The sequence below is a fragment of the Pinus tabuliformis genome, chromosome 5_1 (genome assembly GCF_031772625.1).
Source record: "Pinus tabuliformis cultivar Carrire ecotype Pingquan chromosome 5_1, CPIR1, whole genome shotgun sequence".
NCBI classification, from domain to species: domain Eukaryota; kingdom Viridiplantae; phylum Streptophyta; class Pinopsida; order Pinales; family Pinaceae; genus Pinus; species Pinus tabuliformis.
In genome coordinates this window covers 573,814,052-573,958,230 of record NC_142305.1, presented here as the reverse complement: position 1 = coordinate 573,958,230, position 144,179 = coordinate 573,814,052, and the positions used below count along the sequence as shown (strand labels likewise).

Genomic DNA, 144,179 nt, shown 5'->3' with positions numbered 1-144,179 from the left:
GAGGTGGCTCGAGCACAGGTCCAACGAAGCAACCGTTTGCCACAAAACTAAGGTCGAATGTGGACTTGAAGGGGTTTTGACAATGAGGGAACGTAAGCAGGGAAGACTGTTTTGTTAATATACATACATATATTAGGCATAACGGTGGTTGTTGTATGTGTGTATGTATGTATGTATGTATATATATATATATATATATATATATATGTTGAAATAACTCTGCCACCATCTTTCTCTCAACCTTAAGCATTATTACAAGGAGTTAGGACAATGCTCGTTATGGGGTAATTGTTAATTTTCCTCTCGTTAAAAAAATGCAAAGATATGCATCGCACTCAAGGGTGACAAGAAGGTTTGTGATGGAATTAACTATGGTGGCCCAAATGATGCATTTGGAAGTGATCTGAAACCATACCTTTACAAGAAAATTTTCAAACATCGTGTTGAAGAGGTTTTATTTGACCACCAGATTCGACTCTTCAAAAGAATATCAAGCCTCAAGGGAAGATCAAGAATGGGCACGATGTAATAGAAGTTCAGATTCGACGATTACAGTTAAACTATAGCACAACATGGAATGACTTCAGACCTTCAAGGCCTTGCTTGTCTATATAGTGGTAGCCTTGTTTTTCTGAGTGAGTTAGTCGTATTGTTTAGCTAAGGCCGATAACCTCATCTATGTGTTGAGGGATACTCATGTATAAAAAGCGGATATCTCCCTTCTTAACGAGTTATCGTTTTGTTGGCAAACCCTTTGGAGTATGAGCATGAGGAAACGGATAGTGATGAGCAGGCCTACTTGGCAGGACCCGATGTAAGTGAAGGCTAGCGTGACACCTCCCAATCAAACCTGTCGCGCAAGAGGAGGGAATTGGGTGTATCGCATCTCTATTTTCGACCAAGGGGAGCATTGTTAAGCTTTTTATGTTAGCCCAAAAACTGGAACTGAGTCTGTTTCATAGATTTAATACAATCGGTAATAACCAGCTACCGTTGTTTGGAGGCGTGTATAATGAATTCATGCCCTGTAGAGACCTCAGCTTGTTGTCAATGGACCATCCCGAAGATGAAGTTCTATACAAATAAAACACATCATCTATTGGTTCAAAGACTCCCCATGTTCTCAAATTGTCGAGCTGTCTTGACTAAAGCATAGCACCGGTTAGCTTTCACGATCGACTTATGATTACCAGATGGTACATCATCAATTTTATAGCAGGGAAAATCTCACGGTAGACCCAGAGGAATGCATCATGTGCTGATGACTGCATCGCCATGGCAGGTTGAGACTTCGGCTTGAGCATCGCAACAGTTGGGCAAGTTGCGAAGTCGCAGGAGATGATGCTCAGATACGAAGCTCTAAACGTGACATGCAACCATGCTGCTTCTCTGAGTCGCAAGATTACAATTTCGGAGCCTTAAACAAGTGCTATAAGTGCAACCTCACTCTAGATGCGACTGTGCGACTAATGGTCGCTAAGTCGCACTCAAAGACCTCAAGTGGGTAGCCAAGAAATGCAACTTGCATTGTGTTGCGACCTAGCAACCTCCAAGGGGGTCGCACTGCCTACCAAGTCGTTGAGTCGCATTACAACCCCTCAAAATTCGCGAAGTCATGTCTTAAAATCTCAGCAATGCGACCTAGTTACAGTGTTACTGAGTGACCTCCATAAGTCGTGTTTCCAAGCTACAACCCAGCTTTCCAGAAGAGATGTAGGGTGCGACCAAAGTAGTAACCATCGTATTGTATAAAGAGGTCCATTGTATTGTATGAGGTGTTATTGGTTGCATATGATAACTTAAAGTGACTGAGGTCTCATAATGAAAAGGACATGATTTATATTACTACAAAAGCAGTGACGGTGGGAAGAAAACTCATCAATATGTTTTGAGCCATGTATAGTGCCATGAAATTCAAGATGTTGTGGAAGGCATTAAGAGAAGCTCATAATTTCCCATGTAAATCACACTCCACAATGTGACTTGGATTGGGTCACATCGTCACTCTTCACCAAGATCACCATGACAACTCGCAAGTCGCAATACAATGCCCCATACAAGCATAAGGTGTGCAACTTTCAGCGAGTTGGGACCATGTGATCTGGATTCAAGAATCTTTGTTCTTCCTAAGTCGCAATCATGTGTGACAGATTTTCAACCTCCTTCCAGATCACAAAGTCAGATTGCAGGTCTCACATATGTCAACTGAAGATGTGACCCACCTCCCACCTATGACCTCCTCATAAAATCTACGACCTAAGGACGAGCTCACTGCTAAAACACACAGTGTTAAGCAATATGCTAGGATACATCCCGGAGAACATATTAAGATGATGATACAAAGAATGATGAAAGCCATTATAAAGCACCATGGAAGGCTGATTTGTTTTGATGACAATATATCAAGGGCCATGAATTCTTGCCTATTATTATTGTTCATATTTTCTACTTGCCTTATTTAAGTAAATTCACATTGATAATTAATCAATGGTTGTATGTTCTTGCAGGGTTAAGTTTGCGAGCATTTTGTTGACATAACGAAGATACCATCCAATTTCTAAGCATTATGCCAGATGACATTACATGACATAAAGATGCATTCAATGCTCATTATCTGGATGATAGCTCAGAGAAAAAACCTAAATGGCAAGAGGATACCTCTGATAGTAGTAGAGGACGAGTCTCAAAGTTAGAAATAAGGAAGCAAGATGTTGGTCCATGTAAAAGAATTACATTTTATCATGAAGCTTTCTTGGCTAAGGTTCTCCTCCAGCAAGCCAGATGGTCCCTTGCAAGCTTCAAGAACCCATCAATAACCCTAAGACACATCACCATAGGATTGATGTATGCGAGCGAAGTATAGTGGAAACAGAACTAGCTGGTTAAAGGACCAGGCATCTACATCATTGGGATATATGGGAAACAAGCATTCTAGGGCTTCCAACGACCCTCTACATCCCTCTCCTCTCTCCCTTTCATCATAATGTAAATTTCACCCACCATTATATCAGTCACTATGTTGGGACTGATGTGGGAATGTAAAAATCGTTCTTGGCTTGAGAAAGAAGTAGGCAAACTCAAGAGTCATGGAGGTATCTGAAGGGGCACAAGGGAAGGTTAAGGGTCATGGTAGGTGAACAATCACCTCATCTCTATAAATGTTTCCCTAGGCCTCATTATAATGGACTTTAGCACTTGAGTTGAGGCCAAGATAGATAGTGGATTCATGCTTGAGAGCGAGGACCACTGAGCTCTTGGTAGCTAGTAGAGTGGACCTCCAATGGGTTTAGGATTTTTGCATCGAGCACCGGTATGAACAGCCCATGTTCCACTATTGGGTATTGACCAATTGCATGTTATGTATTTGAAGTTGCAGCAATATCAATAAGATGTTTTCTTTTACCTTTTGCACTGATTCCCATGCTTATTCATGGTGGTTGTATTAGTTGTCTGGTACCTCACCATATTTGTATGTGTGCTTTCAATATGCAAGATGTTATATACTAATACATAGTGGTTGCATCTATGTTTCGCTTTCGAATCTGTGTTTACTTGTTCCTTTCCATGTCGGTGACCTATTGTGAACGACTTCGCAATTGACCTCCGGCATGTTCCTGTTTATTATGTCTGATAGGCTTTTAGCTCACTAATCCCTCTCATCATTTATCTCTTCTTATTGTTGTTGTGACTTGTTTGCACCTCTTTCTGTAATTTGTCAATCTTGGGTTGATTTTGTTTCACTGCCTGAGCACTTCATTCTTTCCCCACTCTGGCACCTTCTCATTTGATAACTAAGAGCAGAAAACATTCATGGTGGCAGTCGAGCCCACATACCGGATGGGGCTCCTATCCCAAACGGTGTGAGGTCTAATTGGGACTTCACACTGGGGAGACCCCTTAGTCGTTGGCGATACATTTTGGTTCGTCAACAAATTGGCGCTAGAAGGAGGGCCGGTGACAAGCTGAGCCCTTAGAAACGGCAGTTTAGTCTCATATTTGTTAATGGCTCCGACCAAAATTTTCCTCGCGGGGTGTTTATCTAGTTTGTCTATTTTTCAATTTTCAATCCCCCGGGAGCATCTCCATCACTTGTCTCACTTAAAGTTTGATGGTCAGGATGGAACAACCATCATCTAACACATTTCTAATTTCCTCGAGTTTTGTGAATCTTTTGAGATCGATGATGAAGGGTTTTCTTCTATATTCTTTTTCCTCACCCTTGAAGGTCGTGCCAAGCAATGGTGCCACACGTTGCCAACAACGCCCATTCATTTGTTCGAACAACTCATCGGTAAGCTCCAACAACCAATTGACAAGTATGATTTTCAAGATGTGTTAAAGAGGATAAATGAGCTTAGGATGAAACCTGAAGAATCTTTAGAGGATTTTGCTTTCATATTTGTGCATCTTTGTTTTGAATTTCCTGAAAGCGATGTCAACTGGGTGTATTTGAATATAAAATTTTCAACGATTGGTTCTCATTTCTTTAAAACATTTTCAATTAGAGACAAGTCTTGTTTCGCATGAGTATCATCATAATTTGTAGATTACAAAGTGTCCAGATGCTACCCGTAATCTAGTCTTGCCTATCTCTCTGAGTCTGGAGCAACCTGAGTTGTTTTATAAATCTCTAAGAAGTGATGTTATTGTCATGATTGTTATGTTGGTCATGGTTTGTAGGATGTCTTTGTAAATACTACATCGAGCTATGTTATAAAGCTCCATCGTCGGTATGTTTTGTTTCTAGTGGTTTGCTAGTCATAGGTGTCATTGAACACCGAGGACGGTGTTCCCCCAAGGGGGAGGGGTTTGTAACAACCCTTGCTTGATTTTCCATGTAAATAAACATAATACCAAGGTCATGGGACACGTATTCCAAGATGAATGTTGGGCAGAACATACTGATGGGTATCACTAATGCTTAATTAATGGCTATGGAAATTGGCAAAGGAAAAGTGGCATTATTTGGCATTTTATTTATGAAATAAAGGAAAATAAGAGAAAAGGGATGTGAAGAGACATTGATGCATGAGAGGGAAATTGAAGGAAAAATGAAGGAAAATGAAGAAAATAGATGCCTCAATGATAAAAAGGTTTCTGAGGATGAGTTACTAGCTTTTTGTCAGTTTAGTGTGGGAGCTTTCTCCCATTCTCCCATTCTCTCATACTCTTACACACTTAGAGTATTCTTGGAGCACTTTAGCATACATTGGAGTTGGAGAAAGAAGGAAAGTGCAAGGGAACAAGTGGATCAACAAATACAACTGGATTACTTTGCAACTAACAGGTTGCATGTGTGATTTCCTTGTTGATTTGTGGATGCATGGTATATGCATGTGATTTTTTGGTTATATGTTGTCATTGGAATGGAGATTTATTTGGATTGATAATTTTTTTAGCCTTTCCTTGCCATTTCCTCGACAGCCATGGTGTTGTGGGTTTTCCACTTGATTGTTTTATTATTGGTGCTCATAATTCCTTATGGCTATGGGTTGGAACAAACACTCTGGAAACCTTGGAACAACTTGGATTGAGTTACTAGTCTTGGAGCTTAGGTTGGGACAAACACTCTAGAGCCCTTGGTGGGTTGAGTTACTAGTCCCTAGAGTTGGGTTGGAAAAACGTTCTGGAGCCCTGGAAGGTTGTGAGTTGAGTTACTAGTTCATGGATCCTTAGACAACTTAGGTAGAAATTGATCTGGTTAGTGTTAATGATGTCCGACCGTGGAGGTGGAATCACTATGGTTGAGGGTTGAGGTGGTTTGGCCTCTAGAAGCCCTCGTTTGGTTTTGTTTTAGTTTAATCCATGATATCCCATATTCATGCTTGGAATATGGTGTAGGGGTGATTGGCTGAAAGAGAGATTTGGTTCAACCCAATCTATGGTCGGGTGGTAAGTGGAAGTCCCTAACTTGGTTGGTTTTTTCATATATTAATAAGAGTTATTCTTCGCTTATGATTCATGTATATTTGTAGCGGTCATGTTAGTGATATTATGACTAAGTTTCCATGGTTCCTATGCTGGTTATTTACTGGTTATTTGTTGGTTACATAATGTATGTTATTTATGGCCGTTGTCACGAATGGTTTATCTATTGATTGGTTGATGAATGTATGGACTAATAAGTGGTGTTGCAACTATGAGGAGAGGGCATAGGACCTTCTTGGTATTTCTCAGGTGAATCTTCTACTATTATGATAAGATATGCATTCATGACATGTAGCTTACATGTTTACCAGGTGACAAAATGTCTCATATATTCTAGCCAGTCTAGGTCAAGTTTCTGACTCAATTTTGAATGTTTAACTTTGTTGTCATGTCTATTATGATTCTGGAAAGTCTCAGACAGTTTTGGGTAGTGGTTTGGAGGCTGGCCTGGAATTGTGGCTTAGATATTGGAACCGCACCCTCTAAGCTCAGAAAATTGGGTCACAACTGCATGGAGGTAGTGTTGTGCACGTAGTTGGAGGCCTTCAATTGCACCGAGGCCTTGTCATACATGCGGTCGAGAGCCTAGGTCAGTGAAAAGGAACCTCAACTCAGGGTTTGGTCACCTAGGGTGGATCTTTGGCCCTTGAGCGTCCTATAGCCCTGAGGGATGTTGTGAGTTTTCAATCGGTGGTTAGTTTGTAGGCCCTACTTACTTAACTAGAGTTGGGAGATCAAGTCATGTTATAGTAAATCTTCATCTCATGTTTACCCTGGTAGGCCAGTGAAATTGGGAAAATGTGGGAGGGGCACTTATAGTGATGGGCTATGTTACCCACGTCGCCAAATTTATTGAGCCACACCCAGTGAGATTTTATTATTATTATTATTTATAATTATTACATATAAATATTGATAATGAACTACTATTTTAAAAGTATTTTTTATTTAATTTTTAAAAAAATTTCAACTATATATATATATATATATATATATATATATATTTTTTTTTTTTTTTCTTGGAATGTTATTGTTATGGATTAGTTTTGGGTAATTATTATTAAATATAATTTTTAAAATCTATATATTTAATTTAATTTTTTTAGAACTAGTAAAATTAGTTAGAAATCAAATTTTATAAATAGTTTTTTATTTAAACTTCTTAAAAATATAATTTTGTTTAAATTTAAGACGAATGAAAATAATTCATTATAATATCAGATAAAGGAAAAAGTTTTATAAATACATTTATTTATAATAACATATATATATATATATATATATATATATATAGAGAGAGATATATATAAGTACACAACAAAAAGTATTACCCTTTAGGGTATTCAACGACAACCCCCAAAATGGACACCAAAAGGAGTCAAGGGACACCCCATCCCCAAAAGGGACCCCATCCCTAAAAGAATGGGCGGTTGTTTGTAGGCTTGAACACCATCAAGGTTTCCCTGAGGAGCCCCTCAAGTTAGGTAAGCCTTCTCGCTGGAGGAGCCCCTCAAGTTAGGTCAGGCTTTTTACAACTGTTGAGCCCCCTCAAGTTAGGTAAGCCCATCAGTAAGATGCGGCCCCTCAAAGGAGGTCAGCCCTCAGGTACACCGATCCTGGTCGCACCCTCTATCCCACCGATGTCTGCTGACATGAGTGGTACCATTCTTATTAGGCAATGCGGTGTGCCTCCCTAACATCAACTCAACTTTGACCCTCACACGTCGAGGGTCAAGGTTCCCTAACCAGGTAGTGGTTCACCATCAATTATATTTAGATTAATAGCCTAGATTATATATATATATATATAGAGTCAAGGCTCACAATGATTTGAATATAAAAAGAATTTTTTAATTAATATTATTTATAGGATTAATAACTAAATTTATTTAATTTAATAAATTTTAATTTACTACTCCATAAATTAAATAAAAGTTTGAAGATAGATTAATATATATATTTATTTCATTTATATATATATATATCCAAAAAAATGATTAATAGTTTAACTAAATTATAATAAATAAAATGAATAGTAAAAGACCAAGGTAAAAGTTTTATAAATAAATTTATTTATAATAACTTAAAAATATATATTTAGATTAATAACCTAAATGATATGTTAAATATTGAGTCAACGCTCAAAATAATTTTAATATAAAAATATTTTTTAATTAATATTATTTATTTAACTATTAATCCTATAAATAATATTAATTAAAAAATACTCTTATTAAAATCCATGATTCGATACTTTTACATTTGTATTATAATACTTTTATTATTAAAATCATGAACCTTGATTCAATACTTTAATAAGGTTCATGATTTTAATAAGAAAAGTATTATAATACAGATGTAAAAATATTGAATCAAGGTTCATGATTTTAATAAGAGTATTTTTTAATTAATATTATTTATAGGATTAATAGTTAAATAAATAATATTAATTAAAAAATATTTTTATATTAAAATCATCTTAGCTTTCACTCAATATTTACTTACTATATATATAATTTAGGTTATTATTTTAAATATATATTTTTAGGTTATTATAAATAAATTTATTTATAAAACTTTCTCTTTTGTCATCTATTATTCATTTTACTTATTTTAATTTAGTTAAACTATTAACCATTTAGTAATATTTATCTTTTTGGAAATTTTTTATTTATTAAAAATGAAATATATATATATTTTCCAATTTTGACTAAATTAAAATTTATTAAATTAAATAATTTTAGCTATTAATTCTATAAATAATATTGCTCAATGCTTACTCTCTCTATATATAATCTAAGCTATTAATCTAAATATATATATATACTTTTAGGTTATTATAAATAAATTTATTTAGAAAACTTTCTCCTTTGTCCGTTGCTACCATTCAATCTGTTTATTATAATTTAGCTAAACTATTAACCATTTAATAATTTTTATGTTTTTATGGAAATTCTTCTATTTATTAAAAATGAAATTAATAAAATAAATAAATATATTAATCTATCTTCAAACTTTGACTTAATTTAAAATTTAAATTTCTATACTTAATTTCAAAAGTTTTTATTGTCAATAATAATTGTCATTGGGTTTTTCGGTCTAATTTCTCTAAAATCAAGGAGGAATTTATTGAAATCACAGACTTGATGGGTAACCTTGCACAATTGAAGTGCCTTTAGGGTTTTTCAGGTGTTGAATCCATATATGACCTTAAAATTTGTTGACCCTCCATCCCTTGACAATTCATAAGTTGATAAGCTATCATGGACAGGGAAAACCTCTACACAATTTATATCCGAAAGTCTCAAGCAATATGAATAACTATGGAACTCTCAGCGCTCAAATTTCATTTATATTTAAAATCAAGTTGATATCTAATATTTCAAATAAATTAAATAATTATATATTTTTTAAATGTGTGTGATGATGTTAATGATGACGATTAATATCTATTAATATCATAAATAGTTTAAAGTATTTTTTATTATTCTTGTATTTCATGGTGTTTTGGAATTGTCTATTGCTTTGTGCTAACAATTTTTATTTTTATTTTATTTATTTATTTATTTATTTATTAAATTAAGGTTGAACATCTCATTTATATTATATTAATAATTGAAAATTAAAACATTATTATAATTAAAACATTTCAATGCTATGGCATTCAAAAATAATAAATACAAAATTAAGTTGAACTTACATTAACTCATTTTCCTTCATTTGACTAGCAATCATTTTGGAGAGAAGTTGCTTACACTATGTGGGGCTTTCAACTTAATTATTTGCAATGGTCTAGATAGATGGAAAAGGTCTGGGAACTTCACTTTCAACACATACAATGGATACAATGGGGCAAGTGTCGTTGACTATGTGATGTGTTTAGAAAGCTTGATAGAAAAAATAAACGAAGTTAGTATTAGAGAGCATATTTGGGACTTAAAATCATACCATAACCCAATTTATATAAGGTTATCATGGTTAGAAGAAAGGAAGCATAGGAGGGAAACCCAATGCTCTTGACAATCACTATCAAGGGGCAAAATTCTTCTAACACAAGAAAATTATACTATTTTCAAGACAATGTTAGAGAGATTAATTCGGAAGGAGAAAACCGGTTTCAAAAGCTTCAACAGTCATGAGTTAACAAATATAATTAAAAGTTGTAACATCCCTAAAATAACTCATGGTAAAATAAAAACAAAAAAGTTACGAATCAGTTATGAAAACTAATTCTTGATAAGGATGAGAAAAGAAAGGAGAGAACCAGGAATTGGAAGGAGCTTGGGGGTCATGTCTTAAGAGCTGCCATTGATTATTAGTGGGAAGAGCTCTGCTTGTTGTCTCCAATCTTCCATGCTCTTCTTTAACCTCCCTTGCCGTTTGGCAGACTCCCAATAAAAGTCAAGTCGCACAACTATATAAGTATATAGCTTCTCCAGAGTTACAAAAAGCAAATCTTGATATAACTTGTATCATATATGCTCGATTATTCATATTGGCAGAGTAGTTCTTCGCTGCAGCCGAATCATCGCCACCATTATGTTCCATGTTCAAATCTCTGCGCCGTCGTTCAATCATGTCGACCACACTCAGAAAGTGCTGCCGAGAGCCGGAGGCTCTGCCATACTCCTTAGACGTCTGGGAGTCCAAACGCTCTTTCAATGGAATTTGTGAAGAAACGGATCTGTTTCAGCATTTGCCACTGTTGGATAAAACCATAGCAGAAAATCAAGAACTTATTGTTTTAGGCTACATTGCCTTCACTGTTGGACGCTCAATCCCATGAAAAGATAAGTAACTTGCTCGCTTTCTTGAAGAAAAATATGTGTATGTTTTATTTGGGTATCTTCTTGAAGGATTTTTTTTACCAAATATAGATAATATATGCATAATAGTATGCAAAGAGGAATGAGAAAAATGAGTGGACTTAAAAGCTAAGGAAAATATGTAGTTTTTCTTATAAAGAAAATATGTAGTTCCTCTTAGAAAGACTACATGTGAGTCTTGTGTGTGAAACACTGGGTCACTTGTCATTTTCTTGAACAAAATCCTTGCTAAATAGTCAAAATATAGCTAAAATATCTTCTTGAGAAAAGATGGTGAGGCATATAAACTTCCTGAGATCATAGTGTGAAAAGTGGCCAAGTTTTCTTGAATTAAAATATGTATTTTTATTTAATAAAAGTTTCTTGAAAAAGGATATATGCTAATTGCATTGTGATACTAGCTAATTTCTAAGTTTCTAGTGAAATAATTATGCATTACATGCATGATAGAAATAACTAAAGATGTGATTCTAGGCACATAGATATTCATTTCTAATTTTCCTGAAGAAAGAGTATGTTTTATATACACATAAATATAGTTTCATCTTAAAAAAAAAAGTGTGCATACTTCATGTATGAAAATGAAGGCTTTTATGAGAGATCTCTTGAGACAAAAATAGAGTTTCCTATTCTTAAAAGACATATGAATAGTGTTCATATCATATCAAGAATCCTTACTTGTTTCATGAAAAGATTATGTGCATTGAAGTAAAAGTAATTGTGTTAGGAAAAACACATGTTGCATGCACATAAGGGTGGCTATTGTGACTTTGGAAATATGATTTTGTGTGTACACAGAGAATGTGACTATGTTAACTATCTTGAAAATAATAATCTCTTGAAAAGATTGTCTTGTTAGATGAGTTGTGTCGATTTCTTGATTTTGGTGCATAAAAGGGTAAGTTAACCATGTTATTGTATCTTGATTTTTATGCATAAAGATGGATATCGATAATAATTTCTCGAAAAGGAAGCATGAGAAACCTTCATATAGGGAGATAGAGAAATGAGTTTATAATGACTTCCTAAGAAAGAATTATGAAATTGTTTACATGAAATGTTGATAGAATTCTAGAAAAGGAAATATGTGTTGCATACATTAAAGGAGGGCTCTTATGATAAGCTATTGGATGCACAAAGTATAATCAATGTGTTATAGAGATATATTCTTTGTATGGATTGAAGAACTATTGAGTCATTCTCTTTAGGAAAATGATATGAGATTACTTTTATGCTAACATAATTATTATCTTAGTTTCTTATTGAATGAGGTGTGTATGCACACGAGATTTATGTTAGCTATCATTAGAAAGGATATATATTCGCATGCGGGAAAAGACTACAGGTTGTGTGAGATTGCTTTATAAATTTTCATGCATCAAAAGTAATAGCTACAAGACTATATCTTTTGATAAAGTTTATGTAAATTTTCATGTAAGAAGATTATAACTGATGTTTTGGTTAGTCCCTTCAAAGGAATGCCTTAGCGTTTTGTCCTCTAAGAATATGTGCTTATGCGAAGGGAAATGCTAGTTAATATGATTATTTATAAATGTAATCATGATGTCAATGTTGATAATGATAACATGGGCAGGTAAAGTTGGATTACTTGCGCAAGGCATAGATTATATTTAACGTTGTGGCAGGAAAAGGATTAATGGTCCATGCAGATGAGTATGAGTTGCAGGATTGTACATTACCAGAACAATCATGCCACAAGGAATGTTGCATGTGGGGGTATGTAAGTAAAGGGTTTTATGGAAAATGTATTAGCTTTTAGCTAGTTACGTGACAACTTAATGATAATTCATTGTAATGATTTTATAACAATGGTTAAGGGATGGAATCCCTTATAAGCCATTGAGTGAGGGGTGAAAACCATCACGAGCATTTAATAATAAGATTAAATGTTTGCTGGTTTTCACCCTACGGGGTTTCTGGGATATATCAGTGTTCAATGGTGTGATTGACTTTTGTGTCAGTTTGATGATGTTGAATCCTTGATGATGATGATTCTTTATTTGATGTGATAATCATAATGTCCAAGTATGTGATTAGTTAATATGGTTAAGAAAATCATGAAATGGATGCAAGGTTCATGAGACAGTTTATGTTAATATACTACGACAGTGGTTGTCAATGGTTATGCAACTTACTGTCCTCTATTGCATTTTACTTTATGCATTAATGAACATTATATCTAATGGTTAATGAGGAATGTGGAGTTGTGATTTGGATAATTACTTGTGGGTAATTTGTATAAAAAAATTCTAACTCCCTGCTTTTACATGTGAGGTTACTGGGGTATGTTACAAAAGTACACTTGAGAAGTGCAAAAGAGAAAAAAATAGGAAATTAGAATCAAATTGTTTTCCTGTAAATGCTTGGTTTGATGAGGAATGCAAAATGGCAAGGAAAAACTTGAAAAAGGCAGGAAAGGAGAAGACGAATGTAAAGTTATATAAGCAGATACGAAAAAGGAAAAAAGATGAGTTCATGCAAACAAGGAGAGAAGAATTAATATATTTAAGCAAGAATAATCCAAAGCTTTTCTGGCAGCAACTGCAACCAAGGAAGAAGCAAACTGAAAATAATATTACAGCCAATCAATGGTTTGAATATGCAAGGCTACTCTATGAGAAAGAATTTGAGGTGGAGCCCCCCCTAGGATCAACACAAATTCAAAGCTCTTCACGTTACAGGAGGTGGAGAATGGAATTAAGAAGCTGAAAATAGGAAAGGCAAAGGACTTGGTTGAACTTCAAGCAGAGTATCTAAAATGGGGAATGAACACTCTTGCACCGCACACCATGGAAATATTCAACAACATCATTCAACAAGGATTTCCAAGAGTCTGGACAACTCGCCTAGCAATACCCCTTTTTAAAAGTGGAGACATTAATAATCCATCCAACTATAAAACAATTATGATCAATCCTTTGTTTGCAAAGCTTTTCGACAGCATGGTAGAAGACATAATTAGTAAGTGGGAAGAAGTAAAATAATAGAGGGCAAGAGGACAAGCGGGTTTTAAGCCCAAACATTCTACAGTGGATCACGGTATCACATTGAGATACATTGTTGAAAAGGTTTGGGAGGACAAAGAAGAAGTATTTTGTTGCTTTGTTGACTTCAAAAAAACATTTGACACAGTCCCTAGGGCTAAGTTGTGGCCTAGAATGGAAGAGCTTGAAATTCCTGTGCATTATAGAGCTGCTGTCCATAGACTTTATGAAGAAGTGAAAGTCAAAATTAGAGATGGGTAGAAAGAAGAAATATTACATTGAGGAATTCAACCCTACGTCTCATCTACAACAAAAAGAGTTCATTGGAGCTAGCATTTCAAGGAGGGAAAAGGTTCTTATTGCTCAATTAAGGACCAACTCACATCAACTCAGTGTGAAACATGACGGTGGAAAAGACCTAAAGAAGCTTGGGAAGAACGAGTGTGTACATTTTGCACCTCTGCCACTATGGAATTGGAAAAACATTTCATTTTGGAATGTGATGCATTCAAAGACATCAGAGAAAGTTATAAGAACATGTTAGCATCGGTTTCTTGGCATTGTCTTTTTAGCCAGGGGATTGTTGGAAGGTTGGGTTACCTCATCATCAATTTGAATTGGAAAATGATTGAATTGCAAAAAGGGAAAACATGGAACTAATGGTCTCATAGACCTTAAAATATCATTTAATGAAACATTTTTTCCGTTATATTTTACATTGTTTTAAATTAATATATAATTATTTATTATATTATATTTTTAATTATTTATTATTTATAATTAATATATATATATAAATATTATTCAAAGATATTTTTCATTTAAAAATGGCCATAACAATATTTATATTGTCACCCTGAATCCAAGATTAAAAGCCATTTTTTTCTATGTGGTTTATAGTCTCAAATGTCCACATAATATTCAGAATATTGTCACCCTGAATCCAAGATTAAAAGCCATTTTTTTCTATGTGGTTTATAGTCTCAAATGTCCACATAATATTCAGAATATTTGTACCAAGCAGATCCAGAGAAGAGATCACATTGTACCAATCACATCCACCCCAAAGGATCACTTTGTTGTACACTCAACCAAGAAGCTTGACCCCTAGAGCGTTGAGAGAATTGAATCCCTGACCTCTCAATTGCAAAGATACTTTAATTAATGAAAAAAGCTCAACCTCTTAGAACTGAATTAATCATCATATATTTATATTAATGTTCATATACATAAATGTTATAATTTAATTTTTTATTATTAATTATTTAATCCCAATTTAAATTTATATATTTGATTTAGATTAATTAAATTTTTCAAAAACTTAATTTTAAATTTTCAAAAAATCCAAAAAAAATTATATTATTTTGAATTTTAATAATTTTCTTTTTCATTCAGTAATTCGATTAATAATGAAAATCAATTTTAAATTTGATCTTGTTTTTATTAAAATTTTATAATAATTTAATTTATTTTATTTTATATTTAAATAATTTAACATTAAAAAAAATGTAAAACATTTATATTTTACCAATTACATAAGTCAAATTTACTATTATGAAAAACCTGTACCCAATTTAAAAAAAACAAAAAAACCTATGCCAAATTTAAAAATAGAAAAGAAAAACCAAAAAATTACCCAACCACAATGGTCAAAAACCACGTGTTAAAAGAGGTTGGTTAGAAAATCCAAAACATCTGACTCATTGAGAACCACATTACATTTGGCGTTTTCCTGTACCCAACAACGGACTTTTTCAATTACACGCGGCACCACAGTAGCGGCCAAGATAGCTGCACCTCAGCTTCATACGATATCGGGATTAAAACAATTGACTGCACCGAAGTTTCCGCGTTTTCAAGATTTCATGGTCTTAAATTTCTCTCTCGTCGCTGCGGCGGGCGGTTTTCATACATGTCTATTTTCTAATGTTTTCCCCACATTAAAATCAGCGGAGCCAAAAGGTACGGAGACTGTATATGGGAAAGTAGCCAAGGTGGCAAGGAGATGGTATATGGGAAAGTACAGAGGTGGTGAATGTGAAATCACTTTTTTATATGATATGTTTTTTTAGTTTTGTTGACATATGCGAAAGAAGTCAAAAGAAAGTACGGAGATTGTATATATAAAGGAGTTAAAGTAGTATGGAGATGGTATATGGAAAAGTACAGAAGTGGTGAAATTACTGTTTTATATGATATGTCTTTTTAGTCTTGTTGACATTAAAATAATTTTTTTTTTCCATCTGAAAAGCAATTCATAATTGTTCATATGCATATAAATTTGTTGCAACTAGGTTTAAAACAAGGAACTTTAGTTGCTCGATCACTGGGAGAGGACCGGCAACGGGGCTCGACCATCGCCCCCTACCCAATAAGTAAATTGAAACTTTAGTTGCTCGACCACCGAGAGAGGACCGGAGCGACGGAGTCACTCACTATTCCGATGGTGAAAAAGTTTACCAGCCAAATGAATTGTAGTTTACAGGCAGCCTATTTAAAATCATTTTCGTTTACCGGCCAAATGAATTATAGTATACAGGCAGCCTATTTAAAATCATTTTCTTTTATAGACAGCATCGTTGACTATGGTTTTCAAGTATCATTTGAAATTCTCAGCCATAGGATAGTATTGGAAATACAAATTTCCTAAAATTAAATTGTGTTCTGTTTAGGCTAATACCTAAACAAAACTCTCCCTAAAAATACCATAAAGCTTAGGTGCACCATTCTCAGAATTTTAGAGAATAATTTGGCAATTCAATGCTGCCATGGATAATCACAGATTTCTTAAAGTGCAATAAGCATAACTTGTTCTATGTCATTTTTCTTACCATGTTTCTGGGTTAAGATCTCTGAAATCTAACTTTTTTTTTCCTTGTTACAGTTGTCTTGACCTTATTGTTACTCAGGGCTTTCATTGACAGAGCCCGTCCTCATGAAATTATTTCTCAGTGAAAACTGCATCAATCACAGTGCTTAAAGTCTAGCTGTCACAGAATGTTTTCATTCTAAAGCCTTGACTTTGATGGGCATAACTGTTCATATTTTTCCAGGAAATGGACTCCCCAATTGATACCAGTTCCTAAATCTCCACTAGTTTTCCTGATTCAACCCCATCTGCCCATTACAAGGAACATAAACATGGAAGATGATGATGTGTTTTTTACATTCTTTAAAATGGAATATTTTCAGAAACAGAGATAGTAATCTTTTTTTAAGTTCATCTCATGCATTATATATTGGCAGACAACAAAGCAGCTACAAAAACTACTGATTTCAGGGAGAGGGAAATACCATGGAAAATGGAAAAATGGCGTTTTTGAACTGTTAAGAATGGTTTTTTAACCCATAGGTACAAAGCTTGAAGGGAATAATAAGCATTTTATTCTACCAAGATATATCTGGAAGGGAATAATAAGTATTTTATGCTACCAAGATATATCTTAAGGGAATAATAAGTATTTTATTCTACCAAGATATTTTATTAATAGGCATAATAGATATTCCATTCAACTTGATATTTTAATTCAAAAAGTAGTTTATATTATTGTAAGTTGACTATATACATATTCTATTTCATTAATATTGTATTATAAATTTTGAACTATTCTGGCATAATAAATATTATTATTCTGGAATTTTTTAATTATTGTGGTGATAAGATATTCTATTCATTTTAATATTTTTATTAATTTTTTTTATAAATGTTGTAACCTATCTAAATAAATATTCTATCTAACTTGATTTTTTATAAATATTGGATTATTTTGGAATACTAAATATTATATTCAACTTGGTTTTTTATTTAAATTAAAATATGTTTTTATTCAACTTAATATTTTATAGAGAATCTTTTAAAATTTAATAAACTAAATAATATAATACATTACCTAAACTAAATAAATATAATATATTACTTTTAAAATTTAGTCAACTTCACATTATAATATTTTTATATGGAAAAAAATATGATAATTTATAAAAATATATAAGTTAAATAAATATAAACATTGCAATATTTTTATATTGAAAATATATGTATAATAAAGTTATAATGATAAATATATCATAATAACTTTTTAATTTAAAAATAACTTAAACTATTTGTAATTTGTATTTTTCTTAATTAACTTATAGATTGCACTGACACAAAGAAACGATGATATTGTTGAGTCAATTATGTCTTACTTGAATTACCTTCTTATTCAAGAGACTATGAAATATTTACATTATAATACACTGTTTTAATCACTAAATCATTTACACTGTAATTTCATGCTTAATCAATATAATGATTCCTCCATAGTAAACTAACTATTTATGATTTTCGCGCGTGCTGCTCTGATCCGCGGAGCCGAGATTAGGTTTGCCGCCGCCAAAGTTCTTGGACGCAGCCATGAGCGGACCTGGGGGTGGGGAGTCCGCTCCCACCCCTCCATTATCCTCCGCAGATGCATTCAGAAGACTGTTAACGCAGAAAGGGAAGAAGCAACAGCACATTGAGGTGCCGAAATTCATAAAAAAGCTCGATGAAATACCAGAGATAGCACTTCCAGAGGAACAACCGATTAAAATTGCTCTTGCGTTGTCTGACAGAGGCCTGGTAGGGCAGTTTATGGGCCGATGGCCGTCCACTAAAACCACGGACGATTGGATTCAGCGAAACTGGAGACCACAGCTGGAAAACAATGTGATTTGTTATGCTGTAGGACGAGGCTATTTCATCTTTGAACTTACCACCAAAGAAGACCGCGACCTGGTATTCAGAAACGGGCCGTATTTTATGGGAAATCAGGGGCTGTATCTCAACAAATGGAGTCCTGATTTTGACCCATCCGTCGATGTCCCCAAGGAGGCGCCGGTCTGGGTTCGTTTACCCAATCTCCCTCTTCACTGTTGGAGCTATCAATCGCTGCAGAAGATTGGTAATGGGTTGGGTCGATTCATTGACAAAGCTGATCACAAGGGCCAATATACATGTGCTAGAATCTGCGTGGAAGTTGACTTGGAAGCCGGGCTACCAGAAGGGATCAAACTCAAAGTTGGAGAATGGCAGCACTACCAGAAGTTGGACTACGAGCAGCTGCCTTTCAAATGTCGAACCTGTCATGAGCATGGACACTTCCAGAGAAACTGCCCAAAAGCTTCAACAGGGAACACAGTTGAAGAAGAAGGATGGAAAGAAATCAGAAAGGGAAAGGCTGTTCCAAAGCCTCCGGGACAGAACATCTCCGCTCCAACGAGGAAGCCTCACTTCAACCCAAAAACCGCTGCTGCTTCTAAAGATGGATCCCCCTCTGGAGAAAAGGTGGATGATAAGGAGACCCAAGAGGAAACCGAAAATAAGGAGAAACAAGGGAATGTAAATGAAGTAGAACCATCAGTCCCCCCACCCGAGGAGTGTCAGAGGGGAAATGAAGGCAATGAAGAACACATTAGTCTAGCCTCAGACTCTGAGGGAGAATCAGAAGAGAGAGATTCTGAAACTGACAACTCGTTAGTCACTCCAATCAAGACGACTAGAGGGCGGAAATCCAAGAAGAAACAGAGAGAGGAAGAAACTTACAAAGATGTCCTCCAAGGCTCCCAAAAAACTCTCAAATCAATGATGAATACCAGATCTGGGCGCAAGAGTAACAAGGCTCCAATAGGAGCCTCATCTCCCCATAAAAGTAAATAATGAAATACGTCTCCTGGAATTGCAGAGGTTTAGGTAGCAGGTCGAAAGAGGAAGCCCTGAAAGATATAGTGAGAATATACTCGCTTGAAATCCTCCTCATCCAGGAGACAAAGCTGGAGGATCTTTCTCTCCTCCAATCTAGTAAAGCTTTTTGGAAAAAAGGCCATGGAAGAGCGGTTAGTGCAAGAGGCGCCTCTGGTGGAATAGCCACCTTCTGGAACAGCGCCATTTATGACTTTATTCAAGAAAAAAGCAGCCCTCACTGGCTCTTCACTTAGCTACTCCACAAGGATTCAGGTCAGCAAGTAAGTATGTTTAATGTTTATGCTCCTGTTTTGCCAAGCGAGAAAAAAATCTGCTGGAATTCGCTTCATTCATTTCTTTTAGAGCAAAATCCCGAGAATATCATCATTGCAGGTGACCTGAATGTCACCCTTGCTCTTGATGAGAAAAAGGGAGGCTCCATTGTCAGGGATCCTGCCAGAGAATGGGTTGAAGACATAATGCTGGGCTGGGACCTGGAGGATATTAAACCTTCTTCAGGTAAATTCACTTGGTCCAATAAAAGAATAGCCCCCAATCACATTGCTGCCCGGTTGGATAGATTCCTTGTCCACTCTTCTTTCCTAACCTGCGGCCTTAAGGCATCCTCTAAAATTCTCCCAAATCTCACCTCTGATCATAAGCCCATTCTTCTCGAGCTTTCCCTAGATTGCAATCTTGGCCCCATCCCTTTTCGGTTCAGCCCTCTGTGGATCCAGCAAGAAGGCTTTCAAGAGGTGGTCTCCGACTCTTGGAATAGGCCCGTTCATGGTTCTCCATTCTTTGTCTGGGAAGAGAAAATCAGGGTTCTAAAAAGAAATCTTAAAGATTGGGCTAAAAGACGGCAATCCCCCACAGCCAAAAGAAAAGGAAACCTAAATAGGCTTGCTGCTCATCAACTAGATATGGAGCACAGTCCTGTTTCTCAAAGCCTGCTACTAAAAGAAGTCGAGCTCCAAAAAGAGGTTCATAGATCTAGCAGGGAGGAGGAAGAATTTTGGCGACAGAAGTCTAGGAACCTTTGGCTGAAATCTGGAGATAAGAACACCGGCTTCTTTCATAAGCAAGCGGAAGCCCGAAAGAACTTCAAATCAGTCTCAGAGATTCATTACCAAAATACTATGATTAAGGATTTCGAAGGCATCAAGAGAGCTGCATATTCCTTCTACCAAGATCTTTATTCGGCTCCTGAAGAACCAACTATTGATCTCCATTCCTATCCGATCGATTTAATCCCCAAATGTGTCAAGGATTCGGACAACGCCATGCTGACAGCTCCGATCAGTATGGAAGAGCTAGAGGAGGTGCTGAACAACATGGAGCCTGATAAAGCCCCAGGCCCAGATGGGTTCTCTGACAGGTTCCTTTTGACTTGCTGGTCAACAATTAAAAAAGATCTTTTGAGGATGGTCAGAAAATCCCAGAATTGTGTAAAGATAGGCGGTGGCATCAACTCAGCCTTTCTCGCCTTGATCCCAAAAGAGAAAGGCGCCACTGATTTCAGTAGATTTAGGCCAATATCCTTGTGCAATTCCAGTTATAAGTTGGTGTCCAAAATAATAGCCAACAGGCTGAAAAACATTTTGCCTGACATCATCCCTGAAAATCAAGGCGGATTCATAAAAGGAAGAAAGATTTTGGATAACATTGTGCTGGTCCAAGAAGCAGTTCACTCTAGTTGCCAAAGAAAGGAGAAAGGTATGGTGATTAAGCTCGACTTGGCTAACGCATTCGATAGGGTGAGACACGAATTTCTGTTTTCTGTGATGAAGAAGCTAGGCTTCTCAACAAACTTCATAAACTGGGTGAAAGCCTGTATTGCCTCGCCTTGGATTGCGCCTTTGGTCAACGGCCGTTCTTCTGACTTCTTCCAAGCTTCTAGGGGCCTGAGACAGGGATGCCCTTTGTCTCCGCTCCTATATGCAGTCCAGGCCTCGGTGCTTAGTTTCCAATTAGATCATAACCATCAAAATCAAACTCTGCCTGGCCTCAGAACTACTCACAAGGTGAAAGACATTAATCATGCCCAATTCGCCGACGACACTTTGCTGCTTGGAGGAGCCAGCATGATCTCTGCCAGACACTTCAAGAGGGAACTGGACATTTACAGGTTGATCTCGGGCAGCAAAATCAACTATCGAAAATGCTCTATCTATGGCTGGAACTGTTCGACCAAAGAGCTGTCTGACATAGCAAGACTTTTAGAAATGGATGGAATTCGAAACTGGGAGTCATTTAAATACCTCGGGATTCCAATCTTCAAATCTAAGCCTAAAGTTGCTCACTGGCTGCCTCTGCTTGATAAGATAAAGAATAGAATCCAAGCTTGGGGTGCCTCTTGGCTGAACAATGCAGGGAAAGTCATCCTTTTGAAATCGGTCCTAATAAGTATGCCTCTATTCCAAAACTCTATTCTCCTTGCCCCAAAAACCTTTCTCAGTAAGCTAGATAGCCTGTTGAGAAGATTTCTGTGGGAAGGTGGGAATAACAATGATAGAAGGATCCATTTAGTGAGCTGGGAAACTCTCAAGCGACCATTTCTGGAAGGAGGCCTCCATCTGCGCAACTTGGCTGCCCAAAATCTTGCTTTGGGATCCAAGATTCTGTGGAATTTAGTCTCTGGAAACACTAGCTGGAGTAAAAGAGTTATTTGGAAGAAATACTTCCAAGGGCAGCGCTTGAGATGCCTGGATAAGCCTCCAAGAATGCTAAAAGGTTCACCAATATTCAATCTTTGCAATGCTGCTAGGGAGCAATTCAGCCAACACCTTTATTGGATCCCTGGTAATGGAAGGAAAATCAAAATCTGGGATGATTCGATCTTGGGTGACCAGCCATTGAATCATGTGGATGGTCTTGCAAACATCAAAGATTGGCTTCAGTCTTGCAATCTGCACACATTGTGGGACATCTCGAATTGGAAGGAAGCTCCTGATAGAACCTGGGATGGTTGGAATCTGGGGGAGGTCCCCATAATGCTGCAGGGGGAAGCCTCTTTACTTCTAGATATGCTCCAAGGTAAATCTCCTTCAAAGGCCACTGCTAAAGACAAAAGAGGCTGGGGATCCATCTCTGGCCATTATACTGTTTCCGAAGGTTATAAAAGAACTATGGCTGTCCCACATGCTCCTCCAAATCCAGCCCAATGGAAATTTATATGGGATTTCCCAGCTCTTCCAAAAATCGACTTCTTCTGTTGGACCGCTGCCCACCAAAGCATTCTTACCAGAGATAACTTGAGAAGAAGAGGGATGGAAGGACCTTCCAGATGTCCACTCTGTCGGTCTGATGAAGAAACTATCAGTCATCTGTTGCTGCTTTGCCCCTTCGCTCAAGAAGTCTGGAGGGGAGTTATGCTGTTAGAGCCAACTAACCTTGATCTTCCAGATAACATCCCTGCCCTGTTCAGAACCTGGGCCAGCTTATCTCCCTTCTGCCTTAAAAATAAAAGTCTTCTTAAAACCAGCTGGATGTGGATCCCTAAATTTATTTGTTGGAAACTTTGGTTGGAAAGGAACAACAGAATTTTTCGAGAAGAAAGTTGCACTGCAATAAGAGTTATCTCAAAAATAAAAGCTTTGCTGGGCGAGGCATTGGAAGCCAATACTTCATCAAGGAACGAAATGAGTCTGCTCAAAGAAGAGGAGAAATGGTTCAAAGAATTGGTTCCAAATCTGAAGGAAAGGCCCTTTCATCCTGTTTCCTTACATGCCGACTGGGAGATTAGACTGGAAGAACAAGAGTTCATCAAGTGGAGATCGGCCCTGGAAGATCACTGTTTATTCTTCGATGGGGCCTCTAAAGGAAACCCTGGGGTTGCTGGCAGTGGTGGAGTTCTAATGAGTCCTGGAGGTTTTCCGGAGCTGAGATTTCATTGGGGTCTGGGAACTGAAACCAACAACAGAGCGGAGGCTCTAGCATTATGGCAGGGGCTGACACTGGCGATTAAAAGAAATATACTTTCTCTCTCAGTCTTTGGAGATTCAAGACTTATCATCCAGGCCATGCTTCGCCCTAAGACCTCCCACCAGGTTCAGTTAGCCACCATCATCAGAAAAATCAGACTATTGCTGCCCAAATTCAATAAAATCTCCTTCTTCCATATCTTAAGAAATCTCAATTCCCAAGCTGATACAGAGGCCAATCTCGGTGCCCTATGTTCTCGGAGATCCTTGGTGGTTAACTCAACAGAATCTTCTTGTTTCATTCCTTAAAATTCCTGTTGTTCGATCCTCCTATCCTCCTTGAATTAAGGGCTTCCTATTCCCCCTCTTTCCTGCTCCTCGGGACCTCTGTTCAAGTAATCCGACAATTCAAGCCTGATATCAGTCTTCGTTTATTGACCTCTGTTTTCTGTTTGCTCCTGCTTCACAAGAGCCCTCAAAGGAACCTCAAGGGCGCATCCCAGTTTCAGTTGGATCTTCTCCACGCTCTCTATCCTGAAGGTTTGGTTCAGCATAATCAGAGCCTATCACTTCCGGAAAGCAGCAATAGCGGTTCTACCCAAATCTTGCGTTGGGGCTTCCAGCTGATGAAGCATTCTCCCCAAATCGCGGTCAATCAGGTTCCTATGCCAATGACGCCTTTTGGATCAGCAATTTAAAGATCCGCAGGAAGATCAATAGCATCGATGTTCTGTGGCACAGTAAGCTCAAGCTCCGTTTGAAGTCCTATGGCATTGTGCGTTCTACAGCCAATACTAAGCGACCCTATGTCAAAGTCGACGTTGCTTACTTCTCCGTCTCAAAACACCGGTTGGACCAGCAAATCTCCGGATTAGAAGCGATCAATCTCTGCACCGCTAAGAACTCCCCAGTTCTCTGTCTATGAATCTTCAGAATTGTAAAAGCACGCGGTAGCTTGTTTACCGCCCAAATAAATCTAATCGTTATTGTCCAAAAAAAAAAAACTATTTATGATTGTTTTATTTTTGGATTTTTAACTTATGAATATGTTGGTAAGAATTTCATTAACTTTTTTGAATTAAAATATACAAATATGTGGATTTGAACCAATTATCTATCACAAGAAGTGCTTTAACAATGTTCCTTATTATCATAAATAAGTGCTTGAAAATATATTTTTTAATAATAATAAGAATACAAATATGTGGATTTGAACCAGTGATCTATCACAAGAAGTGCTTTAACAATGTTCCTTATTATCATAAATAAATGCTTGAAAATGTATTTTTTAATAATACTAAGAATTCAATTTTTCTTTTCTCTGTATTGTGTGGTTAATTGTTCATGGAAACATTGCCTTAACAATGATATCTATCCAGAATCTAGCATCATTAATATCTTAATCTTTGAAGATCTCTTTCTACATTGCATAAGCTCAAAAGAAACCAAACAAGAATTAACATATGTCTTGTAGATGTAAGATAAGTACTAGCAAGAAAGGAGCACAGTTATTCAACCACTTTTGAAGTTGCAAAGAAGCCCATGATTCGTAACTTAGAAAAATTCTCAGACAAAGTTAAAATATATAATATTGTAGATATAAGATACTTAGTTCTAAATATTGAGGTATTCATACACTATATATATAAAAATATATAGTGTATATACACTATATACAAAAGTTAGACAGTCAAGGAAAACCCCAATTAGTCATTCACTGGACCTCCCTAGTCAGAAAGAACAACATTGAATTCACATTCAATGATTTTGTGGATCAATTTTTGCATATGGAAGCCAATTTGTTAAGCGATGATGCAGAACCAAGAATACATTCATAGATCAACATAATTTTGCACCTAAGTGACCAAACCAAGCAAGGAGACCGGTATTTATACCAGAGTTATACAGAGATCAAGATATATGGGTGTGAATTTCCCCCTCATAAACTCCCTAAGCTTTTTCCGATTCACATTTTCGCCTTAGAATTTATTAGCCAAATGATCAACATGGACGAGCTACACTTCCTGGTAGCCAAGAAAAAGGCACAATTCAAGATAAAAACACAAATTGGTCCCTTCACATGCAATGCAAGATCAACAGGACAAGAAGAAGATGCCATTTTGAAGCAAATGAACTTCAAGCACAGTTTTACATGGTCCTATGACCCTTTGGTATAATTTCTAAGTTGAGGGTAGAACAAAGGTATGCTCCTTATGCCCATACTTCCAGACAAGAGATAGACAAATCCATGAACCAAGAAGAATGGCATGAGAATACATTACAGGAGTTCAAAGAGTAGGTGTTGTCAACTTCACAGATACCAGTACCATAGGAAAAGGTTGAAAAAAGACCAATGGAAACCATTTCCCCTTCAGTGATAGAGATTTCAGCAAAGGATTTCATAGTGTACAATAAGAGGCAGAAGACCATGGATGTAGGAGAGACACAACAACAGAGTACAAAACAAGAACAACCTATTATTTTAATAGGCTCAAATATACCTTTAGTGTCAAATAGAGAGGAGACCATTCCTATATATCCGATGACCTCACTAACAATAGATACACATGTTTCATCGCCAATAGGAGACATGGGACAGAGAAAGAAAGATCAGAATATTTTTTCCATCTACAAAGAAATCAAAGCAAAAAATCAAGCACTCAAGGCTACTACATTTTCATAGTTTTGGAAGCAAACAACCACCACCCAGCATAGGCTTCTTTCAGCCTTTGATACTAAGAAGAGAAAAATGCAAGTTGCTTTCCTGGAGCCCAAAGTTTCTCAGCCTCAATCAACAAATGACTACAAGAAATCAATTTTTTCTTTTGATACAGATATGATCCATCCTATAGACCAAATGGACTTCCATAAACATTCTGATGAGATGCTTTACAACACTTTCACCAATTCAGTTGTGGTTGCAGCTAAGCTCCAAGTATCTGTAAACAACATTCAATAACAGTTAAAACTGGAAAGGATTTCTTCTCTGGCCAAAGACACAAAGATAAAGTCTTTGGAAGATATGATCATTAAATTGGGATATGGTCCCAACAATATAACAATAGCTAAAGAGATTATAAAGAATAAAAATACAGATATAGCAGCATTGAGAAAATAGCTTAAGCTCCCCTCCACTGAAGATCCACAGACTAAGGAGCATGGAGAACAGGAAAAGAAAAAAGAGAATCTGTTCAAAATTATTATTGAACAGAACAATCAAATTGCTAAGATGGAGAAAGAAATGGAGATACTCCTAAAAGAAAAAGAACAACAATATGTTTCAGTGTAGGCCATTCCTTTGGCTGTGATTCCAGTGACAGGTACATCGACAATAGAGGCATCAACATCAGCAATAGCAGTTACAACAACAGAAGAACAGTCCAGCAACACACCATTAGACTTAGCCAAATCAATGGAAAACATGTCCATTAAAGACCATGAAATTGAGAAGTTGACTGCAAAAATGAACAATTTGCAACAAAAAATTAAAGTGGATATTGTCTATCTGGCAGAGTTATAGAAAACACACAAGCTCACACAAAGGATAGAATATCTAGAAAACCAATCCATTATGGCTGACACCATGGCACAAGCTAAAGAGAACATATGGCTGGAGATAAATGAGGCCATCACAAAGATATGGCCATCCATTGAGATCATCTTTGAACAAAATGAATTGGTGCAGAAATCAAAGAGACTCTTAACAGATGTGAAAAGGGACCTTGGCACCAGACCCAGTGATGCCACTGCTCTGATAAGGTTTTTAAATTCAAAATCCAGAGAAGAATTGGAAGAGCTAGATATAGAGGACATAACAGACACCATCCTGGAAGTGAGAAAGGTTCTCACTAAGAGAAACTTGATGTTGCAATTAGAGAGTAAATGCAATGGTCTGGAGACTATTATACAAAGGTTTCATAAGAAATTTAATATATTGCATCAGAAAGGTCTCCCTGGTCTAGAAGGGATGGGAGATACATTGGTCAAGCTTGAAGATTATCAGCAGAAATTGTGCTCTATTGCCAGAGACAAGTCAAAATTTGATAAGGTTAAGGGTACAATTACAGGAAAAGCGTTCATGGAAGACCTCAGTTATGACCTGCTAATTAAACATGAAATCAATCATTTGTTTCTTGGCAAGAATACCTTCAAAAAATACATAGAGGTAGATGAGACTTGTCGGAAGTTAATTAAGTTTAAACTTCCAGGTGAGGAGAAATGGACCAAATGGTTTGAGTTCCTAGAGTAAATAGTCATCGAGCCTCCAGAAGGAAATCAAAAGCAAAGCCTCTATTTTTCAAATCTAGTCATCACCAACAACCTAGGAAAATAGTGCCAGCAACTCCAGCAGTGTCAAATTTCCTAGATTTAAGTTCTATTTTTGTAATAAGTTTGAAATATCTTTCCGAGCAATTCTAGATATTTTCCAAAGAAGATATTTTGTAATAATTTTTATAAATACTTCAAATTTCGAAGTATCACTGTACGGATGAGTACTGAGAAAGACTACCATTTTACTGTAAAGTTGATCATTGAGATTAAGTGACCATTTTCATTAATACAAGAAATTTGTTCCAGGATTCATGTGTCATATATATTGGTGAAGTGCTTCTTACTGTTATTTTGTTACTTCTCTGTTTTCATGTGTGTTTCTTTCCTCTATTGTTTTAAAGAGAATTAATTTCAGAATTTGTTTCATAACACTTTGTCCTGGCTTAAAACAATATCAATGTTTTCCATGAAAGTTTGTTCTTCCTCCTCCATTTCACAAACTACAAAGATCCAATAGTATGCCTACCTTTCCCTGTTTCACTTAAGCTTAATTATTTTTGTAGGTGATCATTTTAAACCCTTCTGAATCCATTTCCCAATGGCCTTACTTTGTTGTTCCAGAAAAACCAATTCAAAAACAAAACTCTGAACTTTCACATCTAGCCTAAAATCCCAAATCAAACAAAGCTAAATCTGATAGAGAGATCCCTCTCTGAGTTTAGAAGGGCTAGCTTCTAAACTTAAAAGTGGTTTTGTGGTTACCTTTGCAATTTCTTTCACAACCTTAAGAAATTATGGAAAGCTAACACAATCAATGAGCTACCTCAAAGCCACAATTGTCTATGCATACAATTAAGGTTGTCGTGTAACCAAACCAGTTGACTGCAACCACTTACAAACAAAATGCCACAGGGATGCCACTTGGACATTCAAATAACTCACTTAAGCCAAGTTCGTGTTCTTCGATCATGATGGTCAATGAAGGCTTGTTGATATGCCACCTAGACTTGTTCATATGTAGGTTCCATTCACATTCAAAATCCATATTCCTGATTAAATAAGATTTGCAAATAGAGCCTTGTCAAAATACCAACATGGAGCTGATGAAGATGATTTACCAATATGCTTCAATCTGAATAAACTAGTAGTATAATATGAACTCGTCAAAATGATTGCCCATAGAACATCCTGTAGTATAGCAGAGTCATGGAAGATTATATACAACCCTATAAGTTAGTAGCCCACACCTTTTATTCAAATCACACTATATATATATATATATATATATATACTACAATCTTATGCAAGCCACACACATAAGTTACTATTCAATACCCTTAGTTATTCATTTATCAACAGAAAAGACAAAGTTTGAGAATATATGCAAATATACATGTATGAGGAATAGATAAGGCAAGTATGGAGTAGAAATTATAAGCTTCTTAGGCCAAAAATAAAGATGTTACTGGCAAAATTGTTGTTAAAAGAGGAACTCATCAGGCCTCAACACAATAAGTTCAACAAGGAAGACGAAGGGGATGAATCTCTACAGGGAGAAGAGCCTAAAATGATATAGATATTACCAATGTTCCTTTTAAATACCTGCAATTGAGCCTGAAACTCCCAAAATATACTAGACACCATTAGATTGAAAGTACAAAAGACAAGTGCATACCAACTATTAGCCACTATCCTCATGCGCAAAGAGATGTCTCACGCATGACATCATAATTATTCACCTTCGAAAATGATTAATGTGAAAATTAAGAGTATGCTAACAAACCATGCTAGTCTTCCAAGTACAAAGAGATTAACAACTCGATGATACTAAAAATACTAAGAAAGATTTGTAATTAAATCAAACACAAACAACATAACCAATGAAATGGTAACACAAGTATGACAAATAAATAAACCAACACAATATCATAGGGCATCGATGCCATGTCCCTCTCCTCTGAGAGAGACAATGGCCTCGTGATCCCATCTTATTTTGAGCATTCCATTAAAAGATCACTCACACATTCCTAATCAAAAATAAAACAATAATATTTTGTAAGGCAGTGATTGAGTTGTTGTGAAAACCATTTCTTAAGCGTAATATATAACGTGTGGAATAAACTAAAAAAATTCCCACAATATTATTGTAATGTTAGGAGAAGAGATACTCAATGTAGAGCACCAAATATGGCGTTGCATAAAACGAAGAAAAGTTTTTAAAAATATAAATTATAAAATGTTTAATCAATTTTAAGGAAAGTTATTGTATACTTTGAGATGTATTGTTATTTGAGATTATCTTTTTTAAGTGTATACGAGGAAAGGTAAGCGTATTTATATGGTATTTTTAAAAAGTATTTAATATTTATTTTAGTGTGAAGATTAAATTTTATTAATAGTATTTTTTATGTTTTTTATTTATTTCTCATTTGTGTATAGAGATATATAGATAGAGGTATATTATAAAGTTTAGTTTGAGGGAAATGTGTAATTTTTTTTGTATTTAATTTAGAGTTGAAAAATTTCTTAAAAAAATAAATTATTCACTAAATAAAAAAATAAAAATAGTTATAAATAATTTATTCTTAGCTATAAATTAAATGTTTATAACATAATTTTTTATCCATTTTTCATTTAAAAAGAAATAAAATAATTAAAAATAGACGAAATTTTATATCATCACTTTCAAATAAAAGAAAAATGTATATTATCTTTTAAAAATATGTCAATATAAACTTTTAATATCATATTAACCTTCAATTAAATATTTAAATATATATAATATAAATATTAATACATTATAAGTTTAATAAAATATTAACCTTCAATAAAATATTTAAATATATATAATACAAATATTAATACATTATTCATATATATAAGCAAGTCAAAATCAATAAAATATCACATTTGTCGGCCAGTGCTATATTGGGTACATTGCTCTTTCCATGGAAAATACATTACTATATTTAAAATATTAAATTTATTTAAAAATGTTTGCATTGCAAGCGTTTCAAATAATTAATATATATATATATATATATATTTATATAATTTTACAAAAATGTCAAAATCAATAATGTGTCACATCCGTCAGCCAGTGCTATCGTGATTTCTCACGATTACTTATTGTACGCGGCATTACTTTTTCCATGGAGCAATTTGGTCAATACTCAACACTCACGTGAAAGTCAATACAAATGGATGGTTAATGAATTTCGTAACGTTTAATCTCATTCAAAGCCACAATACATTTTTCAATTTCCTACCTCTTGTTAAAGTTTATCCAGGTGTATATAACTTTACTTCTTGTTAAAGTTTATCCAGGTGTATATAACTTCTTTGAATTGAACATTTGATTTCAAAATATATTTAAATATTAAATTTATTTAAATTATATAATTTATATGATATTAATTATTATATTGAGAAGTATTTTATAGTTTAATTTGGAATAATATTTTAGTGGTATAAATATTTGTTTATAGTTATTTAATTAAAAATGATATAAAATTTAATATGAAGAGATGTTGTAGTGGTGTAAATAAATGTAAATATTTAAATATTACCTTAATTTAATAAAAGTTAAAAATAATAAAATTCAGTTTATTATATATTGTAATTTTGTTTTTATTAATAAAATTAAAAATATTTGTTTACATAAAAGAAAATCATTATATACGTATCACATTAAAATATAACATATAAATAATAGCTATAAATTAAGATCCATTTTATCATATAAATTAAAATAATGATATCATAAACATATTTAAATTTAATTGATAAGCACATAAAAACTTAGTACTTACAATAAACTCGCAATATAACAAGATTCTTAACCATGGATATTCACCCCATGTATATAGGCTTTGTTACAATACCATGCACTAATACTATGACTTATCAATACCACATGCACACACAAAATATTTTATTATTAATTTAATTTAATTTATTAATTTTTTTAATTAGATCTAAAAGTAAAAAAAAAATATTATAATTATTTTTTAGCTATATCTAAATGCTCTATCCTCATTATTATTAAAAATATTATGTGATATTGCATAGAGATTAAATCAAGGTCTTAATAAAATTAAAAAAGAGAATACTTGTATATATAGAGATGTGAAATTTATATAGTATAGATAATATTATTAAGAATCAATGTAGATCCATCTTAATGAAAGATCTACTAAGCGATGAGAGGAATCAAATCTCTCGAGGTGCAAATTTTTCTTCAAGTTTTGCACTCAAAAAGATGTTTGTATCTTGAGATATTTGATCCCTCTCGATGCTTGGTAGATCTGGAGTAAATATATATACACTCCAGATCTACCAAGTGCCAAGAGGGATCAAATCTCTCAAGATGCAAACATATCTTTGAGTGCAAAACTTGAGGAAAGGTTTGACATCGAGAATAACTAGTAAATAATATTAGCAATTTTTTTTAAGTAATGATTATGAGTTTTATATTGATGCAGTGCGGTGTAAAGGCGAGATTCTTTTACATAGTGGACTATATCTTCTACATTTATATTCAAGATAAACCAAAAAAGACTGGCTCTAATACTCCTCTATCTACATTCCACTGTTTTGAACAAATTATCCTTATATGTTATCCAAAAAACTCCTAAGACTATTATGAATTAACAAAACATAGTTTATAATAGCGGTAGAAACTACTCACCGGGATTCACCCCTAGATCAGGGGTGTCTTTAGGTCCATGAATTACAAGTCCTGACAATGAGGTTCAAGTAGAATCTTCTTTAGATATCCCCGATTGTGGATCTGAGTTTAAATCCCACTACACCCTAACGTCTTCAAATTCTTTGTTGCTCTCCTCGGTTGATTCTAATTCAGATAAAAGGGCCAAATTTCCCATCTTGGAATTCAACAAGTCAGTCGTCACCTGCAACCTTACCATTTTAGCCTCCAACAAATTGAGCTTCTCATTGACCAAATAAAAACGTGTTTGTGATTCGGTTAAGATCATTTCTCCCTGCCTAGAAATTAAACTAATAATAAACTCCATGGAAGTTGATGGTTGGGCTAAGTAGTAATTACTATTCTTGCTCTTGGCACTCTGGTGATTCTCCATTAGAAATATTGCGACATTGTCTTTTGAATCACCCAAACAGATTGAAAAAAATGTGGGCCACTCTACTATACCTGGATCATGCCTCCTCTTATACCCATGCAATGTTGCCTTCCCCAATTCAGTTGTCCTCCCTTCGCCTTTAATGTCGCATTGCTTCCCATTCAAGCATTAGGCACAGAAATCCAAAACCATAATTTCCTTCCTATAATTTGTGCCTAGATCCATTAATACCTACAAGCTCAAGTTTGTTTCCTGAATATCAATTGTGGAGCTACTAATTCTCCACCTCCACTCAAATTTATTACCATTTAGAAATGTTATACATCTGTCCACTAACAGATCTTGAAAGACATGAGTACCCTAGATGAGGATACAGTTCCAATTCTCTACATATAAAATGGGCCACCGAAACATTAAGGAAGTGAAAGTGTATATTGTTACATCGACAAATGCTCTGATAGAGGGACAACAAATGTCCCATCACTTAATTCATTTTGTGGCTTCGACTACAAACTCCATTTTCATGCTTTTCATGGTAAGGTTTTTTGAATGGGCTTTCCTCATCCAAGATCAGCTCTCCTTCATCCAATGTGGCACCTTTTTTTGCTAACGAATCTGCCACTGGATTGATATGTATTTTAATATGATAAAATTCGACACTATCAGATTTGGCAATTTGAAAACTTAACCTATATAAAATGGGTATTAGAATATATTATGGGTTCTTGTTTAGCTTGATCGCTTGCTGGATAACAATCATCGAGTCATCGAAGATAGAAAGATGGCAGATTTCCCTTGAAATTGCCAAGTCTAATCCTTTCCATAATGCTAAATGTTTGGTCTATTTATTGGTTGAAGTTCTTAGTCCCTAAGCATACTGGATCTCTCTTTCTTTGTCGAGGCAAAAAATAACCCCTCCTGCTCCAGACTCCCCAATATTAGCAAAATATTAAACATAACAATATTACATATAAAATCTTGAATAACATTATTTTCTAAAAATTCTCAAGGAAGATGACAATGCAGTGAGCTACTTTCCTAGTCTAGGATAAAATTAGAAAACAATCAAGAGTTTTGAAAGCATATCCTTAAAGAAGACTCTCAAGAATAAACAAAATTTTATTGCATGACAGACTACATTATATGGATCATGAAATACACCTAGAGAAACTATGGTGTCTAGAGAGGCTGCCAAATTTAGGTCTTGTAGGGGAGTAAGGGGAGGATAGACTGAGTTCACCAAGGAGGCTAAAGACGAAGCAGGATGAAATTCCAATTGTTGAAGCACATCCCACTTGTTTCTCAAGCAATTAATTTCGTCATTTTGTTGTTGACTCAAGTGTCGATGCTCAATCAAAATCTCCATTGTTGATGTTAATTCTGTTATCATCTTGTCCATGTGTAATTAGAGAGCAATGACTTGATCCTGAAGCTTGGTTGTTGTACCATCAAAGACAGACGAGACCAACCTTCAATACTCTTACAGGTGAGTTATACCAAAGATTGGAGGAGATCCTACCCCTATGCCTATCAATTTGTGCGCTTAGAGCATTCCACAAGTGCTAAATCATGAATAACTCTTCAGTTTACCAAATGTCATTGTTGAAGCAATCATGGGCTATAAAAATAGATGCCCATGTGAGTGGGAGGTCCAAATTCTGAGCACACTTTAATTCCCATGTTGCGTTATTCGAGCTAGGGTATTTTCACACCATTGTCACACAGATGAAGAGAAACATCCCTACTGCAGTCATGATGGAGAATTTAAATCCTAGCTACATATCTCGTGCTCGATCCCCAAGCTCCTAGGTTCATAGAATGAAATAGAGATATGCCACAAGCTTAGAAGCCCCCACATGGAGAGATATTTGGCTCTAGACCTACAATAAATCTCATTGTGCATCATTCGAGCCAATGTACATTCCTTTAGGTTTCACGCAAGTGAAGAAGATCTCCTCTATAACATTTATGATGAGGGATTTAAACCTAATATTTAGGCCATATATGGAAGACCTCCCTACTGTGAACTCTCAATCTCTTATTTATAAAGGCCACCAAATCCACATCTCATAGTACAAGTGTTACCTAATTGGGTGGAATTGGTTGGAACCATTAGCCCACATAGTTCCAAAGGAGGTATGGCCACTTTATTTTCTAATGAGCTTGCCAATGTGTTGGGAACTCAAAAGATGTTGAATAAATGATATTCAGAAATGGAAAATAAGATAACTAGAATTTTCAAATACCAAATAATATCATTGGAATCAATATTAAACGTATTAAGAATCTTCTAGTATCTCATTCTTCTTGTTAACATCTCATTTCTATATATTCCTGCACATCAAAGTCCACTAATAGGTGTTATTTGTCTTTATTCTTTGCTTATCCTACACGTCAAATCTCATATAATAAAATTAATATTTATTATTTTTATATATTTAAGATCAAAGGTCATTAATCATTAAAATTCAATATTTAGAACCATTTTCCAAGGATAATATGAAATATAGTAATAAGGATAAACCCATCCGTTCGTCCTCAGTCAAATGTTAATAAAATAAATATTTGTTATTTTTATATACTTAATTTAATATTTAGAACCAATTTTCAAGTTGAATGAAATACTATAATAAGGATTAACCCACGCGTTACTCTTTGATCAAATGTTAATAAAATAAATTAATAATGCACGTTGCCTTTGATTGAGTTGACTATAATGATCCATAAACATTAAAAGGTGAAGGAAGGAGAATGCCGGTATGAAAGAGAAAATATAAAAGTAACCATCGGTAACTTTTGTTTTCCTGGTTAAAACTTTTAATTGTTATTATATAAATAGATAAAAATTATTTGTATTTATTTATTATTTTTTTAAATAAAATTTATTTTGATTTAGTTAGATTTTTATAAATTTAATTGAGTCTATGAAAAATATATATAATATTCTTTTTATTTATAATTATTAAATTGTTGTAGATGCTACAATACCATTTAAATTTTTGGGCATATTCAAAAAAATTGGGTACCCCATCACTCACCCTGAGCTTTTAGGGTTTTTGATAAGACTCCAATCGGTTGCTCTCTCAACAACCTTGTCTATCCAACCCCTTTGGTGCGCTCACTCACGTTTCATGCATCACATTGACGCATCATGTTTTATCTCAGATATGGGCCTCAGAATCACATTAGGGTTTCGAAGGTCAATGGCTTCATTAATGCGTTAAGATTCTCTTATGATTTTAAAACTCATCTTCGCATGATACACATCGTGATCAGTGGATGTCCTATATTTGAACAAACATGCGTTCAAGGTGGCTTCCCGTAAGAGTGACAATATTAGGGTTTGGGAGAAACCCTAGATTGTCAGAGGAGTGATTCCCTCCCTATTGTCACCATATCCGCATGCCTCTAGTGATGCGCTCCCATCGACATCACATGGCATCATCGTGGGAGTCATAACAACACTCTTTCCCCAGGCCCTTGGCAGATCCTTCACCTCAGCATGTGCGGGTTTGTGGGAATTATATCTTTCCCTTGCATCCTTATAACTTTGGAATATGTGATTGAAGGTCCAACCCTGATCTGAACCAGTACTCACTCTCAGATGTGTATTAACAAGATATTTCTAAGCGTTTATCCTATGAGTAGGAAATTACCTTGGACCTCATATAATACCATGACCGCTTGTAATTACTAAGCCCATTAAGATGCTTGAATGTTGAACTGATTTCCAAGTGAAAGCATAATTCACTCAACCGTACAATGTATGGCTCCTTAATTTGGGATACTTGGGATGCATGTTCCTTTAATGAGTTATTTCCATTATTTTCATTAATTTCCATGCTTCCACGTGCAAATATATACATGTGTATGTTGTTTGGGTAAAGTGATTGGTTTGTTTCACCTTCTCTGCAGGGATCAAGGAGAGGTGGCTCGAGCACAGGTCCAACAAAGCAACCGTTTGCCACAAAACTAATGTCGAATGCGGGCTTGAAGGGTTTTGACAATGAGGGAACGTAAGCAGGGAAGACTATTTTGTTAATATACATACATATATTAGGCATAACGGTGGTTGTTGTATGTGTGTGTATATATATATATATATATATATATATATATATATATATATATATATATATATATATGTTGAAATAACTCCGCCACCATCTTTCTCTCAACCTTAAGCATTATTACAAGGAGTTAGGACAACGCTCGTTATGGGGTAATTGTTAATTTTCCTCTCGTTAAAAAAATGCAAAGATATGCATCGCACTCAAGGGTGACAAGAAGGTTTGTGATGGAATTAACTATGGTGGCCCAAATGATGCATTTGGAAGTGATCTGAAACCATACCTTTAAAAGAAAATTTTCAAACATCGCGTTGAAGAGGTTTTGTTTGACCACCAGATTCGACTCTTCAAAAGAATATTAAGCCTCAAGGGAAGATCAAGAATGGGCACGATGTAATAGAAGTTCAGATTCGACGATTACAGTTAAACTATAGCACAACATGGAATGACTTCAGACCTTCAAGGCCTTGCTTGTCTATATAGTGGTAGCCTTTTTTTTCTGAGTGAGTTAGTCATATTGTTTAGCTAAGGCTGATAACCTCATCTATGTGTCGAGGGATACTCATGTATAAAAAGCGAATATCTCCCTTCTTAATGAGTTACCGTTTTGTTGGCAAACCCTTTGGGGTATGAGCATGAGGAAACGCATAGTGATGAGAAGGTCTACTTGGCAGGACCCGATGTAAGTGAAGGCTAGCGTGACACCTCCCAATCAAACCTGTCGCGCAGGAGGAGGGAATTGGGTGTACCGCATCTCTATTTTCGACCAAGGGTAGCATTGTTAAGCTTGTTATGTTAGCCCAAAAACTGGAACTGAGTCTGTTTCACAGATTTAATACAATCGGTAATAACCAACTACCGTTGTTTGGAGTTGTGTATAATGAATTCATGCCCCGTAGAGACCTCAGCTTGTTGTCAATGGACCATCCCGAAGACGAAGTTCTATACAAATAAAACACATCATCTATTGGTTCAAAGACTCCCCACGTTCTCAAATTGTCGAGCTGTCTTGACTAAAGCATAGCACCGGTTAGCTTTCACGATCGACTTATGATTACCAGATGGTACATCATCAATTTTATAGCAGGGAAAATCTCACGGTAGACCCAGAGGAATGCATCATGCGCTGATGACTACATCGCCATGGCAGGTTGAGACTTCGGCTTGACCATCGCAACAGCTGGGCAAGTCGCGAAGTCGCAGGAGATGATGCTCAGATACGAAGCTCTAAACATGACCTGCAACCATGCTGCTTCTCTGAGTCGCAAGATTGCAATTTCGGAGCCTTAAACAAGTACTAGAAGTGCAAACTCACTCTAGATGCGACTGTGCGACTAATGGTCGCTAAGTCGCACTCAAGGACCTCAAGTGGGTAGCCAAGAAATGCAACCTGCATTGCGTTGCGACCTAGAAAACTCCAAGGGGGTCGCACTGCCTACCAAGTCGTTGAGTCGCATTACAACCCCTCAAAATTCGTGAAGTCATGTCTTAAAATCTCAGCAGTGCGACCTAGTTACCGTGTTACTGAGTGACCTCCATAAGTCGTGTTTCCAAGCTACAACCCAGCTTTCCAGAAGAGATGTAGGGTGCGACCAAAGTAGTAACCATCGTATTGTATAAAGAGGTCCATTGTATTGTATGAGGTGTTTATTGGTTGCATATGATAAATTAAAGTGGCTGAGGTCTCATAATGAAAAGGACATGATTTATATTACTACAAAAGCAGTGATGGTGGGAAGAAAACTCATCAATATGTTTTGAGCCATGTATAGTGCTATGAAATTCAAGATGTTGTGGAAGGCATTAAGAGAAGCTCGTAATTTCCCATGTAAATCACACTCCACAATGTGACTTGGATTGGGTCACATCGTCACTCTTCACCAAGATCACCATGACAACTCGCAAGTCGCAATACAATGCCCCATACGAGCACAAGATGTGCAACTTTCAGCGAGTTGGGACCATGCGATCTGGATTCAGGAATCTTTGTTCTTCCTAAGTCGCAATCATGTGTGACAAATTTTCAACCTCCTTCCAGATCACAAAGTCGCATTGCAGGTCTCACATATGTCAACTGAAGATGTGACCCACCTCCCACCTATGACCTCCTCATAAAATCTACGACCTAAGGACGATCTCACTGCTAAAACACACAGTGTCAAGCAATATGCTAGGATACATCCTGGAGAACATATTAAGATGATGATACAAAGAATTATGAAAGCCATTATAAAGCACCATGGAAGACCGATTTGTTTTGATGACAATATATCAAGGGCCATGAATTCTTGCCTATTATTATTGTTTATATTTTCTACTTGTCTTATTTAAGTAAATTCATATTGATAATTAATCAATGGTTGTATGTTCTTGCAGGGTTAAGTTCGCGAGCATTTTGTTGACATAACGAAGATACCATCCAATTTCTAAGCATTATGCCAGATGACATTGCATGACATAAAGATGCATTCAATGCTCATTATGTGGATGATATCTTAGAGAAACAACCTAAATGGCAAGAGAATACCTTTGATAGTAGTAGAGGACGAGTCTCAAAGTTAGAAAGAAGGAAGCAAGATGTTGGTCCATGTAAAAGAATTAAATTTTATCATGAAGCTTTCCTGGCTAAGGTTCTCCTCCAGCAAGCCAGATGGTCCCTTGCAAGCTTCAAGAACCCATCAATAACCCCAAGACACATCACCATAGGATTGATATATGCGAGCGAAGTATAGTGGAAAGAGAACTAGCTAGTTCAAGGACTAGGCATCTGCATCATTGGGATATATGGGAAACAAGCATTTTAGGGCTTCCAATGATCCTCTACATCCCTCCCCTCTCTCCCTTTCATCATAATGTAAATTTCACCCACCATTATATCAGCCACTATGTTGGGACTGATGTGGGAATGTAAAAATCGTTCTTGGCTTGAGAAAGAAGTAGGCAAACTCAAGAGTCATGGAGGTATCTAAAGGGGCACAAGGGAAGGTTAAGGGTCATGGTAGGTGAACAATCACCTCATCTCTATAAATGTTTCCCTAGGCCTCATTACAATGGACTTTAGCACTTGAGTTGAGGCCAAGATAGATAGTGGATTCATGCTTAAGAGCGAGGACCACTGAGCTCTTGGTAGCTAGTAGAGTGGACCTCCAGTGGGTTTAGGGTTTTTGCATCGAGCACCGGTATGAACAACCTATGTTCCACTATTGGGTATTGACCAATTGCATGTTATGTATTTGAAGTTGCAACAATATCAATAAGATGTTTTCTTTTACCTTTTGCACTGATTCCCATGCTTATTCATGGTGGTTGTATTAGTTGTCTGGTACCTCACCATATTTGTATGTGTGCTTTCATATACGCAAGATGTTATGTACTAATACATAGTGGTTGCATGTATGTTTCGCTTTCGAATCTGTGTTTACTTGTTCCTTTCCATGTCGGTGACCTATTGTGAACTACTTCACAATTGACCTCCGGCATGTTCCTGTTTATTATGTCTGATGGGGTTTTAGCTCACTAATCCCTCTCATCATTTATCTCTTCTTATTGTTGTTGTGACTTGTTTGCACCTCTTTCTGTAATTTGTCAATCTTGGGCTGATTTTGTTTCACTGCCCGAGCACTTCATTCTTTCCCCACTCTAGAACCTTCTCATTTGATAACCAAGAGCAGAAAACATTCATGGTGGCAGTCGAGCCCACATACCGGATGGGGCTCCTATCCCAAACGGTGTGAGGTCTAATTGGGACTTCACACTGGGAGACCCCTTAGTCATTGGCGATACATTTTGGCTCGTCAACAAATTGCGCTATAAGGAGGGCCGGTGACAAGTTGAGCCCTTGGAACCTACAGTTTAGTCTCATATTTGTTAATGGCTCCGACAAAAATTTTCCTCCCGGGGTGTTTATCTAGTTTGTCTATTTTTTAATTTTCAATCCCCCGGGAGCATCTCCATCACTTGTCTCACTTAAATTTTGATGGTCAGGATGGAACAACCATCAACTAACACATTTCTAATTTCCTCGAGTTTTGTGAATCTTTTGAGATCGATGATGAAGGGTTTTCTTGTATATTATTTTTCCTCACCCTTGAAGGTCGTGCCAAGCAATGGTGCCACACGTTGCCAATGACGCCCATTCATTTGTTCGAACAACTCATCGGTAAGCTCCAACAACCAATTGACAAGTATGATTTTCAAGATGTGTTAAAGAGGATAAATGAGCTTAGGATGAAACCTGAAGAATCTTTAGAGGATTTTGCTTTCATATTTGTGCATCTTTGTTTTGAATTTCCTGAAAGCAATGTCGACTGGGTGTATTTGAATATAAAATTTTCAACGATTGGTTCTCGTTTCTTTACAACATTTTCAATTAGAGACAAGTCTTGTTTCGCATGAGTATCATCATAATTTGTAGATTACAAAGTGTCCAGATGCTACCCGTAATCTGATCTTGCCTATCTCTCTAAGTCTGGAGCAACTTGAGTTGTTTTATAAATCCCTAAGAAGCGATGTTATTGTCATGATTGTTATGTTGGTCATGGTTTGTAGGATGTCTTTGTAAATACTACATTGAGCTATGTTATAAAGCTCCATCGTCAGTATGTTTTGTTTCTAGTGGTTTGCTAGTCATAGGTGTCATTGAACACCGAGGACGGTGTTCCCGCAATGGGGAGGGGTTTGTAACAGCCCTTGGTTGATTTTCCATGTAAATAAACGTAATACCAAGGTCATGGGACACGTATTCCAAGATGAATGTTGGGTAGAACATAGTGATGGGTATCACTAATGCTTAATTAATGGCTATGGAAATTGGAAAAGGAAAAGTGCCATTATTTGGCATTTTATTTATGAAATAAAGGAAAATAAGAGAAAAGGAATGTGAAGAGACATTGATGCATGAGAGGGAAATTGAAGGAAAAATGAAGGAAAATGAAGAAAATAGATGCCTCAATGATAAAAAGGTTTTTGAGGATCAGTTACTAGCTTTTTGTCAGTTTAGTGTGGGAGCTTTCTCCCATTCTCCCATTCTCTCATACTCTTACACACTTAGAGTATTCTTGGAGCACTTTAGCATACATTGGATTTGGAGAAAGAAGGAAAGTGCAAGGGAACAAGTGGATCAACAACTACAACTGGATTGCTTTGCAGGTAACAGGTTGCATGTGTGATTTCCTTGTTGATTTGTGGATGCATGGTATATGCATGTGATTTTTTGGTTATATGTTGTCATTGGAATGGAGATTTATTTGGATTGATAATTTTTTAGCCTTTCCTTGCCATTTCCTCGATAGCCATGGTGTTGTGGGTTTTCCACTTGATTGTTTTATGATTGGTGCTCATAATTCCTTATGGATATGGGTTGGAACAATTACACTCTGGAAATCCTGGAACAACGTGGATTGAGTTACTAGTCTTGGAGCTTAGGTTGGGACAAACACTTTAGAGCCCTTAGTGGGTTGAGTTACTAGTCCCTAGAGTTGGGTTGGAAAAACGTTTTGGAGCCCTGGAAGGTTGTTGGTTGAGTTACTAGTTCATGGATCCTTAGACAATTTGGGTAGAAACTGATCTGGTTAGTGTTAATGATGTCCGACCGTGGAGGTGGAATCACTATGGTTGAGGGTTGAGGTGGTTTGCCCTCTAGAAGCCCTCGTTTGGTTTTGTTTTAGTTTAATCCATGATATCCCAAATTCATGCTTGGAATATGGTGTAGGGGTGATTGGCTGAAAGAGAGATTTGGTTCAACACAATCTATGGTCGGGTGGTAAGTGGAAGTCCCTAACTTGGTTGGTTTTTTCATATATTAATAAGAGTTATTCTTCTCTTATGATTCATGTATATTTGTAGCGGTCATGTTAGTGATATTATGACTAAGTTGCCATGGTTCCTATGCTGGTTATTTACTGGTTATTTGTTGGTTACATAATGTATGTTATTTATGGCCGTTGTCACGAATGGTTTATCTATTGATTGGTTGATGAATGTATGGACTAATAAGTGGTGTTGCAACTATGAGGAGAGGGCATAGGACCTTCTTGGTATTTGTCAGGTGAATCTTCTACTATTATGATAAGATATGCATTCATGACATGTAGCTTACATGTTTACCATGTGACAAAATGTCTCATATATTCTAGCCAGTCTAGGTCAAGTTTCTGACTCAATTTTGAATTTTTAACTTTGTTGTCATGTCTATTATGATTCTGGAAAGTCTCAGGCAGTTTTGGGTAGTGGTTTGGAGGCTGACCTGGAATTGTGGCTTAGATCTTGGAACCGCACCCTCTAAACTCGAAAAATTGGGTCACAACTGCATGGAGGTAGTGTTGTGCACGTAGTTAGAGGCCTTCAATTGCACCGAGGCCTTGTCATACATGCGGTTGAGAGCCTAGGTCAGTGAAAAGGAACCTCAACTCAGGGTTTGGTCACCTAGGGTGGATCTTTGGCCCTTGAGCGTCCTGTAGCCCTGAGGGATGTTGTGAGTTTTCAATCGGTGGTTAGTTTGTAGGCCCTACTTACTTAACTAGAGTTGGGAGATCAGGTCATGTCATAGTAAATCTTCATCTCATGTTTACCCTGGTAGGCCAGTGAAATTGGGAAAATGTGGGAGGGGCACTTATAGTGATGGGCTATGTTACCCGCGTCGCCAAATTTATTGAGCCACACCCATTGAGATTTTATTATTATTATTATTATTAATTATTACATACAAATATTGATAATGAACTACTATTTTTAAATTATTTTTTATATAATTTATTTAATTTTTTCAATAATATATATATATATATATATATATATATATATATATATATATTTCTTGGAATGTTATTGTTATGGATTAGTTTTGAGTAATTATTATTAAATATAATTTTTTAAAGCTATATATTTAATTTTTTTTTTTTAAACTAGTAAAATTAGTCAGAAATCAAATTTTATAAATAATTTTTATTTAAAATTTTTAACAATATAATTTTGTTTAAATTTAAGACCAATGAAAATAATTCATTATAATATCAGATAAAGGAGAAAGTTTTATAAATACATTTATTTATAATAACATATATATATATATATATATATATATATATATATATATATATAAATAAAAGTACACAGCAAAAAGTGTTACCCTTTAGGGTATTCAACGACAACCCCCAAAAGGGACACCAAAAGGAGTCAAGGGACACCCCATCCCCAAATATATATATATATATATATATATATATATATATATATATATATATATATATATATATATAAGTACACAGCAAAAAGTGTTACCCTTTAGGGTATTCAACGACAACCCCCAAAAGGGACACCAAAAGGAGTCCAGGGACACCCCATCCCCAAAAGTGACCCCATCCCTAAAAGAATGGGTGGTTGTTTGTAGGCTTGAACACCATCAAGGTTTCCCTCAGGAGCCCTCAAGTTAGGTAAGCCTTCTCGCTGGAGGAGCCCCTCAAGTTAGGTCAGGGTTTTTACAACTATTGAGCCCCCTCAAGTTAGGTAAGTCCATCAGTAAGATGCGGTCCCTCAAAGGAGGTTAGCCCTCAGGTACACCGATCCTGGTCGCACCCTCTAGCCCGCCGATGTCTGCTGACATGAGTGGTACCATTCTTATTAGGCAATGCGGTGCGCCTCCCTAACATCAACTCAACTTTGACCCTCACGCGTCGAGGGTCAAGGTTCCCTAACTAAGTAGTGGTTCACCATTAATTATATTTAGATTAATAGCCTAGATTATATATATATATATATATATATATATATATATATATAGTCAAGGCTCACGATGATTTGAATATAAAAAGAATTTTTTAATTAATATTATTTATAGGATTAATAACTAAGTTTATTTAATTTAATAAATTTTAATTTAATACTCCATAAATTAAGTCAAAGTTTGAAGATAGATTAATATATATATTTATTTCATTTAAAAAAAAAATCTAAAAAAAAATTAAATATTATTAATTGGTTAATAGTTTAACTAAATTATAATAAATAGAATGAATAGTAAAAGACAAAGGTGAAAGTTTTATAAATAAATTTATTTATAATAACTTAAAAATATATATTTAGATTAATAACCTAAATTTTATATACATATTAAATATTGAGTCAAGGCTCAGAATAATTTTAATATAAGAATATTTTTTAACTAATATTATTTATTTAACTATTAATCCTGTAAATAATATTAATTAAAAAATACTCTTATTAAAATCCATGATTCAATACTTTTACATCTGTATTATAATACTTTTATTATTAAAATCATGAACCTTGATTCAATACTTTAATAAGGTTCATGATTTTAATAAGAGTATTTTTTAATTAATATTATTTATAGGATTAATAGTTAAATAAATAATATTAATTAAAAAATATTCTTATATTAAAATCACTTTTAGCCTTGACTCAATATTTACTTACTCTATATAATATATATATATATATATATATATTTACTTATATATAATTTAGGTTATTATTTTAAATATATATTTTTAGGTTATTATTATAAATAAATTTATTTATAAAACTTTCTTTTTTTTCTTTATTATTCATTTTACTTATATTAATTTAGTTAAACTATTAACCATTTAATAATATTTAAATTTTTGGAGATTTTTCATTTATTAAAAATGAAATATATATATATATTTTCCAATTTTGACTAAATTAAAATTTATTAAATTAAATAATTTTAGCTATTAATTCTATAAATAATATTGCTCAATGCTTACTCTCTCTCTATATATAATCTAAGTTATTAATCTAAATATATATATACTTTTTAGGTTATTATAAATAAATTTATTTAGAAAACTTTCTCCTTTGTCCACTACCATTCAGTCGGTTTATTATAATTTAGCTAAACTATTAACCATTTAATAATTTTTATGTTTTTCTGGAAATTCTTCTATTTATTAAAAATGAAATTAATAAAATAAATAAATATATTAATCTATCTTCAAACTTTGACTTAATTTAAAATTTAAATTTCTATACTTAATTTCAAAAGTTTTTACTGGTCAATAATAATTGTCATTGGGTTTTTCGGTCTAATTTCTCTAAAATCAAGGAAGAATTTATTGAAATCACAGACTTGATGAGTAACCTTGCACAATCAAAGTGGAATGCACATTCTTATTTTTCATCTAATTTTTCATTTATTCGGATATACATTTATTTGACCTTAAAATTTGTTGACCCTCCATCCCTTGACAATTCATAAGTTGATAAGCTATCATGGACAAGGAAAACCTCTACACAATTTATATCCGAAAGTCTCAAGCAATATGAATAACTATGGAACTCTCAGTGCTCAAATTTCATTTATATTTAAAATCAAGTTGATATCTAATATTTCAGATAAATTAAATAATTATATATATTTTTAAATGTGTGTGATGATGTTAATGATGACGGTTAATATCATAATTAGTTTAAAGTATTTTTTATTATTCTTGTATTCCACGGTGTTTTGGAATTGTCTATTGCTCTATGCTAACAATTTTTAAATTTTTTTTTTATCTTTTAAATTAAGGTTGAACATCTCCTTTATATTATATTAATAATTGAAAATAAAAACATTATTATAATTAAAACATTTCAATGCTATGGCATTCAAAAATAATAAATACAAAATGAAACTGAACTTACATTAACTCATTTTCCTTCATTTGACTAGCAATCATTTTGGAGAGAAGTTGCTTACACTATGTGGGGCTTTCAACTTAATTATTTGCAATGGTCTAGATAGATGGAAAAGGTCTGGGAACTTTACTTGCAACACATACAATGGATACAATGGGGCAAGTGTCGTTGACTATGTGATGTGTTCAGAAAGCTTGATAGAAAAAATAGACGAAGTTAGTATTGGAGAGCATATTTGGGAATTAAAATCAGACCATAACCCAATTTATATAAGGTTATCGTGGTTAGAAGAAAGGCAGCATAGGAGGAAAACCCAATGCTCTTGACAATCACTATCAAGGGGCAAAATTCTTCTAACACAAGAAAATTGTACTATTTTCAAGACAATGTTAGAGAGATTAATTCTGAAGGAGAAAACTGGTTTCAAAAGCTTCAATAGTCATGAGTTAACAAAAATAATTAATAGTTGTAACATCCCTAAAATAACTCATGGTAAAATAAAAATAAAAAAGTTACGAATCAGTTATGAAAACTAATTCTTGATAAGGATGAGAAAAGAAAGGAGAGAACCGGGAATTGGAAGGAGCTTGGGGGTCACGTCTTAAGAGTTGCCATGATTATTAGTGGGAAGAGCTCTGCTTGCCGTCTCCAATCTTCCATGCTCTTCTTTAACCTCCCTTGCCGTTTGGCAGACTCCCAATAAAAGTCAGGTTGCACAGCTATATAAGTATATAGCTTCCCCAGAGTTACAAAAAGCCAATCTTGATATAACTTGTATCATATCTGCTCGGTTATTCATATTGGCAGAGTAGTTCTTTGCTGCAGCCGAATTATCACCACCATTATGTTCCATGTTCAAATCTCTGGGCCGTCATTCAATCATGTCGGCCACACTCAGAAAGCACTGCCGAGTGCTGGAGGCTCTGCCATACTCCTCAGATGTCTGGGAGTCCAAACGCTCTTTCAATGGCATTTGTGAAGAAACGGATCTGGTTCAACATTTTCCACTGTTGGATAAAATCGTAGCAGAAAATCAAGAACTTATTGTTTTAGGCTACATTTCCTTCACTGTTGGACGCTCAATCCATGAAAAGATAAGTAACTTGCTCGCTTTCTTGAAGAAAAATATGTGTATGTTTTATTTGGGTATCTTCTTGAAGGATTTTTTTTTACCAAATATAGATAATATATGCATAATAGTATGCAAAGAGAAATGAGAAAAATATGTAGTTTTTCTTATAAAGAAAATATGTAGTTCCTCTTAGAAAGACTACATGTGAGTCTTGTGTGTGAAACGCTGGGTCACTTGTCATTTTCTTGAACAAAATCCTTGCTAAATAGACAAAATATAGCTAAAATATCTTCTTGAGAAAAGATGGTGAGGCATATAAACTTCCTGAGGTCATAGTGTGAAAAGTGGCCAATTTTTCTTGAATTAAAATATGCATTTTTATTTAATAAAAGTTTCTTGAAAAAGGATATATGCTAATTGCGTTGTGATACTAGCTAATTTCTAAGTTTCTAGTGAAATAATTATGCATTACATGCATGATAGAAATAACTAAAGATGTGCTTCTAGGCACATAGATATTCATTTCTAATTTTCTTGAAGAAAGAGTATGTTTTATATACACATAAATATAGTTTCATCTTAAAAAAAAAGTGTGCATACTTCATGTATGAAAATGAAGGCTTTTATGAGAGATCTCTTGAAACAAAAATAGTGTTTCCTATTCTTAAAAGACATATGAATAGTGTTCATATCATATCAAGAATCCTTACTTGTTTCATGAAAAGATTATGTGCATTGAAGTAAAAGTAATTGTGTTAGGAAAAACACATGTTGCCTACACATAAGGGTGGCTATTGTGACTTTGGAAATATGATTTTGTGTGTACACAGAGAATGTGACTATGTTAACTTTCTTGAAAATAATAATCTCTTGAAAAGATTGTCTTGTTAGATGAGTTGTGTCGATTTCTTGATTTTGGTGCATAAAAGGGTAAGTTAACCTTGTTATTGTATCTTGATTTTTATGCATAAAGATGGATATCGATAATAATTTCTCGAAAAGGAAGCATGAGAAACCTTCATATAGGGAGATAGAGAAATGAGGTTATAATGACTTCCTAAGAAAGAATTATGAAATTGTTTACATGAAATGTTGATAGAATTGTAGAAAAGGGAATATGTGTTGCATACATTAAAGGAGGGCTCTTATGATAAGCTATTGGATGCACAAAGTATAGTCAATGTGTTATAGAGATATATTCTTTGTATGGATTGAAGAACTATTGAGTCATTCTCTTTAGGAAAATGATATGAGATTACTTTTATGCTAACATAATTATTATCTTAGTTTCTTATTGAATGAGGTGTGTATGCACACGAGATTTATGTTAGCTATCATTAGAAAGGATATATATTCGCATGCGGGAAAAGACTACAGGTTGTGTGAGATTGCTTTATATATTTGCATGCATCAAAAGTAATAGCTACAAGACTAGATCTTTTGATAAAGTTTATGTAAATTTTCATGTAAGAAGATTATAACTGATGTTTTGGTTAGTCCCTTCAAAGGAATGCCTTAGAATTTTGTCCTCTAAGAATATGTGCTTATGCGAAGGGAAATGCTAGTTAATATGATTATTTATAAATGTAATCATGATGTCAATGTTGATAATGATAACATGGGCAGGTAAAGTTGGATTACTTGCGCAAGGCATAGATTATATTTAACGTTGTGGCAGGAAAATGATTAATGGTCCATGCAGATGAGTACGAGTTGCAGGATTGTACATTACTAGAACAATCATGCCACAAGGAATGTTGCATGTGGCGGTATGTAAGTAAAGGGTTTTATGGAAAATGTATTAGCTTTTAGCTAGTTATGTGACAACTTAATGATAATTCATTGTAATGATTTTATAACAATGGTTAAGGGATGGAATCCCTTATAAGCCATTGAGTGAGGGGTGAAAACCCTCACGAGCATTTAATAATAAGATTAAACGTTTGCTGGTTTTCACCCTACGGGGTTTCCGGGGTATATCAGTGTTCATTGGTGTGATTGCCTTTTGTGTCAGTTTGATGATGTTGAGTCCTTGATGATGATGGTTGTTTATTTGATGTGATAATCCTAATGTCCAAGTATGTGATTAATTAATATGGTTAAGGAAATCATGAAATGGGTGCAAGGTTCATGAGACAGTTTATGATAATATACTACAACAGTGGTTGTCAATGGTTATGCAACTTACTGTCCTCTATTGCATTTTACTTTATGCATTAATGAACATTATATCTAAAGGATAATGAGGAATGTGGAGTTGTGATTTGGATAATTAATTGATGGTAATTTGTATAAAAAAATTCTAACTCCCTGCTTTTACATGTGAGGTTACCGGGGTATGTTACAAAAGTACACTTGAGAAGTACAAAAGAGCAAAAAATAGGAAATTAGAATCAAATTGTTTTCCTGTAAATGCTTGGTTTGATGAGGAATGCAAAATGGCAAGGAGAAACTTGAAAAAGGCAGGAAAGGAGAAGACGAATGTAAAGTTATATAAGCAGATACGAAAAAGGAGAAAAGATGAGTTCATACAAACAAGGAGAGAAGAGTTAATATATTTAAGCAAGAATAATCCAAAGCTTTTCTGGCAGCAACTGCAACCAAGGAAGAAGCAAACTGAAAATAATATTACAGCCAATCAATGGTTTGAATATGCAAGGCAAATCTATGAGAAAGAATTTGAGGTGGAGCCCCCCCTAGGATCAACACAAATTCAAAGCTCTTCACGTTACAGGAGGTGGAGAATGGAATTAAGAAGCTGAAAATAGGAAAGGCAAAGGACTTGGTTGAACTTCAAGCAGAGTATCTAAAATGGGGAATGAACACTCTTGCACCGCACACCATGGAAATATTCAACAACATCATTCAACAAGGATTTCCAAGAGTCTGGACAACTCACCTAGCAATACCCCTTTTTAAAAGTGGAGACATTAATAATCCATCCAACTATAAAACAATTATGATCAATCCATTGTTTGCAAAGCTTTTCGAAAACATGGTAGAAGACATAATTAGTAAGTGGGAAGAAGTAAAATAATAGAGGGCAAGAGGACAAGCAGGTTTTAAGCTCAAACATTCTACAGTGGATCATGGTATCACATTGAGATACATTGTTGAAAAGGTTTGGGAGGACAAAGAAGAAGTATTTTGTTGCTTTGTTGACTTCAAAAAAACATTTGACACAGTCCCTAGGGCTAAGTTGTGGCCTAGAATGGAAGAGCTTGAAATTTCTGTGCATTATATAGCTGTTGTCCATAGACTTTATGAAGAAGTGAAAGTCAAAATTAGAGATGGGTAGAAAGAAGAAATATTACATTGAGGAATTCAACCCTACGTCTCATCTACAACAAAAAGAGTTCATTGGAGCTAGCATTTCAAGGAGGGCAAAGGTTCTTATTGCTCAATTAAGGACCAACTCACATCAACTTTAGTGTGAAACATGACGGTGGAAAAGACCTAAAGAAGCTTGGGAAGAATGAGTGTGTATATTTTACACCTCTGCCACTGTGGAATTGGAAAAACATTTCATTTTGGAATGTGATGCATTCAAAGACATCAGAGAAAGTTATAAGAACATGTTAGCATCGGTTTAATGGCATTGTCTTTTTAGCCAGGGGATTGTTGGAAGGTTGGGTTACCTCATCATCAATTTGAATTGGAAAATGATTGAATTGCAAAAAGGGAAAACATGGAACTAATGGTCTCATAGACCTTAAAATATCATTTAATGAAACATTTTTTCTGTTATATTTTACATTGTTTTAAATTAATATATATATATTTATTATATTATATTTTTAATTTTTATATTATTTATAACTAATATATATAAATATTAATCAAAGATATTTTTCATTTAAAAATGGCCATAACAATATTTATATTGTCACCCTGAATCCAACATTAAAAGCCATTTTTTTCTATGTGGTTTATAGACTCAAATGTCTACATAATATTCAGAATATTTGTACCAAGTAGTCCACCAGAAGAGATCACATTGTACCAATCACATCCACCCCAAAGGATCACTTTGTTGTCCACTCAACCACGAAACTTGACCCCTAGAGTGTTGAGAGAATTGAACCCCTGACCTCTCAATTACAAATATACTTTAATTAATGAAGAAGGCTCAACCTCTAAGAACTAAATTAATCATCATATATTTATATTAATGTTCATATACATAAATGCTATAATTTAATTTTTTATAATTATTTATTTAATCCAAATTTAAATTTATATATTTCATTTAGATTAATTAAATTTTTCAAAAACTTAATTTTAAATTTTCAAAAAATCCAAAAAAAATATATTATTTTAACTTTTAATAATTTTCTTTTTCATTCACTAATTTGATTAATACTGAAAATTAATTTTAAATTTGATCTTCTTTTTATTACAATTTTATAATAATTTATTTTATTTAAAATATATTTATATTTAAATAATTTAACATTAAAAAAATATGTAAAACATTTATTTTTTACCAATTACATGAGTCAAATTACTATTATGAAAAACCTGTAACCATTTAAAAAAAACCTCTGCCAAATTTAAAAATAGAAAAGAAAAACCAAAAAATTACCCAACCACAAGGGTCAAAAACCACGTGTTAAAAGAGGTTGGTTAGAAAATCCAAAACATCTGACTCATTGAGAACCACATTACAATTTGGCGTTTTCCTGTACCCAACAACGGACTTTTTCAATTACACGCGGCACCACAGTAGCGGCCAAGATAGCTGCACCTCAGCTTCATACGATATCGGGATTAAAACAATTGACTGCACCGAAGTTTCCGCGTTTTCAAGATTTCATGGTCTTAAATTTCTGCCTCGTCGCTGCGGCGGGCGGTTTTCATACGTGTCCATTTTCTAATGTTTTCCACACATTAAAATCAGCGGAGCCCAAAGGTACGGAGACTCTATATGGGAAAGTAGCCACGGTGGTAAGGAGCTGGTATATGGGAAAGTACATAGGTGGTGAATGTGAAATCATTGTTTTATATGATATGTTTTTTTAGTTTTGTTGACATATGCGAAAGAAGTCAAAAGAAAGTAAGGAGATTGTATATATAAAGGAGTTAAAGTAGTATGGAGATGGTATATGGAAAAGTACAGAAGTGGTGAAATTACTGTTTTATATGATATGTTTTTTTAGTCTTGTTGACATTAAAATAATTTTTTTTTTTTTTTTTTTTTTTTTTCATCTGAAAAGCAATTCATAATTGTTCATATGCATATAAATTTGTTGCAACTAGGTTTAAAACAAGGAACTTTAGTTGCTCGATCACTGGGAGAGGACCGGCGGGCTCGACCATCGCCCCCTACCCAATAAGTAAATTGAAACTTTAGTTGCTCTACCACCGAGAGAGGACCGGAGCGACGGAGTCACTCACTATTCCGATGATGAAAAAGTTTACCAGCCAAATGAATTGTAGTTTACAGGCCGCCTATTTAAAATCATTTTCTTTTATAATCATTTTCGTTTACTGGCCAAATGAATTATAGTATACAGGCAGCCTATTTAAAATCATTTTCTTTTATAATCATTTTCTTTTATAGACAGCATCGTTGACTATGGTTTTCAAGTATCATTTGAAATTCTCAGCCATAGGATAGTATTGGAAATACAAATTTCCTAAAATTAAATTGTGTTCTGTTTACGCTAATACCTAAACAAAACTCTCCCTAAAAATACCATAAAGCTTAGGTGCACCATTCTCAGAATTTTAGAGAATAATTTGGGAATTCACTGCTGCCATGGATAATCACAGATTTCTTAAGGTGCAATAAGCATAACTTGTTCTATGTCATTTTTCTTACCATGTTTCTGGGTTAAGATCTCTGAAATCTAACTTTTTTTTCCTTGTTACAGTTGTCTTGACCTTATTGTTACTCAGGGCTTTCATTGACAGAGCCCTTCCTCATGAAAATTAAACATAAAAGAACACTTATTTCTCAGTGAAAACTGCATCAATCACAGTGCTTAAAGTCTAGCTGTCACAGAATGTTTTCATTCTAAAGCCTTTGACTTTGTTTGGCATAACTGTTCATATTTTTCCAAGAAATGGACTCCCCGATTGATACCAGTTCCTAAATCTCCACTAGTTTTCCTGATTCAACCCCATCTGCCCATTACAAGGAACATAAACATGGAAGATGATGATGTGTTTTTTACATTCTTTAAAATGGAATATTTTCAGAAACAGAGATAGTGATTACTTTTTTTTTAGTTCATCTCATGCATTATATATTGGCAGACAACAAAGCAGTTACAAAAACTACTGATTTCAGGGAGAGGGAACTACCATGGAAAAATGGCGTTTTTGAACTCTTAAGAATGGTTTTTTAACCCACAGGTACAAATCTTAAAGGGGATAATAAGTATTTTATTCTACCAAGATATAGCTGGAAGGGAATAATAAGTATTTTATGCTACCAAGATATATCTGGAAGGGAATAATAAGTATTTTATTCTACCAAGATATTTTATTAATAGGCATAATAGATATTTCATTCAACTTGATATTTTAATTCAAAAAGTAGTTTATATTATTGTAAGTTGACTATATACATATTCTATTTCATTGATATTGTATTATAAATTTTGAACTATTCTGGCATAATAAATATTATTATTCCGGAATTTTTGAATTATTTTGGTGATAAGATATTCTATTCAATTTAATATTTTTATTAATTTTTTTATAAATGTTGTAAGCTATCTAAATAAATATTCTATCTAACTTGATTTTATTATAAATATTGGATTATTTTGGAATACTAAATATTCTATTCAACTTGGTTTTTTATTTAAATTAAAATAGTGTTTTTATTCAACTTAATATTTTATAGAGAATCTTTTAAAATTTAATAAACTAAATAATATAATACATTACCTAAACTAAATAAATATCATATATTACTTTTAAAATTTAGTCAACTTCACATTATAATATTTTTATATGGAAAAAAATATGATAATTTATAAAAATACATAAGTTAAATAAATATAAACATATGTATAATAAAGTTATAATGATAAATATATCATAAAAAATAGTATTTAACTTAAAAAGTTATTTTACTTTTTAATTAAAAAAATAACTTAAACTATTTGTAATTTGTATTTTTCTTTATTAACTTATAGATTGCATTGACACAAAGAAATGATGATATTGTTGAGTCAATTATGTCTTACTTGAATTACCTTCTTATTCAAGAGACTATGAAATATTTACTCTTTCTTCTTCTTCTTCTTTTTTTTTTTTAAGAAAGAAAAGCACATATATTATATTGAGGCAATATATACATCATACTCTGATGGATTTCATGAAGAAGACCACATCAGAGAGTCTAATAGCTGAGAGGCCTATCAGAATGAGGCCTATCAGAATAGAACATGAAGCTACAGATAGGAAACATAAAAGCTACAAATAGGAAACATAATAAAAACTGGAATCACCAGCGTCGCCACCATTGTCATTATAATATACTGTTTTAATCACTGAATCATTTGTACCGTAATTTCATGCTTAATCAATATAATGATTCCTCCATAGTAAACTAACTATTTATGATTGTTTTATTTTTGGATTTTTAACTTATGAATATGTTGGTAAGAATTTCATTCACGTTTTTGAATTAAAATATACAAATATGTGGATTTGAACCAGTAATCTATCACAAGAAGTGCTTTAACAATGTTCCTTATTATTATAAATAAGTGCTTGAAAATGTATATTTTAATAATAATAAGAATACAAATATGTGGATTTGGACCAGCAATCTATCACAAGAAGTGCTTTAACAATGTTCCTTATTATCATAAATAAATACTTGAAAATGTATTTTTTAATAATAGTAAGAATTCAATTTTTCTTTTCTCTGTATTGTGTGGTTAATTGTTCATGGAAACATTGCCTTAACAATGATATCTATCCAGAATCTAGCATCATTAATATCTTAATCTTTGAAGATCTCTTTCTACAGTGCATAAGCTCAAAAGAAACCAAACAAGAATTAACATATGTCTTGTAGATGTAAAGATAAGTACTAGCAAGAAAGGAGCATCGTTATTCAACCACTTTTGAAGTTGTAAAGAAGCCCATGATTCATAACTTACAAAAATTCTCAGACAAAGTTAAAATATATAATATTGTAGATATAAGATACTTAGTTCTAAATATTGAGGTATTCATACACTATATATATAAAAATATACATTTCATTCCATTTCATGATCTCACTTTATCCATCTTCAAACTATGTTCTAAAGCTCTCTATATCCCTAAATATGAATAAATATCTCTCACAGGATCATACTTCACCAAAAGAGCAAGATTAATATATGAGCATATGAATTTGACTTTTTTTCAAAGGGTGGGAAAACCTATCATAATTTAGTGGTCAAACCAGTGGTGAGGACAAACTCTCTTATCCGCTAATGGAGGTTTACTCATCACTCTTATTCAAGGAAAACCACGCCACTTAGAATAACCTGCTGGCGGTCCGTAAGAGGGTAGGCTTTCAGTCGGCTTTCAGTCCTACTAGATGCCTGTGGGTCTTGGGCCATTAACATGTTTCCTTACTTTCGAGGGGTAGGCTTTCAGTCCTACTAGATGCCTGTGGGTCTTGGGCCATTAACCTGTTTCCTTACTTTCGAGGAAGACGATCTCTTAGCCAAACATAACCAGTTTTAGGCATACTCCAGGCCCACATATGAATTTGACTTGTTCATTTAGTTAATTTTTTTTCAATTTTTTTTAATGTATATTACCTAACATGAATGTGAGAAAATCTCTTTCATACTCAACCAAGTTGATATAATGAAAATTATTATAATATTAAATTATTAATTTAATTTATTTTATAAAAACAATTATGTTCATAGATTTTGGATAGATGATTTTTTAGACACTCTTTGATGTGAAATCACAGATTCAATTCCCCATCTAATTAGGATTATATACTAAATATGATAAAAATATAATCGTAACAAATTTAAAAAGATTTATATAAAATTAAACCCATTAAAAATGTGTGATTTCTTTTTTATCCTGACAACCCCTTCCTAATCTAATTTTAAACCTCGTTTATTAAAATGTTTATTTCAAAGAAAATTTATATGAAATTAAACGCATTGAAAATGTGTGATTTCTTTTTTATCATGACAACCCCGTCCTACTCTAATTTTAAACATCATTTATTAAAATTTTTATTTTTAGTTTGCACAACGAATTGTACACGAAAACACTGGCAGCAGATGAGTTATCCAATCGTTGGGAGTGTATTCACTCAATTTCTGTCTCTGATAGTCCTTTTAAAGCTTGTTTTTAATTGTTCGAAGTAGAGGCGTTTTCTTTAGATGGCTTTAGGATTTTCATGTTGCTCCTTTAATTATTAACAGTGAAGGAATTCTCATTGGATGGCTGAGAGAAGGAATCTTCATAGAATGGCTCACGGAATTTTCAAGTAAAGACTTTCATATATGTGTTGAAAGTCGAATCTGAATTTACTGGATTGTATTTTCATCGAAACAACAGATTTAATTAAATTGGGTAAATATTCTCAGCTACTAAATCTGACTTAATTGGCTTAAACCGTGACCAGTCTACTATTACTGTCAGACCACAGCTGTTTTATCAAACAAATCAGCTCAATTGGCCGTGTGAAACTCCCAACGATGAAATCTGACTTCATTGGCTTAAACCGTCGCTAACTTTCTGCGACCGTTAGCCCGCAACTGAGCCAATAACAGTTGCGGATGGCTTTCTTAACAAAATTAATAAATAAATGAGGGGCACTTTTGTCAGGAGAATTTCTACTTCCAAGTACCAATAATACAAATTTCCAATATCCTAAGTTGATCATCCACTGGTCTTCAGAAACACGCGGCATCATCACCGCCGCCGAGAGTGCTTCCCGCAATCTTCCCACGACTTTGAGAAAAAGGGCCATTGACCCGACATTTTTCAAATCCTGTGAGCTCTTTTTTGTTTACTTTTTTAATCTTCTGTCTGGTAGTGAAAATTCATGATCATTCCTCGGACGAGTTTCGTTCTAACATTCTATAATTTTTAATATTTTGAAGCGTTCGAAGACTTAGCTTCCAGGCTTCTTAACGCTCTAAACGTTTCCAGAAGACGGTACACCTACCCAGACGCTTTCAAAAGAGGTGGCTGAATTCAGCCATGATCAAGAACTCGGTTCACAGCACACAAAAGTCACCCAGTGAGGAGAAAAAGCCGAAGCCCTGCACGTTAAGGTGGGTTTGGATGCAGAACTGTCATCTATGTTTACTTGGGTATCAATTCAAAGGCATGCTTCGGTATTCATTTTATGTGTAGGTTGAGAACTGGGTCGACTCGGTTGGCAGAGTACAACCACCTGGTCAGTCTAGAGGCCGAACGGATTGCTTATTTTTTTTTTAAGGTCGTTTGCTGTTGTGGACATCTCCGTTGACTCTATTTTGCATTGTGGTGAGTTGGTTGAAATTCTCTGGCATGCGCTGTTATTGGGAATTAGTGTTTATCCTTTCTTTGTCTCGCCTAAATTTTTTCTTGAGATGAGTTATATTGAGCTGTTTGGGCTAAAACCTCATTAAAACTCTCTGGTATATACCCAAAAACATCTGAGTATATGTGTTAATGCGTGAGTTCACCATTCTCCGAATTCCTTCGTATGTTGAACGTTAGAGGTAAGGAAGGTAAGTGCAGTGGCTAGTCTGAGAAATTCAATCTGTGGGTTGCTCTGTCCTTGAATTTCAATTTGTGGGGTGAGGATTCCAGCTGACATACTTCCAATATTTTGAGTAATGGTCTGTTATATGTTAACATTTTTCTGAAATTACATGTTCAGGATGTTGAAGATAGCAACCTACACCTTGAAATTAAATGGGCAAGGGCGGTCAGTATGAAAGGGGCATGTAGTTCAATGGTAAAGCGGTCTGACAGGGCTTATGGGGACAGGTCCTAGGGCATAATTTCCTTTACAGATGGACGATTGAGGCCCCAGTTCCCCATGCCTCGTGATTGTCGTTTGGTTTTCCCTGGTTTGCGCGTGCAAGGAGTCCACATGAACTCTGCTTGTATGTTCTCACTAATTTCACCATACTGGCTTTATCTGTTGTTCAGGGCCATCTTTATTTTGATTATGAGTGGCTCAAGCTGAAAGCCTAAATTGTCTTGTTTCGACGGTCTCGGGTGGCTCAATGTGCTTTGCAAATGATACTCTTGCTTCCATCCAATTTCCTTGTGCTTAATAGATTCCCTGTAAAATCCTCATATTACACTGGAATGCTTTCTTGAGATTTACAGTAGACTAGCAGAATGGAAGTCATTTGTAAACTCTGTTATATTCAATTTCTAGGAAGAGTTAGCTAACTTCAATTTGCACACTTGCACAGGAGATTTCCAGTTTTCCTTGAATAGTGTATCCGCATGATGTTTGTGCTCAAACATGTACAGGAAGTTGAGGATTAATATGTCAGTAGATTGAAATTACCCTTACATAATAGGTGTTTAACCTAGTGCTGTAATTGGAGTAACCATAGCTTGCCCGTTATCTTAATGGCTCTCTTAGATTGTTTTTTTCCTCTGACACGCAAAACATTTCCCATGTCAAATAAATTTAAGGTTGCTGCATGTTTTCCACATCCTATCTCTGCCTAGTCTTTACCATCTCTATGCTCAGGTTTGATTGAATATGTTCTCATATGTAGCAAGAAATTCAATATAATCTCTTCCCATTGTCACAGTGAACTCCAAAAATGATTACAGCACCAGTGATCTATCCCATACTATGGTATTTATCCACCAACCTTTAATACTAGAGGGTATGAAGAGTTAGGTCTCAGCACTAAATCTGAGACACAACATTTAATGTGAAATAGAAATCTGGAAGAAGGGAGCTGCCAAGTTTGAAATGTTAGGATTGGTGGGAACAAACGGGCATCTCTGATTGGATCATGTACAAACTAAAGTGCACTAAAATTTGTCAAGAAGATGTTCTATTTGCAAATGGTGCAAAACTCATACATTACACACTGATATTGTGGCAGCCAAAGATAACAAGGGGGGAAAACAAAACTTTATTCAATATCCAGGGCAGTTAATAGAATTGTCAAAAAGCACCGGACAGTGAAACTTATTGAGCATTTTCAGGGCTTCCCAGCTTTCACTGTTGGTTGTATAGTCACTCAATGGTTAACCCACTGTGGTTGTGCACATGGAATTTACAGACTGATTTATGACCATCGAAGGCATTACCACAAAATATAGTGGAATGGGTAAGGAATTGAGAGAGAGCTTTTGAGATCGAATTTATGACCACTGTAAATGCCACTTAAAGACTATCCCAGGTAAGCCAAAGGCCTTCATGTACATTTTAATAATTTTTTGTTGGCACACATTGAATTCATGATAGTGCAGTCTCTGCCTAACAAAAATGTCAAAATGCACAAAGGGGTATTGCTAGTAATCTGAATGTTTAGTATTACACATACTGCTTAACTTCACAGCATGAACTCAAAACAAAATAATGTCACCAAATATGTTTGATTTTGAATTACACTCTTCCCAATGGGCCTGCTTTTGCTGTGAACAATGACCCATACCACATTCTATCCATTGTCATCAGTACTTGTAGCTGTGACTTCTGACTCTGAATTTTATGAATCCTATGCCAGTTCACCCGATAACTCATAGCAGGCATGATAAACCATTTTCTCAAAATGCTTTAGGGGAAAGAAAGAAAGAACTTGTATTAATGCCCACAAATGACGAAAGTAGGTCATTGGGACTTGACACTACAACTGGGAGAATAGAAAAGAACCAGGGTAGAAAGAACCCTAGGGACTGAAAATGTAGCTGAATACTAAGATGCTAAAACGATGTCAACAAAGATGCTAAAACAATGTAAACATTGTAGAATAGTAATAGTGGGTGAACCCAAACTATAGGACCCATGTACATGTACAAGTTTCCTTCAAGGAAAAATGAATACCAATGCAGGAAACCAAGAGAAGAGATCAGTGCTGTCAGCATATTTTTATCAATGCTTGAAGTGGATGCCAAGGGATCAACTATGTCATTATCCACCACTCTGATATGACCAACACAGGTTCTAATATCCATAGGATAATGCCCAACACTGAGAGGGGTGAAGGCTAGGCTAGGAAATCCTCGGAGGAGGCGGGGTGCCTCCCCAACATTCTCCCCTAACATCCAAGGCTGGTGAAGATCCAAAAATAGCAAGGAAGCTGGTAATGCTCACCAATCCCCTTGTCTCGGGACATTGGCAAAGGGAACTAGATGGTCCTTGTTGTTGGATAAAAGCAGATCCACGATGCTTGGAATGGAGGCCGAGGTACTCTAATAATAGCACATTGAGAAGAACACTGTCTCACTTACTTGTCTCTGACTGTTTGTGGAATGATAGCATCTTAAGTGCAAATAATACCCGTAAAGTCCAGCAAGGGCTAAAAGGAGGAGTTTATCAGCCTAGTAGCCCTAGGGTTGGGCCTGTAGATCTCCTGCAAAGTTCTATGCTTAATGGTGACAGTCCCTCTGAGGAAGAGAGCTAAGCCTCTCTGATCAGAATAGCAGAAGAAGGTGGATAGGGAACCTCCAAAGTATCTATACGAATAGTGGTATCTCCCCCAAATAGACAAATAGAAGCACCATGTGCTTCATCCGTTTTATACTTTCCTCAGAAGAACGAGAGTAAAATATAGTGATTTGATTAAAGTTTTATATCTCGGCCAGTGGATTGAGGATTATTGCTGCCATCCTCAGAGATAAAATGGGCTGCAAGCTCACCTCATTTGGAATCTGAATCATGCTATGTGCTTCGAAGAAGTATGGCAAGCAGCTATTTTCAATTCATATCCTTTTCAATTAAAAGTCAACCAAACTCCTTTATGTCAGTTTCCATAAAATATATTTGCTTAGTTAATGCCATATACATTCTCTGCAATCTTGTCACATAGTGAATATGCTACTGGCATGTTTATTTGTGGACTTAAAACCGTAAAGAATATTGGATAGCTGGTCATTTACCATATCCGTATTAAGTTTAACATTGTATTCTTCTGTTAATCTGCTCCACATAAGCCATTCTGTCACCACAAGTTGCAGTCCTCATTGCATTTTCTTGCCAACGGTATAACCTCAATTTTTCTTTCTTCCTCTTGCATTTTGCTTATTCATTGTACCATCTTTTATATTGTTTTCCTGCAATGTTTCTAACTGTAAATTTTTCTGTGGCTTGATTAATACCAACAGTAGATTCTGCTGTGGCTGGCATTCCACGTGTTTTCTTGCTAAACTAATAATGTTGTTTCTTGGATCTGTCTTTGAAAGAAGCTGCTTGTTTTCCTTTTTTACAATAATTGTCTTGACATTATTTTCATTCTGAACTTTCTTTGAAAGAACTCACTCTTCACTTTGTGAAAATCACTTATTTATTAGTGATAACCTGAAAATCCTTATTCCTGAATCCTAACTACTGCAAGAATCACAGTGCGTAAATTCTAGCTGTCACAAGATGTGTTCTTGAGCCCTTAACCTTGTTTCCATTGTTCGTGATTTGTAAAATATGGACTTCCCAATTGATACCCAATCCGCTCTGGTTTTCCTAGCTGACCTGAATTTTTTTAAGATGTCATCTGCCAACTTCAAGGTCTGTGAACCTGGCTAATGACATGTATCATATTTGATCTTTGGTTAGACATTCCGATTTGCAATTTTTTTCAAAAATGCATCATACATTTCATCATAGTAATATACATATATATCAAAAGTACCACACCCAGGTGCCAATATACATGCTGGCTTGCTTTTTTTTTTTTTTTTCTGTTTATGGAAAATTTTTAAATGCTTCCTATGTTCTTTGGGTAGGAACATTTTCAGATACAAAGTTCTTACTTTAAATTGATGTCAAACTTTATACAGGCTGGTAGCAAAAGAGCTATTTTTAGACTAGAGATATATAGACGGACATAAATTTTCATTGCACTGAGAGTAGCGAGGTAGCATGAGGAAGCTGTGTAATCTCCATTCCTAATGCTGACGTGACATTGGGTGTAAGTCGTATAACAGCATAATATGAATGTGATGTGGAGCATCCATGCGTATAAATCAGATTATAAAAAAATAAAAATAAATCCTTAGTGTAAGAAAAGAATACCAAATATTAATTAACACACACACTAGTATAGATCCATCCTCGCTTGGGATCTGTTAAGCATAAAGAGATTTGCATCTCAATCTGTTTTCAATCTTCCTGGTGCTTAATAGATCCAGAGTTAAGATCTAGTTTGGCAAATAAAAGGGAACTGAATTCTACAAAACGCACTGAAGATGGATGGACAGTTTAGTGCTTACAAGAGGAATTAGTGTACAAGAGATAAAAGGTTGGGCCAACTAGCAACTCAAACTTATGTATAACCTAATGCAAAACATACTTAATAAAGGGAAATGGGCCTCATTATGACAAGATCTCAACATGCTATGGCTTCCCAATTCTCCTCTTAGTAATCCACGTCACATTTCACACCAGAAAGCTGTCTAGAACAGTGTTGCTGTTGAACAATTCTGGATTGCATCGGATGAAGCTACATGAAGAGGATATTCATCCCTTCTGTCAGAAGAGGCTTCATATATGCTGGTTTAAGTACGTGTTTCCTGAATTGCTAGTTCCTTAGCCTCCTTGTTCTCTTTTTCTCAGAATTAAATTGAATGTTTCTAGTATCATTGGTAACGAAGTGGCTAGACCTTTTTTAGTCTATGCTTGAGGCTGTAAACTTTTATTGGGCTAGCGCAGTTAACTAATAGCAGCATTTCAATCTCAAGAGAATCTACAGCTTTATGGAAAATACAAAATCTGGCTACTTGCTAGGGGATGTTTGAAGGGGAGCTTACCAACACACATACATACATATTTATATTTATACACACTAGTATGAATCCATGTCAAGTAATTGACTTGATGCATCTTTCTCTCTCTCATTCATATATATATATATATATATATATTTCATTGTGTTGATTTTGAAATCTGCAAAGCAACCTGTGGGCCCAATAGTGTCATTCTCTGCAGGCTGATGGGGCTCATCCTGCAGGGCCTTACAAATATTATACTGGATGAACAGATTAATGTTAAAGTTATCGTTTCCTCTTAAGTAATTATTTGTATAGATTTGACAAATGATTTATCTTACTGTAACATCTTCATGAACTGCAGGTTACTAAAACTACTCTGAAAGTTTAATAGGAGTGTCACAGAGGCAGATTATGTTCTGGATATCCCTTTTGAGATTCGTTTTGTCACTGAGAGCTCAGACACTTTTAAACTGATCATACTGGTGAATTCAGAATTGGGTGATCATTGAGAGAGATACCATTTGGGAGTTAAGTTCTACAGATGATATTTGGGTCAATACTGTTGTAATTGATGAGTGTAATAAAGATGAAGAAGTGGTCAGGAGGCTTGCTGATCATTTTTCTATTCATAATTTTGGTAATTGGGTTTAGCGTCGTGGACAGTCGTCTCTGGAGACAATCAGCTTTCATTTTTCCCACAAACTTGAGTTCAGGCATCCTTCAATTGAAAGAGAATGAAGTTATTCATCCTACCCAGCATTCAGAAAATAATACTCAGGCAGTTCAATCTCCAATATTTTCTACTGAAGAGCTTCAACACCTTTTCTCTTGGAAAAATCTTTCCAAAGAAGAGTCGCAGGTATTACAAACATGGAAGCATTTGAAGGACCTTATCCATCATAGAGAACTCTTACCTCAACAATCTGAGGCAGTAATAGATGCAGTTATTGCATGGAAGGACCTTCTAGATTCTATTGAGCAGGAGAAACTATCGAGGGCAATAGACAGTAACAGCCTTAAGAACAATACAAAAGAGCAGTGCCCCTATTCTTTAAGTGCCATGAACCAGACAAAACTTCAAAGAGATGGATTTAACTTAAAGATTCCATGTGGTTTGATTCAAGATTCTTCAATTACTTTTGTTGGAATTCCAACGGGGCTTCTAGGCAATTTTCAAATTGATCTTATAGGGTCACAACTTTCGGGAGAGACAGATCCTCCTATTATCTTGCACTACAATGTTCGTCTTCAAGGAGATAAGGTTACAGAAAACTCAGTCATTGTTCAAAACACATGGACTGCAGCAGGTGATTGGGGTGAAGAGGAGCGCTGTCCTCTGCCTGTTACCAATGGAAGACAGAAAGGTAATCTATGTGCTGCTCTTTCATTGCTTTTCTAGTAAAATAAGAAAGGATTATGATGATTGTTTTTGTTTTATAGTGTTATTTCCTTCACTCTTAGATAAGCACAATATAGCATATGGAATGGAGAAGAGTACTTTCATTTGCAGTCTTAGTGAACAATGATCCTTGCAGTCCTTCAAATTACCATAGCTAGAATAAGCTAAAGTGAGAATATTAAGAGGCTGATTTGTTTCTCTTGCTTAAGCACCAAGACATATGACAAAATGGTGTTTACAAGGTTTTCAAAGTTGGAAATAAAAAAGGGATCATTATATAATTTGTCATCCTTTTTGGTTCATTTTGGGGTGAGGAACCAAAGTTGTGGATTTATGGGGGCCATATTGAAGACAAATCTTGAAATCCATTGCATAGGGCCCAAATCCAAAAACTGCTTGTTTGGGGTACAAAAATGCACTTCTTATGATAGAAAAAAAGAAGGGTTCATAAGCATAGTGGCTGACCCCGGGGGGTAGGACATGTGAATAGGTTTCAAAACAAAGTATTGTAGACTAAAAATGGAGTTCGTATGATAAAGTTATGGACTTTAGAAGTTGACCTGTCCTTTGCCCACCTTAGTACCGACTGGAAGCCATGACAACTCCCATAGTTCATACATGTGCAGGTAGATACTTATGGTCTTTCAAGGAAATTCGAGATGGTCACAAAACCTAACACTAAGCAGTAGTTGGGGAAAGGAAATGTCCCAAAGCTAAATCTAATAGTCACTAGGACATGTTAAAAAGTAATCCATAGGAAAAGAAAGGGGTTCCATGATTTGGATTATGTTGAGAACAAATGAAGATAGAATTCACAACGAAAGTAACATAGATATATTGCAAAGGGTACAGTAATACAGCGAAACCCCAATTTTTTTAATAAATGAGATTAATTCAAACAATGCACTATCCAAAGCAATACAAACTAGCTAGAATGGTGCTACCTTATCTCTAAGAAGGATGTGTTAGTTCTATGCTCATGAAAAACCCATTACAAGAGGCCAAAATTGGATTTTAACATAAGTCTAAAACCCTAAAAGGAAAAACACTTAATATTAACAACCCTAACCCTAAGAGATGAGGTGGCAAAGGTAGTGCGGACCCGAAGGAGCCTAGTTGATATGTCAACTTCCTAGAGCTGAAAGTTTTGCATACGAACTTTGTTTGGGGCATTTCTTGGACCATTACAAGGCTTCTTCCAAGCTCTATTTGTTTGGCCAGCTTGGCAATCAATTATAAAAAATGTATGGGAAGTGCCCAAAAATTGCACTGAAAGTTCAGGACTTGCCAAAGTATTATCAATTTGGCAAGGTGTGGGACCGTTTTTGAGTTAGTGGCAGGTTTGGGCCCTGGGGGGCACTTGTATCCACCTAGATCATTTCATTAATCTTGTATTTGATTTACTATTCATAGATAAGTAGAGAAAGACTAGGATATCAGAGTGTAGCAAAGGAAGTAGATGATCACTAGTTGATAACCAAGAGGTAATCAGCCCAAAGCTCACTAGTTGATTACCTCTCTGTTAGGATCGTTGCTTGCCAATATTTGGGGGCTCCCTAGCTTGTCATGCACTGAAAATCATATATAAATCTGAAGATCAACATAAGAAATCAGCACATAACATGGATCCTTGGCATGCAATCAGAGATCCAAGGATAAAAATGGGTGATTAATTCGAAATAAATGCAAGAATTTTAGTCAGTAATCGACAAACTATGATAGATAGAAAGAACGAAGGTAGTGCATCGTAAGTGATTAAAAAAATCAAAACAAAGGAAAAACTATCTATATCACCGCATGGAAAATAAAATATCACATCCACGAGCCGAGAAGCTAAAGAGAAGAGCATGGTCAAAATAAATCAAAACAAAGGAAAAACTATCTATATCACCACATGGAAAATAAAATATCACATCCACGAGCTGAGAAGCTAAAGAGAAGAGCATGGTCAAAATCTATCTATGTATTCTCCAAAAGATTGGTTACATCATAGAGACAAGATGAAAAAAAGCCCTACATAGACTATTGATAGAGAGAATGAAGGAAATAAATGATAGAAAAGAAGCTCTGCTGACTACTCTCAGGAAAACTATGCCAAATAATGGCCATTTGACCCCTCTTTATTTATTTCTTTTCCTCCTAAAGGAGGTGCAAGTCTCATAAAATATGCCTAGGATAACTTGTGGTGAAGTGAGTGGAAGTGGAGGAGATATCGTGTGCCTAACCCATGGGCCTTGTTAGAAGTGATGCAAAGTGGAGTAAACAATCAGACTCTCCCATGCGCTTTGAGTGAGGTGGAGTGAATAGAGGTGATCTGGACCTAAATTCATGCGTTATCCTTGAGTCCTTCATGCATTCTCTCTAGTGGAGTGAAGTGAATAGAGAGAGAAGGCCATGCACTTTAGTTTAACTCCCTCATGCGCTTTGAGTGAGGTGGACTGAAGTGGACAAGAGCCATGCAGTCTCTCCACTTAACTAGGGATAAACTCACCCAACTCCAACAAGGAAGCCTCATGCAAGCTCATGCACATTGAACTAAATTGAATTGAAGATGACTAAACATGAGTGAGGTTTTTGTCCAACAAGGTGCCCTGGGAAGAGACAAAGCATTTGCTACATCATTGCCATGTCACTGCCATGTAGCACATCCATCTATTCCACTTGTCACCCTGCATGGTGACCGCCTCCTATAAATAAAATTGCCAAAAATAGGAGTTCCCCTAAATAGGAAAAGATGAAAAATGTTTAGAACTAGTAGGGGAACCTTGTAAATATAGCATGGCTAAAAATAGGTGCTGCAAAAAATAGAAGCTCCTCACATGTCAAAGAAATTAGGCTTATTGGATTCAATTTTCTGCAAGGAATCCGAATACGTGCTTAGAATCACCATGCAAGCTCTGGAACCCCAATTGTTAAAAATATCAGTGTCTTTCATGTTTCCTGGAATTAGCTCAGCAGAATAATGTATTCGCAAGTATCTCAAATATGTTATCACCTTTGACATGCAAGCCTCTAAACTCTAACTGCTAAAAAGAACAGTGTCCTCCAAAATTGATGAAAGTGGTTGTGAAATGTCTTTGACTCTAAACTGGGCTCAAATAATTAAAAAATTCTATGTTTAATCTCTATGAGAGTTGTCTCTGACCTGTGTGAAGATGAGTCTGATAGCAAACTCTAATAGCTGAATCTGAACACCAACCTAATGAGAGTTGGTTGGCCCTTAACCCTCCAGTTGCAAGGAGCAGATCTGGGCTTTAACACTTCCGTAGCTATGTCTAAAGTTGGAGCCAAAATGGACATCAAGCTTATCAAGGTGAGAGTGATGTAGCAAAGCTAAATCATTTGTTGTAGTAGCTAGAAGTCTAGTTTACTCTGCATGGCTTACGAGAAGAAAAGAGGATATCATTTGTTTGATTGAAGAAAAGAAGATATCATTTGTTCGACTTGGTGGGAAAGCTAAGTGGAGACACTTAGATTGAAGGGTGTAACTAAGTGGGAGATATTTAAGATGTCATCAAATACCATTTTTCCCTATTGGGTCTGAAGAGGACCATAGAAGTCGTGGGTGCTACTGCTAGAAAAAAAGGGAAAAGTGTAAAGGAGTACAATATTGAGTTAAAAAAATGAACCATTCAGTTTGGAATAATTCCCAAGAACCTTGATGTAGTCACTGAGCATTCGGGTAGTATAAATAGCAATTTAAGGAGACAAGTGATGCTTTTTAAACCTAAGACCATTGATGAAGCCTATTGCAAGCATAATATATGGGTATAGACAAAAATAAAGGATAGCTAAGTGGTTCCAAGAAAATAGAGCATTAGGGTACTTATGAGGGAAAGAAGAGGAAAGGAAGAGGAAAGAAGATTATCACCTGCACACATTATTTCAAGGATCCAAACAACCACCATAACCATTGTAACATGGATGGCCATACCAAGGACAAGGGTTGGAAGCTACATCCTAAATTGAATCCAAGGAATTCCAAGAAGGATCCCAAAAAGAAGAACATGTTAGGCATGGATATAGAGAACCAAGTGGAGAGAAGCTCAAATGTAGACAAGAAGATTTCTTGCACTACATTGTGGAGGGAGGTGAACATGAGCAACCTTTATCAAAAGAAAGAGAAGGAGATGACCAAACTTTTCCATATCGAGATCTAAGTCAAGAAGACAAAGGTGGATGCTCTATTTGATTTTGGTTCATAAGTCGACCTCATAATAGAAGATTTAGTAGGTAAGCTTGGATTGAAAGTGTTAGAAAATCAGAAAGGCATAAATTTTTTCTTATGTTGATAATTACTTGTTATATTCTTGTAGTTTTATTATCTTCTCTTTATGTTCTTCTTTATCTTAGTTTCATCAAGTAATCATCAAAACAAAAACATGAATATCAACAACACCAGATGTAGGCACTCAGCCAAGGCTAAAACCCCTCTCTAGGGGAAAACCCAGTCAAACCCTTCCACTAATGAAATTGAGGTAGAGCAAGACCTTAGACCTGACCAAAAGACCTTCCTCCTCCACCAAGTTAGCCTTCCAATATGATTCAACAAACTTTCAGAATACGTAGAAGAACATAAGCAAGAACACAAACGATATAATGGAAGCACCAAAACAAACGCACAAACAAGTTTCGAATTACTCAGAAATTCTAATTTTCTCTCTTTTTCACTCTGCCTCTTTCATTTACTTTCAGACCTATATAAAAAAGTTTTCACTTCGAGAAGCATCCTCCGATGGATATGCTATTCTCGAGCATATCTTTAAAAAATTGTACCTAAAGATTTACACAATGGAAAGTTGCATATGACCATCCACTAAGGTGGGACAATTGTCCTTATGAAGTTTTTCCACAGTGGAAATTCTTGTTCGGAGAACCCACTAAAGCCGAATGATTGTACTCCTAGTTCATTACACGTAGGAGATTCTTTATGGGAAACACTCGAAACCCAATTATTGTACTTACAAAAGGTATAAGTCACATGTGGAACCTTTAAAAGTAAGATATTATAAGATTACATTATGTACTGCGGTCGGAATCATAATTTGTGTCACCGAAAGCATTGTCAAGACTGTAAACATCTTGTCCAAAGTCAGGTACAATGCCTGGAACAATTTGATTGAGCCATGGTGGAGCATGTTGGGCAAAGCATGCAGAAAAAGGTGAGAAATCCATGTGAGGTTCTAATTGATCTGGAGGGATACCAACTTCACCAAAGAAATTGACAGTTGTATAAAAGCTATGACTAGACTGAGCTAGACTGTCTTTTTCAATTAAAACTGTAGTGCCTTGGAAGACGAGATCAAATTCGAAGACATTATATGATAATGCAGCTTCTTCCATTTCTTTCTGGAGAACGGAAAGAGTCCATTGGGGACTGGCGTTGTTAAGAGAAGTTGTTCTGGGAACATGCCGTGTCATGAGAAGATTCATCCATGAGCTCCACTGCCTGAATGGTGATACAACATCTTCATAGTACATAATAATGGAGACTCTCTCAAAAGCTCGAGCAAACTGATGTATCCCATAGTGTTAATTTTAGGTATGTTCTATGCTTAGAGAAATTTATTTCAATTTTCATAATTAGCTCAATATCTTTTTCAGATTACCAATCACATCAACATTAAAATAAACTGCAGATAGAACATAAACATAAATCGCAGAAGACAAGCCAAGATAAGAGGACACAAGATGTGGCACTAGCCAGGGACAAACCCTAATGTGGGGAAACCCTTGATCAATTCTTCTTATATGTTCTTCAATAGTTCAAAAGAGAGAGAGAGAGAGATAGTACATTTACAACAGAAGTCAACACTTCGACTTTCTAGTTCATCTCTACATGAGATCAGTTGAAGACATGCTGCTTCAACTGATTCTCCAAGGTGACTCCTTCACCTATCATTGTGCTGCACCATGCTGCACTCATCATCACAGTGCTGGACTTAATGACCATGCTATGCACTTCATGCTGCTGCTCCTGTCACTGTACCTTTCCATTGATGAATGCCTTTGACTTCCATTGTCGAAACGGACACCAGGTTCTTCTTGCGGTCAGGTACATAAAAGGGATTTTGTAAATGAATCGAGTTACTCTCATTCAATTGAGGGGTAACATTTCCTACACCCTTTCCGGGATAGGCGGCATCGACTCCAAGTATAATTCCATGGTTGTTTCCATCTCTATCAGATTCGAGAGAGCACCCTTCTATCCAATGAGGTGCCTTGAAGCACTACAATCAATAAGCCAGATTCTCAAACAATCTGAAGGAGAGGGCCAATACAAGATAATGCTTCTTTATCTTATTAGAAGCAACATTTGATTCTTCATACCTAGAGTTCCTTGCTTTCTCTGAAGAGTCGACCGTTTCCTTGATGACCTGCATTACCTGTCATTCCTCTGAACATTGAAGATGTCCCTGGAATGATTGTTATCATCATCAAGTGATGTGTCCCTACCTCGGACACTCCTTCACATAATGGCCGAACTTATTACAAACAAGGCATCTGCCTTTCCTCCTACCCTTAGATCCGGACTTCCCATTGGAGTGATCTTTAGGTAGGCCATCAGAAACTTCCACTACGCCATTCTAATAATATTCTCTGCTTCGACTTCACCTTGGTGAATTTGAAAAGGGATGAGGAATCCATTGATCCTTTTGTCCTTTCCCATCTGTCTTCGGTGATTGATCTTTCACTCTTTCTTGGGCATTGTCTTCACCTCACCTCTGATACCATGTTAATTTTAGGTATGTTTTATGCTTAGAGAAATTTATTTCAATTTTCATAGTTAGCTCGATATTTTTTTTCAGATTAGCAATCACATTAGCATTAAAGTAAACTGCAGATAGAACATAAACATAAATTGCAGAAGACAAGCCAAGACAAGAGGACACAAGATGTGGCACTAGCCAGGGATAAACCCCAATGTGGGGAAACCCTTGATCAATTCTTTTTATAGGTTCTTCAATAGTTCAACAGAGAGAGAGAGAGTACATTTACAATAGAAGTCAACACTTCGACTTTCTAGTTCATCTCTACATGAGATCAGTTGAAGACATGCTGCTTCAACTGATTCTCCATGGTGACTCCTTCACCTATCATTGTGATGCATCTCGTCCACATGTTGCACCTCACCGTGCTGCACCATGCTGCACTCATCATCACAGTGCTGGACTTAATGACCATGCTATTCACTTCATGTTGCTGCTCCTGTCACTGTGCTGCTCCAATCACCGAGCTGCTTTCATCACGGATCTGCACCCAATGCTACATTCATCACTGGTCTGCACTCAATGCTGCACTTATCACTAATCTGCACTCCTCATGCTGCACCATGTTGAGCTTGCACTATTTTGCATCCAAATGCATGCTGCACATATCAAGTTGCATTGCTGCTCCATGCATCATCATGCTTGCAATTGTCCATGCTTTACGATGCTGCATTTCTATCCCATTTAGACATGTTGTACCTTAGCATGTTTGGTGTACTAATGTGCTCAATTTGCTCTAACAGGCTGCAAGGAAAACTGATCCAAACTAGTCAACGCCTTTGACCCAACATCCCTCCACCAAACACTGCTGTCATTTGTTTGCACTGTTGTTTGCTGCACTCCTGGTTAGGGCACTTACTGCAGCCCTAGTTTCATCGCACAGTTAACAAACTAACCCTTTAAGGGCTGCGACATACCCTCAAAGGTCTCCTCGTCACCCACACTGCTTGCTTAGGGTACTGTCCACCCTTGACAGCCCTCACGCAACCTCTAGCTGTGTGCTATGGCTTGTGGCCTAGCACAACAGATTGCTGTAGCAACAGACCTCCGAAAATGTGCCCAAACAACAACGTATTTGACCCTTAGGAGCTCGGCCTAATAGTGATCCTTCTTGGCTCTCTACATAGCAAACTCGGACCTTGTTTACGTCACTGTTCCAGCCCTAAAACAATCCGCACTTGCCTCAGCCACTCGGCCTCCTGTAGCAAACTTCAGATCCCTTTCTTCCATGCTGTCCAGACTCTAGAACTCCTCCTGTTCTCTTCTAGGCTGCTGCGGCTAGGGTATATCCATACCACCCTTAGGACAGTATAGAGCAGCGTAGAGCCATACCACCCTTAGGACAACATAGAGCAGCGTAGAGCCTAGCGCTTGATATGACAACGGTTAGGTCTTCTTAGGATCTCAGATAGGCCTCCTCTATGCAACGTATAGGAACCTTGCTTCAACTGCAAATATATGACTGTATTAGACCTTTTGTTGCGGCTAGGGCATGACTAGATCCCCTTAAACTGCGGCTAGATGTTCCTCTCTTCAACTGCGTCTAGGGCACCTTGATTTGCTGTGTATAGAACCCTTTCGTTACTACGTCTAGGGCTTCTCCCTATTGATCTCTCTAACCACAAAACCTAGACGAGTGGAGAGCGATCTTAGGAGAAGTGTGTGTCAAATGACTCTCAAGTCATCTCCTTTTATACTAAAACGTTGAGCACTTGTGGGGTTTATTTGGTTGCTGGCCAACCTTGACGAATTGTCTTATAACACAAATAAATTCATATCTCCATGAATACTTATCAGAATCGGATGATCTTTAGATCAATTCTACACCTTTCGATGAGACGGATCCAAGAAAAATATCAGCTGCCATCTAAGTCACCTGACACGAGGATTCGGGACACGTAGGATTCGGGATTCGTGGTGTCGGATTCGGGAAACGCTGACCCCGGAACAAGACACGGTTAGGACACGTTATATATTATTTTATTAAAAAATATATATATATATATATATATATTTAAAATATATATATATATATATTTAAAATATATATATATATATATATATATATATTTAAAATATATATATATATATATATATATATATATATATTTAAAATATATATATATATATATATATATATATATATATATATCTTAAAAATTAGTTATTAGCATATTTCTTACACAAATTTTAATTAATGATACAAATTTATTGATTTCAAACATAGATCTTCATCTATAGCTATTAGCATGCATAGTACATACAAAATTCAAATAAATGTCAGTGGTACTGGTCACATAAATGAGTTACTAATGAAATTTCCCTGTGCCAAGTGTGCCAAATAATTAGAAAATTTTCAGTACTTTCTGAGCTGTACTGGAGCACTTTGAAACAAACAGTGAAAATTATAATAAGGTTATGCCACTGTCATATTAGATTTATGCACATTGCAGATGTGAGGGGTTTTTATGTTGATTTAAGTTTGATTTTCTCACTGTTATGAAACTAATAGGACAGCTGTAGCAAAATGATGAAGTAGGAAACATTAGGAGATCAAACCCTGGAGGCTCAACCACTAGAAGTCTAGAACCCACTTGCACGAGAACCTAACTTCAATGCTTCTGCAAACCCACCAGGGATCAGCTCAAGAAACAAACATTTGCTGAAGCCTGACAGTGACTGATATGAAAGAAAAGGAAGAAGATAAAGCAAAACAGTCATTGCCAGAGAGCTTTTGCACAACTCCCAGTCTCAGAGTCATTGATGTATATCAGTATTAGCTTCCAATTTGGAAACAGTGGTCTTGTTGGTCTATACAGAAGCAGTGAATGCGAATGAAAACAGCGAACTTAAACCCCTAAAAACGAATCTGAAACCAAAAATCGTTCCAAAAATCGTGACACGTTCCAAATTTTTCTGACACGCTCATGACACGACGTACCCGGATATGACACGACGAGTCATGGAAATATGACACGTGTCAGGACAGAATCGTGTCCGATTCGTCCGATTCGGGATTCGTCCAGGGGTTAGGACGAATCCGGTTTCATAGGCTGCCATAAATAAGATGACCCACATGGAGTTTGGCCCTAGTTGCCAATTTAACACATAGTATTCAATCCAACTTATCCATGGGTCAAAAATATAGACTAACCACTAATATGGGGCTCTCATCTGACCAAAGTAAACATGAAAATTATTAATATGGTTCCAGTTCATATTATAACTGTGACGGCCTGTTAATGAATTAAACCATTTTTCTATAATCATCCCTTGAAGTTCAACTGGTAAGGCCTTTATTCTTGAAGTAAAACATTCCCAACAAAAGGTGTATGCACAACAAGGACACAAGTCAATATAAGCTTTTTGCATGGAGGAAGAATTTTCACCAATCTCAAATTTATTGAACTCAAAATACTTGCTGGAGGCTGCTCCTTCCTTGGTGAGCAGTGTTGCGAACATCACGATCAGGATTAAATCGGCGAGGGGAAAAAATCGTAAAAATCGGGAACAAATCGGTAAAAATCGGCAAAACATCGGCAACATTAAAAAATATAAAAAGTCATTATTTTTTCAATTTTTAAGTATCTAAAGAATCCACTATTTTTTGACAATTTTTACGATTTTATCGCGGTTTTTACGATTTTTTCATGATTTTTACGATTTTTTGGCGATTTTTTCAAAATGAAAAAATCGCTGATTAAACTTCCATGCCGAAAAAGTCGCGATTTAATTGCGATTTTCGCAACACTGCTGGTGAGCAAGTCTGCTAAGTAATTTTCTTTTCCGGCCTTGTAGACAATGTTGAAATCAAATCCTTCCAACCGTAATGCTCATCTAAGAATTCTGGAGTTGCCTTGTTCAAGTAATCTTTTATTACTTAACATCCCTTTCATGTGCTTTAGGTTAGTTTACATAGTGAGATGAACACTCTTAAGGAAGAGTTTGAAACGTTTAATGCCATTTTTTACTGCAAGAAGTTTTTGTGTGAGGAAGGGTGTTTAAGCTGAGAATCTGAGAATGTACCGGATGCATATGCACACAATTCCTCTCTCTTGGGATGATTTTTTAGAAGTATTGCAGCCTGTTGCCACACAAAATGTCTAGGCACCGCGACAATGACTCAGATTGGGGGCTGTCACACTAATCCCCAATCACTCTGTTTGAGTTGTTTCTCAATAACAGACTAAGGGGGGTAGACCCTATGGAAAAGGAAAAATGAAAGATTAGTTGGGAACCAACTAACTTGGGAGACACAACTAAGCAACCAATACTTGTTTTAGATTGTGTAAGATTTTAAGGATTCAAAATGATTTGAAGAAAGTGATACCAGTGCCTTGTGGAGTCAACTATCTTGCGAAGAAAATAAGGTTCAAGTAAAGGATGAGAAATTGTTGCTGAAAAGACTCGACTGTCTCATATGCAAATGCAAAATTAAAACTATGTGAAATGCAAGGACTTGGTTAATTTTAGTTAAATGAGAGCCTAAAATTATTTTTGAAATATGTCTTAAATGTTACTTAAGGCTCAGAAAGGTGGTGATCTAAATGTGAAAGCAGGTACTTATACTAGCACTGCAAAATGTAAAATCTGCACAAATAATTACTGAAATGCACAATGGACTGAAATGTAAAACGCTGGAATAAAACACCTTTAAATTCAAAAATTCATTTGTATGAAATACTCATCGAAGATCATTAGATGCATAAGTAAAACTAGATTAGTCCTATTTGCATAAGCATGTAAAGAACAAATGAACTTTAGAAATTAAACTAAATGTTTTAAACTCAGATCACATTAATGAAATATCAATCTAGTAATCTGCTCTTACATCAAATGTTAAAACCAACAATATATTCTAAAACAACAGTCCCGTAACTATGCAATATTCAAAAATTTCTATGTATAACAACAAATTTTTTTTAAATGACAAACTGATAACTACAATTCAGAAAATTAATGAGTTTAATTCTTTCTGATTTGTTGATGTATTTGATCTAAAAAACTCAGAAATAAACCACTGAACAACAGTAAAACAATTTTTAGAAGTTTGTTTGCAAAAGTTACTGAAACTAACTTCTATTTCAACAATTATACAACAATAAAAATGTAAATTAAATCTTTTGTTAAATTCAGAAAATTTCCGAGTTTAATTCTTTCTGATCTATTGATGTATTTGATCTAAAAACGCATAAAATTACTAAAAAAACAGTGAAATAATATTCAAAAAATAGCATGCAAAAGTTTCTGAAAGTAATTATATTTCTAAAATGTAATGCAGTGAAAGATGCAAACTAATTTGCTGCTAAATTTCAGATAACTAAAATTTTATGCCAGGATTAATATTTCTTTCAATTAAATCAATTAAAAAGGTAAGGGTTTAGAAGATGTGCACCATTCAGTCCCTAGGGGCTTGAAGACACTTGAAGATAGATTGCCGAAGTCACTGAAAATTCTCCAATGCAAATGCCAAACTCAGAAAATTTTTCTTTTGAGAAATTTTAAGAATAATTTAGTGAGAAAATTGTGTTGAAGAAGGTTGCAAAGATGAGAGGCCTGAGGGTGTAATGATAGAGGCCGAGAATGAGGTTGGAGATGGCCAGCGCTAGGCCTTAAGGCCTTAAAAAAATTTGCCCACGATCCTTTTGAAATTTTTCCTCAACCTGCAAACAAAATGGAGATGCCCTCTAGGGCTTAGATCTCTCTCCGGAGTCCACAAAAATCACTTGCAATTTTCAGATCTGTCCCTGTACAAATAAAAGATAGAAAAAACCCCAAAGCACGTATATACAAAACTATGAAATACCCAAAACCCCAATGAATAAAATTTTTGATATTTACAAGTCTACAATAATATTCTACACGATCTGCGGATCAAAGTCTTCTATTAGCCATGTTTAAACAAATTTTTGCACAATATTTAAAAATAAATTTGAAATTTTAAAGAGGCACAAGCCCAAGAAAAACCCTGCAAGTAAAATATTCTATAAAATGACGTCAAAAACTAAAAAGATAGTGGGCTCTTTTAGATTCTGTAAACTGAGAGTCAGTTGGTCCTGCTTAGGACTTCCCCAAACGCCCAAATTTTGAATGATAACTTCTGTACACTTAAATCTGCTTGTTAGATTAATAGAGATTAAAAAAATGATCATAAAATTATCAAGAAATAAAGACACCTGTTACTTCTATCAAATTAAAATGATATTATAAAAAACCCAAAAATTTGTGTAAGATACCTGTACATAGATCAATCCTCAAAGGCTATTAACCAGCAAATGCAAATAAAAGCAGCAAAGTATTAAGAACAATATTACCATATAAATCTAAAAGAGGAATTGTAACGACCTATCTATAAAATAAATAAAAATAAATTATATTAATCAGTTAATAAAATAATAAAAATAAATTAAAGATAAAGTATTATATTAAAAACAAACAAAAGGATATTAAATCAAAAATCAATATACCTTTAAAAAAGAAATATATATATATCACGTGACATGGGAAGGGTGTCACGAGAAGGTGAAGCGGAATATTTATATCACGTGACATGGGAAGGGTGTCACGAGAAGGTGAAGCGGTGGGTTGCAGGTGGAGGGAGTGACCACCGCCAAGAAACAACATATAAGGAACAGGGAACAATTTTGAGAGGGGGAAGAAACAGGAGGAAAATTAGCACACAGATTTCATGAAGAACGATTGAGCTTTTCTTGTTCTGAGGTTTTTGGGCACGGGGGAACAGTCTGCTTCAGCTGAGAAGCTTACTGCACTGAGTAAGCGAAGTTCTGCTCAGTGTGGCTGGGTGGTTTCGGTCTTTTGAGGCATCATCAACCACAGGTTTACAGGTAAGTACTCTCATCAGTTTTGTCAGTTAAATTTGTAAAATTCAGCTAATTTTATCACAGGCTCATGATGTTTAATTTTAGAAGCCTTTAATGTTTTCTGCAATGTCTGTAAAACTCTGTACAGACCTTACATTAAATCTTGAATAGCCCTTATAGGAACACCACGATCTGAAACCCCAAAGTCTTTGCGTTTTATTAACCAGAAAAAAGTTACAAGAGCTTTCTTAGAGCAAGTACACGATTCAAAAATCGGATGCAAATAATGGAGAGAGACCTTTCATTTATAGGAAAATTCTCCAACGGCTAGTTGGTTTGATCCCTGTCAAAACAATCTCAATCGTTGATGAAGATCAAATGTTTTTTTAATCATCACTGTTGAAATAAAGTTACTTTTTGAGGAAATTCTAATTTCACTTTTAATTAACTCAAAAATGATTATTTTGAGTTAATTACCACAAAAGATGACTTTGTCTTAACTACTATGGCCCAAGGGTTCAAAATATCTTGAAATTTTCGATATTCCCTTGGCCGGGGACCTCCAAAAATAAAAAACTTTAAAACCCACGAATTTTAAATGTTGGAGATTTTTTTTTAGAACCTAAATTAATTAAATTCTTGACTTTAGCATTTTAATTTATTTTAGTCAGAAATTTTAATTAATTGACTCAAGAGGGGATTATTAATTTTTCCAACCCTCTAATATTTAGCCATGGTGTCTAACTATGAGGGACCATGCACTAAATATTTTTTATATGAAATATTACATTTCTAACCCATGAAGGGGGAACACCCGTTCGTTATAGACCCTCAATTATTACTCATTTTTGCGACACAAAATATGATCTAGTAGACTAAGTGACTTGTAATAAAATAATATAACCAAATAGTTAGAATTATTCCCAAATCACTTTTACAGAGACTCGATAAATAACATTAGGACTCATTTAAAATCCCGACAACAAAATCCACCCTAGCTTTGGGGTGAGGCTGGAGGGAAAAACTTTGCCGATCATCCGTGTTTAGAAACACATATGAATCGGTGAGACTAAAAACCTCCTAAGATAGAAATCATCATCAGAAAAATAAATTTACGTAGGTTGTTACATACATTTGTCTTACTAGGATCATTTACATTACAAAATGCAGAATGGGTTTACAAAACTCCAGTTTACATATAGCTGATAATGATGAATCTGTGGATCATTTGAGTGCTCAGACACAATGAAAATCCATGCGCAAAAAGATGTATAGCTATGGGGTAGTTGACATGGAGTGGTCAACATGACCCAACATGTATTAGAAGCATTGGTCTCGAGGATAAATGGAAGATTTGGTTGAGGTAGAGACAATGGCGGCAACTGCTGTATTTTCTGCTTGATTGCTTGGACAAATATAGTCATTGCAGATGTCCATGGAGCTCCTGGTTTTAGACGTTGCTAGAGAATTTGAGTGTCACGAGCTTGCTCGGCATAAAACTGTTCGATATAAATTAGGGCATCGAAGAACCTTGGCACTGTCCTGACATCTGGTACTGGTCAGGAAATTTCAAAAGAGCAAGCAACACGTGAGGCTGAAGTTCAATCTTACCTTATGAGATTGTCAAACCAAGATAATCAATCTTTGTTTGTCCAATAATAAACTTATCAGGAGAGTGAGATAAAACTAAACCACGCTTATAGACAAACTAGTAAAAGATTTCTAGATGTTGTCTGTGTTGCTGGATATCTTTACTAAAAACCAACAAATTGTCTATGTACACAATGACAAATGGTAAATCTCGAAAAATATCTTCCATCTGTTTTTGTAATTCGGATGGGGCATTCTTTAACCCAAAAGGCATCACTGCCCACTGATATTTCCCTCCTGGTACCACGAAGGTTTTTTTAAACCTGTCTTCTGGAGCAATGCCAATCTGCCAAAATCCACTCTTTAGATCAAACTTGCTAAAGATATTAGCTTTAGCAATCTTAGAGAGAAGGATCTCCTTGCTTGGCAAGGGGTATCTTATTGGGAGTAATGCATCATTCAAAACTTTATAGTTGATTACCAACCTTTTCTTACCCCTTTTTTTGCTCTGAATGCTTGTTCACGTAGAACATAGTACATGCCCATGGGCTGTTGCAGGGCTCAATGAGCTTTCTGTCAATCAACTATTCTATTTCAATCTTGCAAAGTTCATGTTCAGAGGGACTCATGTCATTGACTAATGCTTTCTGTGCTCGATGGCTCTGATCATCTTTAAAAGGAAAATTTACAAAATATTTCTCCCTAAACGGAAAGGCATTGGATTGTTCTAAAGTGCAATCCTTTTGGAGTTTTCAGACAATATCTTTTAACAATTCCTGACCATGTAGGTTAGCATGCTTGATTATCTTTTGAATTTTTGCCAAGTTCTGATCAGATTCCTCTATAGTTTTTGGAGCATTTGGCTTAATTTGAATTGCATATTTGCTTTTAACTGGAACTGTAATCTTGGCTTGTTGTATAGTAAATGTAATAGCATCTTTGTCAACTATGATAGACATATATTTCTTCACAGAATCTAGTCCCAATAACATATCACAATCAGTATCATAGTTATACAGGGCAACATATACAATAGTAGATGCAACCAATATAGGAAAATCAGGGGCAAAATAAGAAATCGTCATGAGCTATTTGTTAACAGCTTTAAAATGCAAATGGGTAGGCTGCCAAAAGTAAGATGGAATGGATTTATACTTGCAACAACTACACATAGCTCCTGTGTCTATCTGTGCATCCAATTCATACTGTTTATAACCATCAGTTTTGATCCTAATGGGAATGACCATCTGATCTCCTATAGAACTGATATCGAGAATAGGTTTACGAGATGTTTCCTCTACTTTAATTGCTAGTATATCTGCACGAGCTAAGACCAAAGCTGTAAACTTTGAATTCATTTCATCTAGTCTCTGAACCTGATATTGAATCTGATAAGTTAATTCCATCATCTTCTTTTGTTTATTTTTTATATCTTCATTTGTCTTTTGGATTTCAGCCAAAATCATTTCTTAGAACATGAAGAAGGGAGCGGTTCTAGGACAGAAGCATAGGAGGGTTTATACCACTCCTCAGGATCTAATTCTTCTTCAACATTTTGTGTCAGTTTTTGTAGCATTACATGTGTTCTAGCCACGAAACTTGTGGAGAGGCTAGAATGAACAAGTTCTCCAAAACCCAGAAATAAATTCTGGAAATTCCACCGGTAAGTGTCTCAATTAGATTATTAACCAAATTTTTAATTATGTCTTAAGTCTAAACTTAGGGAATATGGTTAATTAATCAGTATTAATTGAGATGTGAGAATCATCTAAAAACTCACACGGATCAACAGGGAATTAATCTGGGCCATCGATTATGTTTTAATCTTGGCCGTTGGTGCTCCAACATAATATTATAAGAAGAAGTCGATGGGTAGATGGAGAACACACCAGTGCAGATACTCAGTTGCCTAGGCAGATCAATTTTCTCAGTGGTTGAAGTTCAACAAGAGAAGATAGTGCCAGAGGGTGAGTTGCAGGGGAGAGAGAGAGGGCATCAACAGTAGTTTGAGAGTGCAAGATAAATTCTGGAAGGGTTAGTGTGAGAGAGGATGTAGTTCATTAGGGCACTACGCAGAGGATGACGCAGTGAGACCAGCGTAAGGGCAGAGGGGCCGTTTCGGGGTCAAGGAATCACTGTGGAGAGTTAGAAATTTAATACTAAATTTCTCTTAGTGTTTCTTTCTCTATTTTTGATGTCCAATATCTTGTACATGAATTACTACTGAAGAATAATAAAGAAACCCTCATCTGCTGCAACGGTTTTCCCACGTTGGATTTTTTCCGGGGATGATTGTCCAAAAATAACTGTGTTAATATGCTTATATGTGTGTTAGCATTTTTCTAATTTTCCTTGCATTTATTTTTTCTCAGTATTTAATTTGTGAAGACTGCAGTGTATTTATTTCAATTTTTTCCGTAAGAAACTGCAAATAATTTATTTAACAAATAGAAGAGATAATATTAGTTACTGCAGTAGGATTCCAGACTTCGGATTTTTCACATGGTATCGGAGCACAGGTCATAAGCTGGAGAGCTCAGTAGAAGAAAGAAAGAGAATTTCGAATCTCTGCAAAGGCAGCAGTTCGAAACCCTCTAGAGGCAGTGGAGCCCCTTAGGGCTAGGAGGGTCAGTTTTGAGGAAAATTTATTTCTCTAAGAGAGTCGACAGAGAATAAAATCTTCCAGATCGAAGATTACCAGAGGCAGACGAAGTTGCAACAGTTTCTAGCTAGGACGCATCATTTTGCAGTAGGAAAATTGTGAAAATTCGGTGATCCGAATCCTACTGCAGTAACTAATAATATTTCTTTTATTTGTTAAATTACTTTAAACAAATTATTTGTAGTTTTCTACGACAAATATCAAAATACATACACTGCAGCTTTCACAAATAAAATTCTGCGGAAAGTAAATACAAGGAAAATACTAGCACATATATAACCACAATAACAATTATTTTTGGACAATTGTCCCCGGAAAAACCCAATGTGGGAAACCGGTGTAGCAGATGAGTGTTTCTTTTATTAATATTCAACAATAATCTCCATACAAAACATAGATAGACAAAATAGAGGAAGAATCACTGAGAGAAATTTACTGGCGAATTTCTCACTCCATAACGTTTTTCTGACCCAAAAGAAGACCTCTTGCCCTTTCACTAGCCTTTTTGCGTCACCCTCTGCGCAATGATTGTGTAGGCCCTGCGTCAACCCTTTGCGCTGATGATCTGTGTCCCTTCTCTGTGCTGCGCCCTCCAGATTTGTCTTGCACTCTGAGACTATGCTAATGCCCTCTCTCTCCCACCTGCAATTCACTCTCTGACTTGACTTTCTCTTGCCGAAATTCAGGCACTAAGAAAATTGATGTACTTGAGCAACTAAGTATCTGCCCTGGTGTGTTCTCCATCTACCCATCGACTTCTTTTTATAATTTTCTGTTGGAGCACCAACAGGCAAGATTAAAATATAATCGATGGCTAAGATTAACTAAAAATCAATTCATGTCTTCTTCTAGAAGATTCTCACCATGACTTAATTAATATCCTTTTATTAACCAGATTTCCTAAGTTTAGACTTAGGAACCATTAAAAAAAGTTAATTATTTTAATTAAGTCGTTTCTAGATGGAATTTCTAGAAATGATTTATGGGTTTTGGAGAATAGATGTTTTCTAGCTTCTCCACAAAATTTCGTGGCCAGAACACATCCGATGCTACAAAAATAAACAAAAATTAGCGTTGAAAAGGAAAGGAGAAATAACATAGAAAAGTCATGGATAGAGTCTGCAATTAGGAAGCCTCAAAATTGTCTTCTAGATTGGAAGATGAATTTGCATGCTTGTCAGGTTCAACATCATCTGGTATCTGGAATATTGATAGTCGAGCTTCATCTCATATAACGAGAGTTAGAGAATATTTCTCTAGCTATCAGGAGGAGGAGATGGACTTCTAGATTACTATGGAGAACAAAACTAAATGTACTCCAATAGGGAGAGGCACCATTGAGTTTCAAACTGAAACAGGAACTAGCACCAGTGCTACTAATGTACTGCATGTGCCAGGATTGGGTATGAACCTAATTTCAGTCTCAGTTGTAGGACAAGGGGTACGATGTACACTTTGTAGAGAAGAAAGTGTATGTCAAACACTCTAGCTGGAAGAAGGTGAGACAGATTGGAGCTAGAAGCAACCGGTTATATAGGTTGAAGATTGATTCTCCAATGGAACTGATAGGCAAGAACAATAGCAGCGGGAAGGAGCTAAACGAACTATGGCATAGGAGGATGGGATATTTACACCATGGAGAACTTAGGATGCTCTAAGAAACTGTGACAGGTGTTCCTGTTCTTGGTACTGAGCACAACAACGTTTGTAGAGGTTGCGTACTTGGGAAGTACGCTAAGGCAACGTTTCCTAGAAGTGATAACAGAGCAAAAGGCATGTTGGGATTGATATACTCTGATATTTGCGGCCCTGTGTCCACCAAAGCTATTAGTGGAAGTGAATATTTTGTCACATTTATTGATGACCATTCCAGGAAGACCTGGATATATCTTCTAAGGACTAAAGATGAGGTCTTTGATCGATTCAGAGAGTTCAAGGAACTCATGGAGAACACGACAGGGAAAAAGATCCAGGTGTTGTGTTTAGACAACAGTGGAGAATACATTGATAAAGAATTCACAAGTTTTTGTGCACAGGAGGGCATCAAAAGAGAATGGACAACTCCATACAACCCTTAGTAGAATGGAATAACAGAGTGGATAAACAGAACAATAGTTGGGGCTGCAAAGGCTATGTTATATGACTAGGATTTGCCTAGATTTCTATGGGCTGAGGCATGTAACACAACAATGTACATTCATAACAGAACACCTCATAGAGCATTGGGGAAGAAAACGACAGAAGGAGTCTTTACAGGGAAGAAACCTGAAATAAGTCATTTGAGGATCTTTGGGAGTGTGGCCTACTGTCACATCCCAGATGAAAAACGAAGTATGTTAGATCAGACTGCAAAGAAGGGGTTCCTCATAGGATATAACCAAACCTCAAAGGCATACATGATCTACATTCCTAGTAGTAGGAATATTGTAGTAGCGAGATGCAAAGTTCATGGAAGACAAAGCTTTCAGAAAATCTTGAGAGATGCCTGCAGGAGATCAGTCAATAGAGGTTCCGTTAGTCCAGCAGCAGGGACAACAAGTTGGACAAGCAGGAGGATAGTTGCAGGGGTCAAGCACAGTGACCTGTGCCAGCATCTCCTCAGGAGTAGGAGATCTAGGAAGTTCTCAGCAGATAGAGCAACAAGAATAGGAGGAGGAATTGACTGAACCTCCCACCACCAGTGGTAGAGCCAGTAGGGAAGTGTGCCAGACCTTGAGAGACGCAGAGGAGTTTGTCAGAGCTCCCAGGACAGACAAAAGACAACGCAGGCAGCCTGACAGATATCAAGCCTTGGTAGCTCAGGCTACAAAACCTTCCATTTTTCAAGAAACTGTTCAACATCAGGTGTGGGTGGATGCCATGGTAGAAGAATACAACTCTATCATGACAAATGATGTTTGGGAGGTAGTGCCTCGTCCAGAAGACAGATCAGTTGTAGGTTCCAGATGGATCTACAAGATCAAGTACGCTGCAGATGGCAGTGTGGAGAAGTACAAGGCTAGATTTGTGGCAAAGGGAATAGGCTATGTGGGTACCTTCGCCCCAGTTGCCAGATATACCTCTTTCAGATCCGTCATATCCCTAGCATCACAAATGGGATGGGAAATTCACCAGATGGACATCAAGACAACATTCTTGAACGAGGTGATAGAAGAAGAGGTATACATAGAGCAGCCTGAAGGCTTTGAAACTCATGAGAGACACACTCATGTATGCAGATTGAAGAAAGCCCTATATGGGCTCAAGTAGGCACCCAGGGCATGGTACGGATGGATTGACAATTACTTGCAGCAGTTGGGATTCATCAAGAGTGATGCAGATCCCAATCTCTACTATCTGATGGTGGAGAATGAGCCTCTCATTTTGGTTTTATATGTAGATGATTTGTTTTTGACAAAATCATCGAGGCTCATAAAGGACTGCAAAAGGAATCTTGCAACAGAATTCGACATGAAGGATATGGGGTTGATGCACTATTTTCTAGGATTGGAAGTATGGCAAACGAATGGGGAGATCTTTCTTGGGCAAGGGAGATATGCTACATAAATTCTGAAGAGATTCAGAATGCAAGACTGTAGACTCATGGCAACACCAATGATTACCAACTGGAAGAAGATAGATGCATCAGGGGACAAGTAGACCCCACCTTGTACAGACAGTTAATTGGGTCACTCATGTATCTGGTCAACACTAGGACAGACATTTGCTTCACTGCCAAGACCCTTAGCCAGTTCATGGTGGAACTGAAGAGGGTACATTAGGTAGCAGCTAGGCACATTCTCAGGTATGTGTGTGGAACAGTAGGGATCGGGTTGAAATATACTCGAGGAGATGACATTAGGTTGAGCAGATTCACAGATGCAGATTGGGTAGGTAGTTTAGTGGATAGGAAAAGTACCTACGGGTATTGCTTCAGCGTTGGATCAGGGATAATCCCTTGGTGCAGTAGGAAGTAGAAGTCAGTAGCACTGAGCTCAACAGAAGCATAATGGCGGCCAACACGGCTACGTGCGAAGCCATATGGCTTAGGAAATTGCTAGTGAGTTTGTTCAGGAAGAAAATGGGAGCGACCAATGTTTACTGTGATAATTAGAGTTGCATAAAATTATTTGAGAATCCAATATTTCATGATAGGTCGAAGCACATTGATATCAAATGTCATTTCATCAGAGATTGTGTTCAATGTGGGGCAGTCCAATTGTAGTATGCCCCTACAGGCGATCAGGTAGCAGACATACTCACAAAAGCTCTAGGGAGAGCTAAGTTTATCCAGTTCAGAGAACATATGGGTATGGTGGAGAATCCGTTTCAATAGATTCTCAACAGCAGCAGTTGAGAGGGAGTTGTAGTGCAGATGCAGTAGTTGACAACGGTTCAACAACAACATAGATGCAACACATATCAAAGTTGCGCAATAGTTGGTGGGCAGCAGCAGCCAGACATCAACAGCGTGACAGGAGATGATGCAGAGACATGTGTCCATTAGGTCCACATAGGATTAGCCTCCCCCTCCCCTCGTCCACACTTTGGGTCGGGCCTGGAACGACACTCAGAGGTTGATGCAGCTAAAAAAAAAAAGAAGAAGCATAATTTGGCCACTCTTAACAGGAAATGTACCACAAAATGCAAAAGATGGCTGGGACATGCAAATTTAGCACGTGGGCAAAAGCCAAACATGAGCTCTGCCCCTTTCATATGTCCATCACCCTGGTTTCTATGGGCCCTAGATGAGCCCCCTCCATCATTAAGGAATCCATGATTGTCCCAACCCCTGGTGGGTGATGAATTGGCCCACCTTAAGGGGGTACCAACTGCTATATGCCACACAACATGATCTCATCCCCTAGAACCTTGAGCAGTTAGGAAGAAAAATCAATCAAAGGCAAAAGGCATATGAAGAAGGTTGGAAAAACAAAGGCCGGGGTAACCCTTGTACCATGATTTTCTCCTTCCTACACTCATATACCGAGGTGTGGGATTCCCTGTTGGAATTTCTAAGTCTAACTATTAGAAATCCTTCCTGTACTTTCTGTTTTATTTCTTCCTACTTGTTCTGTTAATTAACAAGTTATTTACCATGTAAATACTGAAAATAAATACAAGTACAGTCTCAACCAATGTCACCAGACTCGGAATCGGCAATAAATCGGCGAGGCAAAAGAGCGAAGAGTTTTAATCGGATCGGGAAAAAATCGGGAAAAAATCGGCAAATTCATTAAATAAAAATATACACATATATTGAATTAACTCCGTTGTGAAACAGAGCGCTGAAAAAGGCCAAAAGAAGTGTGGGAGGAAAGAGTATGCCTTTTTTGTTCTATCGGCAAAGTGGAAACAAAAAAGCATTTTATTTTAGAATGTGAGGCCTTCAAAAACAACTGGGAAAATTATGCAGATATACTGACAACTAGCTCTTGGGATAATCTATTTAGCTTTACAGAAAAAAGCCAAATTTATATTTAAATCTTACAACTACAAACATTCTATCATAATTCACTTATTTTATATTATATTAACATATTTAACATTTATTTGTTTTCACAATTTCCTACCTTATATTTTTATATTTCTTGCCGAATTAATTTTAAATTTTTTTGTCCGGAATAAAATAAAATCCAAAATAGTAAAACCGTTAAAAAATATTAGGTTTTAACACATCATATTTTTTTCTCGCAGCGTACTTTTTCACCATTAAAAATAATTGTTAGTATCATAAGTCTCCCCTCCCACATTTCTCCTCCTCGCCCTCACATGAGCAGATTCCGAGACTGGTTGGCCATTACTATAATAAAGTCTCAGACTTAATTTTATTTGTGCCAAATTGACCTTTTGAATTACTTATGAAGTATGGCATTTCTTTTTAGTCGGCTGAGTGCTGCAGAAATGAGAAAAAATCCAGGGAGGCAAACCACGTGGGTCGCGTCTGGCAGTAGAGAGAATACTTAAATTTCATTCTGCAAGCAAAGGCAGGCAAGTCCGACATCGACAGCCTGCTGCGTCTATCCATCCGACTTCTCTTTTCCTCTCATGGCTTCTAGCTCCATAGCCTCGCCCTGCAATAACGACGAAGATGGTGAGAATATCAATACACAGGCAACCAGCAGTGGCCCTCCACCGCCACCATTTGAGATACCGATTAAATGGCCTCCGCAGGGAGCACTGAGCATAGAATGGGTAGAGTCCTTGGCCGCGGTGTTCGATTGGTCATCCCGACACGTTGCTCCCTCCGAGCTCCCGTCGGTGCTTCCGGTGTCGGTATTTGACAGTCTTGCAATGTCGGCATCCAAGATCCTCCACAGAGAGCCCAATTGCCTGGAAATCGACGTCGACAGCAATTGCAGCGTTGTGGTGGTGGGCGATGTTCACGGCCAGTTGCACGACGTTCTTAACCTGCTACAAACCGCAGGGCCTCCGTCTCCCAGTCGGTTTTTCGTCTTCAATGGAGATTATGTCGACAGAGGGGCCTGGGGACTCGAGACTTTTTTATTGCTCTTGGCCTGGAACTTTTTGCCGCCGAGCCGAGTTTCAAGTCGGGACTTTTTGCCGCCGAGCCGATTCATACTCGCGATTAATCGCCAGAATCGGCGATTCTTGTTTCACTGGTCTCAACACATACAGATCATCAACTGAAGGAAAAACAAGCACACAAGTGACACCGTTATTTTTTGGATTAATGTCCTCGGAAAAACCCAATGTGGGAAAACCGGTGCAACTATCTAAGGGTTTTATTATTAAGCAGTTTCAGAATACAATCTGGGTGCCAGAATTGGCTCACCCAACAGAGAATGCCCTCGGCAGTAGTACCTCTCAGTTGGAGACAGATGTCAGCCCCAATCTGCCCCACGAAATCTCCCAACGTCAGCCTCCAGGGTCTGCGTCAACCTCTCTAGCCCAGCATCAGCCTATTTGGCCCAGTGTCAGCCTCTCGGGGCTCTACGTCAGCCTCTGGAGCCTCTGCGTCTCCCACGTTGGCCCTCCATAGGCTCTGCGCAGCTCTTGGCTGGCTCTGCGTCAACCCTCTCCCGACTTTTGCACTGATGCTCCCGGTACTATCTCTGCCTCTCTGCTACTACATTCACTGCCCCTCAGCTGCAACTCAGATCACTCCTTTGATTTCCTCAACAAGCCCTGCCCCAAAAAATCGAATTCTTGATCAACTCGGTGTGTCCTCCAGCTGACCCTCAAGCCTCTTCTTATAATTTTCTCGTTGACAATTCAACGACTGAGATTAAGTACCTAATCAACGGCTAAGATTAGGTCTGGTTTGATCCATGACTTTTGGACCATTCTAACTTAGTTTTATATTAATTCACATTAATATTTTATTTTTCTCTAAGTTTAGACGTAGGGACTCCATTAAAAATATTAATTATTTTAATATCTCCCAAACTGGTTAGATTCTGCCCAAACCATTTCTGGGTCTTGGCGATCTCATGTGCTTTAGCCTCTCCACCAATTTTCAAGGCTAGACCACATTCGATGCTACCCCAAATCAACACTCCCTCTTAGCGAGGATTGTGCTCTAGTAATACTCCTCACTGAGTATCGCCCTGATCATCCAACATCGGTCCCTGCGTTGATGCTAGGCCTGCTACCCAACATCCTCTACACTACTGCATCATGTACTGCTACCCATGGCCTTGCCACTGCCACTGCTGCATCCCTATGGCAACTCCCTTTGCATCCGCGCTGCTGCCCATGGCCCTGCCACTGCCACTGCTACATCTGCACTGCATCCCCTCTCATCATGCTGCATCGTGCTTCTCATAACACTACCACTGCTAATTGCTGCACTGCAACTCAGTTACTGAGAAGTAAGTAATTGATCTCCCAACTTTGACATCTCTGTCAGGCTAGAAGCACTCCCGATGCTGAAGCTCCCTCTTTCATTGACAAGTGCTTTCTCTCTGCCCTCTGCGTTGCTGCAACAACTCTATGCCTCTTGCACTGTTGCCTCACGCTGTCCTGGGACTTTTGCACTGTAGCCCTCTCTGTCGCTCCATTCGCATCCTTCTCTACTGACATCTGCCAGTCCTGCTACTCCTCTTTAGGGCTCCCGTAGCAAGGTATAATCCAAGAGGTTGGGTACCTCGAGGATCCTGCCCCTCATCACCTGTAGTCCATCTGACTACAGCTCAATGTCTCTCCACCTCTTCTCTCAAGGTGCATGAGCACTCATGGCACAATTGTCATCAGTCTCCACTTCCTTCTCCACCTTAGCTGGCGCAGCCTTGGTCTTAGAAGCCTCTCCCTTGCTCTTCTATCTAGGACACTAGTTCGCATAATGTCCCAGTTCCCCACAATGGAAGCACTTGACCTTGGAGAGGTCCTTCTTTCTTTTCTCCTGCTTTCCCGCAGATGCGAGAGCCGCATCTTCTTCTTCCTCCTTCTTGATTCTGACCCCCTTTGCACTACTCCCTGCCTTGGACACCCATCTGATTTCTTCTTGACGAAGAGCCGCCCACAGTTCCTCCCAATCTGGAAGGCTCGTCCTGCCCAGTATGCTTTGGACAAATACCTCCCAATCCTCTGAGACTGCGTTCAATGCAGTCCTCACCATCAGTTCCTGATCCGGTGTGGCCCCTATGGAAGTTAGTTGATCACGGATCTCCTTCAATCCACCGAGGAAGACATCTATCTGCTCTCCCTTCTACATCTGATATGACTGCAGCTGGTTTTCAAGTAACATCCTCCTCTGCACAGAAGTATGCTGGTACAATTTCTTCAGGGCCTCCCACATCTCATTTGCCGTCTCCTTCTCAGCAATGTGTGGCACCACATGATCCTTGACACCATCAAGGATGATGCACTTTGCCCTGGCCATTGCCTCCTCGTACTTGTCATTTTCAGCTGGGTCAACTGGGATCGCTATCGTTTTCAAGGCAAAGTGTTTGATGCGATACCTATCTAGAATGGACAAGATCCTGGCCTTCCAGACTACGAAGTTTGAAGCTCCGTCCAGTCTATCCTGATCTCTTAGCCCATTCACTGCCATTTCGCTGCTCCTCTTTTGACTCTTTCAAGTCTCTCTACTTCCTGTCTGGAAGTTCTCGGTTTGACTCCCTCTAAGCCTCGATTTCCCTTCTGGAAATCCCTCTGCCAATCCTCGGCAGCAACTCCCTCCTCCTTGGTCTTGCCCTGTTAGGTACTGTTCTGACCACAGTACCCCACTAGCTTCGCTCCGCAACTTACCCACAACCTCCTATGCCCTAACAGTTTGAAGGTTAGAGCCTCTAGGCTCTGTGCAATTCCGGCATCAACACAATCTGCACCTCCTCGCGACAACGTCGATCCTTCCTGGCTGAGAAAGATGATCGGGCACTGCGTAGGTCAGATCTGCTCCTCTCTGCTTTAGCGCTGATCCTCCTCTTGGCTCGAACTGATGACGAAGGCTCTTTGTGTCACCCCTTTCTCGTTGCTTTCTGCTAGGAACAACTTTTGTCACTCGGGACAACTGTTTTCGTTGCTGCTGCTTTGCTCGGCTGATGCCTTTAGTTATCCTGTGATTTGTAACCACGCTCTGATACCATGTTGGAATTTCTAAGTCTAACTGTTAGAAATCCTTCTTGTTTGTTCTGATTTATTTCTTCCTACTTGTTCTGTTAATTAACAAGTTATTTACCATGTAAATACTAAAAATAAATACAAGTATAGTCTCAACACATACCGATCATCAACTGAAGGAAAAACAAGCACACAAGTGACACTGTTATTTTTGGACGAATGTCCCCGGAAAAACCCAATGCGGGAAAATCGGTGCAACTATCTGAGGGTTTTATTACTAAGCAGTTTCAGAATACAATCTAGGTGCCAGAATTGGCTCACCCAACAGAGAATGCCCTTGGCAGTAGTACCTCTCAGTCGGAGACAGATATCAACCCCAATCTGCCCCACGAAATCTCCCAGCGTTAGCCTCTATGTCTGCGTCAGCCTCTCTGGCCCAGCGTCAGCCTATCTGGCCAAGCGTCAGCCTCTCGGGGCTCTGCGTTAACCTCTAGAGCCTTTGCGTCTCCCACACTGGCCCTCCTTAGGATCTACATAGCTCCTGGCTGGCTCTACGTGGCCTCTAGCTGGCTCTGCATCAACCCTCTCTCGGCTTCTGCGCTGATGCTCCCGGTACTATCTCTGCCTCTCTGCTACTGCATTCACTGCCCCTCAGCTGCAACTCAGATCACTCATTCGATTTCCTCAGCAAGCCTTGGCCTAGAAAATCGAATTCTTGATCAATTCGGTGTGTCTTTCAACTGACCCTCAAGCCTCTTCTTATACTTTTCTCTTTGACAATTCAATGACAGAGATTAAGTCCCTAATCAACGACTAAGATTAGATCTGGCTTAATCCATGACTTTTGGACCATTCTAACTCAGTTTTATATTAATTCACATTAATATTTTATTTTTCCTTAAGTTTAGACTTAAGGACTCCATTAAAAATATTAATTATTTTAATATCTCCCAAACTGGTTAGATTCTGCCCAAACCATTTGTGGGTCTTGGAGATCTCATGTGCTTTAGTCTTTCCACCGATTTTCAAAGCTAGAGCACATCCGATGCCACCCCAAATCAACATTCCCTTTATTATAGCTACCCTTGTACCATAACATGTGGTTTGGATGATTCCCTTGATCCCCACCCCGTTCCATCACTTTATCATTTGCCACCTACCACTTGAGGGATGTACCATGGACATGTCACCCCCTTTAAAAGATCAAACTACCTAATAGACTCCTTGGTTAACCCCCTTATTGAGCTTGGAGACACTTGTACTTGCCAAAGCTTGTGATGGAAGGGCATGCCACCATGAAGTGCCCCATTGATTCCATGACTTATAAGCTCTTTTACTTGATTATTCTAATGATTTGTTGTATTAGAGGGCAAGGGGATGCATTGGATCTTATGTAGGATTGCAGGTGGGTCTCTATTTGGGTCTTGGTCTCCCTATACGGGGTTCTAGCCCTCCAAAGGGCCACATTGGCACTTGTAGGGTGAGCATTGAGAGCCATGGGCCTCCACCATAGCAAATATCACTTCATGGATCCCCAACACCGATCAGTGATTGCTTGTGTTCCACCTTGTTGGATGAAGATGATGCAACTGGTTCATTATGCCCAATTGGCTTCACACTTGCACCATACACTTGGCAAACGTTCTAGGGTCTAAAGGATGTCTCCCACTGTAGAGGGAGGGCTTATGTTATCATCCTAGCCCTTACAGATGGTCTATAGGCATTTTCGATCTCCTTGGAGACCCATGAGGATGTCTTTGTGCCCCCACCCCCACTTGGGATTACCACGGGTGCTTGCTTGGAAAGCAAGGGGCAAACCCCTTGTCCACTATGTTGGGAGTCCCTTTTCACATCATTGCACCCCTTGGACTCCATTAGGCCTTTTCAAAGGCCCAACGACTCATTATGTTGATCATTCTACCCTCTTGAGAGGCTTATCTTTATGTTATTGAGCTATTTGGTGGGTTTGTCACCAAAAGTATTGTTATTATGCACATTATTTTATTTTAGGGGCATTATTAGTCCAAATTAGGCCATTCGAATTCATTATAGGTTGTATAAATAGATGAGAGGTGATTCACTCTCTCATCATCACTTGGATTAGGTTATTAGCTCTTGTGAGATTTTCGCTATCCCTTTTGGAGGACGAGTTTGGATGATATGGATGAATTTTGATGTTTGGATCTATCTCTCTTGTCTTGGAGCTTCATTATTGGCATAATTTGATGATTGGATATACTCTTTTGTACATGTAAGTGCTCTTTTTCATGCTTATTCTTGTTATTTACTTTGTCACATGAATGTTGTGGAATTTTCGCTATACAAGTCTGAAATTTACTGCTTTCCTATACAAATTGGTGGAAATTTTGATCTTTAATAGCGTTGCATCATGTCATGGGCCATGTATGAATGTTCCTAGAGGTAATTTATGCCAAATACATCTCGATAAATCATCAATTATTGCAAATCTAATTATAAAGTCCTTGAAGTAGCCGCTGTCATGCCCTAATGCCATGCGAAGTCACTTGAAGGCCTCCTTGATTGGGTGAATTCTTTCCAAACAATAAACACTCCCCGACTCCATCTCTCCCAAAGGACAAGGCACTAATCCTTCCATAGGTCACTTTCAAAGCTTAGTTTTCTCACCTCTCCTTTTTTCTAGGCATAACACCCATAGGTCATCTAGGGCATCAATTATCTCATGTTCTAGCCATCAAAATACTTCAATCTCTTGGCCATTACTGCGTTGTGGTTTCCTCTAGAGGCCCTCCAAATTTCACGAAATTCTGATGGTGGGATGTCGATATATTGGAAATCCTAGCTTAAGGATCGTTTCTTGCCCTAGGTTTCCCTTGGCTAGTGACCTCACTTGAATCCTTGCACTTTACTCCAAGAAGATTTGTCAAGCCCCTCAAGTGATCAATCCCACTTCGTTGACCTAATTTTGGGTTCACTTGGTCTCGTGTGGTCCCGCAACCTAAAAATTCCAATCCCACAAAGATCATACAAAGATCAATTCTCCATGAGGATGTCTAGGCTTTGGAATCATCTTTACAAGATATAATCCCAAACCCTAGCCTCAAGAATCCTTTTAGCTCTTCCTAGAGAGCCTATCACCTTGTTTCTCGAGCAAGAAAACCATACAATTGAGTCTCTCTTGTGAATAGGCCTTAGGAATCACTCCTTATCCTCTTATTGACCTACTCATCTAGTGATTCCCCTTTATATCGGGTCTCCTCCCATCGGTGAAAGTCTGTAAAGAGCAGGGAGCCTTAGTTGAGGTGACAGTGGGCTATTGCTCCATTGTTGCCCTTGACCTAGTAGTTTCCCTTTAGGATCCCCTCCTAGGACCCCTGCTAGTTTGAGCGGTAATAGGTTGAATTCTTGATGCCCTAACATCAAATATCCTATCAATTACCTATGCAATGGGTCAAGGAGTTTTATGGGAGAGCTAGTTAAAGTTCACCACTAGTAAATTCATTTACCTGCTATTCATGAGTAATGCATGCAACAGTGATATCTATATTGTTAAAATTGGTAACTAGGGCCAAACTTCATGTGGGTCATCTTATTAATGCTAGCTGATATTTTTCTTGGATCCCTCTCATCGAGAGGTTAGGATTGATCTAAAGATCATCTGATTCCAATAAGTATTCATGGAGATATGAATTTATTTGTGTTATGGGACAATTCGTCAAGGTTGGCCAACAACCAAATAAACCTCACTTGTGCTCAATGTTTTAGTATAAATAGAGGTGTCTTGAAAGTCATTTGTACACACATCCTCTTGGTGATCTCTTCCTCTCCACTTGTCTTTGGGTTTTGGTGGGAGGAGAGATCTAAAGAGGATACGCTGCCCTAGAGGATGCCCTAAATCCTAACGCTATCATGGAGGAGATTTTAATGCAGTAAATGAAGCCTACATAACGCCGCAAGGAGAGATCTAATTGTTGGTCTAAAAGAGAAGTCGTACGCTACCCTATACACAGCCCTATGGAGAAGCCCTAATGCTACCCTATGGAGAAGCCCTAACATAACCTATGAAGAGGTATACGCAGTCAAGAAGGGCAGCAATGTAAGCCCTCAACGCAACCTAGAAAAGGGTCTCTACCCTAAATGGATGCCCTAGAACCTTAACGCAATCTATGGATTGCCCTAATTGCAGCAAGAGAGGGAGGGTCTAAGATAGCATGGAGGAGGCCTTAGTTCCTCATTGGAGGCCGAGTTAATTGCAGGAGCAGTAGCTTGTTTTTGGGACAACAATGATATAGTGCTGCAATATTCAAGGGGCAGTTGTAAGATATTGGGACAACAATGATATAATGCTGCAATATTCAAGGGACAACAGTGATATAATGCTGCAATGATCAAAGGGACAACTGCAAGATGATGGGACAACAATGATATAATGTTGCAATGATCAAAGGGACAGCTGTAAAATGTAGGTTTTAACCCCATACAGAAATTACCTGCATATGATTTCTAGACCACAGAAAATAAACAATGCGAGAGCATAACACATAAAACACATATACACAGAGATTTTCCCCTGGATCCCAAAACCGGGACTACCAGCTTGATTTTTATTATGTTCCTTTCAATGTTACAATACATATTTATACATGTCGAAGCATCCAATACCATGGACCGAAAACCATCGCGTCCAAAACCATGGACCGAAAACCATCGCATCCAAAACCATGTGTAAAAATCATGCACAAAACCATAGGTAGGTCTGCCCAACCTAACATAGGGTCCAAAACCAAAATTTTCCGGGGCGCTGCCGCGGACTCCATAGAGTGGGGTTACTTGCACCCCTCAAACCCCTTGACTCCCCCCGCTACACAATCGGCGCAACGAAGGGGGGGGGGGCGAAGGGCTAGTTGTGGAAAGAGTAACACAACCCAACATTCTCCCACTTCTTGTTTTCTTTCCACAGGGGGCCACAAGAGAGCTTAGTCATTTATCTAGCCCCACAACGCCCATTGTTTCTCTACACCAAGAGAACTTCTCAGAGCTCAGAGATTTTGTCAATGCATCTGTAGTGTTCTTCAAGTGTCCACCTTTACCAACAACACCTTTTTGTCTTCTGTCATATCCATCACAAAGTGATACTGAACATCAATGTGCTTTGTCTTTGAATGATATGCAGGGTTCTTTGCCAAGAAAATTGCACTTTGGCTGTCACAGTCTATCCTTATAGCTCCCTGTACTAACTCCATATTTGAATACAATCTCTGCAACCAAACTGCTTCCTTACTTGCATGAGTGGCTGCCATGTATTCTGCCTCCGTAGTTGATAGTGCCACTACAGATTGTTTCTTACTCATCCAACTGACTGCACCTCCAAATAGGTTAAACACATACCCACTTGTAGATATTCTCTGATTCAGATCTCCAACCCAATCTGCATCAACAAAGCCACGAATATCCAACACTCTGTCCAATCCTGGTCTTCCTTGGTAGCACAAACCATAATCACTAGTGCCACGCAAATACCTGAAAACCCGCTTCACTGCTGTCCAGTGCTCCTTCCCTGGTTTTGACATAAACCTGCTCAATACTCCCACTGCATGTGCAATGTCGGGTCTAGTACAGACCATCGCATACATCAGGGTACCGATTGCACTTACATATGGAACACGGGACATGTCCTCTTCCTCTTCTTGTGTCTTGGGACACTGTTTAGCAGATAACTTTACACCTACATGAATATGAGCCTTCACTGGTTTACTATCCTGCATATTAAACCTTTGCAATATTGTCTCGACATACTTCCTCTGGTTTAACTAGAGCTTCCTCTTTGTTCGATCTTTTTTAATTTCCATGTCCAAAATATAGTTTGCAACACCAAGATCTTTTATGTCGAATTTGGAGGACAAATGGGTCTTCAAATCCTATATAATTTCTTTATCATTTCCAACCAACAACATATCATCCACATACAAGACCAGATAAATAACACGGTCACCAATTAATTTAAAATACACACAATGATTTACTTTGCTTCTGGTGAAGCCAAGTCCCCATATAAATGTATCAAATTTCTGATACCACATCCTTGGTGACTGTTTTAACCCATACAGAGACTTCTTTAACTTGCATACTAGTTCTTTCTTACCCTTCACCGCAAAGCCTTCAGGTTGCTTCATGTAGATCTCCTCTTCCAGATTCCCGTGAAGAAATGTTGTCTTCACATCCATCTGTTCTACCTCAAAATCAAATGCAACAGAAACAGATAAAAGTAATCTAATAGAAATTACCTTGGCAAGAGGAGAAAAAATATCACCAAAATCAATTCCTGGCACCTCGGAATAACCTTTTGCTACCAACCGAGCTTTGTATTTCTCCACCTTTCCTTCTGCATTTGTCTTCTTCTTGAACACCCATTTGCCGCCAATGGGTTTCCTTACAGCCAGCAACTCCACTAGATCCCAAGCCTTATTTTTGTGCAAAGATGCCATTTCATCAACCATGGCCTTTTTCTAGAGTTTTCCATCCTCTGAATCTATTGCTTCTTTCACAGTTCTGGGATCATCATCAGTAATAGATAAAGAAAAATTTGAACAGAAAGTAGATGGACTATACTTTTCTGGCTGCCTTCTTTCTCGAACTGATCTTCTCACATCCGGAGTTTGTGGCTCTTCATCTTCTGATTCCTCCTCTGCTGTAAAGTCTGATTCTTCCTCCTTTATATCAAACTCTATCTTCTTAGGTTCCTTTGGTTGGACTTCATGTTTAATAACATCTTTCACCTCTCTGAGCACCACATCTCGGTTGTACACAACCTTCCTTGTTACTGGGTTCCAAAGCTTATAACCCTTTAAACCATCCTTATACCCAATAAAGATGCACTTTTCAGATTTACTATCCAACTTGGTTCGTTTATCCTTTGGAACATGTACATATGCATCACATCCAAATACCCTTAGATGTGAAAGAGAGGGTTTCTTACCAGTCCATACCTCTTGTGGAGTCTTATCCTCCAACGCTGATGAAAGTGATCTATTGACCAGGTAACATGCTGTCTCCACCGCCTCTACCCATAATTCCTGTCCTAAGCCGACACCACTGAGCATGCTTCTTGCCCTTTCCATCAACGTCTTGTTCATTTTTTTTGCAACTCCATTTCGCTGAGGTGTATATGGAGTAGTCTTCTGCCGTGCTATACCACACTTATTACAGAATTCTTCAAATTCCTTACTGCAAAACTCTCCACCGTTATCTGTCCTTAGCACCTTTATCTTTTTTTCTGTCTGGTTTTCCACCAGAGTCTTAAATTCTTTAAACCTATCAAAGACTTCAGATTTCTTCTTAAGGAAATATATCCATGTATTCCTTGAGAAGTCATCTATAAATGATACATAGTACACAGACTTACCCAGTGATGGAACCTTCACAGGTCCAAACACATCACTGTGCACAAGCTCTAATATCTGTTTTGCCCTCTTACCACTAGAGGGGAAACTCACCTGATTCTGCTTTCCATATACACAATTTTCATAGAAGTCAAAATCTAGAGAGCTATTACTCATACCTTCTACCATCCCTTTACCATGAAGTATTCGAAGGCCCTTCTCTCCAATATGTCCAAGCCTTTGATGCGACAGCATGGTCTTCTCTCCAGAGACCACCAGATTTTCTACTCCACTTTCAGGAACCACAACACTGTTGCACCCATCAACAACAGTGCTACCTTGCAGCTTGTACAGAGTTCCAATCCGAACTCCCCGCATCAATACCAATGCTCCCCGAACCATCTTATAGGTATCCTTCTCGAACACTGTTTTTACACTTGCATCATCCAGTTTGCTTACAGAAATTAGATTTCTGGCCAATGCAGGAATATGTAGGATACCCGGAAGTATTCTAACCCTTCCACCTTGCAACTTCAACTTTACTTTTCCGTGACCAACGATTCTAGCTTTTATATCATCCCCTAAGAAGACATCACCACCATCGTATTTCTCATACTCGTAGAACCACTCTCTATGGGGAGTGAAGTGAAAGGATGCACCTGAGTCAATCAACCATGCCTCATGATCTACATGTGTACTTGAAGAAGCCAAGTACACATCCCCACTTTCATCTGAGGTGGTTCTCACCTCTGCAGAAGGAGCATCATCAGATTCCTTTCCTTTGTTAGGAGCTTTAGATTTACAGTCCTTTTTGTAGTGCCCTTCCTTTCTGCATTTCTAGCACACCACTTTTACAGGTTTTCCTGGAGATTTAGATCTCCCTCTAGATTTAAATCTCCCACTCAATGATTTATTTTTGTTTCTGTTCTGGGACTGTCCTCGTACAGACAAGGCATCACCATTTTGGCTCTCCATATTTTTCCGTCTCATCTTCGTTAGCAAGGATGAGACTATTTCATCAAACTGCAAGGTAGTTGCATTGCTATCTATTGCAATAACCAGACTATCCCACGAATCTGGTAGAGAACACAACAAACTAATGCACTTATCTACATCTGAAATTTTGATATCAACAGACGATGAGTGACTTACCACAGTATTAAACGCATTCAGATGCTCTGTCACAGAGTCTCCATCTTTCATCCTCAGGTTATACAGCTTTTTCCGTTGGAACAATTTATTCACCAGAGACTTAGATTGGTACAAAGTCCCTAACTTATCCCACAAAGCCTTCGCCGTAGCTTCCCCTGATACATTCAACAATACTGAATCTGAGACACACAATCGTATTGTGCTCTTTGCCTTCCGATCCAACTTCTTCCATTCTTCATCAGACACTCCCGTTGGTTTAGTACCCGGATCTACCGCAATCCATTGATCTTTATCCACCAACAGATCCTCCATCTTGAGTTTCCACAACTCAAAACTCTGACCATTAAATTTCTCGATCTCTATCTTTCCACTGCTTGCCATCTTCTTTCACCACTAGAATCGATCTCGCAGATCTCCCACTGAACAGGGTCTACCACAGGCCTGAGCGAAACCCCTCAACAATAGAGGCATCCCCTTGAAGCCAAAACAACTCTGATATCAAATGTAGGTTTTAACCCCGTACAGAAATTACCTGCATACGATTTATAGACCACGGAAAATAAACAATGCGAGAGCATAAAACATAAAACACATATACATAGAGATTTTCCCCTGAATCCCAAAACCGGGACTACCAGCTTGATTTTTTAGTATGTTCCTTTCAATGTTACAATACATATTTATACATGCCGAAGCATCCAATACCATGGACCGAAAACCATCGCGTCCAAAACCATGGACCGAAAGCCAGCGCGTCCAAAACGATGTGCGAAAATCATGCACAAAACCATAGGTAGGTCCGCCCAACCTAACATAGGGTCCAAAAACAAAATTTTCCGGGGTGTTGCCTCGGATCCCATAGAGTGGGGTTACCTGCACCCCTCAAACCCCCTGTGACTCCCCCCGCTACACAATCGGCGCAACGAAGGGGGGCTTCGCCCCCCTTCTAACCCATTGGTTAACTACGTGGGCTAGTTGTGGAAAGAATATAACACAACCCAACAAGATGTTGGGACAACCATATGATGAAACAAAACAATAATGGGACAACAGTATGGTACTTGGTGCAGCAAGTACACGAAGCAAGCAATAGTACAGAAAGCATGCAAGGGACAACAAGCATGCAAGGTACAACAAGCAAGCACATAGGACAGTATGGCAACATGGTGCAGTATAGTGATGGGTACAATCATGATTGATGAAGCATGATGAGATGTAGCATAGTGATGATGGGTGCAGCATGGTGAGTTGTAGCATGATGACGAGACGCAGTACATTGATAGGTGAAGAAGTCACCTTGGAGAATCAGTTGAAACAACATGTCTTCAACTGATCTCATGTATCATCTTCTTAGAGATGATCTATGCTCTTATCTAGATAAGTCAAAGTGTTGACTTCTGTTGTAAATGTATTATCTATTTCTCTCTCTCTGCTGAATTATTGAAGATCATATAAGAAGAATTGACGAAGGGTTTCCCCACATCGGGGTTTGTCCCTGGCTAGTGTCACATCTTGTGTCCTCTTGTCTTGGTTTGTCTTTTGCGATTTATATTTATGTTCTATCTGCAGTTTACTTTAACGCTGATGTGATTGTTAATCTGGAAAAGATATTGAGCTAACTGTGAAAATTGAAATAAATTGCTCTAGCATAGAACATACCTAAACTTAACATATATACCAATCAATAAATTAGGGCACAATAGAAAACCCTAGATTCAACATATTCCATACATTAGACATAGAGAAAATAAATATTCAACAATGATTTCCCTTATAAGATAACATGCAAAAGATTCCATCCATTGATCCAAGACAATAGCTCCAAAGACAATTGATTTGCTCCAAATGTCAAAATGCATTCATAAAAACCATTTACCCACAAGACACGAAGTTTGTTAAATTATGGTATGTTCTATGCTTAGAGCAGTTTACTTATTTTTCTTCTTATTAGCCACAGATTAGCAATCACATATACATTAAGTAAAGTGCAGATAGAACATTAAATGATCAACAGAAAACAAGCCAAGACAAGAGACACAAGATGTGGCGGCTAGCCAGGGACAAACCCCAATGCGGGGAAACCCTTTGATCAAATTTTCTTTTATCTTCAATAGTTCAGCAGAGAGAAATAGTACAAAATCTGAATTCTGTAATTTTATATCAGCAGCAGCAAACCCTAGATCAACAAAGTCAAACTTGGTCAAACTAGCTGAAATTGACCTCTAAAATACTTGGTCAATTTCCGGTCAACTTGTCCTCGAACAGCCTGAAGAAACAGCCCTTGAACAACCCCAAAAGTTCAGTCAATTTGCAGATTTCTGAAGTCAACTTGTAGCCCTAAACTAGGGCAGTCAACATCGGTCAAACCAGAGGTCAGATCACCTCGATTTTCGTGCCAAAAATTGCGGCCTGCCTAGGAGAGGCAACCACACCCAATCCGCACTTCTAGAAGGTCAACGCTGGTCAAAGAGATGACTTGCTGCCCTAGCGTCTTCCTTTCTGCGTCTTCCTTGCCCTAGGACGTCTTCCTTTTAGCCACACGTGTGAGAGAGAGAGAGAGGCTCCTTTTATGCGTAGGAGAGAGAGAGAGAAGATGAGTGAATTGAATTGTCCAAATGAGGAGAATGCTCCTTGTATTTATATGCAAACGTTGAGGTTGAATAGACATGATTGTTGGGCTTCTGAGCCTACATAAGTTTGCTGGCCGACCTTGAAAATTTGTCCATAATCAAAATAAATTCATATCTCCATAAATACTTATCGGAATCGGATGATCTTTAGATCAATCCTACACCTCTCAATGAGAGGAATCTAGGAAAAATATAAGAAGCCATAAATAAGGTGATCCACATGGAGTTTGGCCCTAGTTGCCAATTGTAACACTCCCTTTCAACTAGGGAGAACTTCATCTGCAATTTGTCAGACCATCGTTGCTATCCATCCATCAAATGCACTGTCCTGTACAACTTGACCCCACTCTGCTTTGCTCTGTTCGAACTATGAAGAAGAAGAAATGATCGAGCATGTATCATACCATCCTCCACTGACCCGAAGTCAGTCTCAGAGTGTGAACCACTCTCACTGATCCCAGATCAGTGTCATTGATCCTAGATCAATGGAGGTCATCCTAGCATAGGGAGTACGGTAGATACAACGATGCGTCCATTGATAGTACTACTATGGTCCCTATCCTCATTTCCCTGCTCATTGATCAGATGAGAGGTACTTCCCATGAGTCCGAGACTGCATAGATAGGATGCCTCGGCAGGAGAACTAATCATCCTGTCCAGTGGATGCCATGGAGAACTAATCATCCTGGCCTACAGGATAACTAATCATCCTTCTCCACAGTCGCCACGGACAACGAATCATCCTGGCCCACAAGAGAACTAATCATCCTGTTCCACAGTCACCACGGGGTGTCGTAGGGGAAGGTTGAACCTTTACCCTGTACATAGTGCACCACCAGGAGATGGTGAGTCGCCCTGTGGTCACATGTCGCTCCAAGAAGTACCCCGCGCCCCCCCGGAGCTCCCAAAGCTTAATACATCATACTCAACCCTCATAAGAGGGTCTCTGAACGACACCAAGTCGTTCTCGGAAAGTCAGGAATTTGACCTTTCCTAGGGGCTTTGTCAAAATGTCGGCGACCTGTTCATCTGTACCGATATGTTGGAGCCTTATTGCTCCTCGTTGCACCATATCTCGAATATAGTGGTACCTGATATCGATATGCTTGGAGCGATCATGAAATACAGGATTCTCTGATAAACGGATCCCGCTCTGGTTGTCACACAGAATCACGGTGGTATCCAATGTAAATCCAAACAGCTCACTGAAGAGCTTTCGCAACCAAACTGCCTCACAAGAGGCCATGCTAGCAGTAATGTACTCTGCCTCGACGGTGCTCAAAGCCACCGACTTCTGCTTCCTGCTCATCCAGGATATCGAGGCAGATCCCAAAGAGAAACAACACCCAGAAGTGCTCTTTCAGTCCACCACACTGCCTGCCCAATCAACATCAGTATACCCAAGTAGTCTCACATCTCCGGCAGTGTATCTCAACCCATGAGTGATTGTGCCACGAAGATATCTCAACAGATTCTTGGCACCAATCCAATGTGAGTGGTGAGGCTCAACCATATGTTGACTCAATGTGTTGACTGCAAAGCATATATCCGGACAGGAGTTCACCAAGAACATTAATGCTCCGACGAGTTGACGATACTTAGTAGCATTTCGTAAAACAGGTCTGGTAGCACTACCGCTTAACTTCTTGAAGTCAAGCTCCATCGGGGTGGTTACGGGCTTGCAGTCCACCATGCCGAATCTCTCCAATATCTTCACCACATATTTTCCTTGAGATAGGAAAATCTCCCCTGGTTTCTGCCAAACTTCCAGTCCTAGGAAATAGTGCGTAAGTCCTAGGTCTTTCATCTCGAATTCAGAAGCCAGCTTCCTCTTACATCCGTGAATGAGAGGGTCTGCACTTGTTAGAAAGAGGTCATCAACATATAGCACCAGTATGAGAGCCTTGTCATCTATAACCTAATTGTAAAGGTTAGGGTCGGCTTCACTCCTAGTGAATCCCAGCTTCATCAAGTAGCTATCGATCCTTTCATACCATGCTCGGGGTGCTTGCTTTAGCCCATAGAGGGCCTTCTTCAACCTGCACACATGAGATTCTCGACCATAAATTTCAAATCCTTCGGGTTGCTCCACATAGACCTCCTCTTTGATCGAACCATGTAAGAACACAGTCTTGACATCCATTTGATGTAGGTTCCATCCTTGCGAAGCAGCAAGGGCTATGATTGAGCGGATGGTGGTATATCGGGCAACAGGTGCAAATATCTCGTCATAGTCTATACCTTCGTTCTGGGAGAAGCAACGAGTGACAAAACGAGCCTTATACTTTTCCGCACTTCCATCAAATGCATGATTTATCTTGTAAAGCCATTTTGAAGTGACGACTGCTTTGTCCTGGGGTTTGGGGACCACATCCCAAACATCGTTTTTCATAATGGACTCATATTCCTCGGTCATAGCATCCTTCCATACTTGATGCTTGACGGTATCTGTGAATGATGAAGGCTCATTTTGGATGATCGTGCTCTTGATGGTTAGGTATCCCTGATACCTGTTCGGCTTCTTACTTTCATGGAAGGTTCCTCGGGGTGCAATGTGTCCTTCAGCATCATCAAGTGTCCCCCTAAGCCATGAAGGCTCTTGTGGAGGAGGATCATTAGGATCCATAGGTTCTTCCACATCGGGCATCGTCTCATCTTCTTTTTCCTTCGGTTCCCGGTGTCAGCTTCTTTAGATCCCCTTAAAGTAGGAAGATTGTCTACCTTGCTAAGGGCCATATCTTCGTCAAAGGTGACATCATGACTAATCTCGACTTCCTTTTGACCAGCTACAAAGATTCTATAACCCTTAGTATTTTCGCTATAGCCCACAAAGATTCCTTTCTTTCCAGATGCACCCAATTTATTCCTTTTTCTTTAGGCACATGAAAATACACAGGGCTTCCAAAAATTCTAAAATGAGATACGTCAGGTTTCTTACCGGTGAACATATCTTCAGGAGTCTTGGAACCCGCTTGATGAGGGCATCGGTTTTGTACATATACGGCGGTATTTGCAGCTTCGGCCCATAGAAACTTCGGAAGTCTTTGATCATGGAGCATAGCACGGACAACCTCCAAAATTGTAAGATTCTTCCTTTTCGCCACATCATTCTGTTCAGGAGTATATGTAGTAGTCTCCCTCTTAATGCCAACCTCTTTGCAAAAGTCATGAAACTCATTGGATTCATATTCAGTCCCATTATCAGTGCTTAAGATCTTGATCTTCCTTTCGGTTTGATTCTCGATCAAGGCTTTGAAGTGCTGAAACAAGGAGAACATTTCATCCTTCTTTTTCAAGAAGTACATCTAGGTCTTGTGAGAATAATCATCTGTAAAAGTGAGGTAATATAAATATCCTCCCAAGGAGTTCACAGGCATCATATCGAATATGTCTGAGTGAACCAACTGCAATATATCAGAGGTCTTGCTTTGGCTTGAGGGGAATGGTCCCCTTTTGAGCTTCACTTCGGCACATCTTGGACATACACCTTCTTGCTTTAATCTGAACTCGGGCATCTCGGTCACCATTTTTCTTACATCAGGTAGAGCTTTATCATGAAGGTGAGCAAATCTCCGCTGCCATAGTTCGGACTGAAGAGTTGTGTCACAAGATATGATACCTAGCGGACCTCCACCGACCTGATATAATGAATCAACTCGAAACCCAAGAGTAAAAGCATCTTTAAAGTTCTTTTTCCATACATGTACCTTGCCATTGCTGAAGGCCACCTTGTAGCCTTTGTCTTCCATTGTTGAAATGGACACCAGGTTCTTTTTGAGATCAGGTACATATAATACATCTTGTAAGTGGATGGTATTACCTTGATTCAATTGAAGAGTGACATTTCCTACGCCTTTCACGGGATGTTTTGAATTATCTCCAAGAACAATTTCTAGGTTGATTTCCTTCTCTATCAGATTATAGAGAGCTTCTTTGTAACCAGTGAAGTGCCTTGAGGCACCACTATCAATAAGCCAATTTCCTAGCGAGTCCGGGGGAGCAGTAGTAGATAGAGCTGCTGGTAGATAATATTCATCTTGCTTATTGTTAACAGTGTTAGATTCATACCTGGAATTTCTTGCCTTCTTGAATGGTTGTCCTCTTCCTTGATTTCCGACACTTCTTTTACCTCTGCCATTTGTCCTGCCATTCCTTTGATTGCCTTGAGGGGGATTTTGATCATCGTCCCGGTGTGAGTTCCTTTTATCAGGGCACTCCCTTGCATAGTGACCTGTTTTATTGCAACTGTAACATCGTCCTTTTCTTCCACCCTTTGGTCCAACCTTTCCTTTGAATTTAGCCCCATAATTGTTTCTTCTTTTAGTATGAGAAGAAAAGGTAGAGGGATGACCTTTAAGTATGGGAATTTCTTGCTCTTCCATCCTCATTTCTTCTTGAATGCATCTGGCCATTAATTCCTCAAATCCAGGAATTATGTTATTGTTGAGAAGAGTAGTCCTGAATATATACCATTTAGATGGTAGTCCTCCAAGAGTTGTGAGTGTCATTTCCCTGTCAAGAATTACTTCCCCAATAGATAGGAGATTGTTCTTGATCTCGGTGATCCTTAAGAAATATGCTTGCATACTCTCATCTTTGCCCTTCTTAATTTCCTTCAGCTTATTTCTAAGAAACAAGACTTGATTTGCATCATTAACTTTAAATAAACTCACCAGTCTATCGTAGATTTCCTTGGAGGTGTTCAGCTCGGAAACATAGGCCACCAAGCGCTTGTCGATAGAGTCCCGAATGATCTTCCTTGCTTTGACTTCTCCCTTGGTCCATTTGTTCCTAGCAGCAGTGGATGCATTTGATGGAGGCTCAACAATTCCGCCTCTCACATGGTCCAACACTTCCTGCTCTTCTAATGTTAGATTGAGAGACATCTTCCATCCGTGATAGTCTGACTTCTCACGGAGTTTGTCTTCAGCAGAGAAGTGTGTTGAGGACACCATGATTTCTTTTTAAGATAGCCTTGCCAACCTTCTCTTCGGTGATTGCTCTTGCTCTTGCTCTTGCTTGGGCTTTGTCTTCACCTCAGCTCTGATACCATGTTAAATTATGGTATGTTCTATGCTTAGAGCAGTTTACTTATTTTTCTTCTTATTAGTCACAGATTAACAATCACATATACATTAAGTAAAGTGCAGATAGAACATTAAATGATCAACAAAAAACAAGCCAAGACAAGAGACACAAGATGTGGCGGCTAGCCAGGGACAAACCCCAATGCGGGGAAACCCTTTGATCAAATCTTCTTTTATCTTCAATAGTTTAGCAGAGAGAAATAGTACAAAATCTGAATTCTGTAATTTATATCAGCAGCAACAAACCCTAGATCAGCGAAGCCAAACTTGGTCAAACTAGCTGAAATTGACCTCTAAAATACTTGGTCAATTTCCGGTCAACTTGTCCTCGAACAACCTGAAGAAACAACCCTTGAACAGCCCCAAAAGTTCAGTCAATTTGCAAATTTTTGAAGTCAACTTGCAGCCCTAAACTAGGGCAGTCAACATCGGTCAAACCAGAGGTCAGATCACCTCGATTTTCATGCCAAAAATTGTGGCCTGCCTAGGAGAGGCAACCACACCCAATCTGCACTTTTGGAAGGTCAATGCTTGGTCAACGCTGGTTAAAGAGATGACCCACTGCCCTAGCATCCTTCTTTCTGTGTCTTCCTTGCCCTAGGACGTCTTCCTTTCAGCCACACGTGTGAGAGAGAGAGGGGCTCCTTTTATGCGTAGGAGAGAGAGAGAGAAGATGAGTGAATTGAATTGTCCAAATGAGGAGAATGCTTCTTGTATTTATATGCAAACATTGAGGTTGAATAGACATGATTGTTGGGCTTCTGAGCCTACATAAGTTTGCTGACTGACCTTGTCCATAATCAAAATAAATTCATATCTCCATAAATACTTATCGAAATCGGATGATCTTTAGATCAATCCTAGACCTCTCAATGAGAGGAATCTAGGAAAAATATCAGAAGACATAAATAAGGTGATCCACATGGAGTTTGGCCCTAGTTGCCAATTTCAACAAAGTTTGAATTGCTCAAGTAGGCCGGAATTCAAAGTGTGTGATGATGATTTGATACAAATGATCTCTCCTCTATTTATATAAGGAGTCATAAAGCCTATTTTGGCATAATGGCCCCTAAAATAATAAAATAATGTGCTAATAAGAAGCTAGGTCGCAAGACGACCTCGTAGCCAATGATAAAACATAACTCTTTCCCACATGTGTGAGCCGCAAGTGAGAGAATGATGATGTCATGCTTGTGTTAGCCCTTCCAAGGCATGCATTGAGGGCTAAGGGTGCTAAGTATTATGTAGAAGCCCTCTAAAATCATCTCGTAAAGGTTGGCCCTTAGGTCTCTATCAATCTCCCTCTATGGATGCCAATTTTAATTTTGGGGCACAAAAGTGGTCTCATGGGTCCCCAGGTGGTCAAAATGCCTATCTCTGCTCCAACATTGGGGACTTTCAAGGTGGTTCTAGCCCTCCCATGTGTAGGGAAAAGTGTTGGAATGCTGTGGGTGCTAGAGGTGCCCAATGATATGTATGATGCTCTACTGTTGCTTGGATTCCCATGGCTCTCAACGCTCCACCTGTGGGTGCCAATGTGCTCCTCTAAAAGACTTGGGCCCCGATTAAGTTTCCCAAACCATGGTTGTGGAACCACCTGACAATTACACACAATTTCCAGTGCTAGCAACCACATCATTAGGTGCATTTAATCATTTTTGCATCTAAGTGAACCAAACTTGCAAGAAATGGGCAATTTGACACTTCAAATAAAGATCCCCTTCCAAAATTAGGGCTTTGAACTTGCAATGGTGTTACCTCCCTAAGTAGAAGCGGCTAATAGATCACCCTATTAGGTGTTTTCGGCCCCAAAGGGAAAGTGACATGTCCTCGGTCCACCCTTCAATTGATAGGTGTCATGTGAACAATGATGGAACGAAGGGGAGAAGACTTCATGGCCAAGTGCCATGGCTAAAGGGACTAGCTATGATGGGCTCCTCATCCTAACTGTATAGATGTGGAGAGGGAGAAATCATGGATGCATGACTTACCAACTCGGTCTTTATTTTTCCACTCATGTGCGCCTTTTAATTTTTCCTGATTTTTTCTTTGTATTACTGCTCGTAGTTCAAAGGGTTAGAGTTTGCTTTGTATGATGTATAGTAGTTATTACCCCCTTAATGGTAAGGCAACTCATTTCCCACCGAGGGTTGGGACATGCAAGGGTTCCTTCTCATAATATGAAGAGCAACATATGCTTAGGAACCAGGTGATGGCCATAATGAGTGAGGTAGATCTCATGCTAGGCTTTTTCCCAAGTGCTAATGTGTATGCTTGACCATCTTTTGCGTGTGGCCATCATATGCTTTTTCTTGTTCTTTTAGCTGCATCAACCTCCCAGGGCCAAGATCTAGGCCCTAACCAGGTTTGAGGATGTATGGTGCCAAATCCTAGAGAACCAATGGTCAGTTGAACCCGAAGAAGGGAGGAGGAATATAGGGCTCATAATGTAAGGTGGAAAGCGGTATGGAATATGGAAAGATGGGACTATGTTATTTCAATTGGGGTTTCCGAAATAGTGCCCCTCCTATACCCATTGGGCCATTAGGAGAGGTCCCTTTGGACTAGGATGAAAAATTAACCCCCCATTTAAGGTGAGGGAACATGATCATGGTTAAAACCCCTCTTCCTTCTAGGTTACCCCATAATCCATGTCAAATGCCCAAATACAAACAAGCATAAGCACCTGAATGCAAAATGAATAAAGTACTTTTTGATTGGAAGCCCACCTTCCAACATGTGCTCTTGCCAAATGGGTGAGGAAACATAAGTCTGAGGTGGAAAAGATATGAATGGCACATTGTCATCGGCTACTAGAGGCCATTAGAGGCTGCTGGCTGTTGGTTGGAAGAGTTGATGGGAGAAAAATTTCTCCTATGGGATCACCCACTTTTGGTGGGTAATAGGTTTCAAGGAAGAATAATTTTAACATGCAAAGTTTCACCAATATTTCCAATAAATGATATACATTTAGTAATGGACATTTATAAACCCTAGCATAAATTCATTCACATGCAAAATATAGAAAAATCAACAATAAACTTACAAATTCCACCAAGAAACTCTTCTTTCAATCCCAAAAAGACATCTCCAATGCAAAAATCAATCTCCAATATAAAGATGCTCCATAAAAATCACATTGTGCCAAGTAGCAAGTTAGACAAAGGAAAATTACACTCTCTCTAAGGAGGTTGAATTCACATGTGTGATGATGATCAAATGAAGTGGAGGGATCCTCTATTTATATGAGGTTTATCCCTTCACTTTTACAAAATAATTAATGCTACAGGCCCTAAAACAAGTTTAACTTTGAGTGTTTGACAAGACAAGAGGTTATAAGCCAACCTGATAGCTCAAAACAATAAAATAATGCCATAAATGCTCGCAAGTGTGGGTTGATTTCCTCTACAATCATGACATCATCTCCTTTTTGAGAAATAAATGCCACAATAAGGAGTGGAATGGGCTTAAGGAGATGCTCCACTATCATAAGCAACTCCACATGCTAAGGAGAAGCCTGAAGAAGTGCTTGAGAGTAAGATCACCTTCAAATATTTAACTAGACCAAGTCCTATAAAAGTGTTGCCTACTTGTGTTAGGGATGGCTAGATAGTCGATCCTTTTATGTGTTTCTAGCCCCAAAGGGGAATTGACAGGTCCTAGTTCAACCCTTCAATCCATAGGTGCTTGTGATAATAGTGGCAATGGAGGGGAAGGACTTTGGGGCGAGGTGGCATGGAGGCCCATCATCTTGAGTGTACATGTAAGGAGGGAGCGATTGTGGAGGCTTGAGTTACCCCTTTCCTCAGCCTGCTTTTTCCACCCCTCTAGTGTGCATTTTACTTCTTATTATGTGATGGAGCATCAAGTGCTCAAGGAACAAGGTGATTTCTAATGAGGGGGGGTAGAGCTCATGCTGGGTTTTTGTCCACGTGCTAATTATTGTCTCGGCCATCTTTTGCATTTTAGCATTTCTTTTTCTTTTATTGTTCCCATTTATTCTTTTAACATTCTTTTAGCTGCATCAACTTCCAGGGCAAAGTTTCTAGCCCAGACTCAAGGATGAGGATAAGAAAGGGTGCCAATCCCAATGACCAATGATCACAAGCCCAAAGAATGGAGATGACATCAAGGGAATGATGGAAAGTGGTAAGCATGGAATATCATGGACACACTACTCCAATCCAAGTCTCCCAAGTAGTGCCCCACCTATAACCCTAAGGCCTCAAAGGAGGTCCCACCAGATTAGGGTCAAAAACTAACCTCCCTGGTGAAGTGAGAGAAGAGGTTACTGTCAAGATCAGTCAATTGTTTAGATCACCCCTTAATCCATGTTAGAATGCCCAAAACATTAAGTAAAACTTTAAAGTACCTGCTGAGGAATGACCCACCTTCCTTCAAGAGGAATGTGGAATGGGTGAGAGGTGTTTGACTAGTGCAAATGGTGGAGGATCCCGATACAATGTCATGTATTGAGCTATGTGGAGCTGCTGGCTAGCTAGCTGTCCAAAGGGGGAGAAAAATTTCTCCTATGGGGTTACCCACATTTTGGTGGGTAACAGCCACTGACCAAAAAGCAAATTCAAGGATTATAAACAGCTCTGTTTAGACTAAAATCAAATAAACTCTAGAACCAATAAAATTTGTAGTTTCTACGAACTTCGAGAGATTGTAATTGAGTGATGTTTTTGTTATAAGGTTTGTCTTGGGCATCCTATCTCAGCTGTACAGTTTATTTTCTGTAGTAGAAGAGTGCTATTTGATGATGAGATAAATTTATTCTCGGATTGTTGGCTGACTTTATAAAATATTGTTATGAGTCTGAGTCAATATTGGTCTTGAATCTTATGTCCTTGTGATTGGGTTACAGGAGCATGAGTTAATGACGAGAAATTTTTCTGGGATGTTGTTGACTTTTAGTTGAATAGCATGTACAATTTAATGTTTAAGGGGCATGTTTCAGAGTCGTTATAGATATTCTGAAACCTTGTATGATGTATCAAATAGATGAATGTTGGAGGTAAGAGGAATTTCTGTTAATGGGATTTATCTCAAGTCTCTTTGGTTGGCATCTTCATAGTTTGGCCCTTAGTAATTTGCAGCCTATCTTGTTGAACTTTGTGTGGCTGGTTATGTCCCAGTGGAATTGTGCCTTTTTTTTTCATGCACAGAGGGTAGGCTACGCTTTTCTTTTGATACAGTGACAATCTTATTCTAACAATCCTTTCATAGTAACATGATTTCAAGCACATATTAGCGACATATACTTTGTATTAGGAATCATATCTGTATGTGTGAATGCCAATGGCAAATGGATGGCAGGTTACAGGACTGTGAATGCACACACACAGAGAGACAGATATATATATATATATATATATATATATATATAGGTTATTTTAGTTATGAAAGATGATGAATGGGAACAATCACCAATTTCCTTGAGCTACTGGTAGTTCTTTTTCCTTTTAGATACTAAAAAACATCTGATTTTATTTTCGCAGAATACTTATTCACTGTTATAAGCATTTCATACTTAAAAAGAAACTGTGGGGATTTTTTTTTTGGCAGTGGATGACTTGGATCGATGCAATGAAAAAGTTGGAAAAGCTGCCATCAGAAAACATGTCAACAGGAATCACTCTGAGATTGCTAAAGAGACAAGTGTTAGAAGGATGGGTGCTAAAGAAAATATTTATTTTCCCTTTATAGAAGGCTATGCATTTGTGGCAACCATATGGGTGGGCATGGAAGGTTTCCATATGACAGTTAATGGGAAACATGTCACTTCATTTGAATACCGTGAGGTACATGTCCAGTGAGGTACATATAAGTAGATGGTCAAACTAAGGGATTTAATAATGAATCAAGACATTATATAAAATAATTAAGTAAAAGTGATTTGTTGGTTTGATCTGAGTGGTTAATTCTATCTTTTCATGCTTTTTTGCAGAGTCTTGAACCATGGTTAGTGAGTGGGGTAAGATTTACGGGAGATCTTAAGCTTCTTTCTGTATTAGCAAGTGGTTTGCCCACATCAGAATATCTTGATTATGTCTATGATTTGGAGTCCCTTAAGGCACTTCCTTTAGTTCCTCAGAAGAAGCTTTCCATGTTTATTGGAGTATTCTCTACAGCAAACAATTTCAACCGCAGAATGGCAGTTCGTAGGTCCTGGATGCAGTACAAGGCTGTAAGAGATGGAGATGTGGCCGTGCGCTTCTTTGTTGGGATGGTAACTTACTTTTAACTAACGATTAAAAAGCTTTTTTTTTTCTTTTAGTTTTATCTTCTCAGCTACAAAAATCACTTTGAAACTGATCTGGAATCATGGTGTAGGAAGAAATATTTTTCAACAGAAGAAGGAATATATGAAATTCCTCACTGCGCAAATTTCTGGTGATTGTGATTGCAATCTCTTACCTACAAGACATATTTAAATCTTATTCTTCACTTTACTCCAATTACATGCTGCCCCTTTGCAAGAACTTATATTTTATTTCTGTTGGCCACTGATACAGTTAATGTTCGATAACAGTATATAATATTTGGCAATTAGGTTTTAACTTCATGGTAGGTATTTAAGAATAAAATTCTACTTTTAGTTCAAATCTAAAGCCTCATAAAGGTAAAAAATTCTCTTGGCCCCTTCTCTATATCTTTTAACTGCTGTAAAACACCACTTCATGTTTTTCCTTCTATTGTATGGACCTTTTTCCAAGTTCAAAATTTTCACATTTTATACACATGAAATAGAAATCTTTTTAGCTAAACGATTTTGGATTTTTTCCCAGGTCTTTTAATCATTGCAATTTATTACTGACAATAAAATAAAAAGAAATATAGTTTCCTATCATTTATGAATAGATTTATTTCTTTCTTTTGTCACGCAATTGGTATTCCATTTGCCCTTTGTCGCTCCCCACTTTTTCTTATTATTGTTACCTCATTGGTTTCACCTTTGCCTTTGTCATATGGAAAAGCTTCCCATCTTTAGATCTTCTTGGTACAATGCTAGTAATAAACAAGTTTAGGAAGTTAAAGAGAAATAAGGATTTTGGAGTATTTCAAGAGGAAAATGCATGCAACATGAAATAGATGCAGGTTCATGCCCTGCAACTTTCTCTTAGGTTACATTCTTTAAAACACTAGCAAATTGAAGTTTATGTGTAACAGGTTATCTTTGTATATGGCAATACTCATCCCGTATTTCTTGCCAAGTTGCCACTGATGGAGAATCTTTGTCATAATTTCCCATAGCAGGATTGTCCATAATATTTTTGTCAATTTAGGGTAACCAAATATTGATATGACTTGAGCCATATTCTAGTGTTAGCTTAGTCCATTCACAAGCACATTTCTATCAAATTTTCTAAAGGGGGTTGGGATAGAGCTCTTAAGGAGGTGCCCTTTTGGGTCTAACAGAATAACAAAGTCATGTACCTCCTACGAAAGGTCATACTGGTCATCAAATTTTGGGATTATTAAGTTAGCAGATACAATGTATATAACTTGCAAAACTTTAATCTTAGTTTTGGATATGTAAAATGTGTATATGTTGAATCAAGTGACCTATCAACATTTGAGAGTTGTAGGACAACCATGTTTGGGTGTATAGAAGAGAATAAAATGGGGAGTTAATTTACAACCATAAGAAATGAAATCCTACACATTTGGCATAGGGTAATTGGGTTGGATCATGGTGTAGTCAGGGTTGTGATGTGCCCAATTAACCACCTTATACCATTGTGCAGTGACCTGCAACTCTCTGTTAGAACAAAAACATTCTAAGACTAATAGACTCTCACTGACGGCAGGCCATATAACCTTATCCATGCATATAACCAAGTCCAGTAAGCAACAATTCCCATTCAAGTAAATATAACAAATGTTTCAAATGAATTATTCAAATAATCAGGTAACAGATGAAGGATGAATGAATGTAAAAAGAGTACATAGTACAATATTTGTTCAAAGTGGTACATGCTAGTTGGCCTATGTTTCCCTGACCATGCATTTATTAATCGTTGCTATTCTAGCTTACTTAACTAGCCTGAGCAATGAATGTTATGTTCATATTAAGCCCTTCCCCTTCAAGATGCTTTGTCCTCAACGTAGAATTTGGGGAGGTTGTTGCAGATTAAAAACAATACATCCTTACAAGATGTCTTCAAAGCTTCATTCAATGGCCATACAGGATGCGAACTTGTGTGCATTCTTACAAGGTGTTGAAATGACCTCCTTCGTGCTTCATCCAACCTTTTGTTGAAAAATATTATCAGCCTTCCCTCTTGGCTTAACACTGTGCCAATAGTTTTGTTTGCACCACAATTAACTTGGAACACTTTGTTGAAATCTAGTAATGTTGCTTCTATTATCTTCTTCTTTAGTATTTCAAAATTGCACAATGTGTTGCACACCATTGGAATCCTTATGCTTTCATACTTTTTGTCAACAATAGGCATATCCCATTGAATTCTCTTATGAACTTTCTTTAAAATTGCAATGCCATGGAAACTGCGTACCTCTATGACATTGCATGATGTGGGCCATTCCAAAATTGCCTCCCCCTCTTTATCCATGTGCAATCAATCCTTAGACCCAATGAACCCAAGGTACACCAATTCATCTTTGAAGAATTCACAATTCTTCAAGCTAATGTGCAATTTGTCCTTTCTTAATGCTTCAAATACTTGTTAAAATCTGAACCCAACGCCTGGAAATTAATTCATAGCATATTTATCATAGATCTATTGAATAAAAGAACAACTAGGTTATTAACAAAATATTTAGTGCAAACACAATTACACAACCAATCTCAATCACATATGACACAAATTCTGGTCATTCAACAGTTCTTTATTAAATTAATAATATAAACTTACTTGGGCTCCCATCCTACAATAATGGCTCAACTGAGGAAAATACATATACAACATACCCTGGATCTGATCCAAATAGTCAAGCCCTATATCTATCCTTGATCTGCTTGGCTGATTTGTATCTACTGTGCTACACCCCTACCCCTATACCTTCCTCAGACGTGGTACACTTGAGTATCTCACTCCTCACTTGAGAAAATATCTTTCTAAATGTCTTTTGCTGCTATATGGTGTATCTTTCTCCTCTCCTTAGCCTGGGTTTCATAACTTCTCATTGTGCTAAATTCCAAACCCTAATCTCCAAAGTGATGGATGGTTGAGATTAGATCTGGCCTCACTTGAGATCAATGGTTGAAATTAAAACATAATCACTAAAGTAAATAATTTACATTTCCTAATTTTCTTTATCTCAATAGCCAACATTACTAATTATGTGTTTTTAACTTTTTACTAAGTTAGACATGGGCTAATTTACAAAGGCAACTTACTCAACTTACTCAATACTTGAGTAAGTATCCTAAAGAGACTTTTGGCTACTTTTGCAGGCCTAGACATTAATGCTTGTGCAGAAGTACCTTCCTGATCTACAATCATCAACAATTCTAGCTTTAAATGATGTAAATATTCTTTCCTACTCCTATAGAAAATCAATATGGTGTCCTAGCAAACAACTCCAAACGTATCAATGTATGATTAAAATACCACCATCAATCACATGAATTTGCTTGGTCTATTGGACAATGCAAATGGTGTAACTAACCACCTATACATTCTATCCTTGGTCTTGATTGCAATTTTCCAAACTTGTCACCTCGTTGATTCAAAATTGGTGATATCCACTATTCAAATCGATCTTCGTGAAGTATTTGAAGCCACTCAAATTGTCCATCCTTGGTGAGGGGACCATGTATCTAATTGTAATCTTGTTCAATGCTTTGGAGTTTGTGAACATCCTCCACTATACATCTTTCTTGGACATGATTAATGTTAGTACCTCTCATGAGCTATATACTCCCTAAGTAGTCCTTCAACAATAATTCTCCAATTTTATTGTTCAATTTCATGCTTTTCGTTGGAATCATCCTATTATCTACTTGATTCGATAATGTTGCACCAAAATCAAGTCAATCTCATGCACCATCCTCCTCTTCTATGATACTTCATCTTCCAATTTTGTGTGAAATGCCAATGTACTCTTCAACAACTTCATTTCATTGTAAATCTCCTTTTTGTGCTGGACCACTTTCCTTGGCACTATAGCATGGTACTTCTTGGTTTTCTTCACTCTGCTCAAGAATTTCTTCACCAGCAGCAACAACAGTTCTCTAGGTTTTCTTCCTCCATTGGTAGCAACCAAAATTTTCCCCATCCTCCATGATAGTGTAGGTGTTCCTTCTCCCATGATACATAGTGCTCCTCTCATGTTGCCATGGCCTTTCGAATATGAAGTGGCAAGCATCCATTGGTTTAACATTAGATGGTACTTTATTGTGATGCTCTCTTGTGTACCACCACCCTCCATCAATCTATTAAAAGAACTTCATATATGTGCTAAGACAAAAACCATTGATATGGTTATGGATGCTTCCATCATTCTAAACCCAAATTCTTGTTGATTTGTGGTAGCATCGGATGTGCTCTGGCCATGAAAATTGGTGGAGAGGCTAAAGCACATGAGATCTCCAAAACCCAAAAATTGTTTGGAGAAATTCTACCCAGATGAGGAGATATTAAAATAATTAATATTTTGAATGGGGTCCTAAGTATAAATTTAGGAAAATTAAAATATTAATGTGTATTAATATAATTTTGGGTTAGAAGGTTCCAAGAGACGAGGATCAAGCCAAATCTAATCTTAGCTGTTGATTAGGGACTTAATCTCGGTCGTTGAAGACTCAATAGGAAAAGTATAAGAGGAGGCTTAAGGGTCAGTTGGAGATACACCAAATTGATCAGTCAGTTCGATTTTCTGGAGCGGGGTTTGCTGAGAGAATCGAACCAGTGATCTGTTGCAGCAAGGGGCAGTTTGGCATGAGGCAGAGAATACATACCAGAGAGGCAAAGATAATGTCGGAGAGACAGCACAGAGGCAGCCTGGGTTGACGTAGAGGCAGCCGGAGCTGACACAAGAGCTTGGAGGGCTAGCGCTGAGGACGCAACGCTGAGTACACAGAGCTGACGGAAAGGCTAGCAGAGCTGGCATAGAGGGCTGAGGAGTTGTGATGGGTGAATTTCATGGGGCAGATTGAGTGCTGGTGAGCTGACACAAAGCCGTAGGAGGGTGACGCAGTCTCTAGTGGGTGATGCAGTTCCAGAGGGAAGCTTGGAGCAACTTTTGTTGTCCAGCTAAGGAACAGTCACTGTGGGGCACATCATCCGGTTGCTGATCAACCAAAATATCAGTCTTCGAAGAGAGGTACTACTGTTCAGGGCATTCTTTGTTGGGTAAGCCATTTCTAGCACCCTAGTTGTATTTAGAAACTACATAATAATAAAACCCTCATATTTGCTGCACTGGTTTTCCCGCATTGGGTTTTTTCGGGGACAATTGTCCAAAAATAATGGTGTCCCTTGTGTGATTGTCTCAGTTATTTCAGTTGTTGATCTGTATATGTGTTAAGGCTGCATTTGTGTTTATTTTCAGTATTTATATTTATAAATAACTTGTTAATGAAAAGAACAAGTAGGAGAAAAGAAACTAGATAATGCAGTAGGGATTTCTGATGTGTCAGAGTTAGAAATTTCAACATGGTATCAGAGCATTGCAGATCACAGGAGAACTGAAGGCACCAACAGTAATCTGAAGAATTTGCAGCAGTAGCAGCTATCCCGAGAAACATCGATGTTCTAGAGCAGAAGCAACATAGAAGAAGTGATGCAGAGGGCTTGTGTCATCATTTCGATCCAGGAGGAGGGTCAGTGCAGAGGCAGAGAGGGGCAGATCAAAGCAGTGCCCGATCATCTTTCTTAGCGAGGAAGGATCGACGTTGTGGCCAGGAGGAGCAGATTCTGCCTTGTCGGGATTGCACAAAGCTTGAAAGGCTTAATGTCTTCAGTTGCCGGGGCTTGGGGAGCTGTGGGCAAATTGTGATTGAGAAGTTGGTGGGGTGCTCGTTCTGTCAAAACATAACAATACCTAAGGAGACAGAACCAAGATATAGGGAATCGCTACCTTGACGGATTTCTAGCCAAGAAATCCAGATCCAAGTTGCAGTTGCAAGGAGGATTGGAGAGGAGTGGTTCGATAACTGGCCAGAGGATTTCCAGGAGGGAAATAAGGATTTAGAGGGAGATTTCCAGGAGGGAAGTTGAAACTCAGAGGGAGTCCACAAGAGGCGCTGAAATGGCAATGAATGGACTGAGGGATCAGGATAGATTGGATGGGGCTTCCAACACTGTCATCTGGAAGGCCAAGATCCTGGCAATCCTGGATTGACATCACATCAAGGACTTTGCCTTGAGAACCATGGCTATCTTGGTCGACCCAACTGAGAATGAGAAGTATGAGGATGCAATGGTGAGGGTGAAGCGCATGATCCTAGATGGGGTCAAAGATCATGTCATACCACATATTGCTGAAAAGAAAACAACAAAGGAAATGTGGGATACTTTGAAGACCTTGTATCAGGGCACTTCTGTGTGACGGAAGATGTTATTGGAGAATCAACTGCGGTCGTATCAGATGTAGAAGGGAGAGCAGATAGATCCATTCCTTCTCAGGTTGCAGGAGATTTGCGACCAACTTACTTCTGTGGGGTCTACACCAGATCCAAAATTTATGGTTAGGATTGTCCTAAATGCAGTCTCTGAGGAGTGGGAGACATTTTTCCAAAGTATTTTGGGCAGGGATACTCTTTGAGGTTGGGAGGAGATGTGGGAAGCTCTTCGCCAAGAAGAGATTAGGAGGATGAACAAGGCAGGGAGTAGTGGAAAGGGAGGTTGAATCAAGAAAGAGGAGGAGGAGGATGTGACTCTAGCATCTACGGGATAGTAAGGGAAGAGGAAGAAGAAGGACATCTCCAAGGCGAAGTGCTTCCATTGTGGGGAGCTAGGACATTATGCATCCCAATGTCCCAGGAAGAAAAACAAGGGAGAGGCTTCCGATTCAAAGGCAACTCCAGCTAAGGCGGAGAAAGAGGTCGAGACTGATGACGATTGTGCCATGAGTGCTCATGCACCTCTAGAGAAGAGGTGGGGAGACATCGAGTTGTAGTCAGGAGGACTACATACTAGGGTTAGGATCCTTGAGGTGCCCAAACTCTTGGATCATATCCGGCTATGGGAGCCGTTAACGATGGTAGTAGGACGATAGGGGTCGGGTGGAGCAAAGTGTAGTGGAGCAGCAAGGCAATGCTTGGGTGCAAAAATCTAAGGCAACGCAATAGAGGTTGCAACAATGCAAGAGGCACAAAGGTGTATGCAGCAACGCAATGGCAGCAGAGGGAGCACAGGATAGCAGCAGAGGCAACTTCAGTTTCATAAGGCTTCCAGACTAACTGGGATGTCAGTGTTTGGGAGAAGTCAGTTACCTACTTCTCAGTAACTGAGTTGCAGTGCAATAGTTAGCAGTGGCAGTGCTAGGGGCAGCATGGGCAACATATTGAGAGGGAGTTGCAGTACAGATGTAGCAGTGATAGTGGCAGTGTCATGGGCAACAGTACAGGAAGCAACAGTGCAGATGATGTGAGGCAGTAGGCCAAGCATCAACACAGGTATCGGTGCGGAGGATCAGTGTGATGTTTCCATGGTGAAGCATTACTAGAGCACATTCCTCGCTAAGAGGGAGTGTTGATTTGTGGTAGCATCGAATGTGCTCTAGCCATGAAAATTGGTGGAGAGGCTAAAGCACATGAGATCTCCAAAACCCAGAAATCGTTTGGAGAAATTCTACCCGGATGAGGAGATATTAAAATAATTAATATTTTTAATGGGGTCCTAAGTATAAACTTAGGAAAATTAAAATATTAATGTGTATTAATATAATTTTGGGTTAGAAGGTTCCAAGAGACGAGGATCAAGCCAAATCTAATCTTAGTCGTTGATTAGGGACTTAATCTCGGCTGTTGAAGACTCAACAGGAAAAGTATAAGAAGAGGCTTGAAGGTCAGTTGGAGATACACCAAATTGATCAATCAGTTCGATTTTTTGGAGCGGGGTTTGCTGAGAGAATCAAACCAGTGATCTATTGCAGCGAGGGGTAGTTCCGCATGAGGTCGAGAATACATAGCAGAGATAGTGTCGGAGAGACAACACAGAGGCAACTTGGGCTGACGCAGAGGTAGCCAGAGTTGACGTAGGAGCTTGGAGGGCCAACGCTGAGGACGTAGAGGCTAGCAGAGCTGACACAGAGGGTTGAGGAGCTGTGCTTGGTGATTTTCGTGGGGCAGGCTGAGTGATGGTGAGCTGATGCAGAGCCGTAAGAGGGTGATGCAGTTCCAGAGGGAAGCTTGGTGCAGCTTTCATTGTCCAGCTAAGGAACAATCATTGTGGGGCTCATCATTGGTTGCTGATTAGCCGAAATGTCTGTCTTCGAAGAGAGGTACTACTGTCGAGGGCATTCTCTGTTGGGTGAGCCATTTCTGGCACCCTAGTTGCATTCATAAACTGCATAATAATAAAACCCTCATATTTGTTGCACCGGTTTTCCAACATTGGGTTTTTCTGGGGACGATTGTCCAAAGATAATGGTGTCCCTTGTGTGATTGTCTCAGTTATTTCAGTCGCTGATCTGTATATGTGTTAAGGCTGCATTTGTGTTTATTTTCGGTATTTATATTTATAGATAACTTGTTAATGAAAAGAACAAGTAGGAGAAAATAAACTAGATAATACAGTAGGGATTTTTGATGTGTCAGACTTAGAAATTTCAACACTTCTCTACCTCTCAACTATAACTATCTTCTTCTTGGTACAAATATAATTTTGGTACACTTATCTCTAGCTTTACATTTGGCTGTGAAGATATTCTTCCTCAATAATCGATCTTCCTTTGGTGCTTGTTGCTTGTTAGTGCACACATCCCTCTATGCGTCATCTAGTTTTCTCCTTGTTATATTGTTGTTGCCACTAGTTCTTTGTCTTCTAAAGATTTTGTGTGTGCTAATTGGGCTCTTTGTTTAGTTTTGTATGCATTCTTTATTTGTGGACACTCAAATGAATTGTGTCATCATGCTTCACAAATATAATTGTGTATTTGTGGCTGATAACCATCATAACCTCTTCCTTGTCCTCTAAAATTTCGATGACCTACCTTGGCATTTTCCAATTGCATAATAATTTTTTTCCTTTTAGTCTTCTTGTTGTGTGCTTCTTCCACCTTCTGGCCGAATGCATCTTCCACCTTCTATGTAGAATTGCAACCTCTGCCACTGCAACCAGTGCCTCATCCTCTACCAAAATTCCATCCATATGCATTGCATGCTTATTTCTCCTCTACTTGTGCCCATTGATCTTATATCATATGCATTTCATGCAAGGTAATTTTATCTTGAATTGTTAATTTTAACCCACTTACTTGACACTTATTGGCCATAATCCTCGTTGTGTCCCTCTCGAATTGAGATGTTATAAAACTCTTGTACAATATTGTCCTTTTGTTGCAAATTTTTCTATTGTCTAAACAATGTTCATTCTACTCTATGCAAAATAAACTTTTCTCACAATTTAATGACTATCTTGTTCGATCTCCTTACCTCCTCTTAACCCTTCCAAATTTTCTCATGTTGCACAAGATTGTACCTAATTGCAGAATCTCCCTTCAAATTGCTACAGATAGATCTCCTCCTCTAAGGGTCTTTAATTATTTCAAACGCAAAGTAGATCTCCATTTGATTGTGCCAATCATTCAATCCTTTTTCCTTCAAGCTTCCACCATGATGCTCCAACTCCTTACCTCATCTTTACTCTCTTGAATTTACTCATGTTGAACAAAATTGTACGGAATTGCAGCATCTCCCTTCAACTTGGTACTCACAAATCTCATCCTTTGATGGTATTCCATTATTTCAAATTCAAAATATCTCTCCATTTGGTTGAGACGATTAATCATTTCTTTTTCCTTCAAGCTTTCACCATAGCAGGAAATTTCAATCTTTGTTTCCCTCTTGCTCTTCAAGGACCTTTCAACCTATCTTGTGACATATCTGTCTTTGACTTTTTCTTCTGCCTCTTTTGATTCGATGTCACTCTCCTCAACTTCTCTAACCTGGTGTTTTCTCTCTATTTCTTCTAACCTTATTGTTAGTATTTACAGTGCTGTATTCACTTTCATTCGTCCACTTCTTGCTATTTATTCTAACTTATGTTCTCTTGTCATTGTCTTCTCTAAGCACTTCCTCTAACTTATTCCTCTCTATCCTAGATCTCTACCTCGCTCTGACATGAAATGGTGCAGTTAGGGGCATGACATGCCCAATTGACCACCTTCTACCATTGCATAGCTTTCTCTAACTCTCAATTAGAACAAAGGCACACTAAGATTAATGCGCATTCACTCACATACAGAACAATGCAGAAACAGAGCATACATCATAGGGAAAATAGTCTACTCATTGTCATTAACAATTTTAATACATAAGTTACATATATGCATATGCTCTCAATGCTCTACTACTTGGCTTACAACCAACTTACTGATACTTCTTACTAACTTTGATATAATCACTGGTAAACCTTACAAAATTGGCTACCTATATTTTGACACAATCCCTGGTCAACCTTACAGAATTGGCTACCTATATTTTGATACAATCAATGGTCAACCTTACAAGAATTGGCTACCTACATGATCTCACCTCCTAATTGACTCTAACAGCTAAATCTATTTATTCTTTGCTGATTGCCTATTTTTCTTCCTCGTGAACTCTTCACCTGCCTTAGCCGGTTCAGCTTCTATTTGGGTCCTGGGATGTTCAAATTCCATAAGACCTTTCAACTTCCACTTCTCTGTCATCTGCAACCTTTCATCTTCCTCCAGTGCATTGTCACACTACTCCCTGTTGTGCTTGTCATGCATGCTCTTTGTCGTTCTGAACTTCCATGATGCTATCCTTCGTGCACTGCTTTTCCCGTCATGCAGTTCCCTGCTCCACTCCTAAACTATGTACTTTACCATCCTCTTGCACTTGCGCTTTTTCATCCGCGCTTCCATATTTTGTGCTTCTCTTTTGTCATGCGCCTGCTTCTGTCATGTTCTCCTCTATTGTAATTCTCTGTTCTGTACTCATACTCACTATTATCTTGGATGCCTTTAACCCTCTCAGCTCTAGTAAAAACATGTATGGTGTCTCTATTGTTCTAAGTAAACATAACACTGCATCCAATGTCATATATTCAAAGCAGAATAAGACTTAGCATTTGTCATTCACAGATTGTTAGGCTACAATTCTGATTACTAACTCAATTAATACACGAAATACTAGGTCTTGTCCTTAGAAGAAACATTCTCTTCCATTAAAACTAAATAGTCTGAACTCTCTGTGTAGAGTGACCTCCAAAATAAAATAATTATAGCAAATCTGGACGTTTGCAATAAAATGATGGTCATGAAAAGTTCATCAAGATACCATTTATGCAACAGTAAGCGATATTAATATTAAATGAGATGGCTTACTTCCCAATTTGCTCAGCTTATTGGTTTCTGAAAACTATTTTAGTGTTCAATGACTATGGCTTTCATGCAAGGTATCCAATTATGGCTTATTAGTCAAGCCAATTCCTAGGAAAAAGGCATCAAGTTTGGAATGGAAAACAACAATCAATCTTCTTTAGACAGTAAACAGATTGGAATGCCTCTAGCAATTAGTGTTTCCATGGTGTATGATTATAAATTTGCATTCAATGTACTAAATTTAGGTAACCAGATCGTGGTAACTCTTGCTGGAGAGTCACATACAACAAACATCTGAAATCACCTTTCAGCACAATCTCCTAGTTAGGAACCAAATTGTTGCATACAGTAAAGCTAAGTTATCAAGAAACGTGCCTCCAAAACTCCATAAACGCCATTCAGCGTTTCAGAAATGGAAATGGGTATGAAACGGCAAATGTTTCAGTTTTTTTGGAAACGCAGGATCTTATTTCTGAAACGTTTCAGTTTTTTTGGAAATGCAGGATCCTATTTCTGAAATGTTTCAGTATTTTTGGTAATGCAAGATCCTATTTCTGAAACATTTTGGGCATTTTTAAAGGTTTTGGACCTATTTACAGAGTTGTCTGACTTGGATATGACTTTGAATGCCATGTCTTATATGACTTTGTTTGATGAGGAGGCACCAATAATTGCATCTTCTAGTGCACATGGCAGCAATGTTCCCACTCATGGAGATGATCCAAATGTTGATGTGGGTCTTAATTACATGGATGAAGACATATTTGATGATATGTAAATGTAATTTATGTTTATGTTTTAAACTTTTGAACAATGATCATTGAATACCTTAATATTTCATATGATAGTAGACTGCGAATGGTAGTTCATTTTGTAATTTGTACTATGTAGTGTGCATTTAGCATTATTAATTTTGGTGATGACGTTGATGATTGAAATTGGAAACTTAAACTTGATGATATGTTAAATGTTCTAATAATCATTAATGATGATGACAATGTTTAAACTTTACGCTGAATTGATGATGATGAGTTGTTTATGTTGAATTCATGATGATGATTATGTATTTTTAAATATAGAACCTAGATTCTAAAAAATGAATGCTATATATATTTTTGTTTTTTCATATATATATATATATATAGATATATATTCCGTTTCCTTCCTGTATCGTAATCTGGATTTTTTGAAAATTTGCCATGTCCGTTTCAAACCCCGTTTCCATATCCATTCCCGTATCCGTTTCAGTGCAACTTAGTAGTAAAGTCATTATTTTTTCGTTCAGATAAAAAGGGCACTATTGAATTGTTTCTGTGGATGATCACCATTGCCATATCATCCATTGTCAACAACAGCCCATTCATTTAGTGTTATACTGGCATTGTTTTTATGGTGTTTCACAAGTCTGCGTTTTCTTGCTTTGTAGTGTGTGAACTTATATAAGAGAGTCATGTTGTCTTTGTTATCATCTGCAGAACAAGAACAAGAGAGTCAATGAAGAGCTGTGGAAAGAGGCACACACATATGGTGATATCCAGCTGGTGCCTTTTGTGGATTACTACAGTCTGATCACTTTGAAGACTATTGCCATCTGCACTTACGGGGTATGGTCATGTTTAGTAAGCGAACGTTTCAGTTTGGCATCTTATAAAACCAAAGTGCTTTTGGTGTGTTAGCTAAAATGGATTTGAAATGCGCTTTCTGAACCTGCAGACCAAAGTTGTATCTGCACAGTACATAATGAAAACAGATGATGATACATTTGTGCGAGTGGATGAAGTCCTCTCAGCTCTAAAAGAGACAAAAACCACAAAGGGCCTTTTGTATGGGTTAATATCCTTTGCCTCTGAGCCACACAGAAATGAAGAAAGTAAATGGTATATTAGCAAAAAGGTAAGGATGGTAGGCAATTTCATTCAAACTTGAATTATAAAGCTGGGATTCTTCATTTAGAAAACCGTTTGGATTTTATAACTTGTCTAATGCAGGCTACTTTACTGCCTTAGCATTATGATAAAACCATGTCACATACATAAATGCAGGAATGGGCACAAGAAGTCTATCCTCCATGGGCTCATGGTCCAGGTTACGTTATTTCTAAAGACATTGCCAAATTTGTTGTAGAAGGTCATCGAGAGAATAAGCTAAAGGTGGGTCATCTTTTTCTCCTACAATTTGCATTTGGTGCTTTTGGATCCCATCAATAGTAACATTGGTTTTTTATCTGAGCCTTTCATTTAGGATCTGACTAGGTTAATGTGGATTTTGTAGCTTTTCAAGCTGGAAGATGTTGCTATGGGTATCTGGGTTGAGGAGTACAAGAAAAGTGGCCATAAAGTCTATTACGTTAATAATAATCAGTTTTTTAACAATGGTTGTGAACCAGACTACGTCATTGCACACTACCAAGGACCAAGATCGATCTTGTGTCTTTGGCAAAAGCTTCAGCAGGGATCTGGCCCTGTTTGTTGTGAATGATGCCCTGTGATAGATAGTGTATTTTCTACTCTAATGGCTAATGCATTACTGATGGATGAGAACGGTCGTACAAGATTCTTTCCACTGTAACAAACAGTGTACATATTACAAAAAGAGCTACTGTTTTGTACATCGAGTATAGGCAAACATTCATTCATTCATAGAGAGCTGGCTGAACAATGTTGCTAACAATACGTTCAGCATTGAATGTATTATCTGCTACCTTCCTTTAAGGAAGATATTTTGAATGGAAAATTTTTGAAGGCTGTTTCCATCCTCTTGAATGTTATTATTGAACTGCATATATCTACAACATGTCTACACTCTAGCAAAGTTGTCAGATTCGGCTACAAGAACGACACAGTAGGCCAAAGGTTAAGAGTTGAGTCAGATTCTGCAAAAAGGTTTGGCTATGATAAATGTATAAATTAAAAAAGGTTAAGAGTTGAGTCAGATTCTGCAAAAAGGTTTGGCTATAATAAATATATAAATTAAAAAAAATAGTCTTTTGGTTTCCAAGCTGGATGGAGCCTCCTCAAAATGTTAAATCTAACACACACATATATATATCTATATATATCTATTTTTTATTTAAGGTTTTTATCAAGTGTATTTCTGCCCACCAATGGGATGCTATCATTAGGATTGTGTAAAGCTCACACACATATATCCATCTTTGATTTAAAGTTTTTATCAAATATATTTCTGCCCACTAATGGGATGCTATCACTAGGATTGTGTGAAGCTTGGTCGAGCTTGGATGCTCCTTGGGATAGTTTAATTCCCTCAAAGGTGGCTTCCACCCTCAACCCCTCCCCATGAGATTTGAACCTAAGACCTGGTGGGGATTTAGCCCCACACAAACCAATTAGTCTACATTATATGGTTATTACCAATGGCTTAACATTGTATTAATTGATACCTTTCAAATTCATTGTGACATTTCTCCTTCGATGTCTTACTTTTTGTTATTTAATGTCAACATATAATATATAGGGGTGAAAGGGTATTTTTAATGTATTGAAAACAAAGATATATGAGGGGTTTAATAACAATAATAATAATCTAACTCAAGTCACAACGCAACAAATATTAAATTGACCTACGAACCACCTTGTTTGTGGTGCTACAACTTTCAAGTATGCAGCAATTTGATTGCATAGTCTACATAGTTGTATAATTAAGTATTTTTTTTTTTTTTTGGTGGGGGAGAGAGGTGTTGCTTTGTACTAGATTAGCCTACACCCTTAAAGATTTATGATGACATATTTGTTTGCCTTAAATGTTCTTCTTCTTCTTCTTCATTATTTGATTCCAAAAACTCTTTCTACAACATGAGATCCTCTTTGTAGTAAGATTAAGTATTGTTTATTTTTTTATTATTTTTTATTTTCAGTTTGGGGGGAGGCCTTTTTAGTAGATCAGCCTATACCTTTAAAGATTCATGACGACATATTTGCTTGCCTTAAATGTTCATCTTCTTCTTCTTCTCCTCCATTGAATGATTCCGAAAACCCTCTCTACAACATGGGATGCTCTCTCTAGTAAACAGTAGTGGATATAAGAGAGAATAAATTGTAAAACTTGAGAGATAAACCCTTAAACACCAAACATAACAAGGCATTCACTATAAACAACACACAAATATAGAAAGAAGAACCATTAAGATAAGCTAACACCATTAAATATTCCTTGTACAAGGAATCACTCCAGAAGCTATGGTTCTAAAACAATACAATTTGACCGATATCCAACATTAATACTTGTGTATTTATATTTTTTATGATTAGTCATAAGGTTTTATGCCAACCATCTCTTGTTATTATATTCTTTCATTTTAATTACATAGTGAGTCTATTTTATTATTATGATTGCATTACATTCATTATCCCTTTAGGTAACTCCTATGAGGGAAATTTTGAAGCCTAAAATGGACATTTTAAGGAAAATAATAAAATAAGAGATAATTTTTAAAGAAATGAAAGGGAGACACATTTTTATTTTATTTTGGAATTATCCCCTTAAAGATTGTTTCTAATGTCAAGTGTAGGCATTTGTTGCATGCAAAATTAAATTATGTGTCTAACGATTACTTATTGTACATACTTTTGAGTAGACCTACATTGATAAAATTTTGAAATGCGTGAAAAATTTGTGTTTCTAAATTCTGCATCAAGTGAATAGGTACTCTACACACTTTTGGGTAGACCTACATTGAGAAAAAAATGGAAATACATGAAAACAATGTGTTTCTTTCCATATGACACGCAACTTTACCAACTTAATGAGAACTATACTTCAAAACAAGAACTCTAGCCCTAGAAACCCATATTTTTTGTAAAAATATGAAAAATGCCCCTAAATTAAAAAGTGGTGCTATTGGATTACACATTCTTTTAGGATTAAATTACAATATTTTTCAACCATGACAATAAAAACCAATATAAGACCAATAACATTATTATAAATAAACTTAAAAATCAACAATTAAATCAGAGAGTGGTTTTACCAAAAGCATTTTTTTTGCAAGTCAAAATTATAGTTCATTTGAAATCTTTGCCTTAAAAACTAGTATTATTGCAATCAAAGCTTAAAAATCAACTATCAAATTGAAACATATGACTAGCAGTAGCATTTCTATTTTTAATTTAATTTAAAATTGAAACATTTTTTAAACATGAATTTGAATGATTTTCATAGTCATAATGTTAGTGTCCTATGTCTAGGAATCTTAGTCTTGTTAGTCTTGCTATGTATCTAAGGTCAAAATTGTAAATATTAGTCATGAATCAATTGATTATTATTGTTTAAAAGGTCTAGGTCTAGATTGGGTATCATGTAAGGCTTGTCATTTTGATTAAGAGGCCAATGTCTAAAATTATGTTTTTCCTTACAAAGGGCAATCATGAAAGGTCTTTGGTCACTTGTAAAATGGTACAAAAGTCATATCACAAGTCTTTAGTTAGTGTGAGTGGTTTAGTTCCATTGTAAGTCAGAGTTAGTAGACCACCTAATTTTGGTAATAATGTCTTCATCAAAGCAATCATGCAATGATCGTGACAAAGTTTTGGAGGCTTTCTTACATTTGTTTGGATATCATTTCAAAAGGATAACATGTGATCTCAACAAAGGATAACAGTCAGAGGACAATCATTTGAATTCCCAATGCGTTGCATTTTAAGAAAAAACGTTGCGCATTCATGATGTTTCTCTCCAAATCATAATTAGCATGTTCACTCTCGCTCCAGGCCATTCATGGTGATCATTTAAACTTTCCTTATTATCCCTCAGCGCTCAACTCTTCATTATCGACATCAAAAAGCTCAAGAGGTTTGGTTCTTTCGCTACGAAAGGGAGGCAGGGGCATTGCAAGTCCACACAATGTTCATTTTTTCGCATCTTGATAGTCCAAATCCTTTCACATGTACAAATTCGATTTTCCCTTTGTCCTTCGGTCATGATAGAACTCTGAAATTTCATTTTCAATCCATCGCACACCGTTTAGAGCTTGCAAATAGGATAAAATTGCCATCATTGCCTTTCCGAGATTCACTGCATTTTTTCCTCTTTTGCGTTGTGTTTTCATCCCATCTTGCTGCAAATCCACACAATGAGACTTTTCCCTCTTTTCTCGTTTCCAATTTTCCTTTTCACTGTGAGAGCCTCTGCATGCAAATTGTTTCCTTGGTCCAAAGGCTGTAACTAAGATTTTTCCCTTAAAATTTATGCTCAAGGGTGTTTAGAGGTCTAATTTTCTTTAGCACTGTGTATTTGGATTGTGCGCTGTGACTATCCCTAGTTTAATCTTTTGCCAACAATCACAAAATTCTAAGTCCTCTAGGGTTTGCCTAAGAAAGTCTGTGTTTGTGGTTTTTAGTGAAATTGTCGGGTTGTGTTTTAAGATATTGTCACAATATTTAAAAACCATGACACCTCCATTATTGCCCAAACAAGTTGATTCATAAATTCAAATATCCATTGCTGCAAAAGTGAAACCATGTCAACACTAGATGACAAAAAACACAAAGGGGGAGCCATTGTACATTTTGAACCATAGGACATCATGACCATTAATGTAGATCCAACCATTAGGATGGCTTTTGAATAAGTAGGATGCATGAGATTTTGTGAGAGAATTCAGGGATATCATATGAAATTGGCAAAGGAATTTGCTAGGGGTTTTGATGGTGTACAAGCAAAGGGGGAAGTATGACTTTTCTAGTCTCAGTTCAATCAATAGCTAAGGCCACTGAGATACCTTTGAGGGGAGAGGAATGGCTCAAAGGAATGGATTTTGATTTAGTTGCTTTCAAGGAATTTCTCAAGCCAAAACATAGGAAAGGGTATTGTTCATCTGTTCCAAGGAGTTATTTACAAAATCATCATATCAAACTGTTGGAGGTCATCCAAAGGTACTTCACATGTGAGGGGAGATTCAGTAGGGTGTATCACTATCACATTAGGTTCTTAATGCATTTTACTGGCAAGAAATCTTTGAATCTTCCCTATTATTTGTTTAGGAGTTTATGTAAAATGGCTGACCAGGTTCAAACTAAAGGAAGTCAAGTTGAGTCCATTTTGATCCATTTTTTATTAATTAAATTGCTGGTAATGAAGGAGCTTGAGAAGAAAGAGCATTCATGGTAGAAGTTCTTGGTTTCTTTAGGATGGGCATCTCAATATTCAAACAATCAAAAGACTAAGAAATACACTCCTTCAGTTGTGATTAAAGAAGCTTCACTTGCAGCAACAAGATTAGTCAAGAGACCTTTGACTAAAAGCAAATTGGTGGTAAGAAAAGTGCTAAGAAGCTACAAATTTTCCCTGAGGTAGAGAAGGTGGCATCCCTTGAGAGACACCCTGGTAAGGGTGCCAAGAAGTAGAGCTGCAACCAAGAGACTACCTGTGGTTCCTCCATCACCACGAATTCAAGTCATGGAATCAGAGAGCACACAAAGAGAAGTGGAAATTGATGAAAAGGACCAGAAAATTGCGGAGTTACAAGATCAGTTGGATAAGGCCCAAGTGATAATAGCTTACTTGCTGCAGGAGAATAGGGAGCTCAGGTGTAAAGTGTCTCAAGAGACTATACAACCTAGAAGAGAAGAGCCACCAAAGGAAACATTGACACGTTGACAAAGGCAAAGGTAAAATGGTCATTGATGTCGAAGAGTTAAAGGATCCAGTTGAGCATTCTAGGAGACCTAGGACTAGGTCTGCTACTAAGGTACATATGCAAGAAAAGGAGTTTGTTCAGCCTATGGTTTTTGATAAACAAAAGGAATTCTAGAAGCTACTAGAAAAGCTTGAAGGGATACAAGATCAAGTAGATCAACTTGCAAAGAAAGATCATAGGGATAAGTTGGCCTTGTTTAGAGAGGTAGAGGTTATTATACCAGTGCTTGACAAATCTAAGTATAAACTAAATTGGAACTTGCCTCTGCATAGGCAAGTACACAATTTATATGTACAAAACTTGGTCCTCAAAAGAAGACTCAGGTTGGTGAAGAGCAAGCTCACTGAAATCAAAGAAGCTAGAAGGAAGAGGAAGAGAGGTAAGTTGGAATTACTTGCAGAGGCTAGTACAAAGGTGAATATCTAGCAGGAAACCTCAGCTCAGCTCTGAAACCTTGTTTTTGGCTCAGGATATCATAAAAGATAAAATTTTGATGAAAATTGCAAAAACGTAGGAAGGGGCTTATTGCGCTTTTCATATATAAATTTTGACAATTGTGGGATAGTAAAATTGGAATTTTTGTTGTCATGAGGGAGTTCTATGAATTTTACAGCACTCATTTTGATGTTTCCAACATTTCACATTAAGGAAAAGTCACTATGTGTTTCAGTTTTGGAGGCGCTGCGAAAACAAACCAGTGCGCTGCGAAAATGGGGTATAGGTCAGAGGGATGCTTACATGCGTTCTGAATCTAGTTTAGGAGGACCAACACCATCATAGGGGTATTTGAAGCATACCCATTTACTTCTTTTTGATAGACAGGGGCTGCAAACATACAAAGCATGGAATCCACTTCAATGCGTTGCGAGTCTGGACAGTCAACTCTATTTCGGTTTCAAATTTCGAATTTTGGCTCCTAGAAGTAGTTAAATCGTATGGATAGGTGGCATAAGGTTTTAGGAGATGTAATTAAAGCTAAATTGAAAATATTCTACGTCAATGATGTATTAGACAGTGATTGGTAGCAGGTGAAACTAATCCTATTTTTCAGTGTATGCATTAGTATTTGGATGTATCTAGTTAAAGTTGGTTTTGGTCAATGAATTTGACCACCTAGAGGAGGAGATCAAATATTTATTGATCTATAAAGACATCAAAAGCATTGTAAATGGTTTTGTTGGTTGAGATTAGGAAAAATAATTTGTGCACTGTATTTTTGAAAACTTTTTGCCAGTGAATGAATGAAATATAGAGGTGGAATTTGCAAGGATTCCTGAGTCAAAATTTTGGTGGTTTTGTGCTCCTTTGGTCTTGTAAGTTATCTATGTGTTTACATATCTTTAATGTGCATCTTCTTGCTTGGAAAACCAAATGATTAATTCATAATTCATCTTTAATGAATGCTCTATTTTAGTTTTCCAAGTTATCAATGTTTTCAGCTTAAAGCAACACTTTAGAATTCATCCATGATTTGATGCTCTAATGTATTTTTCTTTCACCCTTTCTACATTCACCTCCTGCAACAATTTGATCTAAATCCACCACCAATGCTACTTACCTTGCCCTTGTGGAGAAACCCTCTATTTTTCCATCATCTTACTGGAAAAAATCTAATCTAACATGACTCCATGCCCAATGGATATGCCCCCTTTCTCATCAATAAACCTCTAAAAATCAAATTTTGTTGAGCTTATTACCTAGCCTAAAATCATATTTGCTTTGTAACCTAAGTGAGAGATCCCTCTCGAGGCTAGAAGGGCTAGATTTTGGCCTAAAGCGGTTTGTGGTTACATCTGGGATTCTTTTTTAGCCTAGGGAAATCACAAAGTGCTAACACATAGTAAACTAAATAACACCTCCTTTTGAATGAGGCATTAAAGTACAACATTTTTTGAACTATGTTTTAGAAAAACATTAGTAGTGTAAACAAAATCATAAAGTCAACCTTAAAATGTTCACTCAAAGGTTTGTTGATCATTCCAAGCACAAGATCATAAAATCACCATATAATTTAAAAATTCTACATTCATTTCCTATATTTTTTTACTTCTAATCAAAAGATCCATACTAATTATATTGAATGGAACATAAATTATTTCTCAACGTTATTGTTGCATCGTTGATATTCAAAACAAATGAATTCTTCATAATTAAAATATATAATTCAATAAACATAAAAATGACTTATAATTTCATGTAAAATCAACATTCCTTTGGATTTATTTTCACACACACACACGCGCGTGCATATAATGTTTTATAAAATTATTTAGATTGACTTAGTCTTTGGCACACCATTAGAATCTACGTCAACTTAAGATGAATGATTAGATGGAGATGTAGATGACCCATATTCTTTTCTATTATCAGCAAGTGCACCACTTGAGTCTACATGTATGCCCAACATTGTAGATGTCAAAATCCTTCTAGATCTATGATTGGGTTCAAGAGAGTTCCATCTTGCCACGGTTTCTTGTGGTAGCAACCTCTTGATAATATTTGTGATTTCAGAGCTAAGATTTCATCTCATTGTCAAATTGTATTCATAAACAGGTATGTCAACATCCTCTAAGTTTAAGAGTTCTATGTGGCGATGATTTATATTTCGACCATTTTTTTTTCCCTTCTGATTTGTTTCTTAACTACTATCTTTGGCTTATACACACCATTGAATGGGTTTGTATCTATTGCATACCAATGTACTTAACTTGCTATAACAACTTCATTTTGTTTAATAACCTTTATAACCTTGGCGACCTAGATTGGATAATCTTGTGGATCTCTAGTTGCTAACACTGCAATCATGCAACCCTCTTTAATACTTTGTATACAACCCCTGTAAAGGTCTTCCCTAGCTTCATGTTGTGCATGTAATATTTTAGAACCAATATACATCTCTTTCCTCTACTCGTGAAGGCTAAATAATACCTTGAGAATTTTGTCGTATGATAATGTTTCTTTCCTAATATTCATTTAGCATATTTTTGTGGCCAAATAAATAAATGGAGTTTTTAAAAATATATCTCCATTTCTTGATCCTAAAATTAGGTCACTTTGATCATTGAGAAAAGACTTCCACCAAATAGAATTGACAACATCAAAGTATTCATATGTATCTTTTAATTTCTTCCAAACATTTAGAATAATATACATCTCTATTATGCCTTCATGCATTATAGATTTCAACAATTGATTTCAATAATAGTAACTTTAATGCAAATATTGGATGATCTTGAGCGAACTTCAAAAATGCTAAACTCGATGAAGACCCCCATTTTGTAGCAGTTGATTACTTTTTGCCCTATATAAGTGTTTTCCCCTCCATTTTCTTGATACACAACTGATGTTGGAAATTAATGCCATTAAGTTGTTCAATGCATTGTTCTTCACTATCTGATCCCAAAATAAATATTCGCATGTAAATAGTTTCTTGCAATACGTGAAAAATAGGCTTGCAATGTATGATTTCTTAATATATTCAATTAATGATCGAAGACTTCCAACATTCTTCCTCTTCAATGTTACTAAAAAATGACTGAACATTTGATCAATATGGTTCTGAGTGTGACCAGAAAGGAAACCAAATTTTACCTTTTGAAAGATCCTAGTTCAACAAGCATGCTTGATATCCAAATACAATTTGATTTTTGTTTTCACGACTAATGTTGTCTAATTGTAGATACAAAGCTTGATGAGGGTTACTATACCAATGAGCGAGCACATGATGAATTATAATGATGGTTAGATTTGCATCATTATGAATATTTAGAGCTGTAAAATAACCCTTGACACATTTTCGCATTAAAAAGCATAAAACCAACCAAGTAAACTAAATAAATTCTTCTCCTGTGATTTTTTTGTTGTGGACAAAATGCAACAAAGTGCTTTCTTTTGGTCCACACCATCAATTATCAAACCTAAATATTTTTTTTTAATATTATAAGACTTTTTTGATACTTGTGCATTTTTTTTCTTTCCCTCGATGGTTAATTGTGATGCTCTTGAAATGTTTTAATAGAACTTGCACACAACATAAAAATAAAATATTGATGATACTTTTATGTAGTTTATAATTACCTAATTATAACAAATAATGCTATAAATACATAACTCTTTCTGCCCCATTATATTTATCCTTTTTTTTCTAAAATTTAAGAGAAGTACATTACTAAAAACCCCCATCTTTGACTTCTTAGAAATACAAATATTGTTGAATTGTTTATTCTACATCCTTATAAAATATGTATATGTAACATAATTACCATTTCCTTTAGCACCTTCGACATATTCTTTGTATGAGTTGTAGATTTTTTGTCTCGAGAAATTATTTGGAATATGTATTGTGTCTCTATCTAAGATATGCTCTCCATGTTTGGAAAATAAGTCTTGCATCCATGACAATGTAGTGTTTGTTAATGACCCACTCTCTCATCTATGATGTATTTGTGAATAAAATGTAGGAACTTTTTCCAATCTTATTTGGATTCTTGATAGACAAAGATTACCAATTGAGTGAAATTATTTGAAATCCTTTCTATAGAGTAAAAGATTCCCAATGTGATAATCATAACTTGTATTTATTGATGTCATGCATCCCACTAAATATGAATTTTGCATGTTTTTATTCATTGAAAAACAATTTTTCCTTTTCTTCAATGAATAAATGAAGTCTATACTTTTCAAGTAATTCTTTTGACAACATCCACCTGAAATCAAATCAATAATGGACCTTGATTTTGTGAGAAATTATTTATTAAATTTTGTATAATTGGAATGATTTGAATTTGATATAAAAAGGTCTTATACTAGTATAAGATACAATATTTTTTGCGTTGTATCCATTATTTCATCATGCCCACTGCAAGGAATTTCCTCATCACTAGGAAAGAGTTTACCCTCACTATAATCATACTCAACATTGTCAAGATACCTAAGAAGAGAATGCCAACTATCAATGCCATTAAATTGTTCTCCAAGAGGAATTTCTTCATCATCCACAACATTATTATTAATGTCTTTAAATTCCTCACTTGAAGAAAAATTATCATCATCCTCACTAGTGTCTTTAGATTCCTCAATGGGAAGAAAGTCTCCACCCTCATTATAATAATTTTTAGTACTTTCAAAATTGTCCTCATCATTCTTATTAGTACCCTAAAAATCCTCTCTTGGAGAAAAATGTTCACCATCTTCATTAATGTCCTTAAAATCCTTGCATAGAGGAAATTTTTCATCATCCTCATAAGTGCCTTTAAAATGATTTCTTGGAAGAAATTCTTTATCATCCTCATTGATGTTGGGTGTGTGTTATATTCTTTCTAGGACTAGTCGCATGTGCGTGGCGGTCACATGGGGGGCGATAATACCCCCAGTTCATTGCGCTGGGTGTAGCCCTCCCTATCGAGGGGTTTCAGGGGGGTGGTAGCCCCCTTGCATGGGGTCCGGGGCAATGGCCCGGGAATTTTTTTTTGCACCCTATATTAGGTGGGAAAACATACCTATGGTTTTGTGCATGGGTTTTGCACATGGTTTTGGGCATGATGATTTTCTGCCCATTGTATTTTGTAGATCCGGTCAAGAGAACTATGATTATGTTCTAATCCAGGGTTATTAATTGAGGTTTATGAATGCTTCAACATGTATATATATATATATATATATATATTTCCACTTCTCTCCATCTTCTTTCATCACAAGAATCGATCCTGCAGATCTCCCATTGAATAGGGTTTACCATAGGCCTGAGCAAAAACCCATTAGTAGCAAAGGCATTCCCTTGAAGTTGAAACAACTCTGATACCAAATGTAGATTTTAACCCTATACATAAATTACCTGCAAATGAATTCTATAAAAAAAAAGAAAGTAAACAAAGACCAGAATATAAAACAAATACACATATATATTGTAACATTGAAAGGAACATAATGAAAAATAATTATAGTAGTCCCGGTTTTGGGATCTAGGGCAAATATATGTGTATTTGTTTTATATTTTGGTCATTGTTTACTTTCTGTTTTTTTTATAGAATTCGTTTGCAGGTAATTTATGTACAGGGTTAAAACCTACATTTGGTATCAGAGTCGTTTCAATTCAAGGGAACGCCTTTGCTGCTAATGGGTTTTCCTCGGGCCTGTGGTAAACCCTGTTCAATGGGAGATCTGCTGGATCGATTCTTGTGGTGAAAGAAGATGGCAAGCAGTGGAAATATAGATATATAGAAATTTAATGGTCAGAGTTTTGGGTTGAGGAAACTCAAAATGGAGGATCCGCTGGTGGATAAAGATCAGTGGATCGCGGTAGATCCAGGTACTAAACCAACGACAATGTTAGTAGAAGATTGGGCGAAGCTAGATCAAAAGGAAAAGAGCGTGTATCTCAGATTCAATATTGTTGAATGTATTGAGGGAAGCTACAACGAAGGATTTGTGGGTCAAGTTAGGGACTTTGTACTAATCTAAGTCTTTGGTGAACAAATTGTTCATGTGAAAAAAACAATATATCCTGAAGATGAACGATGGATACTTAGTGACAAAGCATATGAATTCCTTTAATACTGTGGTAAGCTAGTTGTTATCTGTTGATATAAAAATTTAAGATGGAGATAAATGCATCAGTTTGTTTTGGTCTCTACCAGATCCGTTGGATAGTCTGGTTGTTTCTATAGGTAGCAATACAACTACCATGAAGTTTGTTGAAATTGTTAGAAAATTATATATTACAGAGCAATGGAACACATAAATATATTGCAGAAATATAAACACAGAAAACACATAAAACAAGAGAGACACACATATACCCAATTTGGTCTACGTCCACAGAGAAACAACCAGTCCTTCCTTTTATATTATCCAACAAAATGAAGAGATACAACCTACATCAGATCCTCTGTAATTCCCTCTTCGCTCTCAAACAATATCCTCTCCATTTCTCGCTCAAAATACAAATTTGCATAGAAGCAATACAATTCCCTCATATATAGTGAGGGGTTGCCTTCTAGGGAAAAAAACCATAAATTAAACATAACTTCTACCGTCAGATCTTCGCCTAATGAACGACCCAAATTGACTACGAAATTACAACATTTTACAAGGAAATTTTAGATCTATTTTTAGCTTTGGGGGCGTTGCCCCCAATCCCTTGCTAAGGAGGGGCTCCCAAGGATCATATTCCCCCCTCCCCTTGGACCCCACTTGCAACGTACATTTTACGAATAGGAGTTCAATGTGGAGATACCTCTAAATAAAGAAGATAATCAAGCTCCATACCCAACAGAAATAATCTCATCCTTGTTGTCGGAGGAGATGAGACGGAAAAATATGGATAACCATAATGAATATGCCTTATCTGTATGAGGACGGTCCCAGAACATAAACAAAAATAAGTCCCCGAGTGGGAGATCTAAATCTCCATGAAAACCTGTAAAGGTATGTTGGAAACGCGGAAAGGAAGGGCACTACAAAAATGATTGTAGATCTAAATCTCCTAAGAAAGGAAGTGGATCTAATGATGCTCCTTCTGTAGAGGTGAAAACCACCTTAGATGAAGGTGGGGATATGTACTTGGCTTCTTCTTCAAGTACGCATGTAGATCATGAGGCATGGTTGATCGACTCAGGTGCATCCTTTCACTTCACTCCCCATAGGGAGTGGTTCTGCAAGTATGAGAAATATGATGGTGGTGATGTCTTCTTAGGGGATGACAGGAAGGCTAGAATTGTTGGATGCGGAAACGTCAAGCTGAAGTTGCAAGGTGGAAGGATTAGAACACTTTCAACTATTCTACATATTCCTGCATGTTGAAGAATCTAAGGCAAAACAAAATTAATGATTCTTCTGACAATGATAACTGCTTGAGATGTATTTTTACTTTTTAGAATTATCTTCTTCTTATTATTATTATAGTGTGTTCTTCAATCATCAACCAACTACCAAAACAAGGAGATCAACAAAATAAAAGTACACAAGATGTAGGCTCCAAGCCAGGGAAAAACCTCTCCTCTTGAGAGGAAAACCCTTCAATCTCTTCTTATAGATTCTTTTATTGACGAATACCAAGACCCTTGAAAAAATACTTGACTCAATTCTTCTTCAAGACACTTGTCACTATCTCTTGCACTCTTCGGTCTTCACCATATTCCTCCTTCACATTGTATCACTTCAGTTCTTCTTCGCACTGTTCTTACACTGTCACTGGGAGAGTCTCAGTCTCCTTTTTCATTTGCAACCCTAGACACAGTCCTCGGCCTTCACTGATCTCTTCCTTTGTTCCAGGATAGCCTCCCTGTCTTCGGTCTTATTCTATTACCATTCAACGCTTGATATAGCCCTTAACTATAGCTGCCACTATCTTAGAACTTAGTTCAATCCTTCTCTTAGATGACATACTTAGCCCGAGAACCCTTAAGACATTGTAATCACCTTCCTTATTCACTGTAATAACCTTATATTCTTCGCTCTGAGATTCGTATTGGTTTCAAATCATATATATCTGAATTGCTTGATGATTATGAGGTGAGGTCACTCTATATATATAGTGACTTATGATTTTCATTTAGGCCGACATGAGATCCTAGAGATAAGCCGACATTACCTTAAGGAGAATACTGTCCTTCTTTTAGCCGACTGCAAGATAGATAGTGACAATCTCTTGGAGTGTAACTTTGATATGTGTAACATGACTTCATGACTTCTTAATTATATTCATAACAAGACAACAAAACCTACAGACATCAAGAAGAAGTATTTGACCTATGAAAAACACTTCTTTCTCATGAAACCCATGATGAAAGGAATACAACAAATACATTTGTTTCTTCTTTACATGAAATCATATTTATAAGTCATTCTAAAAACAGAACCTAGTTACACCGTTTCTTCAACACTCCCTCTTAACTAAGGAGGTATTCATAAATGGTACATGGATATTCTCAATACTGAAGAGATCTCATAAGAAGATTCAGACTAGCAACCCATATGTATAGCATCATTATAACCAACATTGTCACATAGAAAGGCCTTGACTAACAACTCTATCTCTCAATAGATCATAACACACAATGTTGGTGAGACCAATGATTATAAACACCTTCATCATTGTCTCTCATACTACATACCCACTCGGGTGTTCACTGAGTATGACCTTCTAGGACTATTCTTATCTTGAGTTCCTAGCCCTCAAAGAATAACTGTCCTCTTTCCTACTCTTATCTTGGATGCCCTACACATCGTTAAAGAGCATCAGATGCTAGATGATTATCCAATTCTCCATTCTTTCTTCCAACTGAAGACAAGAATGTTGTGTCTATCTCTCCCTCTCAATTAGGGAGGATACATCCATCATGTGTCTACAATTCTCTTCATGGACTTCATTAAGATTTACGGCTATTAGTCCTGGTCTAGTGCATGCCACATGAAATAGAAAAACATAACTGTCACTCCCTTTTAATCAAGGGTGACCCAATCCAAACTCCCTCTTAATTAGAGACTTGTCTTTTCATCAAAAACTCCTTCTTCATGGGTCCTTTAGCTGCTTGATCAAATTCTTTCCTTGATGTCATGAAATTCAGTTGAGCTTCTTCCTTGTAGGGCATCAGCCATCGATAAATTTCCTTCTTGGTTCGTCATGTCATTCCTTTCTTCATGGAAAGTGGCCTTCTTCATATCTAGAACCTTCGTCATATGGATACTTCTTCCTCATCATGTTTCTTTCAGGAGTTTCCATCCACCACATGAATGCTAGTTGTACTTGTACTTTCAATTCTTGTTCCAGTAGCCCTGCATGAACTCATCCAGATATTATTCAAGAAATCATAACATTAAATCAAATCGTACCTTTCGAGATGGCTTTTCATCATGACATCTTCCTGTAGGTATCAACATCCTGCATACATGTTGACACATCTTCCCAAAGATATCCATTGTTGAGGGTCTCCATATTTTTGAACTTTCATTAGAGTCTTCATATCTTTCTGGGAGATTTCCTAGTCAACTCTTCTAGATCTTTTGGATGTTGATTGCCTCCATCATGGTTTCATATCTCTCGATCTCTTCCTTCGTCACACATTCCATTCCCAGGGGTTTCTAATCAGAGTTTTGTAATTGTAGTCAACCACTTCATACTTCATATAAGGACATAACAATGTAAACTTTGAAACGGGAACTAATACGATTACCCGTTTTGTTGAGGTAGCAAAAAAATCAACTGACTTTGAAAAGTAGTGATGCATAATACATATTTTTTTTTATCATAATTTTTGACACTTCAATTTTTTTTATGTACATTAGTTGTTATAATGTTAGTGATTTGCATGCTAATTTTTAAAAGTGTTGATTCTACACCAGACCCTTTTCTTAAAAGGCTTATTTTTTGACTTTAAATTTTCTAATGTATTAAATGTGAATAATTATTTTCTAAATTTAATAATTTTTTAAGTGGTCTTCTTCTTCATATTTTCTTGTTTTTTTTTTGTAGTGAGGTCTTTTTTTTGTATAGTTAAAGAAGAAGGTCGATATTTTTGTTGGAAATAATACTGAGGGGGGGGGGGGGGGTGAATCAGTATTATCAAATTCTTTTCAATATGCCTTCCAGATTTATACTTTAATTTATTCTTCAGAT

The 144,179-nt window shown here is 37.1% G+C and overlaps 1 protein-coding gene across 5 annotated transcripts; it reads left to right on the top strand.

Annotated features, from left to right (window-relative positions):
• Positions 1 to 57,353: 57,353 nt before the first annotated feature.
• On the top strand, positions 57,354 to 128,662 carry LOC149166133 (beta-1,3-galactosyltransferase GALT1-like). 5 transcript variants are annotated; one of them, XM_089432470.1, is made up of 9 exons: positions 57,354 to 57,546; positions 57,657 to 57,830; positions 63,809 to 64,811; positions 113,992 to 114,227; positions 114,374 to 114,655; positions 127,386 to 127,514; positions 127,624 to 127,803; positions 127,953 to 128,060; positions 128,182 to 128,662. In XM_089432470.1, exons 3-9 carry the CDS (start codon positions 64,019 to 64,021, stop codon positions 128,386 to 128,388), a joined length of 1,935 nt encoding a protein of 644 aa, XP_089288596.1. In that variant the 5' UTR covers positions 57,354 to 57,546; positions 57,657 to 57,830; positions 63,809 to 64,018; the 3' UTR covers positions 128,389 to 128,662. The 5 variants fall into 5 exon arrangements, with proteins under 5 accessions (XP_089288596.1, XP_089288597.1, XP_089288595.1 ...); XM_089432471.1 differs by lacking the exon at positions 57,354 to 57,546 and adding an exon at positions 58,424 to 58,652 and having other exon boundaries at positions 57,557 to 57,830; XM_089432473.1 differs by lacking the exons at positions 57,354 to 57,546; positions 57,657 to 57,830 and adding exons at positions 58,088 to 58,271; positions 58,424 to 58,652.
• Positions 128,663 to 144,179: the final 15,517 nt, after the last annotated feature.

Bases quoted from the DNA above. Each gene is read 5' to 3' on its own strand.
- LOC149166133 (XM_089432470.1), top strand. From the start codon at position 64,019: ATGAGTGTAATAAAGATGAAGAAGTGGTCAGGAGGCTTGCTGATCATT. The intron at 64,812-113,991 runs GTAATCTATGTG...TTTTTTTGGCAG, and splicing joins TACCAATGGAAGACAGAAAG to TGGATGACTTGGATCGATGC. The intron at 114,656-127,385 runs GTAACTTACTTT...TATCATCTGCAG, and splicing joins TGCGCTTCTTTGTTGGGATG to AACAAGAACAAGAGAGTCAA.